Source organism: Clarias gariepinus, chromosome 24, assembly GCF_024256425.1.
Source record: "Clarias gariepinus isolate MV-2021 ecotype Netherlands chromosome 24, CGAR_prim_01v2, whole genome shotgun sequence".
NCBI classification, from domain to species: Eukaryota; Metazoa; Chordata; class Actinopteri; order Siluriformes; family Clariidae; genus Clarias; species Clarias gariepinus.
This window is the reverse complement of record NC_071123.1, coordinates 9,402,572-9,518,597: the sequence shown is the minus strand read 5'-3', so window position 1 is coordinate 9,518,597 and position 116,026 is coordinate 9,402,572. Positions and strand designations below refer to the sequence as shown.

The following is a 116,026-nucleotide window of genomic DNA, read 5'->3' as shown; positions in this document are numbered from 1 at the left end:
ATTTTCATTATTTGTTTTATATCGATTTGTTCATAAAATGCAGTCAAGTTAAACCTAAAAAATAAGATGTTGTATAATAGAATTGTTAAATTGGATGAAACTTCCTTTTAGTAACAAAAACCAAGCTCTTTAAAACTCTGGTAGTTCTGTCAAATGTGCTACCACCAGGTACATCACCATTTTGGAAATAATGTCACGGATACACAAACTCACAGATCGGCACATGATTGCACCAGGATGTTCATTAGATGTTACTTAGCAACTTGAGTTAAAGTCAAGGATGAAGCTAAATAAGGAACTTTTCAGAACCTTTAAAGGGTTTGTGACGTGTGTGTCAGTGTCACCATGGGTCCTTAAGGGTTAATGTTTGGTGATTATGGATCTAATTTGCTGGTTGGTGCTGTAGTTCTGTTTCACCTGTGAGAAGTTAAAGGTGGTATACTGCGCTGATGAACAATGCTTAAGCAGGTACAATGACATTTAATAGAATGAAAGTAATTGGAATAACAGTCAGGTTTCATCGCAAGCGCCTAAAAACTAAAAGCAAGAGCTACTTCATATTGACGAGAAATCCAGGTAGTCACTTGCATGAGCATACAGATAAGATAGCAGCAGGTAGTCTATTGGCATTGGCAAAACAGATTGTTATTCTGTAGAGATAGTTATTGTGTAGAGCCTACCCGAGGTAACTCGGGCATAAGGCAGGGGACACTCTATATGGGTGCCAGTATACAGAGTGGGTTAAAATTTACTAGGAAATCTTGAATAGCTATAGATCTTGTACTATCACTGGAGACATGATGAATATAGTCTCTCCCCATTTTGCTCTTACTGTTTGTGCCTGGTTCGACCAGCATTTCCAGGACGTTGGCTGGGACAATGCGGACCTCATGAATTGCCTCCAAGAAGTCTAGATCTCACTCTGTGTGATTATTTCCTGTGAGGCTATGTAAAGGAGGATGTGTACAGTACAAAGCCTCGTACCCTGGAGGACTTGGAGGCATGGGCTCAGGAGGTTCTCACCAATATCCCAAACGAATTCCTTCAAAAGACTGTGCATTCCATTTCTAGCTGTTTAAGGAAACTGGTTGATGCCACCGGTGCCTACGTTGAAATTTAAATATTTGCTTTCATTTTCCTATGTAATAAATTATACATGTACAATTTGTCGAATAAATTTGTATTAAGGCAGAATGGTGGTGTAGTGGTTAGCACTGTCGCTTTGCACCTCTAGAGTCAGGGTTCAATTCCCAGCCAGGTTCGATTCCTGCCAACGACATGCAAATTAGGCTAATTGGCGTTCTCAAATTGCCCGTGAGTGTGTGTTTATGTGTGTGCCTGTGATGGAGTGGCACCTGTGTCTAGGGTGTACCCTTCCTTGTGCCCTAAGTCACGACCCTGAATACAGGATTAAGCAATAAGTGAATTTGTATTAGAAATATAAACTTTATTACCAATTTTTTATTTCTAGTTACTTTTTACCCACCCTATACCTCACAGGCCACAAACTCTTTCAATACGACAGGCATTTTGGAAACACAGATCAGCCTACAGTGCATGTCTTGTGTGAAGTGTGAAGCAACAGTGCTAACCTTCAAGCCACCACACCGCTCACAGACCAGCAAGTTTCTAGAAAATCAACTCTCAAGAATTACATTTGGAAATAAACCTTGAATGGGACTGAAGACCATGCATTAATCATAAACAATAATATACTGTATAAGTGGTCCAGGGTGCATTTTTCCTTTAAGATACATTTCTCTCAAGCATGAGCCCTGAATCATTCAGGGCTTCCCCCTGCCTATATACAGTAGTGCTCCTGGATGTAACACTGGATTCTGTAAAGGCCATTGTGAGTTTATAGAAATTAGAGTCTCTGTTAACACTCCAGCAGGCCAAAGATAAGGCCTGTAACTCAAACCTGACCATTAGCATGCCTTGGCGAATGGTAGAGCTTTACTGAATGATGTGTCAATTACTCTCGCAGATGCTTGAACACTGATATCGCCTCCTTAGACCACACTGGACTATTTGTTGCAACACCTGAGGATAAGATTTCTGTCTGTGTATAATTTTCAGGTCATATGCTCTAAAGGAAAAAATCTAATCTACCGGGTACGGGGTAAAATCTAATCTAGTAGGCAGTTTTATATTTCTTTAAAAAGCGGCTTGCATTTGGAAACGCGGTGCTATTGGAGTGCAAATCGTCTTCATACAGACGTAAGAAAGGAGACGGAAGACGGGCTTGAAATGGCTGGTGCCCATTCAGGATCGTCATTTACTGATGAGTTATTTATAGCATTGTCTCTAGCTCCACCCATTACCCCTTTTCCAGTTAATTTTCTTTTTTTAATCGTACGCTGCCATCCGGATCGTGCAAATCTGTCTGTCTCCTGCTGCCACTTTCCACAGCATGCTCAGTTCCTCTACCACCATCATGCCTGCTGCAGCTGTAACAGACAAATCTGAGGACATGGAAATGTCCTGATAGAGCATATCGAGATGCAAAGAAGAACAGACTGAATAAAACAGGACGAAGGTATGAGTGACGGATGTCGCACCAGTGGAAAGTGAAGATTGAATGACAAAATATTCTGCTCATGAATGCCATTTTTTCCCCACCTATTTTGGCTCATGGCTCTGTTTACAGAAGCTGCTCACAGCCAGGCACAGCATGCCTATGAAAAATAAGCACACACCGTTCTCAACGATAGTTAAAACATTCACAAACACACACAAAAGCATAAGCACACATGCTTATGCACAAACAGGTGTGTAGCTGTGATAGCCCACCCCTGGCACCATCAACAATGTTTATAGTTCTCTTGCACTCATTCCCTCTCTTGTGTGGCCTTTATATTTAGTATAATAATAATAATAAAAAAAGGTGTTTCACAGCATGTTTGGACCATTTTTTCGCATCACACAGATATTGCATTTTATTTTTCCTTTGATGAATGTATAAAAGAATAGAAGTTACTGTCATTTCCTCTGCCATCACCAGGTTAGTGATGGGAATTCTGGATTATTGGGGAAACAGTTGGAATTATCTGGCTCAGGTCAACACGACCTACAACATTTGGCTCCTGAATTTGGTATTTGTCTTTTCGTCCTCTAAATGGAGAATATGTCCAATTAGAACCTGAACATAGCTTTACAATGCATTTAAAAATGTTCTGTAATAAAACTAACAAGGCACAAAAAGATTTTGCACTGACAAATACATCAAGCATACATTGTTTCTTATTCGCCTATGCTTTATTGTCTAACATTCATTCCAAAAACGAATACACTTAACTGCTTATTCTGTAGTGCATTGTTAATAAGAACCAGTGCTGTCATGCTGCATCATTCACAACTCTGAAAATTAAACACATGCCTCACCAGTCATGCTAATGAACGACTCATTGCAAGCAAGACACAACTGCCTGCATATACAAGAAATGGTTTATATACAGTAATCAGCCATAACATAAACTCAGATGGGCATGTTGTGTTAGTGCTTCGGCTCGAGGGCTCACTGTGGGTGTGTGTGTAGAGTTCGCATATTCTTCCATGCCTTGTCACATTGAGGCAGTAATTGCTGCAAAAGGGGCCCAAACCAATTAGTGAGTACATGCATACTTCTACTTTTCAGAGGTCCGATATGTTCTATGTACAATCCTTGATTTATTATTGTATGTAATATTAAAATTTTCTAAGATATAAGCCATAATCATCTCAATTATGACAAATCACAGCTTGAACTATCTTGCTTTGCATGTAATGAGTCTATCTCATATATAAGTTTCACCTTTTAAGTTGCATTACTGAAATAAATGAACTTTTGCACGATATTTAAATTTTTCAAGTTTCACCTGTATATATCAGTACTGTATATATCAAGTGGTGACATTATTATGGGCACCCAAGGCTCACCCATGCCCTCAGGGATCCCACAAGAAAAGCAAATGCAGCACAAATTGCCAACAAAACGTCAATGCTGCCAGAAAAGAAAAGACACCAAATCAAGCACTCATAAGATGAATCGAACATGTAGGTCCAATTCACAGAGGTCCAACCGCATGACCTAGAGCTCCCAAAGGATCCAGTGCCGACATCCTGGTGCCAGACACCACAGCACACCGCCAGAGGTTTTGTAGAGTCATGCCCTGAGGGGCCAGAGCTGCCCCTGTTGCACAAGAGGAATCTACACAATATGGAGTGTAATGGTTTGCACTGTAAAGTTATAGCTGATTGGTGTATAAGAGACACCCTTTACTGGCTTGGTACTCAACAACATGAGGCGTACAGTATATTATATATAGTTATTATACAAGTCTTGATATTAGTAGTTCTAATAGTATACTAATTCGAACTGTTCTAATAGTAGTAACAGAATGAGAATTCTCCAGTGACATTCAGAGGTGAGCTTTGTTTCATCCACAGTCATTGTACAGGAATCCCATCTAACACACAGTGAAAAGAATTGGCACTCTCACTACAGCTTCTGGTTTACATACAGTAATATCTGTTAGCTAATACACACATTACAAAGAGCATACAGTATATAATAATCAGAAGCATATTACATTTATATTTACATGTTCATATATCCAGAGCTACAGAGAAGTGATGATAAAATGATATAATTTTAGTATGGACAAAAATTGGTAGCAGCTTTGAGAGCCCAGGTCAACCAGGTCCATTGATGTTTTGCTCTTTTCTTTAAACTGAACTATAATTTGTTTAATGGTAGAAAGGGGAATTTCAAAATGTCTAAGGGTGGACTGACTCTAGGGTCGTTCAACCCCAGACTGACTAACAAGGCGACCCCTTTGAAAATCAACAATTTCTTTGGAATTTTTCTTTTTAGACAAGCTTAAATATTTCAGTTAACGAGAAAGAAACAAACAGTATTCATAATAATGGCAACATACCTTGGTGTATACAGAACATTTTATTATAAAACTGTACATGTCACTGTAGACTCATGGCAAACTCACCCACGATATTTCAGATAGGATCATATAACACCTTTTTCATAATACTTGATGCTTCTTATCTCCCGATCCACACTTATATAAAAAAACATATTATTTTGTAAATATGCATGCACATTTATATTCTTATCAGATAAAAATAAACACATTTGCTAAATACAATTTCACGCGCTTTTATGTAGTACCTTTTTGAATTTAAATCTTTCAATCATCTTAATTGTCATTCAGATAAAACTTGGCCAATTTAGATTTCACATAAAAAAAAGACATAAAAGTGAAAATGTCTATTATTCTAAAACACAAAATTGTTAAGATATTGCAACATATTGCAAAAAATTTGACATGGTTACACCAAAAATTTCTACCAAAAAACTATTTTTACAGGTGATATGCTTCTAGAAGCTTGCATTTTACTGTCAACACTCATTAATAAATATGAATAATTTGCATTTTAAATTATTATTATTTGAAGTGAGACAGTATAATGATGAAAAATTGCCATTTTTGGGGCACATCTAAAATCATCAGTTAGGAAATCGAAATTTTTAGGGAATCACACACATTTTCTGTGTTATATGGTTAACATATGGTTAAAGTGTTTTGGCCGTATGTTTTTGGGAGGTAGAAAAGAAATGCTGTGTAATATAATGACCAAATGTTCATAAATGTAAATTTACAAATAACAGATGATCGTGATTTCAGCCAAGACGGTAAGCTTTAGTTACGCAATACTGCAACAAGTATAGGCCTATTACTATTATAATAGCAATAGTCACTCTGTACCTATGAGTATGGGAGTATGGACAGCATTAATCAATTGAACACCATGTGCTGCAAACTGGGCTTTTTAACAATATGTTAAACAGCAGTGTGCACAACAGCATCTTGCGCTATCAATTTGTCAAAGTCTGCTTAAAGGTCAGGGTTCATCAGTCAGCTGCTTGACCTCAGTGCGTCGAAAAAACGCACATCATATGCAGGATGTCCAAATGGATAGATTTAATCACTGGCTTGAGCGAGCTGCTTTGATTAATTGAACAACTGGAAATCATTTTTATGTGTTCCTGAGGTTTGAAAATCACCCGGATTTATGGTTCTCGTGACAGTATGGAGCATTAGCTAAAGTAGCTGTCAACGTCTTCTTGTTTTTTTTACGGCTAAGTAACTTTTTAAGCAAATTTACTTCAATGCCAATCTTAATGACTGAAAATCGAGTTTGTCTATATATAGATTATATATGTATGCTGTACATTACAGCACATGGCAGACACCCTTATACAGAGCAACTTACATTTTTTTTCTCATTATACAGCTAAGCAGTGGAGGACCTTGCTCAAAGGCCCAACAGGAACAACTAGGTGGTCATGGGATTTGAACCTGGGACCTTCCAAACTGTGGTCCAATGCCTTAACCACTGAGCTACCCCTGACCTCTAGAAAGTTTGTGCATTGTTCTCAATCATCAGCTAGCATTCATTCAGCAATTCGTCATTAGACCTGATACTGCTGGTCAGGATCTTTAGTATGCATATTTATAGTCTCTGTGTTTTTGCCCCATTCTTCCCTCTTAATAAAAAAAAAAACTTGCCATATTAGGTACAGGATATCATGTAGTTTGCATATCCCTTAATCTTATCTTGAAATTCTTTCATCAGTTTGGATAACAGCTTAAAGACCTCAGGTCAGGTAAACACAACATGTAAAATACACACACACACACACACACACACACACACTCTGCATCAGTCTTTCTAGCTAAGTAATCTCCAAGGATTTTAAGCAAACATTAAAGTACACACACACTGCACACCTGCTTCCTCTTCTCAATGAATGCAGTCAACTGTGGTATAGAGTTTGGGACAAAAATTGGAACAGAAATAGAAAGCAAACTGCAGAGAGGAAAAGTGGCATCAAGGTAAAATTTAAAGAAGATAAAGAAGAAGAAACAGAAAAAGAAATCATAGTCACAGTCCAAGCCAAACCTGCACACACACACACACACACACACACACACACAGCGGTGTGGTTCTGTTTTGCACGAATGAATGACGGAGGGAAGCCGTTTGTCACAGGGAGAGGTTTTGGCATGACTCTAAAATGAGGCATTTCTCCTCTGGCTGTTATTGTAGCAACGCACTGTGTCCAAAAAGAGTTCAAGAAGAGGGATTACTCTGGAAAGTAGAAGTGAGATGACTGGCATCAGTGCTGATCTAGGATCAGGCGTTGTATAAAACCATTATAAATTACATAAAGAGAGATGGACATGAACAGGGTGTAGAAGCACAGGTGCTGAGTCAAGTGTAATGACCGACAGGAATTCTGGAATATGAGCAGTAGTGTTGGGTTTCTGTAGAATCAGCTGAACATTGCCAGACGTCTGTGTGCAACTGTGGTTTGTTGAATGTATGAAGACATAAGAAATTGTCAGACAATAAAGGGATTAATGTATGGTACAAAAACGATTTTTACGAGGGTCTTGTGGAGTCCCAAAGGAGCCGGGGCTGATGGCACAAGGGAAATCTACAAAATACCAAATTCATTTAGCTTTTTTTAATAATCTCTCCATGTTCAGTGATCGTCATGAAAAATTTTAGCAATATCCAATCCAAACCATGTACTGTATGTACTGGCTATTTAATAAATAAATAATGCATGTGGTTATTCAGTCCACAGAGATGTACAAAACACAATGTACATAACTAATAAGTCAATAAAATAATGAGTTTTGGAAATCGTAAAAAAAACCCTGCTTTGATGATAAAAAAAAAAATCCCTTCTACATACAATGTCTTGCTCACAAAGATTCAGATGAACAACATATTGCAGAAAATTAAAATTTTTTAATGTCATATGATTTTTGTTAAACAAGACATCCTGTCACTTGACCAATGGCGGTAAATTTCTGAATCTCTATGAAAATATTTAAACTGTCTTTAGCTAAATAATTTCCAGAAATACAGTTTAAAAAAATCTCTCGCTCAGCTATAGAACCTTTTTCAATCTCATGCTGATCAGCTCTGCTGATCTTGACTACTGTTCAGCAGTTCATGACCCCATTTACTACCGTGATGGGTTCTTTAGTTTATTCCTTAGATGAACCTTTAATTTATTATTAATAAAAATTAATGATATTCTTTATTCCAATGTTATTTAAGAACGGAACTTAAGTTAGTTATAGAATCCCTTTAGCATGTGTTATAACCCGTATAACCTGATTAATGCAACAATAAGGATTCTATAAGGAACCCTAGTGGCATTGGATTGATTAAATAGGCTTAAAAGGAAAATGTTTCAAGAGATAAATTTAATAAATGGATTGACATTGTTACATAAATGATGGGTCGACAAGAGACATTTTGTCAATAATAAGGTGTACAGAATCCTTTGAACATATATATTCAAATGTAGCTGCTTTTGTCCTTATGGTCAGTGTATCTAAATCCAAATCTGCACCTTGATTTTCAATATTAAAATAATTTAAAGTAACAAAATGAACACATTGGCACAGCATAAACAGAGCATTGCCAATAATCTTCACACTATAAAGATTTCAAAATGCAAGCCTTTTCTACAAAGCAGTGTGAAACTGTTTCATAATCATTACATCATTACATCATTACATTTGTGCCGTGAGTTACATTTTAAAACGAGGAAACACAAAGACACACTGCGTGCATGTGTAGATATAATCTGTATCTGTGTTTCTATTTAAATCATTTTATTCACTATCTACATTGACAATTATTCAGATTTCTTTTCTTGGTGTTTGGTCTTACATCTATATACACTATATAGATATACACTAATGAGCCATAACATTAACACCACAGGTGACAGGTTGATAGGCACCCAAAGACCAAAGGCTATCCAGTCCAGTTCAATCTCACAGAAAAGCCAGTGCAGAACCACTTTGTCAAAAAATGTCAATGCTGGCCATGATACAAAGCCACCTGAACACCCAGTGCACCACAGCCTCCCATGCACAAGGGCAACATAGGCAAGCAGCCCGAAACCGTTGACCTTTCCTCCAAACTTCCCAGACCTCAGGCAGGTCAAGCACTCACAATACTGGGCATAATGTTTTGCATTGTAATGGTATGGCTGATTGTTCATGTTTAAATATCTTGGAAATCATTCATCAGAATTTTTCTGCACTATTTTAAAGGTCTAAAAAAAGTGCAAGTGGGATTGTCTTCTGTGCTATTTTCATTGTGTTATATTTTTTATATTGTGGCCCCAAAGCTCCTAACACCCAGTTAGTAACTTAGACATCCAGGTGTCAGGGTTGCCCCCTAGAGGCACTGTGTTTTGTGTGTTCACATTGGTCTGTTAATTAGTTATACTTTTTAAGCTCTCAGTTTTCACAGGGTCCTTGTCTTGCATATGTTTTATTCTTGTTCTTTTCATTCCTGTTCTGTTCATGTCAATGTCTTGCTTTGATTCCTGCTTATTTGTTCATGTTCTAGGTTTGGTGTTGTTTGTTTATATATTTCTAATAAATGTCATTATATGCCATTATGCTGTGACTGCGATCATCCTGTACAGGTAGTCCCTGACTTATAAACGTGTTCTGTTCCGCGAGCACGGTTGTAAGTGTGATTTGTTCTTAAGTCTGACAATGTGAGTCTTATACAGTATGCCTTTGACACGAAAAGACAATGTAAAGAAAACTGTACCGATCCACTTGACTAACTCTTTCCCCTTTTCCCTACAAAAAATTTTAATCATGCCTAACCAAATGAATATCACAGTGAAATGTTTTTTTTGTGCCTGTAATTTGCGAGAGGAATCATGGACACCCTTTTGTCTCAGAGCTGTTTTCCACTGTATTGGACTGGAAAATACTCATCAGGACAGCTTTACAGGACAGCTTTCATTTTCTTTCATTGCGCTCCCGGACTGATTCATTGAAACCAGTGGGGTTTCTCCTGCTCCCCCACATGCACACACATACAACATACCGGATTTTGGAAATTTTATACATTCACTTACACACTGAAAAAATTGTATATAATTGTAAATACTGGTATCCGGTCCACTGTTTGTATAATACATGTGAGCTACTTCTGTGAAGTAGAACCGAAGTCTTTTCATATAATACAATGTACATTAGTTTTAAAAAGTGAGAAAAATAATACAATGATCTCCTTCAAGCATGAGCTAAGAGGATAAAAGGTCTAGTATAAATCATTCACTTGACTTTAATAGCTTGTGTAGCAGTGTAGTCAGCAAGCACTTCAAAATGGCAGAAAGTTTTTGAGAGGTTGTGCGACCAGATCTGCAGCGATCCCCACCAGTATTATATATTTATACTGCAGAGTGAGAAATATCGATGGCAAAACAGGTGGTGGGAGATAAGTAAGCTACTATCTGCTGGTAAGGTATTCTGATGGAATTCTCCTCCATCAAGTTTGCATGTTCTCCCTGTGCTTGATGGGTTTCCTGCGAGTATTCCGGGTTCCTCCCACAGTCCAAAGACATGCAGCTTATACTAACTGATGTTCCAAATGCCATAATGAGCGTGTGTATGTGTGTTCCCTGCGATGGGCCTATGCCCTAAAATAAGGAAGCAAGCAAGTGCTGAAGCTGCAAGCCAAGTTTTGAGCAGTGCAAGGCCGAGGACACATGCAAAAAGCACCTCCGCCAGCTGATTAATTTACCTAATACAGTGGAACCTTGGATTATGAGCACAATTCGTTCCTGAAGCGGAATTCCAAAACACCAAAACCGAATTTTCCCATTAGAAATAATAGAAACTTAAATAATTCGTTCCACCGCCCCAAAAAATAAATACATAAAAATAATGGAAGGCGCTGTGTATGTATGTGTGTGAATCTAAAGTAAGCTCCCCTCTTCCCCTTCTCATCTTACAAAGTTACTTTTCCTTCACTCTTTTCACACACACGCGCGCACACAACGGAAACACTGAAATTTCTGTGACATAAACAAGAAATCTCTGTGACACTTGACTGAGCGACACACTAATGGAATCACTGCTGTAAAGTAAAAATAAAACAAATTAACCTGCACTTTACCTTTGAAAAGAATCGTGACAGAGCAGCGTTTCTGTGTAGAGCAAAGAGAAAGAAAGTGTGTGTGTGTGTGTGTGTGTGTCTGTGAAGGCAAAAGTAGAAGAGATCTGTGTGGGTGTGTGTGTGTGTGTGAAGGTGAAAGTAGGAGGGGTCTGTGTGTGTGTGTGTGTGGCACGGTGTCCAAACAGACACAAAGAGCAGTCTTGAGCAGAGAGAGAAAATGGATTTTTAATCTTTGTAATGAGACTCTGTAATTGATTTTGCTTTACACGCGTGCTGTACACACACACACATACAGACACAAAATAAAATATGTTTTACACGCACACAAACAAGAAGCGTCAAAACAAGAAGCGCATGCGTGATACATGATACTCGGTACTTATAAATCAAGACTTGTTCGTTTTCCAAGTCAAAATTTGTTAAAAATCTTTGCTCGTCTTGCGGAACACTCTCAAACCACGCTACTCACAATCCAAAGTTTCACTGTATATGAAATAACATTAAAGCAAAAAGATACGGCACATACCTGAGTGGCAGGCACCGCGCGATGCAGACCATCTATCTGGCAGCCAATCCTTCAAGAGAAGAGAAGCAGATCAAATCCTACACTTAAGGATCTTAACATGTAAAACGGACACCAGTGAAATGCTTAACCATGTAGTGATTTGCACTGGCACCTTGCACCTCCAGGGTAGGGGTTCGTTTCCCATCTTGAGGTCTGTGTGCATGGAGTGGCACACATAAGAAGTGGCCATTCTCTTCAGAAAAGGTACATTGTTTATTCATAGGTCATCTATTGCAGATACAGAGGGCAGGTATTTAATAATAGTTGGAGAATTGTACTTCTTACCCATAACTTTTTCCTCCACATTTTCTAAGCATGATTTAGCTCAGATCCCTGATATTCTCCACACTAACTTAATTGTTGGGAGTGATCTGAATTTAGTTTTGGATCCATGTTTAGAGCATTCATCTCCTTGCAGAGCTCCTTCTTTAAATTCTAGTATCTTTCTAATAGAATAATGTAAAAATTCCAATCTGTTCGATATTTGGAGAATTTTTAATCCACAGGACAAGGCATACTCTTTTCATTCTAACGTTCAAAATGTATATACCCAAGTAGATTACTACATAATAGATGCTAAATTGATGCCCCTCACCAATAAAGTCTTGTATCATGACATCTAGAATCTCAGATCATTCTCCCCTTTCATGCAAGAGACTATGAAACAAAGTAAATAACCCTGTATTAGTGAGGCTAATCCTGCTAGGTTGAATGATCTTTTGAGGCTTGGAGGTGGGGTCAGTCATCTGATATTACTATAATACAACTCATTGTTATCACAGAACATACCTTCCACAGAAAGTTTAAAATTGCAGTGGGAGCAAGAATCAGGGGAGGAGATATGTTTAGAACTACAGTATGGACTGATGCACTAAAGGATGCTCATACATGCTCTGTCAACTCATTCAATTTAAGATTATCCACTATACTAAAACAAAATTACATAACCTTTCAGAAAATTACATACCTACATAATTACATAAAATTACATACTTTTTCAGATATCTACCCATTTTGTGACAAATGTCAGACAGATTTAGCCACTACCTTACATAGTTATGTTCTTTGTTCTAAATTAATCTTATTCTGGACTGAAGTATTTAACACATCATTTAACATGACCCACTTCGTGTGATATTTGGATTTCTGATAAAATCATGTCACTCCAACAATCTCAAAAACAACTGTTGTCCTATGGACTTATTGTGGCAAAGAAACTTATCCTATGATTTTGGAAAACGACAGAAACCCCGTCAGCTAAATTATGGTTGAAAGAATTGATTAAGGTAATACGTTTGGGAAAAAAAAAAATGATTCCTTATGGTAAAGAATTTGGACAAATTAAATAAGATTTGGTCTCCTCTTCTCCTTTATCTTGAAAATGCAGTCTGAGTTACAGTACCATGTGGTGTTGACCGCACTAGTAGTATGGCATGATTTTTGATCCCTAGGGTCGGGAGGGAGGTGAGGGGTTGTTGTGTATGTATGTTTATTTTTATTCAGTTTATTTATTTTTGTTCATAACTAAAACCTTGATATGTAACAATATCTGTTGGATTATTTCAGTGAATACTTTAATAAAAAAATATTTAAACTAAGACATTCAAATTAGGCTAATTGGGTTTACCAAATTGTCCATAGTGTGTGAACATTGACCGGAGGTCCTACTACGTTTGTGAAAATATACATACATAAATACAGTACAATGGTCACTAGAACAAAATGGTGTGCACATTTATGTCACCTGCTTGTAATGTTTTGCCTTTTTTGTTCTCTCACTTGAATTCCATTGGCTCATATATTACATTAACACACACACTAGATCTGACATGATTTATCCTGGTTTCATTTTCGTATCACAAAAACTTGCAGAATGTTTTTATATCCATAGTACATGCTGTAATAGAATCAGCATGTACATTGGATATAAACATCTGTTTAGAAATGTATATAGAAAGAACATATTTTAAAAAAACAATAACATTTTTAAGTAAGGATTATCACTGTTTAGAGGTTTTTTAGGCTTCGCTCATTCAGGTTCCCACATATCATGCGTTGCCTTAAGATCTTTGTTACAAAACGCACCACGACTATTTTTAGATGTTTTTCTACCAGAAATAGGCTAGAGACTCACAGCTGGATGCTCAATTATGTCACGCTAACCAGATCTTTAAGAACAGTCCTTATTTTAATGTGAAGCTTTTTAGAAATGGTGGAAGGAAAAGCTGAGGATTCTGTTGGCCTCGATGTTTAATTATGTAAAATATAATCAAGATAAGCTTAGACATAGAATTTGCTGTGGATTGAGTGACTATATACACTACACTTTTCACCTCCTCAGTAATTATATAGGGCAAGTGGAAAGTTTATGGAATATATATATATATATGTGTGTGTGTGTGTGTGTGTGTGTGTGTGTGTGTGTGTGTGTGTGTTTATGCACTGTCCAAGATGTAAGATTGTGTTTAAGATGTTATAGAGATCCTGAGCATGCATATTTTTGTACAAGCAGACAAACATAACCTGGCAGCACGGTGGATTAGTGGTTATCATGGTCGCCATGCACCTCCAGGTTTGGGGTTTGATTCCCGCCTTGGGTGTGTGCATGGAGGTTCTCCCCGTGCTTGCTGGGTTTCCTTCCAAAGACATGCAGATTAGTCTAATTCTTAGTCTCAAATTGCATGTAGTCTGTGAACAAGCATGTGTATGTGTGATAGATTGGCACACTATCCAGTATGAACCCCACCTCGTGCCCTAAGTCTTCTAAAATAGGCTCCAGGCACCCCAGCACCCTGTACACCCTGTGTGTGAGTGAGAGTAACAAAACCCTGTGGTTTGCCTTGTAGGCAGAACTATTGTCTGAACTGCTTTTACTGTACAGTTAATCAACACCTTTTTTAAATGCTACAGTATGAACTGAATGCTTTTGAAGTCTTGTGAGGGAGTTGAATGATATGTAACTATTTAAGGTGCCTGGAAAAGTACTGCCAGTCAATCGAGCCAGATCTTCTGCAGGTTTTTGTGCAATGTGTAATCGCTAATTGACGAAGTACTGTTTATTTTAAGACGCCTGTAAGGGATGCTCTGTTTCTGGCAGTTGGAAAAAGGTTCGATTATGTGTGCTTGCTCATTTGTTCGTTTAGTTGCCACAAATAGGTAGTTCTGGAGCCACATTGTTTATTTCAGCTGATTTTACTTGTGAGAATTAGCACTTACAGGATGTCTTTTTTTTTTTTTTTTTGGTTTAAGGTGAATTCCTGGCACCGCTTGTGCACCATGCTATTTTAAGCAGCTTACAAATGGAAACTTTTAGAAATGTCTCAAAGTTTTTTTGTTTTGTTTTGTTTTAAGGTAACAGGATTGAATACTAGACATACAAAAGCGCTTCCTGGCGTTAGGTTGGGTGGGAGTTCTGACCCATAGTTTATCTGAATAGTAAGAGTAGATCTGGTTCTATTGTTTATAAGGATGTAACCAAATACAGCATATTTGTATGACTGAACAGATAATATGTTGTAACAAATTATACAGGCACAATTGGGAGAACAGGAATGAGATATATTTTAAAGGTGTGCAGTGAAACCGAGTAGGAGGTTTTTACTGTCATGCATGTGAGAGGGTAGAAATGACGCTTGCAGAGCAAAGAGCAGCCGCCTCGATTAATGTGTACAAGAGTTACTGTGTGATGCGTTTAGAGTTTATTCATTTATCCTTACTGTAACTGTCGGCTCAGGGTTTAAGTGACTAAAATTATGCTACTGGTTGATGATTCATATTTTGGAAAACAGAATCAAACTAGTGAGATCATTGTAAAGTGAGATTTATTATTATTATTATTATTATTATTATTATTATTATTATTTAACTAATAACTGGGGACATTCCATTCCAAGTCTGATATTTATTATATATACAGTACAGTGGTGGTTAGGACTGTGGGTAACTGATTGGAAGGTCAGGTTTTTTTTTGTTTTTTTCGCATATCCCAGTTAGGAAGCTTGGGCTAGAGATGCAGGACCCTGAAGCAGCACCCTGAAGCAGATAGGGTTAAGGGCCTTACAGTAACCAACAGTCTTAACTATCTGAACCATTTCTATTAGTTCTACACATACACATTGTGTGTCTTTGCGTTTCTGTGAGGTCTGACTGGACTGACTAGCCTTTGCTTCTTTGGTGCCCATCAATCTGCCACCAGTGGTGTTAATGTTATGGCTCATTGGTGTATATATCGCTGCCATTTATTATTATAATATTATAGTATCGAATTTATACCACTCTATTTAATGACTGCGATATGTGTGTGTGTGTGTGTGTGTGTGTTGAAACTGATACATACAATACAGTATCATACAGTATGATGTTAAGACCAAACACCAACAAAAAATCCATTATAATTGTAAATGTATGTAGTGAATAAAACGACTGTGTCTTCGTGTTTTCACATTTGAAGATGTAATAAAACTCGTAGCACAAAGTTAACAATGATGATGAAATACAATTTCACACTGCTTTATAGAAAAGGCTTGCATTTAGTAATGCGTAACCTAGCGTGAAGGTAATTGTTATGTAATTGTTATGTTTATGCTATACATCTGTTGATTATTTAAATATTGAAAATCTAAGCGCACATTTGAAGTTGAATAAACTCGGCCTAAGGGCAGGAACAGATACATGGAAATCGCAATCAAATCACATTTGCATGAGATGAATGCTGGGAATTTGAATTAAATGGTAAGTGTTTTCACTTGTTAGGCTTTAGCATAAGAACAGAGACACCTTAACCCAAAATGCATGTTAAAAATAGACGTTCCTGCCATGTTCCTTCAATATGCTGAAAGATATTGCTGTACAGCAGGTCAGCGTAGTTTCAACCACATTCCTGTAGTAGCATGTAAACCACGGGTGAGTATCCCGACCCAGGTTATGTGTGCTTGATGACACGCTTACCTCCTGAGTGGAGAAAAATGCAGGTTCGAGGGCTTTGTGATTTTGTGGGCGGAACTTGACAGATGTCAACTTTAAAAACACTACTTTACCAAGCAACACTGAGTGCACGTTTAATGGATCTGACCAGTATTCTTACGGGTTTGAGTGCGTCATGGCTTTTCATTAAAGCCAGAGTCTTTGTTTTGACTTCATTGGCCTTAGCAATTACACAATTTGTCGAAGTGGTTCTGGGGAAATGCTTTTGAACATACTCCGTGCAAATTATCCCCCCATACATTATCTAGATCCACTTCCTGACATATAATTCTACACTTTTAAACGCAGCTAAAATTAGGCAGTGGGGACACTGAGCGGACATGAAGTCCGGACTTGTATAACGAGACTCACGCTGAAAAGACAACATAAAAGATAACCACCCTGGCCATAAAAGGCACTTATGAAAAATAATAGCACCCCAATAAAATCAGGCAGTAATATTTTCCGTAAATATTATTGCTTATTTAAGGTTGGAAGTGCACCTAAAATTACCTGCTTGTGCCATTTTTCTTTCACTGGATTGTTTTAACAGTTATAAGGAAAGCGTATGTGGAATTTCCAGCTGAGTTTAGGGGAACCATGTCTTCCTGACTACACCCTGGTATTTCCTGTCGATCCGTGCTTGGGCGTGTTGACTTTGAAAGCGCTCCCCTTTCACCTTTTCGTGCACCCATGTGGCTAATATATTTTATTTTCATGTCATCTAAATAGAGATTCAGGTCGAATATGAAGTTCATGATTTGTTAGTTCCTGTGTTTGTAATATTTACATATACTGTACATACAGTCAATACAATGTTTTCATGACTTTCTCAATTTTTTTCAACTATCATCATGACCATGAAGATAATAATTTGATTGATATACTGCAATCAAAATTTAGCATGAAGTTCTTCATTCATCAAAGCCGATGACTTCATGTATCCGGCTGGGATGGAGTCAAAAAGACGTCTGCACTACTCATGTACTCATGTGTCATTCGCTCAATCCATCTCTGCTTCATTGCTTCCTGGAGATCATATACAGAACACAGTTTCTTAACCACTACTGCCTTCCGAAAGTTTTTGATTGGAATTAGGACTGGAGATGACACAGGACATGGATCCTATTGTCACAGTAGTTTTTTTTAGTTAATTAGCACAAAGCTTCAGTCAAAACTAATTAGTGACGTCACCTGTTTTGTTCATAGGGAGAATACATGCCATATGTTGTCTTAATACTTTTGGCCATCACTGTACTGTATTAGCCAAGTGAAATTAATATACAAATACAAATGCAACTTTTTAAACATAATTTAAATCTTTATTATTATTATTATTATTATTATTATTATTTCCTTAAAAAAAATTGTGTACGCTCTCAAAATGAGTTTCTCTGCTGCAACATTCGTGAGAACACTGTTACCTTTAAAGGGGGATCCTAAGTCTCATGATCTATACATTTGACAGCTCCCAAGCATGCATAACATCTTCTGACTCTAAAAGCCTTATGTTTGCTGCTTTTTAAAGTGTCAGCATTCGATAATGAAACGATCGAATAATGTATGGTAATGTCTGCAAATCATGACTTTTTATGCTTTCGGCCAAAACATGATATTGATGCTAAAAAGTCTCTCACCAAGGTGTAAGATGTCATTTTCAGATGGGATCATACAGTATAACACCATTTTTCATAATACTTAATGCTTTTAGATCCTGATCCATGCATTTTTTTGTAAATATGCACGTTAATATTTTATCATATAAAAAAAACACATCTGCTAAATACAATTTTATGCCCTTTTATGTAGTGTCCATAATTATTATTTTTTTGTTTCAAATCTTGATCTTAATTGTCATTCAGGTGAAACTTTTCCCATTTAGGGAAAACATAAAAAGACATAAACCTGAAAAAGGGTATTATTCTAAATTGCTAAATTAGTAAGACATGAATTTGACATGGTTTGAAATAGCTTTTATAAAAAAGACAAAAACAAGCAGCAATTCTTACAGGTTATATGCTTCTAGTAACTTAAACCACTTTTGGTATCAATAAGGAAATATAAAAAAATGCATTTTAAATTATTATTGTTTGAACGCTGAAAATGGTCATTTTGGGGGAACATACAGTATAAAATCGTCTCTCCAAAACAGCTAAAGTTGGATTTTTTTTAAGGAAAGCAAGTTACTTGTCACTTTATACCAGTCACTTCCATGTTGCATAAATTTCAGAAGTAGCTCCTTTGCTACACACATTTTCTGTATTATATGTACAGTATAACATACATTTTAAAAAACAGCAGCAATACTGTGTTTTTTTTTATATCCTACATGAATAAAAAACAAAATCTGCTTCTCTTTGAGAATACATGAGAATACATACAATAAATGTACAGTAGGTTGCAGAGATACTGAATAGGAGGGCTAAAGCATAAGGACCTTGGAGTCACTATTCCAAAAGCATGAACTCCGTGTCATATTCTGTAGCATGCCATCTTACAGTCACAATTACCCAAACACACTGAAAAACAGACATTTGGTGCACTGAGGTTAGGAAATGTATTTCTGTGCTATTTTCTTTCCCTGCAACGGAGGTTGTGCTTTGCCGCTGTAGCCCCTTTATACCAGCCAGACCTGAGTTGCAGGTTATGAAGTAATCTTGTACTCAGGCATGACCGATTCATTCTGCTTTTGCATGCAGTTTGGGGTGAATGTGTTCCACCTTGGGCAAATATTCTAGTGATAGGTGAATGTGTGAAAAGAGCTAGTGTGTGCATTTTGTTTCTGGCCTGACACGTATTGCAGTATTTTTTTTCATACACAGCCACTTTTTGTGTATTTCATGTGTGTGTGTGTGTGTGTGTGTGTGTGCTGTCAACACACTAGCGACCTTCTTCACAAGTTGGCAGCTAAGCATTTCCCTTCTAAGAAACAGAAACCTACTGGGCAACTGAGGTACAGAACAAATTTCTCTACAATGCAGGACTTCATTTAGGTCCCCCAACATCCAGATTAACTCTTTCAGTGCCTCTTTCCATTGGTATGTTCGGAGAAATGAAAAAAAAGAAATGCTTCTGTTCTGAGCCTGTGAAAGTCTCCATTCTTCATTCCTTCTTGGGTACTTGCAGCATGCAGTACTTTTCATATTAAAGCTCGTTCATGCATGCACCCTTTCTGCGAAGCCCCTATATCAGGTGTCCTGACCAAGACTACTGACTGAGATTCATTTATTTATTTTTAATTATTCATCATTTTGTCTTTTCTTTATTCTAAATTTGCATTTCAATATAGACTAAACTGTCCGTGCATTCAAAACAAAACAAGAACAAAAAAAAAAAAACACACAACTGTTCATGGATTGATTAAATAAGTTTATTTTCATCACTTACATATATATAGGTTTACATCTCATATAACCCCAGCTGGAGTGTCACAGTAACTATATAGTAATAATAGTGTTTAATTGGACTTTTTTCTTGTTCTTTTAAATCACACTTGCTCTTAAAAATAAAATTCCCTTTAAGTTTCTGCTTGGCATCAGAAACAGGTTTTTTTTTATACACAACTCTTGTATGACAAGAAAGAAGAACACATTCTCGATACACACCATCAACTGCATGACTCTTCAATTAAAGCCATCTTGAAAAAAAAAAAGAAAATAGGTCTTGTTTATTACTGATGGTGATTTCATTTTGGCATTGTAATTCTCAAGCCTAGATCATCTAAAAAAAAAAAAAAGAAGAAGACTAAACATGTAGTTGAATATTTAATGTGACTAAATAGGTACAGGTCCTATAGCACATAATGCCAGTGTACAGCTACAGAATTAGGGACAAAAAATAAAATAATAAAATAAAACCCTGAACAAACCCTAATGTGCAAAATGCATAAATAAAAAGTGACATTTGATTGGTCTAGGAGGACTCGGGTGTAATGTAAATTCATGCCGTGCTGTCATTTGGTATGTGTGCATAAGCTGGTGTGCGTGCATGAGTATGAATGAGCACAGTTCCTTGAGATGATCCAGGCTTTTTTCAACAATAACAACAAACAGAGCATTATAAAAAGAAAAATCTAATATTCAGAAGCTTCTATTCCATGTGTAGAGATTTCTTAAAAATGCTAATACATAAATGAAAAATAAATACCTTGCATCAAAGCTAGTTTACAATATATATTAAAATCACTGCATAATTATTCATTTTTATAGTATCATCAGATATAAAACTAATATTTGTAAAAAGAACAGGGAAAAAAGACATCCTTAAAAGATGAATACAAAAAGCTTAATTAAAAATGAATTTGCATGTGTAAACACATTGGATTGGACAGAATCACATTCAGATAGCTTTTCACCTGGCGTGGTGAAAGCGCCGAGAAATAAACACGGCGTCCTGCAGTCCCAGTGACGAGTCAAAACTTTACAATACAGCTTTTTGCTTTTTTTTTCGATCTCTAGACAAATGACACTTCCCTTCAATCTATATCCAAGGTGCTATTTTTTCAATGTGAAAAAAGGCTAAACCTGTTGTTATTATTATTATTATTATTATGATTACTATAAGGATTTTTGTGACGAATATACGCTAAACTTAAAACAACTAAAACGGCAACGCAACTTGGCGTGAAAAATTTGAGATCATTGCTCTTATGAAAGCTTTGCCTTTGTTTCGAAAGGCTAAGTTGATTTTTTAAAAAATTGCATATTTTACAATAAACTGTATTTACAAATCATTCAAGAAACAGCAATAACTCATTTTCACGATAAAAACGGTAAACTCTAGTGGGTCTTTGTTCTTTTTCCCTTACCCAGGACGGCTTTAATAGGAAAGTGCTTCTCCTGATTTATACAAATACTTAATTCTATGTCTACTTGGTAGCATTTCAAACATTAAAAAAAAAATCACTATTTATGAAACTTATATTTTAGCGTCATTCTGTAAAAAAATCCCTAATTTTGACCTGTTTATAATAGCTAAGTTTATAATTACCAAATCTACAAATTCTTTCATTACGTGATCATAAAAACAGGAAGTGGTTAACACCTTCTTTTTATGTAATTCCAAAGTAATCCAATACTTAACCTAATATCAGTATATTCCCTTAACCTTTGAACGAAACCTTTTTTTTGTTGTTGTCAATATCTGTTTAACTTGTGACTAAGTTAGACGTATCACTATTCAAGCTCTTTCTTTCTCACATTCAGAAAGGGATATCAACTTCGGAACATTGGAATATTGGAACCCAGCATACAAAGACACCTATTCTCACACACCAGTGAGTGTTGAATCTTAGACTGAGCTGGCAGCTTGTAAAGAATCCCTCAAAGAACAGCATTATCACAAGCCACTAAAGACTTGATATTGTTTCTTTTTTTTTTTTAATCCTTGGCATGTTATTTGAAGTGTGAATGTTAGAAAGTCTGATGAAATTAAACGGATTTGCGAAGTTCATATTTACACTCCAGTGTTTCTCTACATTTTATGGCATTTCTTTTTCTTTTTTTTCCCTTTTTTTTTGACCCACACCTTGGGTTCCCTGTTTATGGATATTGTAAAAATTAGAGCGCACATATATTATGGGTGATTATGTAGTCTGATTGCATCATTTGACTGGCACTGGGTTACGACAGTAAGTGCTAAGACAAAGAAAGATTTAAGAAAACAGACAGAACAGACTTAAAGAAGATGACCAGGAACCAGACATCTGTCCATGCCGACGTTATTAAGGCGGGCTAAACCGTACAGCTATTTCCCCTTCGATGACTCTGAGATCACTGATTCCTTCATTACCATATTTACACAACCAATCAGTGAGCTCGTTTTGGCTGTAGGCGTGGTCAGTTCTGGGAATGTGATGCTATGGCACTTGGTGCAGATCGACAGGCAGCATGACAGGACAGAGTGCGTGTCCGTGTTCAGTAGTATGGCACTAAGGGGATTATTGAGCCCCTTTTTTAACCCTTCTGGTATCCCTACTGGCCTTCATTTGAGAGCTGCCCACCAGCTGCAGGATGACTGACTTGCCAGTGTAGCTTTACTTCACAGATTGCACTCCACTTCCCTAGTGGAATGTGATTGGGTCTCTTCAGCAAAGCAAGTTCAGTTTCCACCCAACAGACATGAAGAGCAGGGCATGAGTAAAGATGATGAGCAACGACGGTGATGATGGTGATGTGCAGCATATGTGTCGAGTGGGCCAGCTCCTCTTTCTCTTTTTTTCCCTCCCTCTCCGTCTCCCTTCTGTTCACCTCGCCCACTCCTCGGCTTGCTCTCAATCCTCCCACTCCAGACCTTCTCTCACTTGGTGACCTATGAAAAAGAGAAAGAGTGAGTGAGGGAGTGAGTGGCTTCCCAACAGGATGTTCCCATGCAATTATCACTTCGAAGCCACCGTACCATCTGTCCTCTGTTGCTTATGGGTCAGTCTGACAAAACTCTTTTTCAAAATCTTACACTGATCTTTTTATATTCTATTTTTACTTATTAGAAAAAAAACACCGGGGTCCCTTTTGTGGCTTTTGTCTTTACTGTCTACAATGTTTAAAAAGTCAATTTTTTTTGGCTCTTTTATCTTATTATGCTTGCAACAATGTACATTTTAAGCTTCATTAAACTGGCTTGAACTCAACACGAGTTAGAGCGTTGTGCCAAGAGCACTATTGTTGTCAGAATAATATCCCCCATGTGCATACATACCAACAGACACTATTCTAATATAATAACTGGTCCGGCCAAATTCGCTTTAACATCGGATTATGGGATTTAAAGCAATAATGCACATTTGTGTTAAATTTCCCTTAACTTCATTGAACTACAAAGCCTACTGTGCCTGGAATAAATTTTTTACCCTTATTGTCAACAATAAAAGCGTAAAAATGTATTTATATATACACTTGAAAAGGGTGCCATTTCTTACTGTAGGGGTTAGGATGTTTTTTTATTCTAATAGCACATGCCCATGAATAAATATATTTGAGGCCACACACTCACGCAAACTTTCTCATAACCACTTTTTTTACCCGTTTTGATATGCCTGAATGATACTAATGTACTAAAATTTTGGGGGAATTTCAAACCTGCTAAGAGTTAAACCATTGCTAAGAGTGCTGTAAGGTGTCATTTTATAAAAAAAAAAAAATGCTATGCCAGTTAGGAAAATGGTTGGCTTTTTTGAGGTTGGGAGCCCAGTATATTAGGTTTTCAAAGGGGTCCAGGATCTCCAATGGTACCCCGTTTAGCTCCTTACAAGATAACCTCAGTTAAAGACTCTCCTGAGAGACTTCAGACTTTCAAGAGCACATCCTGAGACTTGCTGTATTCCCTTGGAGAGGTACATAATTAGATCTGGGTTTATCTCATCTCTACAGCATCTAGATTTGCACCAGTAAAATGCTAATGGATCATAATTTCAGCACTGCAATTTTAGCAAATAGCTTTCGGCATTCCTTTGACTTACGCTTCAAATGCCATATGTTCTTGCTTTTCATTGTGTTGTGTGCAGTAGTTAGTCTAATGGTTGCCAATGGATATTTGCTCATCTTTTTATGAAGCACTGTAATATCTATGCAAGCCATGACTGAGAAGAATTAAACACTTGCAATTTAAGGGAAGAGAGAAATACCTAAAATTGGCAAATAATGCTGCAAAAAGGAGGGAGGATATCATGGGGTCCCTGCCTCTGATTTCAGCAAAGGAGAAATACGTCTCTGAAAACCATGTGCCATTTTTTCTATTGGGAAACAGGCAGCATCAATCTAGTTTCATTGCACCATTGCACTGCCTTTCCCCAAAACGATAACCTTTCAAACTAAAGTCACAACAACATACAAAACAGAAAGCCACCCCAGTAAAACCACCCTGATTCTGTTATTTTTAGCTGGGTACACCCAAACACCCATTGTAAAAAAATGTCTGTAATGCTGAAAAGCTCGACGTGGACAATTCCCTGCCTGTTGCTTTGTTTTCTTCTTCATTTTCTTCGATCTTTTCTTTTAAGTCAAGCAGGGGTTCTGGCAATTACACGCATTGGCACGAGTGAAGTGTGAGTGTGTGAGGTTGATAAGAGGAGGAGGAAGGGCAGGAATGTGCTCGTGAAAGGGTGCTAGATATCAGCTATTATAGAGAACAGCTGTGAGAAATGAGATCAATATCATTCCAGCTCAGTTTTATTCAATTCTTGTCTTTCCTACAGTCTTTACCCTCACTGCCGCAAACATATCAGGAGACTTTATGGATTCATTTTGACCTTAGTAAAGTTCTCTTTTCTTTTGTTGTAAAGATTAAATTCTATAAATATTAAATGGCTGTTTGTTCTCTCATCTTACTAATGGCAAAATGGGATCCGTTCTTTCCCCAGTTTCCTCTGGAGACCAACAAATGAATCATCAAATTCTTGCAAGTAAATGCCACTGAAATTACACACTGCCCTAGAAAATTACTTTGAAAGCTTTTTGAAACAAATTAAGTGACTCAGTGAAGTGCACTTTGACTCTGTCTTACCTTTACTGCAGACAGCGATTGGGCGAGCTGCTTCGTCCTTGAGAAACAAAAAGACAAAAGGCAAATATGATGAGATATGACAGATAACCATTACACACACGTTTTTCTTCATCTTTTTTTTACTCCTACCCACTCTTTAACCTTACCCTAAAAACATGCTCCCTTTTTAAAAAACCTCCTGCATTACAGCGTTATCCAACCACTTCTGTATACATAAGCATACATTAGTTTGTATCACACTGATTGACAGGGGAGACAGCTTGTTCCATCAGTCAGAATGCAAATTTTTTTTTTCTCTAAACTCCCCTAGACTCAGCAGAATCTAAACGTCAGATCCTCGAAGAATAAAGCAAGTGGTTCTTTGCGCCCATTTATCACAAATATAAAATTCGCTGATACTTCAGGTTCAACAGAATTCATTTGCATTTTAGACAAACTCCACCATATGATTCAATGTACACTATTTCTTTAGATGGTTTGTTAAATATTAATGTAAAATTGACTCACATTTGTTTAATCATCTTTATCTTACTGGCAAATTACATCCATTTACTGTACCTCTGAGGGCCCTTAACAATGCCACGGCGGCAAAACTGATGGGATGGATGAGTCTCACACGTGTATTTGTGTATGTGTGTGTCTGTGTGTGAGTGTGTGTCTGTCTATGTGACCGTGAGTGCATCTGTGAGCAATTTGTGTCTTACTCTGTTCTATAAATGGCTCCCTTTCAGCCAAAAAAAGACTAAACCCAAGAAATAATAAGTCACAGACTAGGAGGCACAGAAATAGCTGACATCGTGCGAGTGAATGCTGTTCATTCTGCTACTTGTTTTTATTTATATACCATGAGGTGCTGTGGTGTTTGGACCAGGACATTGGCATTGCTGCGGGTGGTGGGGTAAGGCCTCAGTGGATTAGACTTCTTTGTCAGACGCATCCCATCTACTTCTACTGTATGAACTTTGAAGGCCAGGTCATTGAGCTCTTCTATCATGACGAGGATTGACTTTTTTCGTGATGTGTTCAGCATTGGTTTTCCAGGACAGACTGGGCTTTGATCCCGGTGGACGTGGGCGGGTCTTGAGTGCCCATGATAATATGACAGGTTTACTGGTGTAAAGCTGGTGATTGATGTTGCTCAGTTCACCTGGTGTTGATGTTAATGTAATATACCGATGGGCCTGAAAAATGTATACACACTTCAACAGTTGTTATCTATGCCATTTTTTAAGACTCGATTGAATTATGGCAGCAATGTGTAGTATTATGTTTCCTCTAAAGATGTCAGAAGTTGCACCATCGTTGATGCTTGAGGCATATACAATATTTTTCATGCTGAAGTATGTATACATTGCTTGGGCCCCCTATATATCTATATAGATATAGATAGATAGATAGATAGATAGATAGATAGATAGATAGATAGATAGATAGATAGATAGATAGATAGATAGATAGATAGATAGATAGATAGATAGATAGATAGATAGATAGATAGATAGATAGATAGATAGATAGATAGAGAGAAAGAAAGAGAGAAAGAGATGCTAGGTCACCAAGGATAGCAGACTGAATCCTTAGAAATAATCATGAATTGTGAACTAAAGGCTTGGATGGGCAAACATTATTGTGAGGCTTTCTTTGTAAACTGATTGTGATCTCCCGTACATTTTTCATCCCTAACATTTTCTCGGGAGGGGATTTAAAAGGTCATGACATTTTTTTTTTTTGGAAAACTGCATGTTATTGTTGTTATGTTTACTCCCGCTGATATAAGCATACAGTACTGTACAGGGACATTTTAGGCACAAATGTGCCCTTAAAAGTCTACTAGTGCCTTAAATAGTGCCCTTTAAAAGTATCCTTTGACTGAAGGTATTTTTTGTCTGGTTAGTTTCCCTTTCATTTCTACAAACATTTTTTTTTATCCTATTTATTACAGCAGCTTAGGAAAAGAATGACAGCCTTGTTGACAATGTATGGCGTAAGAATGCTTATCTATGAATGCCACAGTCACTGTACTGGAGTTCTTCAGAAATTGTTGCGTTCTCAGGAAGCGTGCCATGCTCTTTGCGGTATATTGGGTATTCACAGCTACTGAATGTCACCCGCTTTAATGTGGTTGATACACAGGATGCGATGCTGTCTGGCCACTAAGCCACAGTGCACAATGATGTGGTGGTACACAGACCGCAGAAGGAGGTGCTACGTACTGTAGAAGTCTCCATGAGGGAATTGTTAACTTGTAATGGCTACATATTACATCCTTACAAGTTTAATACACCATAGTATATAAAGGAAATTTAAAGGAAAACTTCATGAGTAAGGGCAAAAATGATTGACTTTGAACTCATTAAATATAAACAAAAGTTGGAACAGAGTGTGTGCTAGACACAACATACAACTACTCTGCCATCACAGAGCTGGATTACTGATTCTGCCTGATTAGTTCAACTGGTTTAAGCCCAAGTTCTATCGTGGGAAAGTAATGAGCTCTGGCCTTCTGGGAGTCCGTAGACAGCTACAGACGGTAAGAGTGCCACCCCACCTAAAAATGTCTCCAACCAGACTGAGAGGAAGTCATTTCTAAACGGAAGCAAACACAGGAAGCTGGCACGATAATAGAAAGGAGAGTCATATCTCCTGCTCATGGATCTGAAATTCTGCTTGTCTTTGCCTTTTAAGGCACTGTGATGCCCACATCCAAGCCCTCGGGGATATGCGTTTTTGCAACGCGCCATTTTTATTTGATTGTAAACATGGCAAGCTGTAACTTTCTACACATGATCCAAGTGAACAAGCGGTGAATTGTGATACTGTGTGCGTGAAGAACAGCTTCAGTCAGCACTGCAGATTTGCTGACTTAAACCACTTTCTCCATGATTCTTGTTTTACTAGACAAAATGTCACCCAGTGCATGAGCCTGAGATCAAACGTGTGTTTTTTTTCTGACTAGTTCCAGGTGAGCTCAAGGGCAGCTGTTATCTATATTTGCCGTTGCTTAAGCTGAAAATTGTCCTTGTTAATATACTGGCCTCTCAAACTACTAGCGCTTTTTTTTTTTTTTTTTTTTTTTTTTTTGAGTCTGTCATCTGTGCTGCAGAAATCTCTTTGTTTCGACAGAGGCAGATTTTAATCTTTCCCTTATCCCGTTTTTCCACTCGTTCATCCTCTTAGATTAACTCGTCCACCTGAGGCCATTCACCAGTCCACAAGCACTGCCAATATCACCATAATCGCCATGGCAACAGCCGTTTTTTTTCCTAGACGCCCGTTATTATTTGATGATAATGAAAAATTACCCATTCGCTTCTCGGCGCTTGGGTAGAATCGAGGGTTCAATGGGATGGAAATAAACGTGTGTATGGGGTGTTGCTTTCCATAAAGATATAACACATAGTATTAATATGTTTATGATCGAAAAACGATTATGAGTCAAAGCGAAGGCACTTACAGTCTCTCTGCTTTTTCCCGGTCGTCAAGGAAGAAGAGGGCTGTGGCGAGGAAGAACATCCCCCCGAGGACGATGACGAAGGGGCAGAGCATGAGGGCGTAGCCTAGGCTCAGGAATGACCACAGCACTGACGTTGCATACCTCTCCTGCAGAGCGTCTGATATCTTAGGAACACACACAGACACACAGACACACAAAGAATATATTTTAGAAAACAATAGCATAGCAGACAGCCAGTCATCCATTAAGATGATTTCTGTATATGGTTCCAATAGACCGAAGCGTGTCTTTAAGTATGTAGACGCAATATATTTTGTATGGCATTGAATTAATGCCATTCACAAGATATTAAGCTTTTAATCATAAATTAATAATTAAAAGCTTATAATTGGACAGAGTTACAAACACATTCCTTAATCCATAACAAGGTTACGCAAACATGATTACAATTATGCTCAGGTCCCTAAAACACAGGTTTCCAAATTATGAAAGTGTTTTGCATGTTTCCCACCATGCGTCTGCTTTGTAACGCTAACCATCCAATGCTAAGGAGTGATACTGAGGATCTTCTCACCCTGTCCAACCTGTACTGCTAATCCGCTAGCAACAGCGATGAAATATGGCTCCCCCTGGGACGAGAAGGACTGCTGAGCATATGCACTTAGAAATAAGCGAGTGTTCTTTGGAAATTGAGCCTGCTGCCAAAATCACGCTGTTAGTCATTTTAACAGGGCGAGAAGCCTAGGGTGAGATCCTGAGATTATGTAGGGCGTGCAGAACTATTATTATTTTTAAATAATGTCAATAATTTGTAGATTATCGGCGATAGCTGACCTTATTACACCGCCACCCACTAAGCCCAGAGCGATTTCTTCGCACACAAGCAGGTATCCCTAATGAAGTGGCGCATATATATTTTTTCACCATGTGAAATGAGGCATCGTTAATATCTGGTGTTCTTGATAACTAACTGCAGAATAAATGTCCTCGACAAACCTCACAGGTTTTTCAACGCTTGAAATACTAAGAATTGAGCCTTCTGTGTCGAAAAAAGAATCTTTCACTTGTCCATTCTACATCTTGGGAAATTACTATGCGGTTGTCAAGATCTGATCACACCAGTGTGGTTTTCTCAAGTCAAATTTGGACCTGCGTGTCCGTGTTTCTGCAATTCACATTTGTCCGGAGCTTGGAGCATTTCCGTGAGTTCTGTGCGTCACTGTTCCCCTTCACACCAGCGTGTTAGACTCTGGCGTGAAATAGCTGAGTCATATTTGACGTGGGATGCTTCTCCGATCGCTAGCGAAGGATGATACGCTGCAAAGCTTTCTTTTGCATCACTAGCCGTGACTATGCGCCCTTATCTGAGGGGTAAGACAGGATTTTGCGCAAACTGCATCAATTTTAAACTTCCTAAATCAATATATTTGATGGATCTTCCGCAAAAATTAATTGCTTTAAATATCAGATTCGGTGGAAAGTAGCAGATCAGCAAAACTGGATTTAGACGCTCTTGATTTCAACTGTGAAACCGTGTAGACGATTCCGAATATGTCAGTATGCATTCAGATTTTAAAAAAAGCTCTCTCTAATGTCGATAATTATTCATTTGTACTAGAACAAATCAGCCCCATTAGCGGATTAAAGCTTTCGTGTTCTAAATAAATAAAGCCTTTGGACTTGTTCTGGCAGCTACATTAAAAGGTCTCAACATGCCTGGTCTTACCATGTAATAAAACTTTCTAACCCTAGAGGCGGTACATGGCTTGTCATTTTAATGATTAGCAAGCCGAAGGCCTGATTAATTCTAAACGCTGGGAGTCCCCTAAGGCTTACACACTAGAGTAATTCCAATATTGTACTATGATTGAGAGATTGTGTTGTACAAACAGCTTATTACAGGCATGTCAGCCTCACCTGAGGGTTCATATGTCTGAGGGAGTGTGATTATGTGTGTGTTTTGATCGTTTCTGTTCATGGCAGTGTTTCCCTCACTTGCAGTGTGTCCTACATTTTTTGAGGGACTGTGTTTATCAGAAGGAATTTCAGAAGAACAATAGCCTTGACCTTAAGGAAATGACTCTGGTCAATAGCATGCATGGCAGGGGTGACGAACTTATCAAGAGCTTGTACAGGAGTTGCTGTTTAACTTGGAAAAGCCTCTAGCATTCATCTGCAGAATCCCGGGAATACTGAACAGGAGTCGAAGGAAAGTCTGGCTCAATGCTGTGGTGTTTTTTCCTCCCTGTTCTAGTGGAAGTACCGGTTTACTAATTCCGTTTGTTTTCCACTAGCGGCCTTAATCTCACTTTCTTCCCAGAACACTTCCTTTGAGAGCAAGCTAAACCTAATGGCCCTTGACGTAAAAAGCGTGGTGAGTGGAAGGACCTATTGTCTTACATCGGTGGTCAAAGAGCCGAAGGGGAATGGCTTTGTGTCTTTATGTCCGTAAACATGCCAGTAAATGGCATTCTGAAAGTACATGTTTCCTACTGGGAAGAGGTATGATTAAAAAAAAAATAATAATAATTCCACGTCTGTTAAAGATGGATTTTAAGGTGCAAGGTGTCTATAGATCTACGATCTATTAAACTACCTGCGCCTTGATCATTTGTTTGGTTTGTATTCTAGTAATTTAATGTGGAAAGTAACAGTGTGCACACTCCTTACAGTGCATTTTTTTCACTGGTCACGGGAAGCCTGGAGTGTATCCCAGGAGACTTCAGGCACGAGCTGGGATACACCCTGGACAGAGTGCCAACCCATCGCACTGAAAATTTGGGAACACCAATTGGTCTACTCCTCATGTCTTAAGAAACCGGAGTACCTGGAGGAAATCCACCAAGTATGCAAACTTCACACACACCTTGGAGGTGACAGGCCACAGTCCTATCCATTACGCCACCTTGCCTACAGTGCATTTATTTCCCCTTAACAGGGAAAGTATATAACAATAACGTATAGTAAACGTGCTTGGGTTGAAAACCTCTGCACTGCTGCATTGCTGCACCAGACTTAATGTAATTTACATGCGATCGATCGTGAGTTTTTCAGAGCGCAGGAGCGGTTTTGTATGTGAATAGTAAGTGTGGAGATTCCTACAGTACTTACCAGGCCTATGAGATACGGACTGCCTGCATCCCCTAGCAAATGGGAAGTGAAGCCCTGAAATGCGACAGCCGTGGCTCTTCTGGTCGGTACGACAACATACTGTAGGGAGAAATAAAGGGAAGAGAGACGAAATAGTAAAGGTCAGGAGGCCAGGGTGTAATATCATAAATCCTTACTGAAGTGAAATACAAAAATTCCAGAAGATGAGTGGAGCCCGAGTGTGCTGTAAAGTGTTAGCACCACTCGCTCTCTTAGCACACACACACATATACTGTATATACTCGCACACTCAGCAGACTAGAGTCTCTGCAATTTGCAGGAAGTCCTATTTCATTTAGCTCAGCCGCCCTAATGATCTTTCTCTCTCTCTCTCTCTCTCTCTGGCTCCTCGGTCGATTCCTCACTTCCTTCACCCCGAAAAAAAAAACACCCTCTCATCTCGATAGTTATTCCATTTTAATTTTCCACAAGCACAGTTCAAATTAAGCCCAATCAGATACAGCAATTATACCTTGGACCCCACCTAGCCTGTTGCAGCCCTCCGTGCATTCACAATAAGACACATACCTGTACCACAAAAAAAAAAAAAAACGCTAACTTTATATCAGTAACAGGGGATAAACCCGGGCTTATGTACGTACCATTAAAATATCTGCTGTGATGGCCCAGTTTAGGAAAAGTAGAGTCTCTCCTATGAAGATGCAGATCTACAAAGAAGAGAATATGTATTAATCATCATTTATTTCGTCACACATACACACACACACACAAAAAATCATCACATTAAAATAGAAAAATGTCTTTAGGTCAGGTTATTGTGGGTCAAAGATGAAATTAGCTACAGTACTCTCTTCCACCAAATTAAAAAAGAAAAAAATGCTTTGGAATGGGAAAACATGCAATTACAGTAGGTTGCGGCTGCATTATTTGGAAATGTAATACTCAATTTTAGAGCAATTGAGCATATTGAGTTATTTTATTTTTTTTTTTGCTTTTTTTCCCAGACCATAAAACAGAGACAGACTCCCCATACTGTCTACTGTCCACCAAGAAGCTGAACTTTGCATTTTGTTAAAAGTTCAGTTATTTCAACATCCGTCTCCTTTTCAACAGTCTCTGGAGAGAGAGCAAGTGTGTGTGTGTGAGAGAGAGAGAGAGAAAAGAAGCCCTTATAGCACAGCACGTACAGTAACAAGCGTTTAGTTCCATCTGCTACCCCGGCTGGGTGAATTGCTTAACGTCAAATTAAAATGCAAGTGTCAAATTTTGTAAGTGATCGGCGTGTTGCATCCCTGAGCTCCAGACACGGCTGGCGGAATGCCTGGTGTTTGTGGAATTAAACTGGATGAATTTGTAGGGCCTGTATCGGAATGTGACCGAGGACATGGTCATTTCTGAAATCGAGAATAAGATGTTCATCTTCTGTGCGTGCACATGATAAATAGGATTGAGACCCTGTGACTGACATAGACAGAAAGACAGAGACTGTAATCCCTGTTGGACTCCAGTGAAAGGACGAAGGCTGATCAGTGTGTCTGCAGACAAGATGGCAGCTGTCCCTGCTGGACATCCATCCTCTTCCCTCTCTCTCTCTCTCTCTTTTAATCTTACTTCCCTCATTTACTAGGTCTATCTCTCCTGTCCGTACACATTCTTCGACCCCACATCTGTCACCATAACATTTCATTCGCTGTTAGAATGTCTGGATTCACCGTCTAGGATTTTTATTATGGCTGTAAACCTTCAGCTTCTACACTGACTTCTTCAGGGTTCTTAGAATGGTAACAACAGTTTCAGATTTTAAAGGCTTCTACCTAAAAATACTTTTTTTTTTTTCTAAAAGGGAAACTGTTTAAATTAGGGAACCTATGGCTTCAGACGAAAGGGTTCTTTAGAGCACCGGTTCCCCACCCTTGTCCTGGAGAACTCCCTCTGCACATTTACTGTGTAGTTAACTAATTAGGTAAACAGGACAGGGGGTACTCCAGGACCAGGGTTGGAAACCTTTGCTTAAGAGCTTTTTTTTTTTTTGCTGCAGTTGTGCAAACCTCAACCCATCACTCTGAAAGTCCAAGCAGTGTCTAAAGCAGGAATCAAACTCTGTTTATTAGGAGTTATCCAATAATCATTGTCAATATTTTAGGCAGGGGTTAAAGAAGATTAAAAACAATATCCTTAATCAAGATGAGAAAACTCAAACCAGAGTCCAAACCAGGAGAACTTAAAAACAAGCCTAGGACTTTGATAAGGCTTTGCAACTGGATAGATAAAAAAACAGGGTTTAAATAGATAGACAGATAGTGAGGCAGGGGAGGAGATGACTTAAATCGAAAACAAAGCACAGACAAATAAGCATGTGACATGGAAACATAAAGACAGCATGGGAACTGATAGGGGGAATCCGTTGCATTTATTACTGAGCTCTTGATTAGTTATTCCAAACCAATTAAATCAACAAATCACAAATTTATTATATCAACTTGAATCTAATGACGATGTTAATTAAAATGTACTCTACCAGTGAAAAGGTCTGCAGTACAAACTCTATGACTTAAATAAATAACTACAATATTAAAGTCAAGTAAATAAATGGTGAGTATTAAAGTTAATAAAAAAAAATTAAATCAAGGCTAAAGTTTAATATTTGTCGTTGTAAATTTTCTTTTGCACTTAAAGGGGTCTAGAAAATTTGTAAGTTGGAGCACTTTACGAACGTATGATCTTTGCATCGGTGAAAAAGTAAAATATTACTTTAATATAAGTTTAATATGCAGTGAGTCTTTTGCAGAGGAGAACATTTTAAATTATATACTGTATATATTATATACTGTATATATTATTATAAATTTACTATTACATGAATATTTATATGACATGCAGAAGAAACATCTTACATGAAGGTGCAACTTAGTCATAAAGCACTGCTGGTTGTTTTTCATGTAAGCCATTTTCTTTACCTTGTTTGGCTCAGCTGGAATTTTTGTGGTTTGTGGCAGTGAAGGCATCTGTGTTGATGTGGGTGTAGTGGCACTACAGGATGTGTGGCATTCAAACTCTACCTCAACTACACGTCCAGGTATTTCCACCACCACACGACTAATCTACTCTAAACCAGGAAGTGTCAGCAGCGGTACTACAAGGGGTGTCAATCGGTTTCACTCACAAAACATTTCACCACCAAGTCCAAGTTTGACCTGAACACCCCTTGTACTGTATATTTAACATCAAGTCTTAGTCATGGACAGTTACGTTTTTGCGATTTTGCAGAATCTTATCAGTTCTGTTGCAACACTTTTCTCCCTTTTAGATGACATAATGCATGATGTTTGTTCTGACTACACCACTGCCTGATAGTTTCACTATCTTTCCTAGGTATAATGCCTAAAATATAATGTGACAGCAACCTGCATTTCATCTTTCATGTTCTAAAACAAGCTGTGAGATCAACCAGCTGGTTTAACCTACAACATCTCACACTAGAGCTTATTATGATGATAATGGGAGTCTATAATGTTGAAACAAAGAAGTTTCATAATATAAACTTTCCAGTTACGTAGAATCGGTCTCAGGCCCGACTGCATCTCTACATGATACTCTTAGTCGATCAATAATGGAAGACTTACTTCCTTACCCCAGGAATGACCTTATTTCAGTTCACAAGAGGGACAAGATAATGAGTTGGGAGTGGGTGTTGAGTGCCAGAGAAAATCACTGCTGAATGTCGGACGAGAAAAGCCTTAACAGAGCTCGCAGTTACATGCCAGTGTTTGTTAACTCTTTAGCATCTCATGTCTATAAGTACTTTAAGTGTGCACTTACGTAGGCTCCTACAATGCTCTTCTTGGCCACGACGAAGATAAGGCAGATGAAGATGGCTGAGCCGAGCATGCTGACAGCACACACCAGGGGGTCGGCGCGTTCTGTCTTCTGTCGGCAGAACCGTGTGGTCGCGGCACCGATCACGACGCCGAGGAGACCCGTCACACATGTGATGACCCCGAAGATCAGACTAGACAGAAAAAAACAGAAAGGCATTATTTGCCAATATTTACACTGGTGTATGGTGATTTCTCAATATGAGATGTAAAGGAGCAGATTATATTTTTGAAATGATTATTCCCCTCCAACTGATTATATAGTTTTCTAAAGTACAGTATCTTTTAATGTAGACCTATAAAAACTTTTAGGGGAATTAAAACTTCCAAACAGAGACATTTGACAATTAAAAAAGAACTGACAGGTTTGTACATTTGGCCTAAATAGCCTTAAAATAGAAATGTACTTAGGGATAGTGTGAGGTATAAATTATCTGTATTAATAATTATGTACTATAAATGTCAGATCCTTAGAAACCAAAATAAAATAAACGTGTGTGTGTGTGTGTGTTACCTGTCTTTGCTCACTGCAGTCTCCTGCACCTCCTGTGCCCTGACCAGGTACTGAGGGATCCATATCCCGAAGGCCCCCGTCGCAAACGACACAGCGGCTGACCCCAGAGATGAGAATATGTAACTTCGGCTGAAGGGGACAAAAATGCATTGATCAGTGCGTTATGTTTTCTAAATCATAAAGTAATTTCCATAAAGTACGTCACCTGTGTGCTTTTTTTTTTTTTTTTTACTCCAAATTCCTTCAGTGTTAAACCAGATAAAGAACAGAAGGTGAGTCTTACTTTTTGAGAAGAGCTTTCATGTCGCAGACCCATGTGGTTCGTGTCCGGCTGGTCGACGGGTCCACGATGCCTCTTTTGGGTTCGGGGACGAAGAACAAGATGAGAATTCCAGCAGTCACCCCTAACACTGGAGACACCTATAGATGAAAAAAAAAACAGGGAGCGGCTCTTTAGTCACAAAAACCTGCTTCATTGGAACATTGGTTTGAGTGTTGGTTCTTGTTAAAAGGTTATAATGATTGAGTTTCCAGGCTACTTTGTTTTTTTTTTTTTCTTTTGTGCAGCTTCTGCACGCGTGTGATGCTTGGTGATGCTGAAGCTGTTTCTTATTCGTCTGCGTTTCTCCTTCCATGTGCGTTTATGTGTTGTGGGGAGCAGCTGCAGTCCACTAGGATGTGCGTGTTATCTCCTTTATCGTCTTTCTGACGTCTTACCCAGCAGTGTGTGTCTGAGTGTGTGAGCATGTGTGCACTGCTTCCTTGGTGACAGAGAGGTTCATCCCTTTTAAAAGCAAAAGCAATTCTGTCTGTCAGATTGGATTCTTCGACAAATGCTTTATGCTACCGTATTTGTTCCCAGGTGTGCGTGTGTGTGTGTGTATGTGTGTATATGTGGTATGTCCTCTCACTTATTTGCTGTATTATGAATCTGTATAGCAGACAATAAGAAAAAGCAAGTCAGTGCCATCCACTTGACTGCACCCGTCTGATGCATTAAGCCGTGCTCCCGAAGAGGAGCTTCATGCTAAGCTGGATTTATTTCACCTTCATTTGAAACAGCTCACAGTTTTAGAGAAACGCTCTGTTCCGAACTCAGGAACCCTCTCATTAGCCCATACATTAGAAACTGCACTGGATAAGCATTAAAAAATTGCCAACTCATTTTCACTTTACTTTCCTGATCACCTACTCACTCATCGTCTATACCGCTTTATCCTGTATTCAAGGTCGCGGGGGGCCTGGAGTCCACACAACCATAGACACACTCACACCCTTATTCACACACTATGTCTAACCCAAACACTGGAAGTGCAAGGCGACAGTGCCAACCACTACACCAACCACTACCCTGATCAAGGAGTATTTATGTGGTATCCTGTTAATCCCATGGCTAGCATTTGGGCCAGATTAACTGGTCCGCTGTCAATGCTTTTCCACCATGGCATGGTACATTATTAATCCAAATATACTACTAGTGTACATGTACTGTATATGGCCATACTTTTGTATATGGCCATAATTTTTATCCAGAGCGACTTACATTTTTATTTCATTACACATCTGAGCGGTTGAGTGTTAAGGGCCTTGCTCAAGGGCCCCATAGTGGCAATTTGGTGGTTGTGGGGTTTAAACCTGAGATTTTCCGAACCGTAGTCCAATGCCTTAACCACTGAGCTACGATGATGCAAATGTTTGAAAGCAGGCTGTATGTCTGTGAATGATGATACCGACTGAGGAGGTTCGAGAAAAATGCTTTAACAGTGATTACACCACTATTGACGATCGATATTTCATTATGTCTAGAATTGTGTGTTTTTTTTTTTAAATGGTTGTCTAGAGTGGGCGCGTCTGTCATCTACTACATGTGACCGTTCAATCACCACTCTTTAAGCTCCACCCACATGTCTACAGTATATGCAAAACTTTCAGTAACCAGACTTAGCAAAGGAGATGTGTGTATCGTGACGTACCCCATTCTAAAGGGTATAAAAGTCAAGGCCAAAGGTTCTGACTTCTGAATCATGAAAAACATATTCGGACTCATTAGAAAGTAAAAACAAAAACCTAAAAGAGAGAGGAAGGTCAGGGTGCAGATCCCACGTTCCCAGCCTGGACCAAAGCGGAATGAATATCAAACAGTATAAACTTTGTCTTCCTATATTCCTTTGTGTTTCTCTGCCTGGAGTTATTCCCCACTAAGAAAGGAAGACCACTTAGTATAGAGGATGCCTGCAAAACATGTGTAAAACATCACAATGTTTTTCTCCTCCAAAGCCGGATAAGGCACTTTGGGAGCCCGTGTTATTTTTCTACGTCTTTCAAGCACTGCTTAATGATTCACCACCCACCTCTTAAACCTTTTCCATCCCCTTTTTTGAATTTCAGCAGACGTTTTGGCACATGGTCGCTCTTGAACAATGCAACTGTCTGCTCCTGTTTGGACTAACCCTCTTTCGAAAAACAAGCAGCCGAACGACATTAGTGAGAGACCAATATAACTGTCATATAATCCAAAAGAGGCCTCTTCTGTCGGGTTGATGACCTCTAATGGCGCTTCTTAATTCTGTGTGGAGTTCTGACATGTCTTTAAAAGCATGGCCACACACATGCACACACACACACACACACACCACGGTTACTTCCAAGCTTCGTAAGCAGCTACAATTGGGTACACCTGTAAACTTTACCTGTTAAAGTTTATGGAATGTTATGACACAAAAAAAAAGGAAAAAAAGGCGTAGACCCTCTTAGTTTCAAGTGAAGGAAGAATCTGAGGCATTTCCATGGGGGCCTCTTTTCTTTACAAAGTTCTGTTCTGAGGTTTATCTTTCCCCTCATTTCACCGCTTGCCTGAGCACACCCTATAGTCCTCTCCGTCCTCACAGAAGGAACATTCAATGTCCACTTAAGCACCTGAATAAGTCCAGCATTACACAGAAGGTATTCAGGGTGTTGTTTTCCAATGAGAGTGCTGTGATATATCTAGGGTATTGGAAAAAAAAACTGAAACAAACCTGTCTTTGTATGTTCCCCCAGCTCAATCAGAGAATAGTGAAAGGCTATATTCGGTGGAAGGGAGTGCTCGGACCTGGGCACGGCATTAGGGGGAGATGTGATATGTTTGGTGTGTGAGGTACCTTGGGGACATGGCACTAATATTAAACTAAAGTGCCTTCATTTGCTTGGCTGTCAGTGCTGTTTATACTGTAGGGCTGCAAAGTCTGAAGAGGTATTGAGGGATTCATCTACCTGCTATGCTCTTTTCAGCATGTTACGTATTTATATCCTTTATATTACTTTCATTTTATATTTACTTATATACACTAAAAAGATAATTCTAGTTTAAAGAAGGATAGTTGGGATAGTTCTTACTTACCCTTAGAGCCCAGTGCCAGTCCTGCGCCAGATCTTTAGCACTGGATCCCAGGATGTAGCCAAGACCACTAGAAAAAAGGGAAATAGGGTTATGTACACAGATTGTACTGTATATTAATTAAACCTCTTGAATCAGTCTTTGTCAGTAATCATCAACGAAACGGAGAAGTCCAATACGATGATAAAATGACCTGGTTTAACCCCTTGTTGGCATGACCAGACTTTCACTGGAGTCACTGATTAATATGCTTTGTAATAAATAACTAGCAGGGAATAACTATAATTCTAAGGGATGTAAGTTATATGACAATAAGAGTTTGTATGTTCTATGCGTCTTTATTTAAAACACAATTCAATTAAGTCAAAAGTTCAAAATCAGGGCATAATAAAAACAGCACAGGAGAGGAAAATGAAAATCCATTTGAATTGGAAAATTCAAAAATATGTGTCTGAGTCCTTTTCTCCCCTTCATGCCTTGTCATTGTTGTCATTCAGTTCTCTCCTCTGTTCTATCGCTATCCCCAGATAGAGCAGAGTCACATTAGGTGAAATATTCATGCGCTGGGAGAACAGACTATTCTCAGGTCAGACGTTAGGCATACTAATGCCGCAAGTAATGGCTCTGCATTGGCGATTACCTCCAGCGTCGTGAGAGTCTCTACCGTTGTACATTAGAAACAGAGACAGAGAGAGAGAGAGAGACAGGGAGAGAAAGTGTTCTCGTTTTTAACATTCGTCTCAAAACCTACTGTCAAATACTGCACTGTAAGTGTACAGCTTGTGTTCTGTGCTATAGAAAGCATTACACACACCACAAAAAGAAAAAAAAAATCCATATAACATTCTGGTGATCTATAAACTTACAATGGGTTTAATAGGAAACCTCTGACATATAGCACATTTAATATTGATCCTGGTGCTACTTTGTTGGTTGCTGCTGTATTTTCTAATGTACTTTTCTTAAAATATAAGCAGACTCAGCTTTGTCTAGTTTTTAATCTACAAGGATGGCACTCATAATAAGCTTTTGGTAAGGATTAATTCCCCCCAAAAAATGCATTGGTGGTACAAGAACAAGATGCGTCCAAGTCAAAGTGGGAATTTTTATTTCTTTATATAATTCACTGCTACACTAATGCACTTAATCCTAAAACAGATAACATCAATGTAGAATCTTATTTCAGTTCGCCGGAGCCATGATCAGACCTACTGCACGTCTGAAATGCTAACTCCCTTAATGGCCCAAACATGTGTAAATGACTTGGAGTAAGGTCAGGACTATCCAGGGGATGTGGTAATAACGTCATGCCGACTTCCTGTAATGTACGAGTGGTGTTTGTTAATGATGTGTGTGCAGTTCCCACAGACAAGTCTGTGACTTCTGCGAATTAGCGATCTGTCGATTTTCGAATGATCAGGCGATCGATGTTCATGGGAGTGACCGCAGTGGGCTCCAAGACGCCTCTTCACGAACGATCTTCTTTAAAACGTTTGCACAATTCAGCGAGTAAAACTGTCAATTAGTTTTACAAGTCCTGGTTTGACTTGAACACCCACAAATATTTGCCATCTTGCTTCTGTCAGCACCATCCCCTGCGTTTTTGATAACATTGTTTGTGTACTAGAGTTATAATTAGAGTCACAAGCCTTAAATTGTTTGTGAGCAAAAGTGTAATTTCCTCACTCAAGATGGAACTACGTCTCCTGATATCTGAAGAATCTGTGAGTCATGGGTGTCCAGACAGACCAAACTATGTGTCCTGTTTACTCTTTAAAATGCTCGTGATTGCTCTATTATGTCGCGACTACTGAGGAAGCTAAAATTTTGAAATAACATGATTATAATTGTAACTTTTATGTCTGAATGATTAAATGGATTCGTTTGATGCTTTTAGAAGCCAAAACATTTCTTTATACCTTGTTTTTTCATTTTTATAAAGATCTCATTTTGTACAGTACTTGTCAAACATTTCCAAAGTGTGACCATCTGGACTCCTGATCTCACCCTCTCCTAGATGTTTATTCAAACCTCTGGTGCTCACCTCAGTCTATCTATCCACTCAAGGTGACTCACTCTCTAATTCTTATTCCTCCTGACTCTCATCTACCTCCCCAGTGCCCTCAGATGTAGGTGCAGGAAATTAACTCTTATAAGATTTTTTTTTAAGTGTTTTCCTAACCTTTAAGATTTATGATTAACACTAAAGTTAAGCCATGAAGTCAAGTATGATTTAATACTATGGAGATATCTTTGGTAAGATCAAAACAAATGTTCCTATGATGTCATGCAGTATCATAACATTGAAATATATTATAACAAATGATTGCATGCAGGAGCCAAATAGATATAAGGAGTGGCTTTGGTATCATATTTAAACAAATAAAAAAATAAATAAAAAAAGAATTGAGAGTCATTGCATTCCACATAATGAATTTGTCTGCTGGCTGAAAGGTCATGTGAGATCAGCTGAAGTTGTTCCAGCACATTTCTCACCTTGCTGATTCACCAGACACCAGATAACATTGCTCTTGGAGGATAAAAGGAATCTAGATATCATATGCAGACGAACTGTGTAAAGCCAAAATGGAAAACAAAGATAATTCAGTTTACAAAGATGCAAAAACGGGATTCGTTTGATGGCTTTCACGGCCATCTGTTATAAAATCTGTTATACATTACAATTGTAGCAATTTTCTGTTAGTTTAATTGTAGTAATTCAATAAGTTGCTGTAGTTACTGAATAACAGTGTTGGGTGTAACGCATTACAAAGTAACAGGTTAGAGTACTTGGATTACTTTTTGATGTAACAAGTAATCTAATGCGTTTGATCCGCCATTTAAGTACTCAGTTATTTAGTTATATTAAAAAAAACGGTTTAGTGTAGGTGAGATAGGGGTATAAGTAGTTAACTGATTATGGGCCAAACTTCGCTGACTGATGGTGGAATAATTATAAAGGTCTTGACTAAAACAACGTGCATGAGGAATCACAAAGGAGTTTTCATTTTCTGAAATGGAAAATTACTTTAGTTACAATTATCAGAAAGTAACACTGTAATGTAACTGATTACTTTTTAAAGACAGTAATTTTGTAATGTAATTAGTTACTTTAAAAAGTAACGTCCCCCAATACTGCTAATTAACATGCTTTAGGCCGAGAGTTTAGGATCAACAGGGTGAGTACTTCATAATCTAAGTTTATAACCTAAGCCGATTTTTATTTCTTGTCCTGTTCGGGTCAGAACATTTCATCTCCTGCATGCTTCCTGTTTTCCCATCACATGCCGACAATGCAGGTAAACCTCACCGTGTAAAAAAATTAATCAGCCGACTCTGGCACAACCGTTTGAAAAACAGGGCAACCTTCTCAAAGATTTACTGTTAAGAGCAAGGTTTTCCTTTCCAAGAGGAGACTCCATTTCCTTGCCTGGGCTCGAGCTCAAGCCTGAGCTCAAGCCTTCACTTCCTGGAAACGGTCATAATAACCAGGCTGCAGATAAACAATCAGTGCGTCGGGCAGGAAGCGAGGCAGCATAGGTTCATATTTCCGATTGTCGGTTTCTTATTGTTTCTACAGATGAATTCTTTGTTAGGTCTGAACCTCCAAGACCTCCACATGCCTTTTGTGGTAGCCGTTCCACAACTTCTGACCTTTTTTTCATTGCTTATCAATTCTATTAGGAGCCATGCTGCAAACACTGCTGGTGCCTGATACTTGAATGGAGGAATGTTAACTGTGTTTAAACTTTTTTTTATTGTTATTATGAAACGCTCCAGATGGTGCACACTACAGGGGGGTTAGTCATGGTTGAGAAGTACAGCTATGTTCTGAAATTTTCCATATGGCATGTCTACTGTAAATGTTCTATTCGTAGCTGTGTGACATTCTTGATATGGTGAAGCATGTTTTTTATGGGTGGAAGAAAACCTGGGAACCCGGAGGAAGCCCACAGGGATACAGGAAATACATTTGATACAAAATTTTATCCAGGGTGTATTGTAAAATTTAGTGTTGGCTAATTCATGTGTGTCTGCTTATTAATGCAAGCCTTGTCTCAGTGTGCCCTATGGATTTACATAATAATCCAACCTCATGAAGCGCAGTAAATAATATTAAGAGGTTTTCGCAGCAAATAAAAATAATCTTGTCAATGCCCGCCTACTCATTTTAGACTCATTCCGGTTAGAGTGTTAAATCGAGTGCTTTAGGTTTATTTACCTGATTGAGTCATCCATGCAAGTCTCTATTTATAGGTCCTGCCTATCTTTGTGTCTTGTTGTTCATGGCAGCGACCTAACGAAAAGGTGCCGTGTGCCACTGGGCTCAATTATGTGCCTTTGACCTTTACCGAGCTGAGATAGCTGTGCCGATAAATGTTGCTGTCTAAGCCTGAATCTGACCGCGCTGGCTGCTTTCAGAATGGACTGGCATGAAACAAACCTCTCCAAACAATGAAAAAAGAATGCCAAAAGTATGGTCAAAGGCCAAGCCGAGTCAAAATAATCTGGCGGCTAAAAATAGTTAACCGTTTTCTCTGGATTGTATAATCTTTTTAAATTTTTTTAGGAAACTCCTGTACGAATGAAAGGAGAATCTCTAAAGTGGTGTTGAGTCAGCGTAATCTGACGGATAAAAACAGTTTCCCGTTTTTTGTGGTTTGTTTTATCTTCTTGAATATTGCTGATCTAGTCACAGCCTTGAGTAATATAAGATTTCTCATTTCGGTTCATTACCCTGCGTGCGTCGTGCCGCCTTGCTTGCATTTCCCGCAGCTATGATAGGCTGGGTTTTTTTTTTACGCTCAACAAATTAGCATGTAACAGTCAGTGATGCACGGTACAGACTCTGCCTTATCTCCAGTTCTTGAATAAACGCTGTTGTAAACTGCAAGTGGTGACACAGATGGGCTGTTGTGCTTTGTATCAATACAAAAGCCTGTCAGACCCTCTTGTTTTCCGACTGAGCGAATCAGGAAAATTACATAAGATGAAGCGGACGAGGATTACCTTCCTAGTGGGATGGCCAGGTAGAAGACAGAGAGCATCACGGTCCTCTTGTTGTTGGTAAACAGGTCTCCGATGATGGTTGGGGAGATGGAGGAGTAGCTGGACTCTCCGATGCCCACCAGGCCTCTGGATAGCACGAACAGCCAATAGTACTGCAAGAACAAAACAAGCAATGTGTTAAAAAAAAGACTATATTACCAGTCAGCATTAACTATGCACCTTTATACATTATTTCTGAACATTTGATCTCAGTCTCTTCCAAAACAAACTTTAATTCTCTCTGCTGCATAGCTGATCTGCTTGCTCGGCAGTATCCGTTCATAAATCTGCTTACTTTCACTGAACAGCACAGAAGGGTGTGGATTTCCCCAAAAGACAGAACTAAAGGACAGTGACCTTTGACATCATCTTGCTTAAAACTGCCTGTATGGAAAAGTGTTTTTTTTTTTTTACAACAGTCAATACTTCCAATGGTCTTAGAGAAGAAGGACATCTGCATAGTGGACTCTGACCCAGGCCTGTCGGTTTAATGATTAGAGAAAAGGGAAGGAAGTGAAAAACAACCCTCCTTGCTTGGAAAGACTAGGTGGGGTGCGGTTATAGATGTTCATGTGGAAAGTCTTTTTGAGTTTAACTGTGTATGGGTGGTTCAATTATGGGACTGAATATTGCATACATGCTAAACATATACCAGGCTTTAGCTTATTTCTTCATAACAGGAAAAAGACACATAGGTTATTTACACCCTCAGCTCATCTCTTTGCTTTTTTTCTCTTCACCTTTTCCACACTCTGTAGATACACAGTTCATACAGTACATGCACATTCTGGTAGTATTTCTCTTTGTTCTTGTTCTTCATCTCTGTTCCCTCTTTCCCAACACACACACACGGATCTGATACAAATTACACCAAATGTAGGACGCCCAGACAAGTCTATCGGTGCTCCAGGGAACAAATGTTGCAAACGTGGGATTTCTCTGTATGATTTTCCTACAATCAAGCCCAAGCCCTGCACTCTTGCATGTGTTACAGTACGTCTCTCGTGTTGGTTCATGCAGCTACCTTTAGACGGCTGCTGGTTCTCAAAGTAGAAAGCAACCCCTTTGATTAATGAAATCGCCTTTAATTTCTCAAGAAATTAAGATCAAGTCTGGCTTGATCGCCAGTGAACCTTTCAAAATGTTTAGCACGGTAATTTCTAATCCTAGCCTTGAGCACTGCTGGACCTTGAAACAGTCAATCACTTTTCAATTTTAAGTAATGGTGTCCATGTGGTAATGTGTTACTCTATTATTGACGGTTTTCTTTCTCCTTGAAAAAAACGGATGTCTAACATTGTCCCCTCACCCATGTCCCAGGCTTTATCCTATTACCAGATTCTCGCTTCTGTTCATCCCTCGGTCCATCCGACAGCCTTTAATAGACCAGTGCAGGGAAAAAAGGGTGGGGTTACTATTCTATTTTATTGTTGTGTGTTATGTAATTCCCAGCAGGTATAGGGAATTACTACAGCGTATGTGACAGGAAAGAGAAAAAGCAACTGAGAGTAAAGCTGGCCAATCCTTTTTTATACACTCATTTATGTCCTCCTATACTGATCTGGGTTATTATAGCAGCTGCTGTGCTGGAGTGTGCGTGTGTGTGTGTATCTGTAGGAGCAGAAAGCTGGAAAGCTGCATTGCAGAGAGTAAGGGATGGAGGAGTGAAAGAGAGGAGAGAAGGAGGGGAGGAATTGGTAATGTGGGGGTGATACAAATATTAACCAGCAACACACATTAGTGGAGGGTGCATAGACGTGATCATATTTAAAAATTGAGTTAATGATTTTAAATGATAAAAATATATGATTTTTTGAATTGAATTGATGTTTTTAAATAGTAATAAATAATTACTATGGTCAAAATTATGTACAAAATATGCATTAGCAATAAAATACACATAGACAATTGCACATAGTGCATTATATTGCCATTAAAGTGGCTTTTCCATATCAGTGGCAGGAAAAGAAGGATATTGTGATATTAGAAAACTGAAATTAAGTAGGCGAATAGCATGAAAATTCTTGAAATGTGTTTCACCATGAAAGCAGATAAATAACGACTTGAGATTAGCATTTTCTATGGACTTGTATCCACCTATCCATAAATACACACACACACACACACACACATCCCCACTACAAGATCATCTAAAACTCACTTTATTTATTTTTAACAGAGGTCATGAGTCATTCAGATCAAGTATATATTTTTGCTTTTGAGGAACAAGGCACAGTTCTGTTTTCTTTCTTTATCAAAGAAGTGTAAAAGGCTGAGTTGCATTCTTATGCCTTTAAAAAAATCACTTACATAAACATGAGTTTCGAAACATGTTCTGCACGAATACGCTCAAATCTGCAACTCACCAGCCGCTCTCGTCTTTTGTTAAAAAGCAAGATTATGATAATGTGGTTTAGAAAAAAAAGAAGGAACGGAAGGAGCTGTCTAATTGCAGCGTAATCAACCAAAAATCGCTTGTTTTGATTAATCCAAAAGAATCTCATCTTGATTTATGAGATTGTGTGGTTTTACTGACTGGGCTGAGCTCGTCTCCACGGGTATGAGCTGCAAGTTTGTTGGAGTTGTGGAGATGAGCTCATCAGCAGGAGGTTAGTGTAAGGTAATAAACAGCTGCGTTATAGAGAAGAGATGTTCGCACTAAAAGGATATGATATTATAAATATGTTGTATAACATTAGGGGAAATAAATGAAGGCAGGTTTTGTTTTGGTTTGCTTTGTTTTATGTATTATAAGCAAGAAGTGTTTCATGTTCTCAAGTCATTGTGATTTTATTGCATAAGTGAGGAATAAACAGCGAGGCGGTGTGACGTGTTGAAGTTGAGTGTTCTTTATTAATGAGTCTGCGGCATGTCTGGACGTGTTACGGCAATTGTTTTTCTTTTAAATACATTGTTTCATTTATTAACATATGACACACTGCACTCTTAACCATCTCCAGATACATTTAATGTTGTAAAACGTCTGCGAAATTACTTATTTCTGCCATGCCTACACCTCCCAGAACACGGTGTGGCCTACAGACATGGCTGCTTAGGATTCCAGCTCTCATTTGACTACTGATTTCACATAGATCCACACGGAGTATACATAGATTCCCAAACCACAATCATGTTGTGTAGGATACTTTCTGTGTATTGTTTCTGTCACTTGTTGCTAAGCTTTAATATTCTGTAATATTTACAGTTTTGAATTTACTTCTGTTTCCTTGTTCCTGTTCCAAGCCCATTTAATGTCGTTTAAGAATCAAATGACCTCCACTTCATTTCTGTGTGGGTTTCGACTGATTGGTTAATACAAGTTCTGTCACATCAGAACTGAGGATGCAATTTATGTCCAACAGAACTTGAATAAACCAAAGGTGCAAAACGCACTAAACCATAATATGGCACATAATCTGAGCACACAAATTATACTACAAACATACTTTAAGCGTTGTGTGGAAGTTATTTTATGCTGTGTTTGTGAATGTGTGATTGCATGGAATCAGGTGAACTTGTGTGTGTGTGAACTGCGAGTTCAAGTCCATAGAGGTAAAATGCGGTTAAATATCATTTACCCAATAGCAGCTATAAATGGTTATTTTTTCCTCCATTTTTTCCATTCACACAAAAAGGCCATTCTTTTAGAAACTCTAAAATGTCCTGAAAGTCCTGTTCAGTGTTACAAAGCACTGACACTAAAGACTTCTTATATACATGATCAGGAAATACCCCTACAATCATAAATTATACTGAATATATATTACTTTGTTATGAACCAACATGATGATGTAAATTGTCGGCCATGCACATCACTCCAAATTATTTACGATTTTATAAATAATAAATTATTACAATAAGTGTATTAAAGTAAAGCATTAATTGAAATATTTTGGTTCTACTACTAAATCATAGATTGTACAGTTTATGGTATATATACACACTGGGGGGTGTTGGCATAAGTTACGCAGAATCACTCCGGTTAGTGTCAAGATGGATTGAGGGAAATAACTGCCTCTTAGCATTTGCTCTAGGGAGCATGCCTGCCCTAAACCCGGATTACAAATGAAAAAAAAAAGTCAGCACAAATATTCACTCGCTCTGGGCTACGCTTCACATTCCTGTCATTTGGTTGCCTTTCTCCTAAATGGTAATTACACTGAATGACTCTCATGTCTCATGCCCTCACTAGAGACCGGGCCACACAAACCACTCACAAAGCATGTTAACGTGTCTTGATACTGAATCCCCATTCCTATCTGAAATTGGCTGATGGTAAATAAAATAAAAATACCACCCAAACTGTGATACTGAATCAAAATATATCCTTTTCATCTGCTTGGGTTGCTCGTCTGTGTTTCCTTAGCGTATTCGTATGGAAAGGGTTTAATGGAGCGTAATTAAACTTGAACTAAAAGCTTGATATAATCCACCCAGGTGGCAGATCTGATCACATTAAGTGGCTGCCAGCTGAGATATAGATTAAACATGTGGAGTAGAGGGGAATTAAACACTGCAGTGACAGACCATGGTCCAGATGCAACTTAGTATTTCAGTGGACCAAATCAAGGAACTTGGAGGGAAAAAAGTATCAGAACTGATTACCATATGAAAAAAATACTATAGTTCAATGACTCTAGATTTTAAAAAAATGAAGCATCTTAGCTTCTATAGCAGTGTTGAGGCCAAACACAAGCGATTTCTGTAAATTATTTATCTTTACATTTATAATTTACCAGTCTATAGACTAGATAGAGGGCTATAGACTTTGCTTAGACTTTTACACACTGATCATTTCTAAACAACTGATACTGGCTCATGTTACTGTAAATAAAGCTGATGATGAAATAACAGAATGTTTAGGTAATGTTTAATTAAGTGCTTCAAGCAACGATTATTACAAAGTGATAGCATAAAGTGCCTCTAGGAACGAGAGATGAGAGATGGCCTAAGGACATGGAAGATTTTAAATTAGACAGGATAAATATACAGATGTTCCTAAACAATGTTAGTATTTTCTCTAGTATTAAACATTGAGTAATGTATTATTCTATACAGTATGAACAAATATGTTTGGGTAATTAAAAAAAAGAATGGCTTAAAATAACTTAATTGTTAAATGATAGTGTATTAGTGTATCGGCATTGGCTTAGCTTTAATCTTTGACATGAGTGCTATATATTGTGGTTTGTACTTTTCAATTTTACAACATAATAATGTGTGTTTTAGCTGCGCTACAGGGGCCACGTTTATCCTAAGTTCAGGCACTGATGTGCAGCTCGAAGTCACCTGGTGCTGTTAAAACTTTTGATATAAGTTTATACTTATACGAAGGCAGTCATGATTTCCACGATCATACAAAGAAGACATCTTACCTCTTGGGAGATGAAGGAGCTTAGTAGTGTCACAGCCGACCAGAAAAAAATGCCGCAGCTTAGAATGACCTTCCTGTTAAATCGGTCGCCAAGGTAACCGAAGATGGGTGCTGCCACCATGAAACTGCAGATGAAAACTGCAAGAGAGAAAATGAGAAATTTCACATTACATATAAGAAATGTTTAGTTGCTTCAAATAATAGCATGTTTCCCCCTCCCCCAAATCATGAATAGATGAATGTGCCTTGTAGGTCACCTTGTCCAAATCATGTAGCGATGGAAAATGAAAATGAAAAAGAAAAAAAAAAATGATATGTAAGGTTTGAATGTTTGCAGATCCTCCACTATTTATCAAACGTGCTACACTAATCCAATGTGGGAGGACAATTCAAGGCTTGATTCAACTTTCCAACCCACTCCCCTCCCACAAGCCCCTGCTGCTTTGTATACTGTGTCCAAGCAACAGCTATTCCAAGATAGATACCTATAATCAAAATTGTCAGAAGGTCTAGAATTTAATTCAGATGGCCCATGATATGTTAACTGAAATGTTCTTTTATTAAATATTTTACCTTTCAGCATAAAAATGTACAGTACTGTGCAAAAGTCTTGAGCCACCCCACATTTCTTCATATTTTGCCTTTCACATTTTTGCATTTTTTTTTAACATAGTTTTAAGGAATAGTTTTCCAGGCAAGTTGTGGCTTACATTTTTTATTCAGGCATTGTACCTGCCCAAATCAGATATATGTTATACCAGTGATGCTTACGATACACAATATACTTTAACTTGAATAACTGTTCTCTACAGGCAGCTGCTACAGGAGTCATGGGCGTACAGTGAACCTTCATGGCTGACCTTTCATTTTCTCTTTTTTCTTATAGAAAGAGGGATCTCAGACACGGAAATGAAACTCCGTAGTTTCTCTATGGGTTATGGGACTATTAGAAACCAGGTCAATACTAGATGCTGACTTGATAAAAACAAGTAGAGTAAAGCTGGTTAAAAGAGAGAAAGAAGAAAATGAACTCACGAATGGACTGTGAAGAGGGCGGAGATACATTTATTTGAAGGTATTACAGTCTTAACAGTGGGATTTAAATTAAAGCACCACTGTTTCGACATGGCCTCTGTAACGATATAGTTAGAAATGGGTGTGTGTTTCACAGAGGTCCGATTCAGTTTTAATTGTATAGCATTTTTACACTAGGCAACTGCACAAAGCAGCTTTTCAGAAATCCGGATGTAGACGTTGATCCCTAATGAGCAAATCGGAGGCCACGATGGCAATGCAAACATCCCTAAAATGGTATGAAGACTCACATGCATAGTATCGTAATGAATCATTCCTTTTTTACAACTGTAAACAATGGGGTCACACAGTATTGTGTTGAAAGAATGTTCAGTATGAGCATCATAGACTTTATTATTACAAGCAGTAGCTCTTAGGGACGAGTCAAGGTGAGATTATTCACTGAAGAATGCACGAGTCTTAGGTGTAATCTGTTTGTAGGGAAATTCATTATAATCTGTTTATTGATGCATCTTCAACCTTGACCAGAGTTCCCTTGCTCACACGCGCACACACACACACACACTCACTCATACAAACACACTTCATACCATTAGTCCATGGAGACAACTCAACAACTGTTCTCTAACAAGGACACAGAGTGTCACGAAAGTGAAGTGTCACTCTTAGACAGACGAACATGACCAGTGTCTCCACAATCAAGCTGAAGGGCATAAATTTGAATATAATATTGCTAGGAATTGATTTGTATATTTCTACGTGTCATTTTTAGCTCTACAACAGAATGTTGTTTTTCAAAATCTGTCCCAGTTTTCCTTCTCATACCTGACACAAACGATAGATAATACAAATAAGATAAGATATGGTCTCATAAAGCATGTTATAAATGATTTCCAAATCAAAGTTCAAATATTTAAAACCACATGCAGCCATTTGTTTTGCTAGGTCAGCTAGTTCATGTTAAGGGTATCTTCAGCAGATGTAGTCTGAAACTAATATTTATGTGAATTTTTTTTTTTTAGGTACAAAATATAGGTTAGAGATTATAAAATGTGTGTAATTCAATCTTTTTTTATGTTATATTATACCAAATTAGCAGCCACTTCTTCCACTTGCAAGCATGAGTGCTTGCTAAACTTGTACTGTATGTATGCTAAGGAGCTAGCCATGAAAACTAAACTTATGTTTAAATAAAAAATTACAATAAACAAAACCTTGAGTTTGAACTACTCAAAGTTGGAAAGCCGTTCTAACAATCATTATAACTATGATAATTAAAAATGGAACTATGATACTAAACTCCTCCTTCATGAAAAATATGAGCTAGCTTGTTAGCAGTTAATAAGTGAGCTAGCAACATAGCATAACATGAGTAAATTTTCTAATTCATTATTATTGTTTCTTAATAAAGATGTTTTTTAAAATTTAGATTCCTTGTTTAAAATCATAAATTCTATAAAAGGTCCTATAAGGTAAAATTATATGTATATAAGTGTATATATAAGTGTATATTGTTTTAACATCACAATTTGAAATAGCCTTGCTTCTAGCACTCTTTGCATACAGTATTTTGAACTCGGTGGTTCACAATGCCTTAAAATAACTTACAGATGATACATGACTTCCCTTTGCCAAATATTGATGACTGCTTCGGAACTATGATAGCGTTGCAATTTTTTTTCTTTCTTTTTTTTTTCGAGAAAATATATAATTTCTGCTGTCATAAGCGCTAACATAGTGTTGTTCTTGGTGTGCAGAGCAGAGATTTGGGGAAATCTGTGTACTGTGGTTTTAACTCCAGTGGTCTCTTTAGGTCAAAGTGCATTGTTGAACATGGAACAATAGCATATTTTTCAGCCTAAAATTTATATCCTTGCCTTTGGGGCATATTAACATGCTAGTGTTTATATTAAAGATAAAAATTTGCTAGGATGCACTTAAAATGTTATTTAAAGGAAATATAAAACAGACTGCATATTAACGCAAATATTTTCCAAGTTTCTGTTTCTGAAAGTACCTTCAAGCCACCAGATGGACACGAATGAGTTCCTGTGTTTCTCTCAGACCTGTATTTATCTCATCAATGTGTCATCAGTGTTTACAACACATTACCTTGACATCCCTAACAACCTGACAACATGAACATAGGTTGTTGTTATTATGTGTCATTAGGTAAGATGGGGCTTCCTCCTGATACTCTTGGTGACTTAACAGTGATTAATGTGCAAAGACATGCGCAAGGTGTGTGTAAGTAACATACGACACCCTGAATAGAAACTAAACGCCTAATTGTTAATGTACCGCGGAAGGAAAAGTTTATATACATGTATTAAGTATTGTCCCTCTGGTCGATTTTGTAATGCCAAATATACCTAAGTGCTCTGTTCAGGGAGACTGGACTTGTAAGAAGCTTTAAATCTATTTTGTTTCCATGACATGCAAGAAAAAAAAAAGGAAAAAATGGTCTTAAATGCATAGCTTTTGTAAGACTAAAAACCCACCATATTAGCTATTAATATTATTATTATTATTATTACATCAGTTATCACCTGTACGCCTAAATAAACTGACACATTTTGTAACATTTACTAATAAAGATGATCAACTCTCTCATCAGATTCCAATTATACTAATTGGAAAATAAAGCATGCTTGATGTAGCATTAAAGTCCAAATCTTCAAAGTACCAAACACAATTTGCTATCCACTTAATCACCTCCCAAAATCTACACTAGAACAAGAGACTTTCTAGTAAGTACAGTACAGTACATGCACGTCAAACTTGCATTGAGGTAATGACAGACAGCAGGAGTAGCGTTAAAAGCATGTTATCTGTCTAACCTCCCATTAACCTTAGGTCTGATGCTTGGTTCTCTGATAATGACTTCAACTCCCTGTGTGCACTCAATCTTGGAATCTTGGCACGCAAAGGAAAAAAACAAGGACACAAAAGACAGAAATGAACGTGAGATGAGATTCGATACAAGATTACAAAGTATATGCTGGAAAAAAGCTCCTAAAATATTCATGTCTCATCTTCTTGTACTGGTTAACAATGCCAATGCATGATTATTCATTCAAGAAGCTGGGCTTCTTTGTTATAAAATGTAAAGATTTGTATGACACTTAGACTCACCCTAGATTCCCAGTTGATGAAGAGAACCTGGGTGTTTCTCAGTAGCTAAGCTTCCTAACTCAGAACAGGTAGTTACGCCCATTTCGCTAAATGTCACAGACATTGTTTCACTCTGAAAATATGTTTAGTGTAAAACAGAGCTGTGTATAAATGCAGGTATAAATTGAGTTAAGCTGTTCCAATTAGAAAAAAAAAGAAAAAACAATGCATCTCCAAACATAATCATTACTTAAAATACAATGGCACAACCCAGGAATGCTCCTGCACTTCCACATTAGTGAAAGAGAAATAAGAGAAATGCACTTTTCTTCACCCCTTCCAATTGAATTCTGCCTCACCAGAACATGGCATGCCTGCATAAAACATATCGCGCCCTGTCTAAAAGCGGAGACTATTTCATTCTGGTCATAGTGTCTCCTCTGCATCCTCCCTCACAGAAATGAACTTTTATAAAAGAACGTGAAGACTCTTCCTGCTAGGTTGTTCTGACCTGAAGCTATCCGGCTCGTCAGTGCGTCTGTCCACCTAGACACTAATCTTATCATTATTTCTGTAATAACTGGCTTGACCTGTCCATCTAGTAGATTCATTACAAGAAATGTGAGGACAACATACCCTGTTTACGGGAATGAGTACTCATGATTTCCTATCATCTTTTCACGTCACTTGGCATTTTTTCTGCACCACTTTAAATTCCTTTGCCAGTTCCTGGGATTTTAAAATAAAAATCTGTTTTGGATAACACCTTACCCAAAGCCTAAGTCAGAAGGTTAGCATAAACACATCACAACGGATGACTGTTTATCATCACATATTTATATACTGTAGTACTTTATGATAGTTTTATAGTTGTGTTAATTAATAATCCATGCATTGGTCAAGTACAGTGTAAAAGTTTTTAGCCACATGTCATTTCTGCATATCAGACGTTCTTTTTTTTTTTTTTTTTTTAACATAGTCTTGAGGAATTGTTTTCCTGACTTCCTGTTTGACTTTTTTGGCTTAAATTTTTGGCAAGTTTTTGGCTCTTCATGTTTTATTCCAGTCCCTGTACCTGACCAGTTTCAAAGGAATGTTTTTGTTTATCAAGTCACAAAGTGACATATGTATTATTCAAGCGTAAATAAACATCTAACTTAGGGCAAGAACCAGTGAGAACCTGGTGCAGATAAAGACACATGATCAGGCCGGTGATCAGTATACTGGTGATGCTGAATGATGAGTGGTTGGAACAGATGAGAGGGGAAATGAGGCTGCTGCTGAGGTTGTTATCTTTGAGCACTTTGCAGCCTATCACAGTAAAAAGACATTATCGTTAAGAGCTTATCATAAGAAGAGATGACACTTAGACTGTCATCCTAGTTATAAACTGTCATACCAGCTTGTGGTAACTGAATGACATCTTCTATGCCATATTTATGACTAAGTTATTTCAGTCATATGATGCAAGTTTCAAGGACATATTAATGCTCTATGTCATCTTGAAGTCAATGTTTGTTGCTACAAAAAGCTAAGATCTCTGTTGGAAAAATATTTCGATGTAGGTTTGTAAAATCACTCCTTTAGCTTTCAGTTTGTTAAAAACTGAGTAAAGAAACAGAAGAAACACATTTCCTTCTGATTCTGCTTTGTCTACATCTTTGCATGAGAGCAAACTGTTCCATAAGGAACAATTACTTTGGGTGGCAGTGCGGTAAAAAGGGTTATTAATAGTGTAAAAGTCTTTTGTGTGTACTCTACACACTATTCACTGTTTTCCTGTCTCTTGCAAAAAGTATGCCATTGTCTATTTGGTTTATTTATATAGTCATAGAGAGGACCTACTGCTGTGCCATTAGCTATGGATGAAACAGAACTAATATCCTTTGGGTTGGTGGGCTTTTCCATACAATCATCTGCATCCATCCATGCTTTCTTTATGTTTTATACATGCTTGCTATTCGCTATGTTACTATGAAAACTTTGAGTGCAGAAGGAAGGAGTAGGAAGTGACTTTGATCGCTGCAGGACAATGGGAGTAATGAACTTTGGTTTCAAACAAAAATAAAAACGGAACAATCTGGACAGTACCAGTTCTGGCCGGTTTGAGTCAATTGTGTTACCACCAGAAAAGTGAATCACAAGTAGACTGTTGACTTTGGCTATTGCTTTTTAATTAGCTTTTAATAGCTTTCATGTTTATCGTCTAATTCGTCTTAAATTATCTAATAGGCACGGAAATGTAGTGTAACTCATGTTGTTTAGGATAACTTACAAGTAGCAATACTCTACTTGTATTTTCTGCAAAAGCTGTTTCATATTTGAACATTTGCATTAAACATTTAGCTAAATACTTTAGAAAGCGTAAAAAAAATCGATCTAGAAAAGATCGACTGAATTGCAAAATCTATTCACTCGCACAGCTCTAGTTACCACCATAATCAGACAAAGTCTAAGACAAATACAACTTTTTAAAACTCAGGAGATGTTCAAGCATCCCTGTGCAAGACAACACAAAAACCTAGTCTTAAATCCAAAGAAAACTTTACAGTGAAGACAGACTTAGAAATAACTGGCAATGACAACCCGGGGAAAGACTTTGCAATGAGGTAATGCTTGCATTCGACAGTTTATTGAAGGGTGTTAATAGTGTGGAAGTATTGTTCCAAGCTGATGTGTCTCAGATTAGAAAATAGCACGAAACATTCAGTAGTCGAATGTAATTTGTCCATAAGGTTAATTGTTTGAGAATAGCTATAACAGTATTCTAGCACGTTATTGCCAACGTCAGAAAACTTTGTGAATGCTTGTCTAATAAAAACGCTATTAATTATTATTTAGTGTATATTCTATACAAACCTTCGATATAACCTGCTCTATAATAAAACAAAACGCTTTTTATTTCTGCAGTCACTGCGCTGTCACGGTGAAAACGGCTCAATGTAATTACTTCAGCGTTATCTGACGTGAATCTTATTAATACCAAGACGACCGTGACGAATTTAATTAGTGTAAATGTTTAGCACTCATCCTGATAGTGGTGTGCTAATCATGATTAGAATTACATAGCTTTTTATTATTTACATCATTCTATAACTGTTAAACGACGTTTGTGCTCTCCTTTTGATCTATTAGGATACTTCACCTTTTTCACACACCTACTCTTGGAGACTGCGAAGCGACTGGTATGCGGATGAACACTTTGTATTCATATTACCGATTCACTGTGATATAATGTATTGTAACAACATTGAGGTCTGTGACCGCACTGAACATGCAATCAACTACATACAAGTCTTTAGACAACTTTGACAACTTTGACACATTCCAATCCATCACCCTTGAGGGCGAGAACCATTAGAGTGCACAATGATCATTGTCACATACATTCCTCAACGCTTAATCAACCTCTTTAAACTAACGCCATACAACTTGGGGCATCGCAAGCTTTTTCTTTTTTTCTTTTTTTTTCCCACAACACCTGTGCGAAACTGGCATTGCAACACCTAAAATATACAAACAGTGATGATGTACAGTACATCGCGCACATGCCGCGGCTCTAGAGGAAGGCCGGCCCAATTTAAGCCTATTACTGTAATTAGATGATTTAAAGTGCATACCTGAGGGGGAGCGAGAAACTGATGAGATGATTACAAGTGTGTAAGTAGGGTGACATTACAGAACAGCACAGGACAAGGAACCCACATGTATTCCTCGTGCTTTATGTTTTTTTTTAATCCTGGTGTATATTGTCGGGACCGGTACTATTGTCCTATAGCTTTCTCTTGAACTTAAATCCTTTAGTGCATTTCGCTGTCGGGTTTTGTAATGCTGTAAACGTGTCACATCTTAAAATTTATGATGCTATACTATATATGTTTTAGCTGCTTATATATGTGCATCTTGTACATTTTTTAAAAATCTTTTAATAATTTACTTTGTGTTTCATCAGCATGTGCACTGGGTCTTGCTCGCCTTGCTCGCACATAAAGTATAAATTCTACCTTTCGAAAGATCTTTCCATTCTATGTACTTGTGGGATTGATTTAAAAACATTAGTTTAACACTTCCATTTTCTTACAGGACTCTAATCTCATTTGACAGCCCATATCTCATCGGTGTGTGTCGGTATATAAGTGGGAACTGCCATGTAGGCAGTTGATGACTAAGCACACACAAACACACACACACACACACACACCAATGCCAGATTTCAGCCATTCCATTATTTTTTTTTCCTTTTCCTTTTGACACGTTACTATGACAACACAGGAGGTGGTACCTGCGTATATCTGTGAATACGTGCACGTGTATGTGTGGGCTTGGGTTATCGTCATTGTTGGTCTCACGACCGCACCGCACTCCTTTGTCCACTCGTTCGCAGCCTCGGCGTCGAGGAGACGTGCATTAAGAGACACGCAGCCGTAACCCAGAGCGAATAGCGGCCTGTTTGTGCGGCGCTAATTGATTTTGGATACAGGCATGTCTGTGGGTGTTCGTGTAGGAGAGACATCGTGAGTAGACACACGTATTGGCAGGATGTAACTCGTGCACGAGGGGGAAAGAAATCCTAGTAGGGTGGAAACATTCAATCCACTTCATGCTCGAGTATGAAAGATCCCATTAAACTATTGCACCGTACAGTATATTTGTAAATTTATTGTCATTGAGCGTGTTCCAATAGATTTGAACGCTGGTTTCTTAAGAAACCCTGGTTATTATCGTAGTTCCAGTTTTTTATTGTTTGCTATAAATAGAGGGCCTTTAATGTTTCTATGCAAAAGCATAGTGTTTTTAGTTTTTCTTTATGCCGTGCATGTTTGCGTTTAACGCATTCTTGATGGCTGCACTTCCTCAGAGTTCCTCGGATCAGTGAAAACAGCTCACTTGTCAGTGAACTCACCACACACACACACACACACACACGGAGCACTGTTCTGCCGCTCACTAAGTGATTAAAATCTCCCTTTTCATCTGTTATGAATAAACCATTGCCACACATGCTGGTGCTGAGGAGCCTGCCGTGACAGAGACAAGAGCGAGCTGTCTCGGAGTCTGGATGAATTACTCAATCAAAACATCACGTAATGCGGCGGAGATGAAGCCTACAGAGGCGAGAGTCTGAGCAAAGGGGCGAGGTCTTCACAAGTCTTGTTTCAATATTTTGCTTTCCTTATCGCGTTTTCTCAAGGAGATAAGACCGTGGCTACTGATGCCTGGGCTGTCGAGCACAATGCTGCAAATGAATTCGAACCCGTTCGGTTGGGCATCAGGGTCCCGGAGCTTGATTTCGTAGTGTAAAAAAGAACGTGGTGTTCTAAGTATTCAGGGCAGCGGCGATATGAGAGAAAGAGAGAGAGAGCGAGAGAGAGAGATAGGAAGGCCGAGCAATGAGTAATACTATATTCAAAGCCTCATGCATGCCGTGACATGTTTGCTTACTAACAATTGCAACTGTAAGCTCCGTGTGTGTCTGAGTGGGTGTGTGTCTCCCATACCATGTTACATTGTGCATATTACTGTGTATAAGCAGCCCAGCTGTCAGAAATAAAGTGCACGACCATTAATCTCCGTTCCATCTGAGCGCCTCGGTGCCGTATATTTGCTCAGCTACAGTACGCGCTAGCTCTCTGTGATTATATTATAATCAGTGTAAACCTTTTTGCCACTATTATTATTATTATTATTACTACCTCTAAGCCACATTCTACCCCTGAGTCCTTTCCTTCTTTCTTTTTACTTAGCAATGAGAAAGCCGTTCCGATCGAGTGAAGTCATGCAAAATATCTTAAACGGATTTCTCTATCGCCCCAGGACATAAAATGCAATTTTTGATTTTTCATAAAACTCAATAGACGCGACGGATCGAACAGCATATCGTCAAGTAATGTATTCGTTATTATAAGGCGTACAGTATAATAAAAATGCATGAATGTTTTATTAAAGAAAGAGTGTTTTTATTAAAAAAGGAGAAAAATACATTTTGTGTCAGTAAGGACGGAGTTGAAGTAAGCTTGAGCACAGGATTGTGTGCTGCATAAAATTCTAAATCACAATATGCGCCTGTGCAATTATTTAAGAGCAAAATGCTGCAATTTTGGGGAATTTGTCAGTAATTTAAGCACATGTTTGTTTGTTTTTTTACAGAATTTTCATTTGATCAATAACTCTCAATCAAAAAAGTCAATTAAAAAAGAATGTATACTGTATCGATTTTTTTTTTTTTTTTAAATCATTCATCCCTGTAGTCGTTGCATTCTTTTTGGAATGTAGATGACTGACAACCCAGCGTTTGTCCTTTTCCATGTTTTGGTTCTGTCACCTAGATGAAAGTACTTCTAGAACGCTTCAAGCGTTTCAACGGTTGGTGAGAAGATGACTACTGACTGGACATTTTTGAGAATTTTAAAAGACATTTTTTCCAGGCTTTAAGGTACTTAGCGCTATTTAGACTATGACAATCATCTAAAGGCCATGAAAGAGAATCTGCTCTATTCTGGTTCAGCTCCTCAGGGCATTGAGCCTTTCATGAATTTAGCGACGGCTTTTCTTAGAAAAGGGGCAAGACGACAAGGGCAAGCTAGACCAACGTAGATTTCCATGATTGACGGACAGAAACGCTGATGAATCCTCCTTCGAACCAGGAAAGAAACTTGATCCGACCTACTAAACTATTCAACAATGCCATGAAGCATTTTAAAAATGTTGGCAGATCCGAATTCTCGTGAAAAACCGAGACGAGTTCTAGCTGGCTGAAGGCCAAGAGCAATCGGCAATTTAAGACTGCGTAGCACAACCCTCGAGGGCTCAATCAACAAGTGCACAAAGGGATACTTGCTTTGCCAACAGCAGTTTATTGTGCCGTACAGAATGTTGCTCTGTTTAAAACGTCTTACCTGAGACTATAGGCTAATCCGTCCCTTACTTTTTCCTTTCAAACGAACAACAATGAATAGACGCTGCAGGTGTACATGCTAGGGAAAGACAGGAAGCTCTCTGACTTGCTATGAGTGTGTGGGTTGTGGATAGAGATAGCTGATTTTCCCATGAAAGCACCTTGCGAACACTGCGAGCTATACGAGCCTGAATGGAGTGAAAGGTTTGGTGTACTGTATGATGAAGCCGAAACGTGGAGCCAAAACAAACAGACGCAACGGAGCGACAGAGGAAACGGCGGCTATAGTGAACAAAAAAAAGGAGCCGCATGAAAAATTCTGCTTTTCATCAACAAAAAGATAATGGAGATGTCTAATGATGGCGAAATGTCTTTTGAGTTTTCAAAAGAAGCTTTTGTTAAGCGACGAACAGGCCGAATGTTGAATATCTGCCATGTTGCAGGTAGATTATTGAAAGGGTAGAATAATAGACCATACCTTGGAGGATTTAGGCATCCTTAAGCCGGGTTAACAGTGGATGGAGAGCACAGAGATGGATGACTGTAAAAAGCTACTCGACAGATTCTTACAAGTTTATTATCTCCTAATGTCTGTGAAACCTCCCTGTCTAGACTAAATCGCGGTATGGTGGCTTAGTGGTTAGCACTGTGGCCTTGCACCTCCAGGGTCTGGGTTCGATTCCCGCCTCAGGGTCTGTATGCATGGAGTTCGCATGTTCTCCCTGTGCTTGGTGGGTCTTCTCCGGGTACTCCGGTTTCCTCCAGCAGGCCAAAGACATCCATATTAGGATACTTGGCGTTCCCATAATGGGGGAATGTTGACTAGGGGTCCCACCATGGTCTTTAAATGAGAATAAATACAATAGTAATCATCACCGGCCGTCACGGTCCCTAGTTGAGGTTCCTACAGTAGATGGATGGATGGATGGATATATGTGTTTGATATATTTGATTACAAGGTAAACGCATGTTGCGCAAGAAGGAGAGTTGACACGTTTCAGCACTGCTGTGAGTCACGACTGGAAAGAACATTACGTTTAATTAAAAAATTTAATTTCTGCAAAAGTCAACTAGGAAGTCGGATTTAATGTCTTTCTCTGGTTTGTTTTTGTGTTTCATGTCTTGTAAATGTTAAAGTCATCTGTCTGAAAATAAAGTTTGCAATCTAGTGGAAACTGGATAGGGTCCACTGGGTCGACCACACTTTTGAGTCTCCTTTGTTCTACGTGAAAAATGATCTAGGCTACAGAAGGATTCTGGTCCGACCCAAGGAGTCCATATTTCGGAGCTCTGGCGCTAAACTGTCGAATTTTCCCATCTCCTTTAGCTGATGACAAATCTCTTCTTCATAGAGAGGTTGGAGGTGAAGCTCCCTGATGAGTGTGTGTATGTGTGGGGGCAAGATCCTTCGAAACACATAAAAGAATAATCTGAAACAGAACCCATATTAAGAATGACGAACCATCAGATCACAGACGAGTTTAGTTATTACAGCCTTGCCAGTGTTTGTGTCAGGCTCTATTCATAGTTCAGAGGGCGAGAGAAGAGGACTAGAGCGATGGAGCACTTGAGCCCATCAGCCTCCCAGTGCTCTAAATTGCTCCGAGCACTCATGACGCCCTGACGCGTTGACGGTCTTTTCATGAGTAGGAGACACACACACGGGGGGTTGAAGGGAACGTGTGCGGAGGTAGGAGGAGATTCCGGATTAATCACGGTCATCTTTTTACACTGATGACAGCACACGGTGATGACTGTTGAGATCTGAGGAATTAACATTCGCCGTGCGGTTAATCTGGGTATAAAAACGTTTTAGGGTTTCCCTTAAAGGGAGTGGACGATTCACTCTGCTCTGCCAGAAAGTATTACTGCAGTAAATTTGGCAGTTCTGGGCCACAAATCCTCCAACAGTTCAACAGTCGGGATTAACAGATGGTTTCTGTTAAGGTTCTGAATAAAAGAATGATACGTATGTTAATACCACAGTGTTGCTGAAGCTCTCTTGAGGTCAGCGGATGTAAGGAGACATGCTCGTTTACACCGTAGTTAAACAGATTATTTTGGCTCTTAATGAAGACGTTCAAGCAAAGTGTGTTGAAAAGCTGACAGACATCAAGAGGCAAACATATCTAAGCAGCTGAACTTCCCGTATTCGAGATTCGTATCACACCTACAGTACATACCCGGCTCGCTTCACACACACACACACACACATATCATCAGCAGCAGACTACCCTTCACATTCCATCCAATCAGAAACCCATTTCAACACACTTCAGTACTCTCGGTTTACAAGCATCTATGCGTCCAGATTTCCCACGACCACGTCCATCACTTGATGGATGTCTTTTGTGGAGCAGGACTTCCCCGATTCTTACCCGGCTTGCTGGAATGTGAGCGGTTGAAAGCCACTCTCAGAAGACACCCAGACTATGTGCTGCCAAGTTTTTCGGGGTTAGCCTGTGTGATTGCAGAAAATGCATGTGTAGAGTTACCGCTTTCAGTGTGAGTGTGTGTGTGTGTGTGAGAGAGAGAGAGAGAGATGAAGAAACGGCAGCTGATGCAAGCGGATCCTAACTCAACACTTCACAGCTGAGGAGTGTTTGGTGAACCGAGACGACTGGGAAACGTTGGTATATGGATGGATGAGCAGCGTAAACATTTGAAGTGGCGAATTTCGCAACAATCGAAGTCACTAAAACCTCAGATCGATAACCTATGTGTGCGTTTGGCGGCTGGAAAATCAGATCTAGTCATTAAGTTCTCCGAGTCATCTCCTATTTGGGGGCTGAAATGGAAAATGCTGTATATTCTGCGGTATGCGGACTATATTTTGCTTCCTCGAGAGCATGTTGCTTTTTTTTTCCTCGAAAAACCAAAAAGCAGTGGATAGGTTGTTTCCAATCCCATGATATTTTGTTATAGCATGGTATATTGGGATATTTTCCTTCGAACAGGGTGTGGAGTGTTCCTTTTCTGTTATAAGTACAGGAGCTATATATTTAATGACAGACTGATGCTCAAATAAATAACAGAGTGTGATAGTGTGTGTGTGTGTGTGTGTGTGTGTGTGTGGCAGCAGTTTCCAACCTAAAGTGGTTTGAACTTACTGTATAGACAGACTACTAGATAGCTCATCCAGAGACCTCATGCTTTGCAGACGTGCAGACAGATTTGTAATAATAACCCAGACGTTTTTTTGTTTTTTGCCCCGGAGCAAATTTAAAATTTGCATAATAGTGAAATGGATATATAGTGATTTTTGAATGATACTTTTGAATGAGAAAAGTGCTAACCTGTGCCACCACTCCCTGACTTGCTCTCTGTCCTCTGACCTTGATGATGGAGTAAGCATACCGTACATGGGTGTGAACCGTGTGTCCTGGGGTGTATACCAGGCTTGCATTGATTTGTTAATGCACATGTCAATCAATGGAGAATACCTTGGCAAAGCTACATTACCAAAGATGGTATGTGTGTGTGTTGATCAAATGTGATGCTACTGTATGAAACTATCTTCATATCATCATAGCAGCCCATCACTTGAGTCCTTAAGGGAGATAAAAAAAAGACATTATATATTTGCGTCAAGGCTGAATGCATTGAAACCTGCCTGGCCGTCTGTGGCACTGAAGATTAAGACAAGCCTCAGCCTAGGCTTAGTCCCTGAATCCGATCGGGACAAAGAATCGATATGCATCATTAGATCCCGCTGTCTCACTAAGTGGTCTTGCGAGCAGCTGCTTGTCTCTATTTTGCTCATTCCCTAAATCTCTCAATCAATTTTTTTTTTGTCTCAATCACGGTCCTGTCTCTCGCTCCGCCTTTTTCTCTCTTTTTTTGCCTATCAAACTGACAGTGGAACTGCAACAGCTGCCAAGACGAGACGACACCGTGTCATGTCAGGCACCTAATTACACGAACACATAGGTCTGAAAGAAACAGAGGGAGGGAAAGGCGAGAGGGAGAGAAGCAGCTGTGGCCTGCGTGTGAAAGGACAGCACAGCTGATAATACAGAGACAGTTCCTCACAGTCAGAGCCAAAGAAATCAAGAACTGAAACGGCTTCCATTAAAACGAAAACTGAGAATGAGGAATGTGTGAACAGGCCGACATACAGTAGACGCACAGTAGCATGAGCTGCCTGCGTGTGTGTGCGTGTGTGTGTGAAGATTACACTCTACTTGTATCTTCTTGTGGAAAGATGGTCCAATTTCCTTAATATGCCAAAACGCTTCCTCGAACGATGTCAATAAAATATCACAAGTAGAATGTGGAATCCTTAAGGGCAGTGAGACAATCCGCCTGTGCCACAATCACTCACACACATCCAACACACACTCCGTAACCATGCCTCCGTAACTAAATCAGACACACATGCCAGACGCGTCGGCTAGACGGGTGAGGTGCAGACGATAGAGCAGACCGAGACCCGCGGCCGTGCTCGGAACTGAACACGTTCAGGCCATAGCGGCTCCGGACACACACAGCACACACAGACAACACATGCCTCCTTTCATTTCAGGCCATGACCTCTTGAACTCTGGGATCAATACAGGTTATGCAGGTAACCTGCACTGGTTGGAGATGTGACAAACAGAGCTGCAACCTTTTTGTAAGCAGTCAGACCTCCTAGAGTTAGGGTTTACTCACAAGTATGGAAAGTCGCAGCTACACAGTTTGAAATAGTTGTCGGTTTTTTTTTTTTTAAGCTACCCTTTTCCCAAATCCCCCTGTCTCTCATCGGACAAAAGGAACGTTTTTGACATTGCTTCAGGATAGTAACCTCATCCAGAGTCAGCCCTCTCTATTCCCCCTCCCCCTCATTCTTCCCTCCGCCCCCCTCCCATCACCTTTCAATTAACCACAACGCCCTCCAGGTATCCTGGGTAGAAGCTTTTCTTTAAGATATCCTGTTCATTACAGCGTCTTTGGCCTTTTCAGACACACTTGCCAGGACAGTTTACCTTCTATCAGTAGATTTAAAAATAAATGTTAAAAAAGTCTTAAATCACCAGTCTTAAATCATTCTAACAGGCTTCCCCAGGGTGTGATGGGAAGACAATTTTCAGCGTAGTGACAAAAAACAAAAAGAGTCATGGAATGCTCATCATTGTGGAAACTGAAAAGATGGCAGACAGGTGTGAAGGCTACAGCCTCAAGCGCATACCGCAGAGATCAGCAGAGGCCATTTGGCACGGATGAAGTTTCACCAGGTCTGTCGATCGCCGCGGTCCCGAACCAGACTCATGTCAAATGTACTGTACTGTCAGGTTATGCAATTTTGCATTTGTTCGCAGAAATTCTTATGTCTCGCCATACTGTAAACCACATAACCGTCATAAACGGTTTAAGTCTCAACGCATTTACTATATCAGATGACTCCCAGGTGTCATTTTTAAGGTGCATTTGCTTTTCTTCGTTGTATGAAGGTCAGGTACATGCATGTCGATATTTGTTGTATGACCTCATGCATGATCGACACCAGATAGTCTAGCCGAGGGTGTTCGTTTGCTAACAAGGAAGTATCATGAATACTGGAAGCGCGCCGTCTTAAAAGATATCAGTGAGTCTAGAATGATAAAGGTCAACATTTCGAATTTTGTTGGAAAATTTTGCTGGGAAAGCTCTGTCAAAAATAACATGCAAGACAACAGGTAACCGGGTAGTGTGGGAACTGAAGGCTAATCGCAAGATGTGGCCAAAAGTATTGGGACAACACGTTCCATGTGTTTTTAGTTGTCGCTGTGGACAAAACAAGTGATGTCACAAGTTAATCGTTTAGTTAATCGATTGAATAAAAACTGTATGCGGCAGGACTTTTACTTTCTGACGCCGGCCCTGCAGCACAAAAATGGTCTAAAACTAGGGAATTCTTAAGTCTCAGGAACGATCAGTTGTGCGAATGACACCAGAGTATTGAAGATCTCTTTTTGTCTCTGGATCCAGCTGTTTTTTTAAGAATAACTGGTGCATAAAGTAACGAATTATTCTTATTATCTTGTTTGACAAAGTTTTACAATGGTATTAAAACATTAAATATCATTTTTATCTTAATGCTTTTGGCTCCCACCCTCATCTGATCTTTATTGAAACCTTTATTTAATATCTTTATGCCCGTTTTTGGTTTATTTTTCTGAATTTCCTCGCTCCTGCGGTAAACCTCCAAAGTGAATAACTACAAAAACAAATCATATTTGCGTTCCGATGAAAAAGAGGTTCTGCTCGATTTAAAATAAAAAGAAAACACATTGCTACTATACTGTAAGTCTATTACTGTAAGAGGAGAAAGGTTTATCCGTGACCCCTCCCAGACTTTAATATTACACGAGAGTAAAAGACACACCAGTATTCCCACTCACTCGCCCACACTCACGCACGTCTCAGATGTTCCCAGATGACCCCGCACTCCCACTCTCTACTCCACACACACACACACACACACACACACACACACACGGCTGGTGGCTAAAGCGTATGAAATTCCGCAGCAGTTTGTGAGACTGAGGTCAGAAGGATCAGAGCCCACACTGAGCCTGATCTAAATACATTCTCTATTTACTCTACATTACACCCTACCGTATACAGCGAGTCCCCCAGCACTGAACGAGCTCGTCCATTCGGTACTGTCTGGACCAGTGGGTGTTGATTAAACTGGAAAATTTGGCTTCATGTTGCTCTGATTGTGCATTCTTCGTTATTACATACATGAGTGGTTACGTTGTGTTGAATTAGGAGCAGCATTTCAAAGGTCGCTGTTGATAATAGAATTACCGAAGTGTTTAGGATACCCTTTAGCACTAGCTCATATCATGACTTGTTAGCATGTGACATGGGTTTAATACTAGTGCTTTCCCAGCTTGTAGGCGTAACTCATGACAGAATCCAAACACAGTTTTAATACAATATAGCTACTTCAAGTCGAAGCTGTGCGATGGTAATTCCTCGGTAACCTTTTCCCATGGGATGATTTCTAGCAATCTACATCTAGGATCAACCTGAGAGTGCTGTCTTATACAAAATTTGAAAGTGTATTTTACCAACGTAGCTTTCGAAAGGATTGGAAATGAAATCTGGCCATTATGAAGAGTGCAAGAGTGTCGCTAACTTACAAACAAGGTTTTATTCTATGACACCTACCTAACCTAGGGTTAATTAGATTCATGTCATTTACGATGATTCAATATTTTGGGAGGGTTTTTAATGTTTTTTGGGTTTTTTTATCATAGCGTATTGCCAATTTTCTCCTCCCGACAGCAGAAGAAGTTTCCAAACAAATGTCATACCGGCTTCCAACTAATCCCTTCTCCGCCAGTAGCCCCGCCCCCTGCTGAGAGTGAACCAACAGCGCTGGACGCCCTGCTGTGACTGAGCCGATCGCCAGCGTCTCCAAGCAATCGTCTGGTCAAACGTAATAGTAATTTATCTCTCTCTCGTTCTTTCTCTCTCTCTCTATCCTGTTGTCTGTGTCACTCGACCTCTTTTTAAAAGTGAATAACTTAAGAGTGTTTTAAAGCTAAAATAAGCACATAAAAGAGACCTACAGTAGGTCCAGAGAGTCTTTTCGTAATGAAAATGTTTAGCAAATATCTTCCAAGTCTCAGTGGTAAAGAAATTTTAATATCTTTAGAAGAAATGAACAAAACTAATAGACGAACACAATCTAAATTCGATCCCGGTTTTTCCCTTGGCACGACTAAGCCTAATGCATGCATGTGTGTGTGTGTGTGTGTGTGTGTTTGTGTGTGTGTGTTTGTGTGTGCGTGTGCGTTCTTAAAAAAAAACCTGTGTACATGTGCATGTTTATGTTCGCCAAGGTCACCAAATGCAGTCGACTCCCAGCATCCAAAGGGACTTGGACATAACGGCTCTCTCGCACAAAAGCTTGATTGAGACAGCCTGGCTCAGGAAGCCCTACCCAAATCCTCAGAATAGCCGTGCCTGTATGAGCACAGCAGAAATACCTGCTCCTGCTTCCTAATACAACACCCAGTGTCTGGACTCCACACACATTTTGGGCTGGTTCTCTACGAACCGAACCCCTACTGAAAACAACATTTGGTGAAATGGATGTATATTAAGACAGCTCGAGTTTTTAACCTTCTATACTATCTATAACTCCATCAACATAACACCCAGTAGTGCTGCTACTTTCCAAAGGTTCAAAACTCGTACCAGCAAACAATGATAAAGGTCACTGTGTCGTTCATTTTTTTTGTTTTGCTTGGTACAGTTGCGCTTATCTTCACGGAACTCCCGAGATCAGCAGCTACCATGATAACCATCTACTTGCTTTCGCTTTTCCTTTTACTTGGACTGCCTTTGATTTGAAAGCTCGACCTGTCTCCCTGAATGTCAGTATTTTTGTCACACTGGACAAGTGCTGCACTGTTGGGTCTACGACAGAATCCCTGCTTAAAAACTGAACAAAATGTGGGGGGAAAAAAAACGTGAAGGCATCATTGACTCCACAAACACGCACTGTGCTCCGGTATAAACCAGGACTTTTCTCACAGCGACAGGAAGCAGACGGCCAATTCAGGAGCTCGGAAAACTTAGCGCCCCGTGATTACTCGTCCTGTTTTACATTACTTTAAATAACATCTCCGATATACCGTATGAAAGCTCTCATGCACCGAACACGTCACATGCCGGTATATTTAGTCGGCCGAAATAAGCTTAAAGCTCAGTCAATTACCCAGACTCAGACAGGGGAGGGGGAAGACTGAGGGAAAGGGAACCTTTAGGAGAGACGGCAGACCTTTTAGTTGGCTCTTTTATCCTTTTGTTGTGCCAGTCAGTGTGGATTTAAGGAGCTCAGTGGCTGCTGGTAATAAGTCCCTTCACACATGAGAAGAGTATTTCAGCATGGGTAGGGTGTGTGTGGTTGTATGCATGCGTGGGTGGGTGTGTGGGCTATGTTTAGCGCTTAGTGGTTGGTTGCTACACTATGTAATTACGGGATTTGAAAAGACTTACCTGTTTGTAGCAAGCCAGCTCCGCTATCATTCACGTTAAAGTGGCCCTGAATGTCGCGCAACACACCTGGAAGAGAGAGGGGGGGGACAAGGAGAGAGAATGAGAATCGGTACTGGTGTTCAAACATATGTTAAGTCATGCACAATACTGATTCGGCATGCTTTTATGGAGTCTGATCGGCCTTCATGATGTCATTTTGAGGTCCGCGCCTTTAGCTTATTAACGAACAATACTGAAACCACAACTCAATTTCACTCTGGCGATAGACATCTGTCTTAAAGTCACACTCCTCACTTCCTTATCCTCTGCAGGCAAAATAACAAATTAAGCCATTTGAAAAGAAGCCATTTCGAAACATCTGCCTGCTAATTATCCAGCTGCATGTTGCATCGCACTATCCCATGACTGCCTGTAGAAATATTCCAATTTCTTTATGTGCTTAAGCTATACTTTAGGTGTATAGGATTAGGGTTGGACATACACCCTAAAGACAGGTTTCCAAAAGCGCGCTCTGGCTTTGTCTAATCAGCTCAGTAAGTAAGCACAGTACGTACAGTATGTAAATCCTGACTTTGTTACATGTTGCTTTGAAGACCTTATCACCATGATGTAAGATCTGTCTTTCTGTCACTAATACATACCTCACAGGACATCAACTGATCATATCTTTATTAGCTTTACAAGTCTCAAAGTATTCAGGCTTTGCATTCGCTTACTCACATCACATGCAATACCCGGCTTTTTATAGCCTAGCTTAGTGATTTGCATACACGAAAAAACAATTTAAGCAAGTAAAACAAATGAGAAGGTGTGATTGCATCACTAGATCTGCAGCATAACTCATCCAAGTCATTCCCAGTGTTGAAATAAATCAACACCCACGGTGTTTAGAGTTCCTATTTGGTACCTTGTATAAACTCTACTGGTCTTTTAACAGAGTAACAGACGAGGAGTTTTAATGTATAATTAAGTAATTTAATTTACATGATTTAGAAACTACTATACCTTACTGAACACAGTGTATATTTTCTAATGAATGCGTTTTCTAGTTAATGTTATTATTATTTGTATTACACTTGGCCTACTTATCGTTACATTCATTGCCGGAGCTTTTTCATCATTTTGATTTGTCACCAGACAAAAAAGGCATAGGCAGGTACGAACTCGCTCTCTCTCGCAACATTCCTGTCGCGCGAGATGCCACCACCTGCTCACGTTCCGACATGGACAGTCAGGATTCCCTGTGTAACGGTCGCATCTTTGAGACAGACACTTTTACTTCTGAGAAGGAGTCACGTTGGTTTGAATCTGAGCCCTGAAATCATCCCGCAAATTAAACCTAGAAATAGGTTTGTAATCAATCCATTGCAGCATTGGGACTTCAGCGTTTAAAAAAACTGCATAATCGGCATAATTTCAAAGCGTTTTAAAGAACTTGTCAGCAAAAGCTGGAGCATGCACAATACAATGAGCTTGTGTTTTTTATGCTAACCAAAGTTCTAACTTCTAGAGCCTTTTTCGTTATGTTTCTCGAGTACTATTCTCCCTTGGGTATTCCCTCCGGCCGTAAGCTATAGTAGTACCTGTTCTCATCCCCCTAGTGGATCTCACCTTTGCAGCTTTAAAGATACCTGAACTGAGCAATAGACACTAAATACCTCCTGCGGGAGCATGAAAATTTTAACAAAAAAAAAGCAGCACTCGGAAACAAACCAAATTTCTGCGCTGAAATTAACAATGGGTGCCAGCCAGGGTCTGGATAACACTGTTCAGACACGGTCCCTGTCCTTCTGTTTCTTGTCTGAGACAGGTAGCGATGTAATTAGTCAGTCACCCACCTCTGTTTGGTCTCGCTCTTGAATCCCCCACAGGGAAGGGGATCCCTGTGCCAGATGGTGCTAGACTGCCCGCCAAAACCGGCGCTGTACCCACCAGCGCCAACTGTACAGTAGTTTATACAAAGCTTTATAAAATACCGGATAAACCAGCTAAACCATTTCAGGTTTTTTCTTTAGTGGTAAATAAAAGACGGGTGGCTAATGATGAGACTTTTACTTTCCTCAAAAGAAAAGTACACAATGGAGAGATTAATTTACAAAGTAGATTCGATTTGATTTGACTTGGTGGGTAAATGATGAATGGGGTTAGTGTTAGTGTGTGACGTGTTACGCTCCTGGAAACGGTGGACAAAAAAAAAAATCGTCAAGTGATCACTTGAGTTTCTCGCTGGTCTCAACTATATATGGGTCATACAGTTATTTTCTAGCAAACCGGGACTTGACCAAATCAACACATCCATCAAAACAGTGGAAAAGTGAACAGACTCACCACATCCCAAAAAAACATAGAGCGTTGGCCGGTACATATTTGGGACAAATGTGGCATTATTCCACTGTTGTGCATGACACCACTTGCACGTTACAGGAACTTGGCTGGGAGTTATTGCTACATCCCCTGCACAGTCCTGACCTCGCTCCAAGCCATTTCCACCTCTTTTGGGTCATTGAGGCCAAATATTTCAGCAGTGACAACGACATGAAGCAGGCAGTCTGATCATTGCTCCAGTGTACTGAGAGAACATTTTGCCTTGAGGGGATCCAAGCACTAGAAAAACGTACACCTCTTGTTCATATATGGAGCACATCTTGTTAATGCAAATGCATATAAAAGCAGCATATAAAATTTGTGTGCATATCCTACTAACTATTTCCAGTCAGGAACCTTTGGGGCAACATACTTGGCATTCAACCATTTAGAGCAAAATAAACTGGAAAAACAGCAGCATAAAATCTTTAGCCAGGCTGAAATAAAGGACGAATACTCTGACCACACGTTGCATCATTTCTTTATGGAGGTCAGCGCTCCTATCACTAGCCTGGCAGGACTGGCCATGTGTAGGCAACAACAGCGGCATGCAAATGGTCCAAATGGCCAAACTGGCATCATCGACCTTCTTCTACCCACCTCTGTTGCCATGGTAACAAAGTCCAGAAATGCAGACAAAGACAGGTCAGGGTTGACCAATGATCGTTGAGCACAGAAAGAAAAAAATCTAAATAAAAACCGTCAAATCTAAACCTGAGCCCTCTCTCTATTACACAGTCATGACAGTTATTTATTGCTTGATATGTGACAGGTGTGATTTCCCCTACAGCTTTATGTGCTTCTGAACAAGTGTTGTTTGCAGTTGGTTATATCACTGAGCCAGAAGGCTTTTTTTCAGAATCGCTGTGGCAGAACGCAGATACCGCAATACATACTTATTCAGGTTGAAGGAATGCTGCCCTGCCTGTTTCCGCCACTCCATCACGCCGTGTCGTTGCAGAACATTGCTAGCAATCCGCTGGGTACTTTCCAGAGAAGTTAAGAGTGTTTATCATTTCCGTATAGACTCTCTGCTTTGAAGAAACCTGCATGATGGATCTGATGAAGTGATCAGTGATGAAAAATAAACAGATATTTGTATTATTATGTATGTTGTTTCAGCTGATGCTTTTAAGCTGACCTTAATTATTAATATGTTTGTTTTTTTAAACCTTTGATAAAAGATTCCAATTACGCTGGAACTGGCTGATTAATTAGGATATTTGCTTTTCAGATTAGTTTCGAAATTGCTTAAATGCAAAGAGCAAGAGCAAAAACGGCGTCCTGTTTTTTTCAGATCGGTTTGAGGTATGGATAAATGAAGCCATTATGCATGCGGATGACAAGGTACCATTGATGCTTTCACCACATGGGCTCGTCTCGGGGGATCCATGAATCGTCCGTCTGCCGTCCACAGGTCAATACATTGGTGAGAAATGCATTTCACTGTCGTTGGGGGGAAAACAACATGCTTCCGGTGGCCTCGAAGGAATTTCTTTTTCCAAGGTCATGGTCATGTTTGTTCAAGGTCATGCTTAGTTTAGTTCTCGCCTCTTTGTTTAGGAGCAGCGGTGATTATGCATGCTTGGCTGGTGCATCCATAGACTTATCCTGTATCATGTATCTATGTATTTGTTTTCAAATCTGCCCTGTTTAGATGAAGCAGTCTGAAGTGAGTCGATGCCAAGTGTGAGCAAAAGAAGTCGAGGGGATAGCTTGCGCTCGTTCAGCTTCTTTTGTTATGAAATATGACCAGTCTCGAAACCGGGAAGCCTGAATTCTTTCTCCTCCGAGGAGTCTTGACCAAAATGACACGACAATTTGTTTTCCAGGGCCGAAACCAAAACACAGTCATCAATTCGGCCTGGGCAAACACAACCGCTACTCTGTTCTCCTCTCCGGCACTCCCTGACAAAGGAGGGGGTTTTATTCGCTCACCCAAGACTAGGTATTTTAGGGTTGACACGTCACAATGTACTGTAGACCCTGGGGTTTCTCGAGCAGTCATCAGACAGCGAGAAGCACATCGTAGGAGTAGGACAGACCTATTTCGCTGCTCCCCTGAGAGGGCCGCGAAAAAACCCCACACACCTCCCGTCGTGCTATTTTAGAGAAGTGGGTTAGGGATAGGGCAGGGAGTTGATCGGCCTATTTACAGCTGTGGAGGAGATGAATCGTGGATCGTGGAAGAGGATAAGGTAGAAAAATAAGCAGAGCTTAGACAAAATCAGCAAAGAGAAGGCATAGGGAGGTCAAACTGCGTATGAGAATTCCTTGGCGGAGCGTACGTTTCCATATCCTGTGTAAATGTAACGCTATGCTCTGCGGTAAGGAAACGTTTCCTCTCTGTTGCGCGCTCAGGCATTTTCTCACCCGTGCCTCTTTGTGCTGTGAAACGACGGGATTTGCAGCTCTGCCGCTGACAGAGACACATCCTGCCGTTCCCTTCATCTTTCTTCTCTCACGTCTCCTCTCCTCTCGCAGACCTCCTTCTCTTCCTACTCGAGCATGGGGCAATCCCTCTTGAGGTGTCAGGGGGATCGATATATAATCCACAGCTTAGGGAAATGTGTGTGTGTGTGTGTGGACGTGTGTGTGTGTGTGTGTGTGAGCAATTAAGTGTGTTTGACGAGATGGAAGAACAGCCCATCCCACAAACCATGGCCTGTCTTTTAGCTCCTCTACAGTGAGCACACTATAAATGAGTGCAGCAGCACAGAAAGGCCTAGCCACAAATATGCCCGACTGTGGTCGGCGGGCTCCCGACCGGCGGGTCCTTCCTCTACCCGCCTAGCGCTGGCCACGTGCCCAGCGCAGACAAGGAGAAGCGCTTTTTTTCCTTTTTCCACTCCACTCCATAAACGCCCACGCTCTCAATACAAACACGGTGCAGATGTGTGAGAACAGTACATCTGGTAGAGAAGCAGCATGCATGCCGAGTGTTACAAAATTCCTATACCGTTTCTGAATACTGCTTACATCTTGAATGCGGCGCTCATGAATTTCTGCCGTGCTACAGCAGTGCGTGTATTGCTGAATTATTAAGATTGCATGATCGATGTAATTGGCATGTAGTTAATACATTTATTTATTTACAGTGCCCACTTTGAACCCCCGGCCTATCCTATGGGCACATAATGCGGGGATTACCCTTAATAAGAAAGGACTAGTGTCCCATCCAGGGTAATCCCGCCAGTGCTGGGACACTAGTCCTTTGCACCAAACACACACACATTCAAACACTCATGCATAAGTAGCAGCAAAACCAGCATGCCACTTATAATTACCATATCATGCAAACTATAATATAATATGCTTTTATATCGAGTCAAGAATTAGAAGTTGCAAGACTTAGTATCTGTTATTTTCTGTCCATTTTGGAATAGATAAATGTTTGCTCTGGTCCCCCACACGTCTTTGTGTCATTCGTTGACACACAGCCATAGAAACTATAATCACGTCGGCCGACTTTTCCAAGACAAAGACACGAACATAGTGAAAAGGCTTTACTGTACATTCCGATCTAATACACTACCTCTAAATATTTCAGGACCAAAAGACGAGAGCGGGTGCGCGTCTTCCAGAGATGCTAGGCAGAAATACAGCATAGCCCATCAATAATGTAGAATCGTAAGGATTGTGAGCTTACTTGCCAGACATAAGCTCTAGCCGTGCAGCAAATGGAGTGAGGCAAAGCAAAAAAAAGGACTCCATATTGACCCAGTGACCCTTACGCGGCCAGACGATGTCACGATAGATATGCTAATAAGAGAGAAGCCTAGGTCCTTGACAGCTTTTAGCTCACCCTGACGTTTAAAAAAAAAAAAAAAGTGTACCGATGTTTCATTAAGCTGGAGAGACTGAGCACTCTGGTCTAATGAGATGACACATTGAGTTCACCCAAGCAGATAAGATGGTACACTTACTGTAATACAAGCAGTTCAATTACCATAGCGTTATCACTGCCGCTAACCTGCGACACGCTTCTGATTGACCCTGGCCGTTTTTTCTGACACTCGTGAGACAGCAATTAGCTCTGTTGCTAACACGAATACACTGTTTCGTTGTTAGCATGTTCGGATCACCCGTGTGCGGATTCCGCGCATAATCACTTTTTTTTCCCGCCTTTTCTTTCTTTGTTCTGATACACGTTTTTAAAGAGCAGCGTCTGGTGTGGGTTGGATTCACCCAGAGGGTCTGGAGAGCCCCGTTCTGAGAACAATTAGCGCTGAATGAAAGGCTGAATTGCTTGATTAGCCGTCTTAATTACTAGCATTTACATGTGCAGCGCAGGACGCTTGCTACGCTTGCTACGCTTGCTTTAATTAGCCAACAGCTTTGAGGCAGAGAATGTGAAAATAATATGCTTAGGTAGCAACAGTCGTGGAATTATGACGAGACTTTTAACAGGCTTTGTATTCCTTTTTTTCCTCTCTTTTTTTTTGACAAGGGATGATGAAAGACTTTGAAAGCAAATGCTTTGCGAAAACAGTTTTTTGTTTTGTTTTGTTTTGCTTTTTTTTCCCCCGGTGAGTCAATTTTGTCTTTATGCTTTTGTTAATGGAGTCAAATACAGCTGCGCAGATGTTTCATTTATTAGATCATGGAAAGAACAACCAGAAAGATCGATACAGCATCAAGCAGCAGGTTGAGGTGTTCTCGGAATTTACAAGACATAAATCAAAGAATCAAAACAGAGATGAACAGGAGTGCGACGGAAGGTTTTAGAAAAAAGCCCGGAGGCTGGTTTTTCAAGCTCGATTTAGCGTCAACAAACTGCAGCTTTTACTCTCCTGTCAGACCGGCCAGCGAGGGAGTGTAGGAAAAGGGAAGGAGACGCACCAGCACTGTTTCGGCATGAACAAAATGCTACCTGTGAGCCGATTTCAGTTACACATTCCAGGATTGAGTCACAACCTGAATCTCCTGTCACACATGCTTATGAATATGAGCAGTCTGTTAAATTGGATGGAAATTAGAATGGACATCCTCGGCACAGGACATTCTCAGCAAAGCATACTGTAACAGCAGAGCAAGAACTGGACTAAGACTCATCTCACCTAAGAACTTTTGTAAACAGTACCCTGGACTCCTGAATTATTCACAATATACTTATACTATACACAATTTCCATATGCTTATGTTTCCTGTTTGGCCTGTCTATGCTTTCACCCAGATGAGAACATTTTGACTGGTTCCTCTCGTGCCATCAGAGTCACATCTGGAATTTAAATCTACATCCTGATTACCGTACACCCCTTTTTTTAGACAATATCTATTGATAAAAGTGCCTCGCAAATAAAACCAAACCTAAAACAGCAAGGTCATGTAGTGGTTAGTACTGTGGTCTCGCACTTACTGTACAGGGCCAGGGTTCCCACTTTTGGCACTGTGTGCGTGTGAAGTTTGCATGTTCTCCCTATGATTGGTGTGTTTCCCCCAGGTACTCTGGTTCTCCTCCGCCAGTCCAAAACAGGCATATTAGGCTAACTGGCATTTCCAAATCGGCCTGCTGTGTGTGAGTGAGTGAGTGTGTGCATGCTTGTGCTCTGGGACGGATTGTCCCCCGAGTCCCCTGGGACAGGCTCCAGGCCTTCTGCAATCCTGTATAGGATAAGTGTTCTAGAGAAGTGAGCTATAACTGTGAAACCTGTAACAACGCCTTGAGCTCAAATCTGTTGGAATACAGTATGTAAAGAATGTACAGGTGTCTACTAATTAACCATAATGACATAATTATAATGTAATTAACCACAGTTCCTGGTTATGGCTTTCTTCTGCACCTGCAACTGTATGCTCTATACTTTCCTAGCTCGGAATTAATAGCACCCTTTTCTAAATGTCTAATAGTACAAAAGGGCTATACGATTATTGATTTATTATGCATGTTGTGTGCATTCTGGCTGTGACAGTTCCTCAACCTCAGCTACATCTTTCCAGTGTTGACTTGTTCCTGCCTGCTGTATTTATTTTAACAAATGTACTTGGGTCTATTTTAAATTTCTAATTTGAAAGCACTATCATCCCACACTACCCTACGAACCAGGCAGTTACTAGGGATTCTAAAAATGCACAATTATGTAACCTGTGGTCTTTCTTTATCCTGCATCCTTATATTTGACTACATTATCCTGGTCAGGGTCAGAATACAGAGGCACCCTGAATGGGGCATGAATGCATCATGGGGGACCACCATGTGCACACGTACTTACAGACTCATTCGCACCTCGGGGCTTTTTATCATGCCCACACACATACATGTAGGCTGCTCGTAGAGGTTGCGTCCAAAGGGATCCCATTCACAGCCTTGAAACACCTCTAACCTAAGATGCAGGTGGAGGTCACCTTATGCGAAAATATTTTACAAAAGAACGTTATTACCGTAGCTACACCGACTGCGGCTGTTGGTTTGCCCCTGGTCGTTTCTTATTGTACGCTCGCCAAGATGCAGAGACCAGATCCCTATCCGAATGAGAAACATATGTGGGGTTTAAGCAAGGGCTACTCCGGTAGCTGTAATTGACTGTAGCTCCATAAACCTCCATTTCACCCCATTCAACACCAAGTCACACGCCGTTCTTGTTAAATCGGTTCCCTCGCTAGGGAAAGTGCTATTTCGATCCTTTCACACAGCGCTCTTAGAGGGCCTGACTCCGGCGATGCCATTTATCTCCCTTTCTCTTTCATCAATTCGAGATTAAGCTCGTTTCTTCTCCGGTGCGGTTTAATTCTCCACTGCAGGATGCACCCAGCACACACAGCACGTCTTAGCTTCAGGGAAAAGATCTGTTGTAATATTTCACCTCTTCGGAGACCCAAGCAGTTGGTCTTGAGGATGAAGCGGTACTGTATAGGTGTGTGTGAAATTATAGGAGAATGCAAAGCAGTTATATTTCGATGTGTTATGTGAGGTTAGACTGATTTAATAACCTTTGAGATGATGGACATGGGAGGGATGAGAAAAGCGATTAGAGGTAATTGTTTGTGTGGGAAAGCAAAACAAGCAGTCTGGCACATTCCACGCACTGCCACCGCGACATTCCATGCTGTGAGAATGAACACACACACACACCTTTACGGAAGCCTTTACTGGCAAGACGTTTCATTTCATTCATTTGTTTTTTTTGGACACGCATAGTTCGGTACAATACATAGTCTTCAGGACTTAAGGTGTATCTCCTTTCAGAACATACCAAGCACAAGGTGAAGGAATCATCGGAATGCTGAAATCATTTGAGAAGAGGACAGGAAGCCAAGGCGTGACTGTCCAGCCTTGGGTAGATTAATGGTCTAAAATCACACCCCCAGTGGAAGCCAGTCTGTCCAGCGCGCACCTGTCTCTAGATCAGACTCGACGTTGGCCTGATCCATTAAGGCGCTGATACCGGTGTTGAGGTAACACTAATGGAATGCAAACCTGAGGAGCGAGCGTTAATAACACGGCATCACGCCCACGGATAGGCAAGGATGTGTGCGTTCACAGAAACCAAAATAGACGCTTCGCCGTAAGTACACGCCCTTGAAGATATGCAGGAGGAATTCTGCAAATCGACACGGCCATGTCGTAGCGCTTTGTTTCCAACGCCAACCTTATATAGCATTATAGACGATTAATTAATGATTGTATTATATTTTTACACAGGCGTTTAAGATATCAATCTAAAATCACTTTATGATTACTGTATGCATTTTTGCAGCTTAATCCAGCTTTAAATCATTTATAATAATATGACTTTTTATCTGATGCACGGTAAATTTAATAATTCACGCAAACAAGTTAATGTCCTATTTTTAAACATGCAATATGCTTAGTCCTGTTCGGAAAGTTCTTATGTTATATTTTAATGATATGCTGCATAATGAATATTTTATTAATTATAAATATTAATAATTAATTAATTAAGTATATTAATACTTCAATTGCTCACTTGTAAGTATTGTTCCGTTTTGTATGTATTTGTGCCAACACACACCAATACACATTCACACACACGAGTGTAAAGACGCTCGAAGCACACGGAGGCGAAGTTCACATGAACAGATGACCGCTTTAACAAACATAAACACGCACACACACACACACACACACACACACACACACAACAGATGCCAAACTCTCCCTCAGCCTGGAGATAAACAGGCTACACAATCTCCCTGCTGCTGTTGATTATTTACTCAGCGACGCATGAATAGGGGGCAAAGATGACACGATCTCTTCCTTTATAAAGCCTCGACAAACACTGCCATGCTGGAAAGGTCGGCGTAAATATTAGTGCAGCCACCGTGGAAAGACTCCAATGGCTACTTTCAAGTCCAAGCCAAGCTTTACTCTGCTGATTTAAGTCCGCAAATTTTAGTCTGCTTGTTTAGGACATGATATTTATGGGATCGTGTGAAGGCCATATATATAAATATATAAATATATAAATATATATAAATGACACAGGCCATAAATCCTGTCCACACACAACATCCACCCTGATATTACTGCAGATCTAATCCAATTACACTGTATATCAGGAACATGGGCCGCTTCGATGTAGCCCGGATTCCTAGAAGTCTCGTCTTCAAAGATCTCCTATCGTCCGGGTTTGGCTCCCAGATCATCGTTCTGGGGTCGGAGGTCATCTCTGATCTCATCCAGGTCTGATCCTTCGAACCTACAACCCCTCTGACAACACCCTTTCTTGCAGGTGTGTGTGTGTGTGTGTGCGCCCCAGGGGTCAGCTTATCCACCCCTCTCCGGTTCCATCCAGTTTCTCATCCGTCAATCAAACCTACCAGCTCTCCCCATCAAACTGACACACTTATTTTAACACACACACACACAAAATCCCTGTATCTGTTCAGACATGCATCGGGCTAAAAGCAGCCCCGCAAACGCACCATCGGGGTCATTACAACCTCAACACTATTGCTATAGAAGGAAATGAAGCGGCAACGCTTCTTTTAAAGAGCATGACTCGGTGAAAGAGGAGCCCAACAAAACACACAGCGCACGGCGGTTTCGCTACGCCTCTTGCAGTCACCCGTCTTCTTATTTTAAGGTTAGGGGTCACTGAATGCTCACGCTTCTGTGTCTTTGTGAGACTGAGACAGAAAAAGCTCGAATATCTGTCGGTGTATTTCTTCTATGTGGAGTTACACACTAATACACACACGCAGAAGCTGAACCCCTGAGTGTAAGGTTTTCATTCGGCCAGTGATGCGTTTAGGATGATTTAGGTCGTGATTTCTTCGCACAGTGTGAAAACATTTTAAATATTACCTACGTTTTGTGATATTTATCATAATGCACATTGAGTACAAGCACTGAATGCAGACTGGATATAGCACTTTGAAGCATTTTATATTCTATTAAGTACGACCATGAAACCTTATTATTTGTATTATTTTTGGCAGAAGCGCCTACAATTCCTTTTTTTTTTCAGATAAGACAGTTTAAAACTTATTAGTAATGTCTAGAAACAGGCTGAAGAGATAAACAAGCTTGTTTTTGTTTACCTATAATAAGGAATGATAGATCGATTTGCATATATTTAACATATTTTCACTCGCTGAGATAGCATTTTCATCTTCTTACTTTGATCAAATTTGAATAGATATTCCAAAACAATTAGAAAGAAGTTCTCTGCCTATTTTTAAATCATTTAAACGCATTTTCTTTTTTATGGGAAAGAAACTCCACCAAATCAGGTATTTCATTATTGCAATCATTCTCTTCAATTAATGCAATTAATACAACAAAAAAAAAAAATCATCACAAGGTGTTTTTAAACGACCAAGACGACATTTCTCTCTCCATCTTTTAGACCTCCTGGTTGTCAGTGAAAACGCAGTAGCGTGCCAGGTTAATGCTGAGGGCGACCACAAGAAAGCCACAGAGCCATAAGCAGAGGAAGAGACACGGCTTATTTCCAGCTGCTCGTGCTTTTCGCCAGGCCTCACCGGCTCGTCAGCTAAAATCGACCCAACGTAAACACACACGCAAAATGAACAATAAAGTAGATCTCGACAGGAGGAAGACCTCTGATTAAAACCAAATCTCGCCACCTACATAGTCGTACCCTTACCGATGCACAGTCTATAGACTAGTACCGTATGTTACTCTTTGATGAAGTGGACTTTGCATGAATATCAACATGCAGCATGTGTAGATTTAAATGTAATATACTGTATATATCATGTTACATCTAGGGATTTGGCAGACGCCCTTATCCAGAACGACTTACATTTTTATCTCATTATACATCTGAGGGTTAAGGGCCTCGCTCAAGGGCCCAACAGTGGCAACTTGGTGGTTGTGGGATTCGAACTTGGGACCTTCCAAACCATAATCCAATGCCTTAACCACTGAGCTACCCAGGGCCTATTAAGGCCTTGCAACCCTGCAGTAGATTCAAACATATGGAAACAAACTTCATCTGAAATGGAAGCTATTTGTTCTTTGTGAGCGTTCCAGAAAAGCCAATAAAATCTAGTTATGAGGCTTTTTTATCCAAGGATCTAAAGGAGGTTGTTATTTGTTCGGGAGCATTTCTTTATATACGGGTAGTAAAAAGAGGAAAGAAAGGTGAAAGTCAAGGCTGGAGATGCTATAGACGACCTCAAAGTTTAATTCAGACCCAGTCTGGCAATCCACAGCTGTGAGTGAGTGTGGGTAGGAACTGTAGCTGTTCCCTCTTTCTCTACGTCGACCATGCCTTTTTTAATCCGCTCCAATTGGAAGAGGAGTTCTCCGAATGCAATTGGAAGAAGAGGTCAATTAACATCGTGGGCATATTTGTAATACAGTAAGATGTGTGCGCATGTGTGAGTGAGAAGCATGACGTAACGCAGCACGCCTTGCATGCGCTGATAGGCCTTATCGCCTTCTCGTGTCTTGGCAGCAGGAAACAGGGCTGGAGGTGACAGCTGGGGACGCAAGCGTAGACGTGAGTGTATACGTGCGTGGGTGGTAATAAAGGACTTTCTCTCGAAAACTAGATCGTCTCGAACACAGCACAACAAATAAGACACGTCGTCCGTCTCCTCGCTGCGTCCCTTCCCCTACGGCGTATATTTTTTTACGGCTACCGCTACTGCTAGCGACTCAGGGGCTGAGCTGACGCGGCCAAGGGGGGCGTCTGTAGATCAAACAGAGTTCTGTTCAACCTTTAAGTGGCCACTTCTTACAAAGTCTAATCCCAGATTATCTGCATAATAATCCGAGCCCGCGCCAGGGAATGTACTGTACTGCCTATCCGCGTGGAGTCTCGCCAAAAGCTGCGCTAACCACGCCAAACCACGACTCTAATCAATTTTGGACAGTTCACCAACTTCATCGGTATGATTTGTCTGGCACGCTGAAGGTCAGGGCTGCAGAGAGCGAAAGAGCAATGGGCCAATGGGGAAATAAAGAAGAGAAAAAGGTTGCAGTGTGGTGTGAATCTGCATCCGCAGATGAAACATTCGACGTATTCGTATTCCTTTTCCGTTTCCTTCCTAAAAACAGCCTCCGAGCCGCGACTATTTACCGTGCGGTCGAGAACCGAATTAGAGCCCCAGTATACCTCGTATCCCTCGCAGGTACCAATTAAACGCAGACGCCGCACCGCAAAAGTTTAAAGAGCAAAAAAAGCAACAAGAGCGTTTCTGTTTTCTTGTTTAACTGATACACATGGGAGATTTGCTTTTGGGGGGAACGAATCCGCTGAGCAGGGAGCACCGTGCCATCCACTTTAATTGCTTTTTTTCCCTCGGCATCGTCACAGCTCATAAAACGTCCTCATCTAAGAAAAAATGCCTCGTAAAAAATTCATACCGGATTAAAAGGGGTATGACTTTGGTAAAGCGTAAAAAAGGCTCATGCAGCATTTTTTTTTTTTTGCAGCATGGCCTGCCACGGTGGACGCTTTCTTTTCTTGTCTTTAACAACAGCTTGAACCAATATGAGCTTTACAAGCTCTGGATATATTGGTGACCACCGAAAGAGTCGTACGTCTCCATCGTGCATGAGCTCATCAGCGGCGTGAACCGGTCGTTCTCTGATTCTCCACAGCAATCAATCATCTTTTTATCGGCGATGTAATGATTCAGGCATGAGGTCAGGGATTACAGGAATTGTTCCCTTATCCCCCTTATTCTCACTGCATCTCTCCCTCGCTCACACAGTCTCACAGTGCTCTCGGCAGAATGACTGCAGTGGAAATGATTGAACGGAGATGGGGAGGAGATTTCCATGACCCCCCTCCACCACCACCACCACCACCACCACACACACATGAGTGGTCAGACTTAACACTGCAGGATGGCTGCGTCAACTCCTCTCTTCTCCTTTCTCAACACACACACACACACACACACACACTCTGCTCATGCATAATGTATAATGCATGAACCAGGCAGGGAGGTGCAGAGGAGAACCCCGGCACTCGACACACCGTGCAATACACAGCTGCAGCCTGCGACACACACATCCACGCACACACTTCACACTTCACACACCTTCCTCTGCTGCAATCTCACTGCAGTCCTCGACATCTCTCTTTTCATTTCTACATATATCTTCATAAGTCATTCAATAAAAAAGGGGACCGGTCTATAATAAACTTCCGAAAGCTGAATAAAGTTCGCACTAGTGACAGCATAACGTTTTTTCTTCACAATCTTTATCTGGAAGTCTTTTTTTTTAACACATTAGCTGACAGTTTGGAGATGCTCAGATAGGATATGCTCACTCATGCACTCATTTTCTGTACTGCTTTATCCTGTATTCAGGGTCGCAGGGACCTGGAGCCTATCCCAGGAGGCTTAGGGCACGAGGCAGGGGAACACCCTGGACAGGGTGCCAAGCCATCGCAGGGCAGATAAGATATGCTTTAAAAAACCTTCACAGTGTAGTTTTTCCTTATTACACCTTATGTCTCCTGGTTCTCAGCAATCACATGACCACTTCAGGCTTACATTCAGTACTTGCGGTGTTGGTGCGCACAGACTGTTTATTTCCATACTGCTTACTTTACTGCTTATATTCCCGCTTTTTAATTTAGACACGACACAATCATCGATCCTGCTTAATAAACATTCAGACGGATGTACTGTCCAGCTGTAGGTGAAAAAAAGAAATGTGTAAAAAAATATGCTCTATAAATATGAATCAGAGTCTTGTAAGTTAAGATGTATTTTTTTTTGTCACGTAATGACATGGCCTGTCTGAAGTCTCCCCCTGAACTACAACCACCGCTGCTGATTTTAGAAGTTTTACAGCAGCTAGTCTGCACTTTCTTCCTTTGACTTAATCAGTCTGTGGTCTGTGTTACTGACTATGCTACAGCAATGAACCACCACAACAGAGACAGTGAGCTCAGTGAGTTTTTTTTTTTTTTTTTTGAAATGTGTTTTCTGTTTTTTTTTTCCTTTTTTTTTTTTTTTTTTTTACATCCAAGCTGTTTATTAAACTGCAGTTAATCCAAATGATAGACTTGTTAAGGGTGGACCTAAGCTCCAGTCTGAGAACCTATACCCTAGGGGCTCTCCTTGAACAGAAGCCCTGCAGGTCATGGGCTGACTAAGAAAGAGGAAAATAATAACAGGCTATGATGTTTTCCCTATTTCCCCACTTCACTAAGTGAATGAAAAGTCTGTATTCAGTCAGATACAGAAAATAACATGCTTCTGAAACACCTATATGAAATTCATCTTGAGATATCATCTCAAATTTAGGATTAAAGCACGTGCTCCAAAACTGGGGTCCAAATTATGTTTTTTTCCCCCTTTAATTTCTTTGGAAATTAGTCGATTAGTTATTTATGAAAATGTCCAAAGCCAGCTGGCACGCCACCTAAGATGACCATCGCATCATTCATCATCAAATATGCACATGTTAAATGAGTGGAATGAGTCTTTATATTTTTTTCATCATGAACTTCTTTTAGTTTACGCCGTTGACGTAAAACAGCTTCTTGGGGTAGTTTCTATGGCAACGCCATTGCCTGCTTCAGTGCTAGTTTCTGCAACATGTATAATTAATTGGCTTTAACCAACTTTAAGACATCTCTTATAATAAATAAATAAATAAATAAATAAACTCCATTCTAGGTACATGTCCAACAAAGTCTAAAACGGATCAGAATGCTTCTTTACATTTTTTATCTATTTTTATTTTTATTAACAACCCAGTGGGCAAGCAGCCTCTAGCTCTTGGGTGTTTAAGACTATTTAGGAGGTCTTTAGGTCATCTTCATGAAAATAAGATACTCCCACTCAGCAATGTGCCCTAAAGACAATTTTAGTATAAAGACTTTAATAAATCACATTTTTTAGGGCTTTAATGGCTGAGACCTGAAAGCATGGCCAATAAGTCTTTAGTTTGTGTGACCCTGGAAACAGTTGGTACTTGTTTGGATCAAATAATTTTGATTTGCATATTGCACTGACAAACTGCCAGCAAACACAAAATTCATTATAATATAATTATAATATAATATATAAGTAACAAAATAATACCTATATATGCATAGAGTAATTAATTTATTGATACACTATGACACCTGAGCTTTTTTAATAATAATAATAATAATAATAATAATAATTAATAGGCACTGTTTGCTCATGCAACATGTAACATTTCGGGTTAATAAAAGATTGGGAAAAGTCAGATTACTGATCAGGCATGATGCAAACTTAAATCAATATCCTGTCACTTAAGACTTTTTACCTGCTACTGATACAGTATTAAATGGGATTGATTACATCACTACAGACACGATAGGGAAGTAACGGCAAGAATGCACTTTATATGCATTTTTTAGTTACTATACATTTTTTTGTCTATAAAGAAATGTTAAGAGATATACATTTATATATAAAGATATTGTAAGAGATACCGAGGAGAGCGCGGAGCAGCGCGCGATCATCCCGCGCGCTCCTCATCCATAGACACAAAAGAAACGAGACGTCAAATCAGCTTTCTTACCGGCTACGGTGTATCTGTCCATGTAGTTGAGCACGTTGCCGAAGCTGAGGATCCCCGCTGCGGCTGCGGGAGTGCGGCACCGCATGAGCGCGGCGCGGAATTTCTGGCCCGGTTTGCACGCGCGCAGCTCGGGACTCGGCTTGAGCGCGGCGCTCATGCTGCCCGAGAGCGTGCGCACCTCCGCCGCCGCCGAGCCGCCGCCGCCGCAGCCCTCGAGCTCGCACCCGTCGCTTTCCACGCACATCTTGTCGCACGAGTGATCCAGCGCAGGAGATCGGGCTGACAGCGGTCTCAGGTTCGGGAGGTGTGCAGCCTAAGGGACGGAAGAACGCAAAAGCTCTTCCGACCGAAACCAACGGAACAAAGCGAAGCGGGATGAAAGTGCTAACGCCGGGATTTGAATTCGCCTCGCCGAGCTCGGTTCATGTTTCACCGTCAAATCGCAGTGACAGACTCGCGCGCTCCTGTAGGCGTTTTTGCCTCGCGCTGTCATGCAGCCAAAGAAGGAGGCGTGCGCTAAGCCCCGCCCCCACGGTGACGGTGGAGAGGCACCTGAGGTGCGGTTGGAATGTCGAGAATGTCTCATGTACAAGATGGGTTTTGTGGCAAATTGATTTGTTCTGAGTCAACCCGAGAAACAACAGGAAGTCTGAAGAGCCATCCCAGATATACATTAATACAAACACATTTCGTGCATTTATTTGGCATTGTTATTTCTCATTCTTTCATAAAGTCAACATGCTCTCATTTTCATCCAGTGGATCAGGAGTCTATCCTGGCAACACTGAAAACGAGGTGAGAATACACTCAGTCAAGCATCAGGCATATATATGCATCATGCATATATATATATATGTGTGTGTGTGTGTGTGTGTGTGTGTGTGTATGACTGAGGACTGTTGAAATGTGTATACACTATTTTAATACTAAATGTATTGCTATACATTATATATATAATATATAATAAATTATAATATAAAATATATATATATATATATGTATATGAAATGTATATTTTTCATATATATAAAAGTATATATTTTTGGCTGACTTTGTATATATGCATACTGTATACTGTAGTAGTAGTAGTAGTAGTAGTAGTAGTGTGTGTGTGTGTGTGTGTGTGTGTGTGTGTGTGTGTGTGTGTGTGTTCTTAAAAAAACCTGTGTACATGTGTATACAGTATGCATATATACAAAGCCAAAAAATTAATACTTCAGGATAAGAAAAATATACATTTAATATGCTGAATATAGGCTGACTCTGTATATATGTATATATATATAGATAGATAGATAGATAGATAGATAGATAGATAGATAGATAGATAGATAGATAGATAGAGAGAGTCCGACAAAAATATTTCAGGAAAAGAAAAATAGACAAATAGACAACAGTCCTCTATGCCCTCTTTTAAAACTTAAATAGAATTATGGCAGCTATGTGAATTATTATGTTTCAGCTGACATTTTTTTATTATGTGACAGCTTAATATAATGCCTGATTAAATCTTTGGACAAACATAAAGTTAGATCAATCGAGAAATATTGTTATTGATGATCGTGCTTAAAAACTCGATCAGAACATTACTGCTTTCATTTTAAAACTGACAACCCCAAAAACCCTTTTAATTACTAAGATAGAAGTACTGATGTACAGGTATACAAAGTATACAGCAGATACACAGTTTGTCAAAAAGCTCTGCATTAACACCAAGGGACCATCACAGAACCAGTGCTGTCCAGATATGTTTTGGGTGGTGGAAGATTTTAAGCACAGCAATGACACTGATATGAAAATGGCAATGTTCTCAATGGGTGTGTCAAATTAATGTAGAAGTGTATCAAGAACTGGCACTGATGAAATGCCAGGAAATTGCCAGTCCTACAGTGTTCCCATTTTCACTGGTAAATGGGGTAGAGAGGAGCTTATAGATGTTATTAGCAACACATAACCTATATGTTGTTGTTGGACCACCCAATCCAAACAAAGGTTTAAAGCTCAATGCCCTTTTTGATGCAACCCTCCCATTTTAACAGGGCTTGGGATCGAAACAGAATCCGGTGCCTGGGATTTTTTGGCACTGAATAAAAAAATAAACATTACATCTTACTATAAACTGTCGAAATAAGTGCAACGACAAAAGTATAATTTAGATGATGGTATGTTAAGATAAGTTCTCAAAAGAAAAGCGAAAGTTTGCATAGTTTTTTTTTCTTTACATGCACAGTTTCTGTGTGCTGTTTTTCCAATTACAGAAAATGCCAGCTTGTGTGTTAAATCCCTTTAATGTTCTCTTTATAGGTGTGAGATTAATAAGGATGGCTGCTTACGAGTGATGGACAAGTCACTTCACACTTGAAACCAAATTGCAGCTTTAATTATGCTATGTGTTATCATGATTTATTTGTTATTTTAACAAAAAATTATTTTACAGCGAAGCACAAGTTTTGGTTATAATCTTGTCACATAGCCAAAGAACACAAACCTTTTTTAACCAAATGAGTGGAATTTGTGGAAATGATGATTCCTGTACCATGTGTCAACAATTCAGCCAATGACTCCCAAAGCTAGTGCATGAACATATTTAAAAAACTGCTCTCAGTCATCTGGTGTATTTTTCTCAAAATACACCAGATGACTGAGAGCAGTTTTCAAATTGGAGGATTGCAGGACTGACTGAAAATCATTATAGGAATTTTCAAAACAGTTGAAATCCTAAAGGAAAGTTGACATTTACAGACATTGACAAAGCTGAAAAAAAAAAATTATGTATCAATGCAATTCATTTAAGGGCATAATTTACCCTCAAATAATGTTACATGATGGTAAATAATCTTGCAAATTTATATGTTTATGATACACTTTCAAAAATTCATTTCAGTCAATATATATATTAATCAATATGTAAAATATATAATATATAATATCAATATGTAAAAGCTACACAAGGCCAAATCTTTACAGGTCCCTTACACAGTATACTTGAGTTGGACAGCCTGCGCTGGCATTGCTTTGATGCACGCGACAAAGCCACTCATGTGCAAAGAACCGAAAAGAACAGCTATGCTGTGCTACACTGTGGTCAAAGCTCTGGTAGACATCACAGGTTAGCGTAAGCCAGCCGCTTGCTTGTGCATATAACACAGTAGCCTTGCTGTGCAGGAGACTTTTTAGTTAAAGTTTCAAGGAACCTTGTTTCAGGCTCACTTCCAAAGTTCAGCATTGTTAGCCCAACACAGGCCATAGTTTGCATGAGATAATCAACCTTACAGGACAATCTGTTTGAAATAGATGTTTGGGTAGATTATTGATTATTCTGTTAGACAGTCTGTAGCAGCAGTGCTACATGCTCTCAAGCACATTCCTTTTTTTCTCCGCAGGAAGACAAACAGTTTTAAGGAGTGGTTAAATCCGGCTATACGCTGTCATTTCAGTTTGGGTGTTTACATTTATCTTCATCTTTATTGATAGTTATGTTTTGTGTCATCCTGTAATTTGTAATGTAAAATGTTTAGTATTAGAAAAGTTTCAATCATCACATAAACTAACAGGAAATTATCTTTTTTATTTTGACTTAAACTCATCTTCAGCACTCTGGACAGCACATGATTAATATCATTAAGATCCTTTATTTATTTAACTGTAATGAAATGCAATCTAATGACCACTAATTACACATAATATACGGTAGCTTAATAGTGATGAGCTTTGGAATGGACAGTCATGGACAGTCATCACAGACGCCATCAGCTTAAATAAATTTAGAATATAGTTAATGTAATATATTTACAACCACATGTTATTTTTAGTATGGCATGTTTTGTTATTATTATTATTATTATTATTGCTATTTTTACCAAATTAGTCTAGTCTGGCTAGTGTGAGATCAATTAATCTTCTTAAACAAAAGACTGGTAATCCTCACCTCTGGCGAAACCCATTCATTACGGAAGATCAACTCAAGCATTCATATCAGTTAACACATCTTTTGTTCTGTACTGTTCCTTTGTTTTTATGCCTGTAACGTCATGTCTCAATGTAAAAACGTGAACTGACAGAAGTGAATTGAAGTCTTTAAGGCACTGTGTTGTCCAAAAAAGGAACATCTTAGGATGGTTATTCGCTTGATTATATCAAAATGTACCTACTACAGTACAACATCAGGCATACGTATACTGTATACACTCTCATTAACAAAATGGTACTAAAATTTACTGGTCCTTTTGTACTTTTAAGCTCCTAGAAAGATATGAATTGGTTTACTTTGCTCTATGTACTTTTAAAAAGCCATTACAGTCCATTTATGTTCCTTAAATCTTTTAAACCCAGGTTGCACCCAGGTTAAAAATAAATCTTAAAGAGCCAAAAGAAAAGCATAAGACAAGCAAAGGAACAGCTCACAATCCTTTTATCCTTTTTTAATGATTAACATATTGTCCTTGTTTAATTTCTTCTTAAAAGACTTAATTAATCAATCTTGTTCCCAATGTCTGTCAGACTTCTAAGCTGTTTTCCCACCAAACCAATGTTGACAAATCAGATATGGAGTGGACTAAAACTGCATCAAAAAATGCATTAGTATGACATTCATGAATGTTTTTTTCCCTCTCAGTGAGAGTGACTGTTTTTATGTCCAGATATTTCATTTCAGAAGATGTCACATTTTCACTGAAGGATATAGAGAATGATAAAAGTGAAAGAATTTTGTATGATAATTAAGATTAATCATGACAGCAAGGCCATGTTGTAGGAAACACACGGGTCAAGAACTTCAGGAAACAGGAAGAGACTCTAGACACATCATTTTGGGACAATATTTTGATTGCTGGTAACTACAAGTTCATTGCAATTTCCTTGACACAGATTGTTTATCATGATTACATCTTAAAAACGTTTGAAGTGGCATTTTGCATTTTACATCAAATGGATAGATTTGGTGTATTTGTTTAGATAAGGGCTGCATTTCTCATACTACATCATTATATCAGAGGCATAAGCAGAAGGGTCTTATCATACTTCATGAGCTCGGTTCTAATCAATAATACTTAGGCATTGCAGCCTTCATATAAATGAATTTGACTTGTGATAGGGAGGGAAAAAAACAAGTAAACATAAGAAATTAAACAATGTGACCTTTGGCCTTTAACCCCTTTGTTCAACAAGCACATTTCCAGGCCACGTGCCTCTCTTCTGGCCTCATGAGGCTAAATCAGTAGCTTGTGGGTATTGTATGTATACGCCATAACTGATAAGGAAAAGCAACACACGCCTTTGGGAAGATCAAAGGTTATGTTTGCATGTGTGCGTGCTTGCATCTGAGTGTGTGCGTGTTTGTTGTTTTGGATAACGCAGCATAGTTATTATCTAAGAAGGAAGCCTCTGTTTTGTTTCCTAAGAAGTGATAAGTGTCATTAAAAAGGAAGTGACCAGTTCAGTTTGATGAAAACTCAACATTCTTTACTCTCACCGAAGTAGAATTCCTTTGATCTAAAAAAACTAAAATTTTTTAGAACTTAACATTTCTATTTCAAAAGTAAACGCACAAGCACAATCAAAACTTATTTACGGTACAGTATACAGTATATGGAATTTCCTTCGAGATCAATAACATATCTATCTATCTATCTATCTATCTATCTGTCTATCTATCTATCTATCTATGGCCTCTGGCAGACACTTTATGTAATAAATACCTTTTTTAAAAATATAATAATAACTACTTGTCTATAACAGCAGCCCTGTCATTAGTTCCAGTTGTAACCCAAATCACAAGTTTATATTGTTGTGTTCTCTTATTAGGCTAACACGTTACTGTTTCTAAAGAAACACCTCATACACATAGACTATAGATAATAAAAATAGATGTTTATACAACATTTTTGAAATGCATTTTAAGGCATTACTTCAAATGCTAATTAAAGGTATAAATTTGGACCTCATGCTTCAGTCATGCAATATTTTAAGAATTCTAAATATTATACTGTATTAGTATTTATTTACTGTAATGGTCCAGTGTCGAAAAATTGACAAAAACTCCATAGGAACAACTTAGATAAGTTTTATTTTTTAAAAGCCTTTATTATTGCATATATATATTTTTTATTTTGTATATTTCTTACATATAAGAAGTCAATTAACAAAATTAATTAACTGCCTCTTGAAGTCCATTATTATTGAGTTTGGTATAAAGAATTGTTTCTTTTATACAGAAACTCACGTGTATCCTAAAAATGCAATACATTGAGATTAGGTTTCAGAAGCCGGAATATTCCTTTAAAATGAAATAAATTGGCATAGTAAACCTGGATTAAGAGAATAAGACAACCAAAATGGCTACAGCTGGAGAGATATGGAGCACGGTGCTATTGATCATGTATTTCACTAAAGCCATGTCTGAAATGGATACTTTGAAGTGTCAAACTTTAAGACAATCTCTGCAGCTTTGTAGCAAGACAAGCTCTGTAGCTTGTAACGCAGCTCTGTAATGTATGAGGATTACTATTCAATTTCATACAAATTGCCTGCATGCCATTCCACAGAGAAGCTGAAGCTTTCCATCTTATCCATTTGATCTTTTCCATGTGCTCATCATGGTCTGTACATGTTTCACGACTGGCTTGGAAGTGTCTTGGCTGAAACCCAACCTGGTCCTTCATTTCTGATCATGCTGAGTACCAGGTGTATATGATAATCATAAGGGTAGATTGATGAGAACAGATTGTGCATGTTCGTGTTTAATGACTCCATTCTATTGATTTCTAATAAATTCTTGAAATTTGAGCAGGAAAGAGGGTTAAAGTGGAATCTTAATCATTAGAATATGAATGAATGATGTAGATGTGGGGAATGAATCTTACATTTTCACATATTTATATGATATATTTAGAGATTCAGTCAACAATCTAAGTAAATTAAGTTGCAAAATTCAATAATTCATTCATCTTTTGTACCACTTATACTGTACAGAGTTGCAGGGGGCCTGAAACCTATCCCAGGAGACTTTGGGCACAAGCCAGGGTGCACTAATTAGTTTAATCTGCATGTCGTTGGATTGCACTGGGGAGGAAACCTACCAATACATGCAAACACCAAAGACCAGAAACAGGAATCAAACTTATTTTATTTTAAAGATTCAAGTCATCCTTCCGTAATATATTACCAATGTTGGTTGAAAGCTGACTGCAAAGTTTGGTGGGGAAGAATGACAATAATAATAATGACATAAGTTGAGAATGCACTATGCTACTGGCTAATATCTAGGAAATTTAAGAGTACTCTGTAATAAGCAGTCGACTCTATATACTCTACCTGCTTGTTCTGTGCGGTTTCAGACATAGCAACTGCGTTAGGAGTTAATATGACAATTGACTAAAGTTGCCAGGGTTCAGCTAGATTTCCATTAAAACTACATCTCAAAATACCTAGCCCAAAAATTTGGAATTGGAAAAGCACTTGTATGAAAAAACAAGGTCAACATACTACTGTACATGTGCTCATTATTCATAATCCTGCTCTCCTTTACCCAGTGCATGCCAAAAGAAAATAGTTTTGTACATTATAGAAAACCTTTCTGCACTTATATTTTGCCTTAGTATTTTTTAGATTTAGTTTTTCTTAGGTTTATTATTATTTAAAAAGTTTTTGTGAATTACTTCACTTTGGCCTACTTTGTGCTGTTCCCTAACTGACCACTAGGTGCACAATACATACTGTAACTCTATGTACTGTAGGTAAATTATCCAGTTACTCTATAAAAGCCACAACAATTAATACAATGTTGGGTTTTATCTGTCAAATAATTTTTTTCATAGCTGATATATATATATAACAGTGATTCATGTTATCTAAGCATATATTTAATTCTTCTTCTTCTTTGTCTTTCGGCTGTTCCCTTTCAGGGGTCGCCACAGCGAATCATCTGCCTCCATCTAACCCTATCCTCTGCATCCTCTTCTCTCACACCAACTAACTTCATGTCCTCTCTTACTGCATCCATAAATCTCCTCTTTGGTCTTCCTCTAGACCTCCTGCCTGGCAGTTCCAACCTCAGCATCCTTCTACCGATATATTCACCATCTCTCCTCTGAACATCTCCAAACCACCTCAATCTGGCCTCTCTGACTTTATCTCCAAAACATCTAACGTGAATTATATTCTATATTAATTGAATCCGTTATTGAATTCTTCCCTAGTTTCATTTTTTTTTCATGTGAGCATGTGATCTCCTGCCTTTTTAATTATAACAATGACCTGAGTCAGCACCCTAAACCATTTGACTAACCAATTCAAGGATGGAAAATTGTTCACAAATAGATGTTGTTCAGTGAGTACTGGCCATTTCGCTCTGACTAAACATGGTCAGTATTTTGGGCGAAGTCCTTAGGAAAATCGTTTTTGAAAAAACGTGGCTTGCGCAGACCTATAATGACGCACACGGTGGTTGTGGCCGCATTGAGGGCTGAATACGTGACTACAGGACATTCGGGCAGGCTGGACACTTTAGGCTTTTTAGCTGTCAAAAGACGTCAGGGCTTTCAATGGTAAATAGCTTCTGACTCAGCTAAAATGGCCTGCGCATTAGGAATTTGAGGCAGAGAAAGAGAGAGAAAGGTGAAGCCTGTATAAGAGCATGAGCAGGATTCGATTACTTTCATTCTTTCTATTTGTTGTTCTTCTAACCATTATTATTTGCTCTTTTTTTATCCTCGCTTTTTCTCTTTACTCTTCCTCTTTAGCATGCTGATCAGCTTCTCTTCTCTTAGCTGTAGCCTTGTGTGTGTTTGTGTATGTGTGTGTTCCTCCAGTCCGCTCTCTTGGATCAAAGCAGGAGGCCTCAGGCTGACACCCTCAGTGCCCTGCTGCTTTCTTTTTTATGCCCTGTCCTCCTGCTGGCCTCCTTATTCACCTCTAATCTGAGCCTTTGTATAAATAAAGTAGACATACTCCCCAAACTGGAGGCAACTTGAGCAATAATGCATCTATTGCTCTATTAGTTTTGGCACATGGCTTAATATTACTCTTCTTCACTCTATTACTGTATATGTTTAATGCTTTCTTTTATCAGCTTGGACGACAAATATGTATTAGAATTCATGTTCTGTGCAATGCCAGGACCCAATGTCTTATCATTACCGCTTCCTTTTTGGACTCAATATTTGTACTCTCTATCTCCAAGCCTGTCTCTGGCTGTTATATGTCTTTGTGTAACTTTACCCCAACCCTTTTGGCCCCTTTCCACTGTCACTTTCCTTCCTGTGCAACACAGCCCCAGTGTAACATGACAGATAATACATTATCATTTCTTTTTCCCCCACTATGCCATTGGTTGATAAGAGCAGGCCCCTTTAAACTCGACAATTTAAATGCCCTCACGATTTAAATACCCCCTCAACATTCAGTTACATACTATAGTGTGTTTAAAAATCATTCTTATACACGGATGCTCGTCTTATTGAGCGAATCTGAAAAAAATTGAAACTAAGATTGAGACAAGAAATAGATGTAGTTTTTTTTTTTTTGTAAAGTGTAAACGTAAATTAGTAAAACGTAAAACCCCATTCATTTGCAATATAGAGAGTTTGGGGCCAGTTTTGAAGGTGTAGTTATTGTTGATTGTTTTTTGATTGGACAGAAACTGAGTTAGGGCTGCAGGAGCAAAGGTGTTCTGCAAAGGTCCCAAAAAAATCAGTAATTTTTTTTTTCCAAAAATTTTCCATAGTGCTTAGGAGACCCAGCCAAAGTTTTGATCCAGGATTTGTAGAGGTTTAGTCCAGAACTTGTTATAACCCGAATTAAACATCAAAGGTTTTGGTGTATAAAAGTGCAAATAATGTTATCATTCAAATATTATTATTTAATAGATATTTGATACATGGAGTTCTAAGAAATATATATATTGAATGATATTAAAATTATAGAAAATATATGAACTTTTGAAAAAAAAATCTAATCTAATCCTTGTCAAATTTTTTGAATGTGTACACAATTTACACCTGGTATACTCACCATCATAGTGTTAATTTGACGTTTTAAAAAAGGACTTTTGATCTAGGTTAAATTGCACTTATGGTCTCAAGGGATTGGGGAGAGGGTGATTTGTGTTATATTTTCCAAAAAAAAAAAAAAAAACACTAAACAAATGAGTATACCATGTGAATACTATGCATAAAAGCACTGGAATAGACCCCAGATTTAACACTCTTAGCAAAAGTGATAAATGGTCAGTGAACATGAATGATAGCATAGTATCAAAATCTATTAATAATGACAGACTGTACTGTATATTGCATCAGGTTTCCAACAAGATCATGAGCAGCACTGTGTCCCTGGTTGTCATGAGTCATGAAACACTATATTCAATTTCACATTAAAAAGTGAATTTGTCTCCCCTTTATCACATCTGGGATTGGTTCATAAGTAGAACTTATATTGCAAAGCAAGTCTATAGGGAATGTTAGGGTTTCAAATAGAATGATTCTTTTAGCTGGCAAAGAGAAATGCTCATGAATGTATTTCCAAAATATCTTCTTTTTATGACCTAAAAGAAGTGGGCAGTTGTGGGTTAAGGCCGTGGGTTACTGATCGGAAAGTTGGGGGTTCGAGCCCCAGCACCTCCAGGATTCCAATCTTGAGCCTTTGAGAAAGGCTCTTAACCCTATTTGCTGCAGGTGTGCTGTACCTTTTGCTCCGACCCCAGCTTCCTAACTGTGATATGTGAAAAAATTCACTGTGTTATAAGGTACCATACTAGAAACCTCTATAGTTCAACTAGGGTCCATGGAGGTCAATGGTGACAATTGAATTTATTTCCATTTGTATGACCATGGCGGGCAATTTGGAAATGCCAAGTAACCTAATCTGCAGGTTATTGGACTGTAGGAGGAAACTGGAGAACCTGGAGAAAACCCACCAAGCACGGAGAGAACATGCAAACTTGATGACCCGATGCAAGAATTCAAATCCAGGACCTGGAGGTGCCTTGGCAACAGTGATAACCAGTAAGCCACTGTGCCGCCACTATAAGATACATGTGACAAATACTTTAAATATTGTTTTTAGATGAAGAAATTGTGTATGACCATGGCACACTTAAATAGTTGCTACTCAGTGTGTAAAAACAGATAATCCAGATTCCCCAACAGTCCAAGATGTGTTTTAGACTGATTGCCATTTTAAAAATGATTGTAGTGTGAGTGTGTGCACTTGTGAGTTGGTTGCAAAAATTGGGATCTTCAGCAGTGTATCCTCCCCTTACGGTACTAACCAATGCCATGAAGTCAGGGGTCATTGCAGCCAACCATTGTTCGACGATGAATAATTGAATTTAAACAAACAAAATCAATCTAATTATAGCCCTGTTTTTGTATTGTTCACATTTCCATTGTTGGAGTCTTTTGATAACAGACATCCTATGTAAAATCAGTAATGATAAGGAAATGGTTGTAGATTTATTCAAGGAAGGACTTGCTTGTTTCCATTAGTTTTAACTGAGGGAACAGTTCACTTATGCCCCTGCACCGCATACAAGCTCTGCTCTTGTACACATACTGTACGCAACCTTAATGATGTTCCAGAATAGTTCATTTCAGACACAACAATCAATTCATTTGTTGGTCCAGTGTTCCTCAAGTCTAAGGACCATATCTTAAGGCGAGTACGTCCAGCCACAAGCAGCGGTTATCTCTGTCTACAAAAGAACAGGACTGTATACTCTCAGTTCCTTTCCGTCTGTCTGATCCACTGTACTTTTGCTCCGTTCTGTTTCTGTTAGCTTTCAGCGGGACAGATAAGAAAATGTTCGCACTCCATCAAGATAAATCCATGTTGAAGCAAGTTCCACTGTACAACATGTCTGTTTTAGGACTAGACTTATTCTGAGTCTGAAAGTTCCATACTTTTATGCACATGTATCTGAGATGGGAGTGAAGTGATCTGATGTTTGTTTTTCATGAAATGGTCAGAACTCTCCAGCATATGGAACACACAAGGGTACAGTATCGGTCAACGCAGTTTTCTTTTTAGGTAGATAATGTCATGTCACTGCAAGATTCCTGCAAACCTGCAGTTAATACTGAGAGCTGAAAGAACACAGTCGGGTTTTTCTCCACACACCTGCCTTCTCTCTACGGTGGCCTTGTCAACACGTTCGCTGTTTATCACCCTTAAACCGGCATGTTTTCGTAGCCCATAACCTTGAAAAAAAGTACCACTTTTCACTTCAAATGCTTTTCAGTTTGACATGTTTTGGAAAGGAATGGAGTTATTTCTTACCCTGGGATTGTGGTTTCGACTGGGCACGCAGACCTGAGATTAGGTTACGTTTTAGTTTAGATGCTAAGCCACTCATTTTCAGACCACAAGCACTAGAATGACTTTGGGAAATGGAACCTCTGTTGGAAGGACTTTGCATCGACGATGCTTATGTTCTGCTGATACGGACTGAAAACAGCTTTCTGTCCTCATGTTATTGCTTACTTTGTACTGTTTGTCTTTCTCTTTATCTTTTGTTACTCTCTCTCTCTGTCATTTCAGCAACATAGGAAACCAGTAATGCCAGCAAAAACAACTAACAGTGCTTCCATAATTGGAAACCTAGAAGTATTCATGGCTACACATGCACTGTACGTGTATGTATGTGGTCTTCCACATGATACCTGAATGCCCTTATATGAGGATATGAGGGCATCACATTTTCTCAAAACTGTTTCGTTCACACACTATACTGTATTATTGTGGTGCATATGATCACAGCAGGTTTGAGATAATATTGAGGCACTTAATTGTACATTATTGAACAAGTTCTTTATAAGGCAGGAAAAAAGTATGTTTCAGGCATGAGATCTTAAACTTTTTAGATTCATGCAAAAATAATAATTAGTTTTAAGTATTTTAGTGTTTACAGTATATTTCAAAGTTAACTGTAGCTATAGCCAGTAGATAACTGTTAAAAATATATATGTTAATATATGTTTTATAATATTATCTATGAGGAGCATTCAACTAGGACTTGGACTGATAAAAATTTCTCATGAATAAACATGTAAAACTGATTCATGTTACCAGAAGACGTCAAGCGTAGTACAGTGCTGAGGCTCTTATCCACAGGAAAACATTTGAATGGTGCACATATTAAAGAAGGCACTACATATGTGAATGACGATCCTGGCCGAGGTAGATCGGAGCTTAATGCAGTTGTCCCCATAAACATTCAGTAAGTGGAACACCTGATCTTCAGATAACTTGCAGAAGAGACGCATCTGTCTGTGGGAACTGTACACCCAATCATTTACAAACCCACACTTCCCCACATCCCCCCCACAGTTCTGAACTCAATTCAAGCTATTTCCAAATAAATGGCCCAATAAAGGAGTTCCTGGGAGGCCAGCGTGTTAGATGTGAAGCAGGCAGTCTGGCTCTGGCTGGTATAAGTGCATTAGTGAAGAATGGGATTATGTATATTGTGTTCTGTTGTTCGGACCAATAAAAAGTCCTGGTTTGACTTGAATGCCCCTTGTACTAAAATGTGACGTGAAGGTAATAAATGATTGGGATCAACTTAGTAATATTAAACCCTATAAACCCCTGTTGAATTCTATTAGTGCTATTTGAAGTAGTTATTACAGTATATGTGACACTATATATTTTTTCCCTGCCCTTCTTCCCGGTATTGATTTAATCTTTACAGTTATTGTACAGTTATTAATGGTTGGAATGTTGTGTACTTACTGGGCATAGTGTTTTGTTTATGACAAATTTACAATGTTTTAATCTGGTCTGTACTTTGACAGCCATAAACAGCCAGAATCAAATTCCTTGTGTGGGTCAACATGTCGATTCTGATTCTGATTCGATTCTGATTCTGATTGACAGCTGTGACAGCGCATCTTTCTGTAAACTCAAAAAAACATGTGATCTGTAGAATTATAGGCTTATATGATTCATTTTAATATGTTATTGTTTGTATAGTAACAATCTAAACAGGGACTTGTATAGCTGACACTAAATAATCTATATCTAATTCTAAACAGAGCTTAATATGTTTCAATGTGTTATTTTTCCTTTTTTTTTTATTAATGCAAACAAAAATATGAAAATCAAAAATGTTATTTTAACAACTTATATCACCAAAAAAGTTTTCTGTAAGAAAAAGGATTCAAATCCTGTATGACCTGATAAAGATTATAAGATGTTCTTTATTAATAACTTTTAACTGTGTATTACTAAGTGGATCCTAATTATTTATTATCTTTAGGTCACATTTTTATACAAGGGGCATTCAAGTCAAACCCTGACTTTTTATTGTCCTGTTAATTTACAGCCGTGGCCAAAAGTTTTTTAAATGACACAAATATTAATTAGCATTAATTAAGTCTATTCTTTCAGTCTTTTTAGATATTTTTGTTAGATGTTACGGTGATATACTGAAGTATAATTACAAGCATTTTATAAGTGTCAAAGACTTTTATTGACAATTACATTAAGTTTATGCAAAGAGTCAGTGTTCGCAGGGTTGACCCAACATAATTATTGCTTGGAGTTTGTCAGAATTTGTGGGTTTATGTTTGTCCACCCACCTCTTGAGGATTGACCACAAGTTCACAATCTTAATGGGATCAAGGTCTGGGGAGCTTCCTGGCCATAGACTCAGATGTTTTGTTCCCTGAGCCACTTAGTGATCACGTTTTTTCCCTTATGACAAGGTGCTCCATCATGCTGGAAAGGGCATCATTCATCACCAAACTGTTCTTGGACGTATGGAAGAAGTTGCTCTCAGAAGATGTTTTTGTATCATTCTTTATTCATGGCTTTGTACTTGTGCAGCTACTTCTTTGACATGTGATTGTTCTCAGGATGCTTTACTGTTGGCATGACACAGGAGACACAGTAGGGCTCACCTTTTCTCCAGACTAAGCTTTTTTTCCTCATATGGCCCAAACAATCAGAAAGGGGACCCATCAGAGAAAATGACTTTGTCCCAGTCCTCAGCAGTCCAATCCCTGTACCTTTTTATCTGTCGATGGTGTTTTATCCTGGAGAGAAGCAGCTTCTTTGCTGCTCATCTTGAAAAATATGAAGTATAATACTCTACCATCAGTCCTGTGTCAATATTTGTGTCATTCGTCGAACTTTTGGGTAGGCTGTATAAGAAAGCTTGTGTGACATGTTGGAACATTAGAAACACTTTTTTATTCCAAGAAAAGGTCCATGTTGTGATGTTCTTTATCCAGGTTGCCATCTCTATGTAATGATTTCAACAACTAATTACACCAATTCCTGTTTAACCAAGACTAAAAAGCTGAAAACATTCAGAATGTTATTTTAGTTACTGTTGTTGGAACCAAGGGGTGTCTGAACTGCGCGGTAGCTTTGCAGCTCATATGACCTCTTTCCCTGACCTCCCACTTCGCTCTTATTTTAGCCTGGAAGTCATACCATCTGAGCTCAGCGCCAGTGACTGCTGGACTAATTCCTTATTTCAGAACACAGCATGCTTCCATATACGAAGATTCAGCACACCGTTTCACATTTACTGTATTTGTTGGGTTCATTTGTTGTTGTTTTTTTAAACATTTGGCCAAAAATCCAGAATCTCTTGATCTGCCTCTGCATTCATGGCTGACTCGTGGCTCACTGCATGCGCTCTGTGGATACAAACAACATACAAACAGGCAGTAAACACCAAACTACAATTACACACACACACACACACACAGGAATGTCATGGCTTGCTTTTTTGTGGTTGAACTACCATGAATCAAAAGTGACACATTTTTGCATTTCTTTAAGAAAAAAAACATGGTCAGGAAGACTCAAGCCACAAAATAAAATAAAAAAAAACATGAGTAAGATGTGCATCTGTAAAGGGTTGAGTTCCACAGGAGGCTTTTTTTTAATAACGCAGGTGGATGGAACAGTGAGTGAATTAAGTTAAATAGAAATGTGATTTAAAAAAAAAAAACATCTTCTGATAGCAACTCTTGATATGTGCAGGATGGAGGAAAAAAAGGTTCAAACTACACCAAGAAAGTATGATCCCTCTCACAGTGCAAAGATGGTGAATATTATTATTAAATTGTTAGACTCTTCTTGACATGATGTAGACACGCACCCATAAATAATGTTTTGGACTGGGACAAAGAAAAATCGTCCCTGTGATTTTTGCCGTAGACAGTCCACCACAATCAGTCAACGCCACCTACCAACCCATCAGTACACCAACCTTGCGGCCCCTCTAAATATCCATACCTATTATGAACTATTCCACCAAATAGGGACAAGTGGATTAGTGCATGTTGGCTAATGCATAAGGTTTACAGAGTAAAACGTTCATTTTTTTATGTTAATGAAGTGTCAAAGTGAGATCTTTGTATGTGATAGGTCGTCAATGATGTGCTTGTTTGTTTGACACGCTGTTAGCACATGAACTCCATGGACAGCAACTTCCTGGCGTTGGAGAGCTTTCCCAAATATAATATTAAAGGAATTAAATAATACAATGATAGTCACCATTGGCTTAGCGATTAGCACTGTCACTTTGCACCTTCAGGGTCTGGGTTTGATTCCCACCTCAGATCTGTGTGCAAGTTCTCCCCATACTTGGTGGGTTTCCTCCAGGTACCCTAGTTTCCTCCCACAGTCCAAAGACACGCAGATTAGGCTAATTGGCGTTCCCCAGTTGTAAAACACAGGTATGAAAGTGTGTGTGTGAGCGTGTTTGTATATATGTGCCCAGCAATGGTCCAGGGTGTACCCCTCCTAGTGCCCGAAGTCTCCTGGGATAAGTTCCTGGTCGCCCATGATCCTGTACATAATAAGCAGCATAGAAGATAAAGGAATGAATAATAGTGACCACCATACCTAGCTGAAAATAAATATAAAACAAATTTGTTTGCCTGTTGTAGTTGGAAAATATATATTTTAATTATATAATCTTATAAAACATTAACAAGCATACATTTGGCTTTTATTATATAAATACAGCCCTTTTTTGCATCTTCATAAAGGGATTATAATGATAGGACATGGACTTAGGTCCCACAGCCTTGTGGGCTTTGTCAATGCGCTACTGACTAAATAACGTTAACTAGTCAGCCGTTATGACCTCATTAATGAAATATGCATTGAAGTAATCATGGCCTACCATCTCACCTCTTACAAGTTCCACCTGTTGCAGCACAATGTCAGTATTGTAGACGTTGAAGCAAGAGCCGCACCCGCAGGAAACGTCTGGGTATTTTTATTTTATTTATTTTATTTTTTTATTTGGTGACTACCTTAGTAATTTTTGTGCATCACTTCCACACACACCTCTTGTTTGTTTGTTTTGTGTGACTCTGAGCCTTGGCATTGGACACGAGAAAGGAGAAAGGACAGAGGGGTGGGGCCTGTTAGGAAATGTGATTGGGTTTCATGTTGCCATATAAAAGAGAAAACACACTTTATGAATATTAATATGAGTATCTGGGTCATCTCTACTGGAGAAGAGAACAAGACGGCCTAAATATAGCCAGGAGAGACAGAGGGAAGGAGAAAGAAAGAGACATACAGGTGAAGACAGTCCCAGGGGGATTCAATTGTTCTATTAGTGAAATTATTTATTATTTACTTTCTTGAAGGGATTATATCCTACAGCGGGATGTGCTTGCAAAACCTGAACCCATCTTAAACTTTATTCCTTTATTCAGAATTGATTCTCACGTTGATATTTTTCTCTTTTTACTCTTCACAGTAACATAACCTCCAGACGATGCAGTATAACGCTGCTTCATTGAACATGAGTTTATATCCAAAAATAGGCATATAAGTTGTTTTATTTTAAAATATGCATGGTGCTGTTTCTTATCCATCTTGCAGGGCTTCTCTGGAACTGTATTTCAGATTCCATGGAAACAGAGATAATGTTGAAAATGTTTGTGCAACAGAAAAGCATTCATAAGGATATTGTGAGTTTCTGTGATGATGTACTCATCAGTGACCAAGCCCAAAGCAACAGGCTTGATCGGTGGGTGGGATGGTGTTACTCTCTCTCTCCCCCCAATCATAGTGACATTAGCCAATCGTAGAGGTCTCTGAGCTTGTGTATGTGGAATTATTTAACCCAGCCCAGTGACAAAGCATGAGCAACAGCTTGAACAAATATAATTGGCTGGCTTAGCCTGGTTTAGGAACCAAGGAACCATGTGTTAGTCTTCACCCTACCTGAATAATAGCTTTTATAAGACAGTGGACGGCTGGATGGTGGGTGGGAATTGACAGGAGACCAAATTGAAAAGAAAAAAGGGTGAAAATTCCACAAAATATCATTTCATTTCATCTAGACTGTATCATCATAGTGTAGCAATGTTTACAGTAGGTAGGAAAGGAGGGATGGCAGAATTGCAATAATTTCAGCAGAGCATGGAGGCAGAGTTGGGCATAGCAGCAAAACAGGGCATGGTGGCAGAGCAGTATTTCCAGCCTCCAGGGTAAACTGGGACGCTGGGGTTATGAAGTTGGACTACTGGCCTGTGGTGGGCGCTACTTGGACCCCCACCTGGAGCTCTGGTCTAGGACTCTAGGACCCATCGGCCTGACCTGGAATTCAATGCCGTCATACAGGGCAGGCTACCAGTGAATGCTGGCATTGAGATCATGGCGAAGATTGAATTAGATGCAGATGCAGGCTTCTTTTTGAAAAAGATAATTCATGACACACACTCAAAAGCAAAACAGGAACTATGACTTTAAACATAAACATGAGCTAGCCACTAGCATAACACAAACAAAGCAGATAGACAATCTAACAAGGAAAGAAAAACCAAAACTAAAATAAAGCAACCAATCAGGCCCAAAGAAAAAAGCTTGATGAGAACATGTGACTGGCAGTGGCTGATGCGTGCTGTAGTGCATCACTTCCAACGTGCTATCATGACACAAGAGCTCATGTGGTTTATTGTTCCAATGTTGGGACACTGTAAATATTAGGCTGATTTTGATTATATAGGATTACGAGGGGTGTTTAAGTTAAACTGGAACTTTTGATTGTACAGAATAACAGAACAGTTTTGAGAGTAAAACTACCTTCATTTCTCTATATAATCCCCCGCTACACTAATGCACTTATTCCATAGTTTGACTTCACACCAGAGCTATGATCAGACAATCCACATCGAGTCTGAAATGCTGGCCTCCCAGGAACTGGCCCCAAAATGTGGAAAATGCTTGGAACTGCATTATGTCAGGACTGTACAAGGGATGTAGTAGTAACTCCAAGCCGGGTTCCTGTAATATGCAAATGGTGTTGTGCATTTCCCAGTTTGACTTTCTGGTTTTGGTGGTAAGAGAGCTGAGTGCTTACCACTGGGCCATCATGGATTCTGCAGTTGAGGAAGTAATAGTAAGAATATTATGTATGTAATGTACATATATATGTATATTTCTTTGTCAAAAATAAGCACCACATCGTTTAAGCATAATATCTTCACATGACAAAAAAACTAAACAACTGCAGTTTACCAAAACAGTTTACCACTGCGGTAATGCTATTGACAAAGACTTTGTGCAAGAGGATGTTAAGCAGCATAAATACCTTGCACCTCCAGGTTCCAGGTTCGTTTCCCACCTCGGGTCTGTGTACATGGAGTTTGCATGCTCTCCCCATACTTGGTGGGTTTCCTCCGGGTACTCCGGTTTCCTCCCACAGTCTATAGACATGCAGATTAGGCTAGATGACGTTCCCAGATTGCTCATAGTGTGTGAATGAGTGTGTGAGTGTGTGCCCCGTGATGAATTGGCACCCTGTCCAGGCTGTACCCCTAAGTCTCCTGAATTAGGCTCCAGGCCCCCGCGACCCTGAATACAAAATAAAGCGGTATAGACGGTGAGTGAGTGAGTGAGTGAGTGATATTCTGTTGTTATCTTTTTGTCTGAGCTTATCCAGATCATGCAATGATGTTTTGGGAGTAAATAATTCCAACTTCATTTTATCAAAGTCATTTTAACTTTAAAAACAACCTTATCACGATGTTATGTTTAGCAACCTAAACAACATAGCAACCTATTTACAACTATAGATCAACGTCATCCATCCTTAGGGTTCCTGCTAAGGTTATGCAAGTACTTTTTCTCATTCTGGGCTAAAAGAGGGTTTAGAGATGAAATCCTCTGTTTTTATGTTTATGTCATGTTGTCATTACTTTGCCATAAATATCAGTGGAATATAACAAAAGCAAGTTAGCAGTCATCAGTTATGTCAGCCAAAGAGCACATACCTCTCCAAAGCCCTTTCTGGAAGTCTCGTGTAATCGGATCGTCATGTTTCTTTATGGCTGGGAGTATTTTTAGGTTTTTGAATCTTTGTAATTACCCCTCTGTGTCTGGTAGCCTGCATTCTGGTCTATGGCTACCAGAAAGAAAAGAAAGAATGATTAGGTACTGGAATGATGACCAAATCATATACACCACACATAGTATAGTGTGTGTTTAGAACGCTGACCTCAGCTCAACACTTTCCACTTCTACATTTCTGAGCCAAGGAAAAAAACGTCTGAGCAAAACTGGTTTGTTGAGGCCAAAGCGTTGGCATGAGATTAGACAACAATATGTGGCATTTTGCAATTTTGCTTGTGATTTTTATTTTTTTTTCCAACTTCAATGGAGGACAAGTCAACCAGATAACTACAATGTTCATGATTTAAGCTCGTGTGCTCCAGATTTTGGTAAAACCTTGGGTTTGGTGGTTAGGGGAAAAAAGCCCAGTACTGTTTTTACTCTGCCCTTGTTGACCTGGCTTATATATATATATATATATATATATATATATATATATATATATATATATATATAAAATATATATATATTATATATATAAATATATATACAATATAATTTTTTTACAGTATATATATTCTGCCACTCATATACAGACATGTACGTCAGCTTCTATCTAAAATAATAATAATATCACTGATTACATTAAAGCTGATCAGCCTATTTTTAACTATTTACTTTAGTTAGTTTAAAATAACGGCAATTTTTCTTAAATTACTTAGTGTGACTCAGTGTGCTCTCCTAACCATAACCAGTTTAAAGGGTTCCAGTAATATTGGAACAAGTGCTTCATAGAGAAAGATTTTAGCCGTATTTGAATATATTCAAACACTTGTTACTCTTTTTCCATATTCATTTTAGTTTATTTTCATGAAGGGTGCCAATAATTCTAAAAGGCACTGTACATGGCAGCACACAGAAGCTAGCGTCTCTCTTTGATCATGGGTCGGAGAAATAACAGCCTTCACACCCAAAGACCTGAGACAGATATACCCTCTCAGATTCCAAACCACAAATGGACATGGCATCATCGGGATCCAACATCATGATCACCATCGAGAGAGTGGTTCAGTTACTTTATTAGCCTGAGTGAAGTTTGTTAAATGAGTACTTGGGGGGTTGACAGATTGAATCGAGACAACTGGACTTTCTAATCTGCCTACGGCTAGAATGGTAAACTGTATGCTCTACTAAAGGTACAGTATACAGGAAAAATGGTATGATATGTGATACAGTCAATATGAATATTTCAACAGAATGAATATCATAATGTCATTTAAATAATGTTTGCTCATGTTTGCACTGTTTACAAGGAACATTTTTTTTATTTAGTACTTAAAAGGGCTTGTAATTTCCCTTTCACTATTAAGGACCATTAACCGTCCTTCCATTCATCTATTCTTTATCACAATATAACCCACTGCAGGCACAAGCAGACACTTAACACACATATCATTTATTAAGGGCAATTTAGGAATAAGGCAGCACCATGGCCTTGCATCTCCTGTGTCAACTCAGGGTTGATAGAGATTAGGCTAATTGTCGTTCCCAAATTGCTTGTAGTGTGTGTGGTGTGTGCATGTGTGCCCTGAGATGGGTTGGCATACAGTCCAGGGTTACCCCACCTCGTGCCCTAAGCCTCCTAGGATTGGCTCCCATACAATCCTGTACACACAGTATAGAGGATAAATGAACGAATTAATTTTAAATGCCAATCAGCCTACTCCACATGTCTTTGGAGTACCCAGAGAGAACCCACTAAGCCTGGGGAAAACATGCCAACTCCACACACACACACAGACTACAGGCCAGACTTGAACTCCAAGCCTTAGAAGTATGAGGTGTTAGCCACTAATCCTTTATACTATCTTTATAATCTTGTTTTTTTATGTTTGGTCCTTAGTAGTTATTCTAAAACATTACTCACATCAGCAGTTATTGATTTACAAAATGCACAGACAGTCTTCTCTTCAGTAAATGAATAATATTTATATCTAATAACTGAGAAAATCAAATGCTTAAGGCAACATAGCCTCCCATAGCAAACGTTGGCCTATGACATCATGTTGTCAATGTCATTAAGTTTTGGTTTTATGTGTCGTACTTTGGACAAGTAGGCGGTTTCCAAGCAACACAACAGGAAAGCATTTGCCCTGTCTTTATTGAAAGTTACCAATACCAATACCAATGACGCTAATACTATGCTTAGCTGGAAGCCTTCAGAACATAATTATCTATGCTCTGCAGGTGGAAAGGATAGAATTACACTTTCACCCCAGGTCAATCATAGCAGAGCTAGCCAAGACAGGCTCTGTGCAAGCATTTATCTGAAAGAGCGTGAACGGTCCATGTTACTCTACCCTATGATGCAGCATGGGCAGGAGCTTGAGAAGATGCCATGGCTGGCTTATTGGAGGAAGTTGATGTTAGTCTTCCTTCTCCCAGATTAGTAGTGGGAAAAAAGAGAACCAAAACCATGCATTACAAAACAAGAATGTGGATATGTGAAACATACTGTAAGTAGATGACGGTGGCGTGGCTTGCGTGACATAATGGTTGGCTTTCATCCACACCTTAAAATAAATCTCAAGCATTTTATGCTTTAGCTACAGTGCATAAGGAAGTGCTACTGAGTTGAGTATCTAATAGAGTTGAGCGCTAAGGTTTCCACACCCCGGGGCAAAATGAAAAAGGAAAAGCTCAAGTTATTTTTTTTTTATTATTATTATTTTGCCTTATGTGTGTGGATGAGAATTTCTTTGAGGACACAGGTACATTTATGTTACTGTTTTTGTAAAATAGAGGTAGCCTGTATTTCCTTTATTTTCTAACCCATAGATCATGCATCTGCACAAACATCTGCAGTCATTATCATAGCAAAATCTTAAACAGTCACGTTAAGCGTTTATCTGTCACATATACAGTACACTATTGCACAGTAAAACTCTTTATTCACATATTCCAGTATAGCTGAGGTCAGAGATGAAACAGTCACCCTTGAGCAGATAGGGTTAAGGGCCTTGATTAAGGGCCCAACAATGGCAACCTGAGCCAGGGCTCGAACCGCCAACCTTCCGATCAGCCTTAACATGAAACATATAGCTTATAGCTATAAAAAATAGCTGATTAAAACTGGCATAAGAAATTCAATTACATGTAACTAACTGATCAACTACTATAAATACTAGTTAAAAAAACACATTATTTGTAGTTTGCTCATTTAACTATTAATTTTTTGCATTCATTTTGCATTAATTCTGTACTGTAACACTTGTTTTCTTCCACCAAAAGCATATATATTTAGTCAATGTAAAATCTTAAAGATCCAAAATATTGTGCAGAAAGTCATTAGTTTTTTTTTTTTTTAATCATGTTCAGACATCACATCCAAATCCAGTTTGTTTTATCCTGCCACCATAATTATTCTAAATGGGTTGCTGAATCATAATTATTGTGCAGAAAGACCCTCAGTTAAATCTGGCTTCAAGCCTGCACAGAACTAGACCAGGTCCTGATGAAAACTCTAAAAGAAGAAGCCCTTTTTTTCTGAAATATAGAATTTTTTTCTGTAATAACACACACACATTCTGTATATATATATATATATATAGAATATATATAGAATATATATATATAGAATATATATATATAGAATATATATATATATATATATATATATATATATATATATATATATATATATTCTGTATATTATAGCACAGGGAAATTCTTTTTTTCACATATTCCGTCTTGATATTAAGTTGAGGCCAGAGTGCAGGACCAGTCATGATACAGCCCCCCTGAAACAGAGAGGGTTAAGGGCCTTGCTGGAGAGATCAACACTGGCAGCTGGGCAGTGTTAGGGCTTGAACCCCGGACCTTTTGATCAGTAACTTAACTGTTGAAACACTGCAGTCCTGAATAGTAAGGTAAGTGGCGTCAGTTCAGAGTTAAATATATTAAGTGGTGTTGTGCAATAAATAGCGCTTCGTACATTATTACATGGTAAAAAGCTGGGGTGTGAACCATGTTTAATTCAAGAACTGCTACTTAAAATGAATGTGGGAACCTGAATTGGCTAAATTTGCTATGACTGGCTAGAAATCTCCTGAACGTTTTTTATGGGCCCGGTGTCTTTTTATACACAATACTCAAGCTAAATTTGAATGAAAATATAGGTGTCAGATGATACACCCTCGCTCTATTTACTCCCCTGTGGCCTTCTAACCCACACACAAGCTCAGGCTGTATATAGATCCTGAAGTTGGCACTGGTGCTTGTTTTTGTGTAAGTAGACCAGCGGGATGATGTCATAGCCCACGGTGTGTGTCTGAAGGCTCCCCGTTGGCAACGGGTGATGTCACGTCCCACCACAGCTGAGGGCAGATAAGGAAGGGAGTGGCTTCTTCCTCCCTCTAGAGAGAGGACACTGATAACAGCGCTGTCATGGAGGTCTGTCTGATACGTGTTTGGCTAAATATGGGTTATAAAAATTAGAAGAAATATGGAAATAAACTGATTATAAGAAAATGTTTTAGACCCAGATGGAATACAGATGAATAGACAAGAGCAGGCTTTAAGATTTTTATTTATTTATTTATTTATGCAAGGAAACCTGAGAATAGGGTCTTATAAATAAAGGTGAACTGTCTGAATTAAAAGCACAACAATTCCATAATAAAAAGATGCTAGTATTAAAAAAAAAAAAAAAAAAGAAATATATCAAGATGGAAGGAAAAGCATTGCAAAAGCATAAAAACCAGCATGCAACAATTATAAAAGTCAAAACACTTATGAAATACTAAATAAAATGATAGCCCAAATAAATCTAATACAATTATTTAAATGCAAGGAAATTTCATCAAGCCAAAATGCAAAACTCTTTAATAAAATGCATCACTTATATCTAAAAAAAAAAATCTTCACTGACATTTAACTTAACCTGCTGTGTGTGGAGGGAGTGAATGAATTTCCTGAGAAATTTCCTGAGAAATCTTTCAAAATTCATACAGTACTGAAATGTATAAGTCTTGCTCCACCCTTCATTTCCTCATATTTTGCTTTCAAAGACTCAGACTTTCTAGTATTTTTTTATAATGCATTCTTGAGGAATAGTTCTCTAGCTAGGCTCTCATTTTTGCCAAGTTCTTCAATCCAGTCCATGTACCTGACAAGCTTCAGAGGAATTTTTGTTTTTTTGTAAAGGCTTACAGTGATCTATGAATCATTCAAGCATAAAAAACATGTAACGTAAACCATGAACCAGTAAGAAACAGGTGCAGATGATGACAGATGATTAGTATACTGGTGATGCTGAATGCTGATTTTTGTTCTTTGGAACTGACGAGAGGGGAAATAAGGTTGCTGCTGAGGTTGTCACTTAAACAATCAATTTTGAAATTGTATGATTAGAAGAAAATTGCCACTTTTTTATTAATCTGCACATTGAATTAGATTGAATATGGAAAAACGAGTGGTAACTTAGGATAGTTGTACAGTTCACTTCTTTTTCATAGTGAGGGATTGTGGTTATATGGTTTATACTGTAGTTCATGTATACCACCAACATTTTGAAGGTGTAACTTTCCTTTAGCGTATTGTCGGAATGTTGGATGAAACCCTTTAAAACAACGATTAATCATTTTTTCTTACTTGTCTTTTACGTCCCAGTGTTTTGACAGTTCATTTCACTGTAAATTGGCATAGTTTCAGAGTTTTATTTAAAGAATTAAAGAATAACGTGAGTTGAGGGAGAACAGGTCTAGTACTGTATACTACACATGGAGTGCATGCAGCAAATAGTCAATTACGTTGTTAGGGAAAGTGCTTGAATGCTTCTCAAAATAAACTTGTCTGGAGGATTAGTGTTGGTATCCCTGAGGCAGAGGGTAGTGTTGCCACCTCGAAGCTCCGGTTGCATCCTGAGCTCAGGTTACTGTCTGAGCAGACTTTCACATCTTCTCATGTGTCCGTTCAGTTTTTCTCAGGGGTTCTCCGGTGTCTGCCTGCCTCCCTAAACATGCCAGTAGGTGGATTGGCTACATTTCATTGCTTCTGGGTGTAAATGTGGATTGGTGTCTCATCCTGGGTGTATTTCCCCCTCGTACCTAATGTTCCTTATGAATGAATGCTAACCGAACGTTAAAGCTTTGTCGAAGTGGGACATAAAAATTACTATATAAATTAATTTTGTGCCATGTATTATTTTATACCGTATCCGGTAAGGCTGCTTTCACACTTTTAACACAACGAGAAAAAGAGGCCAACCTTTTGCAATGTCTAATATTATTGATCTTTTAGAAACTAAAAAATTACAGGAGTGATCCATTAACGTGCCATCCCACTTTACAGGTTACGTCTGTGTAGTTAAGAGGACGTGGTTGCCACGGGCTGCACGCATACTAGATTTTGTAGAAGAAAAATGGCACTTAGGAATTTCCAACAATCAGTCAGTGGGCTTACTTTTTGTGTATGCATAGGAATATGGGTTATGATAGAAATGTAAGAAGGGGTAAAAAGTAAGGTACTCAGGGAACGTTTCCTCATTTGGCTGATATTAGATAGCAAGGATTGATCTGCAGTCATGCTGTTTGTATCAGGTATAACAGGAAAGGTATCTAAGTATCAAATAGAAAACTTTTCCAGTCCTAAACTATTACAAGTCATTAGAGGACAACTGCCTGCATCAGAGTCCAAGACCATCTTCATAGACTAGTGGAACTGTTCCCGGTCACCATCTGCATCCTCAGCAGCAAGCCAGAAACCTCCATGCGATGAGAACTCCAACCAGAAGCCGAGCACCAGGTAGAGTCAGACAGGTCACTGGCAATATTGTCATCTAAAGAGCATTTATATTTTAGGCCAAAAGTTATAATCCTGATCCTCTATCCAATGATAATGTTGCTAACACTGCTGTAGTAACCATTCAAAACTGATACACACTGTGAAACATCCCAGTAGGATTATAAGCACTCCTGGAACATCAGCCAGTAATTTGTTCACTAGCATGAAGGAACATTTATATGTAATAAGTACCATGGATAGTACCATAAGCTATTTTTATTTTTTTCAATTTTCAGTAGTTACTTGTTGAAATTACCATGCATCACCATCATGATACCATGATACATTCTTGGTAAGGAAATTAGTGGACTAAAAACAGTTTTTATGTACAGACAGTACAGTTTTTTCTTATAGATATAGTGAAATTTGCTGTTACTGAGCACCTTTTGAGAGGGGTTGTTCAGACTAACATGACCAACTACATTTTTATATCTCAAAAAGAGAAAATAGTGAAGTACCGATCACTTATAAAGACAGAAAACTTGTTTCATGGACACTCAACAACAGTAAAGGGACAAACAAGGGACGTTCTTTAGGGAGGAAACGACCCCTTATTTCAGGCCCCATCCCACCACCAGGCTGTTGATTATTTTAATATAATATCATGCCTGATTAAATCCTTATTTACAGAAAAAGTACAAAATAGTTGAATTTTTGTATAAAAGGAAACCATCATGCACATAATAATGAATTAAGATCCAAGTACAGCAAAGCGTATCTAATCAGGAACAACAGAAAGCATCCGCATCTTCAAATAATTTAAAGCATTGTTTTCATGAGCATGATGTCCAAGGTTGCATATTATGTTCCCCTGTGCTCGCGCTTGCGTGTGTGCTTGTGCATCAGCGTGGAATGCACACTATTCCTATGTAAACATTCACCATGTCCTCTCTTCCCTTTCTTGGCTCTGCTCGCTCCGTTTCATTGATCGGCGCTCTGAATTTATTAGCCATTGTGACAGCTTCCTGCCCAGTCCGGGAGGGAAACGCATAATCGCGCTGATAAAGTCCTCAGACGGCACAGAGACACACAATGCCCATTGTGTCTTGATTACAGGTCAAACTCTTAGCCAAGTGGAATGTTGTTGACCAGGAATCTTTTACATGCGTCTGTTTGCAGGCGATGGCGCATAGTCATCCCCTTACTCATGGATTCTGGCAGTCCCTGGGTGAGAATATTTGGAAAAAATTTGGGGAGAATAACAGCGAAGAAGGATAAGAAACTGGTTGGATAGGAAAGGTGGAATGCATTCCAGAGAACACACAAACAAGCCTGTGACTTTGGGTGGGTGACCTTGACCTTTTGGTGTTCTTGAGAATAAGTGCCATGTTTTGAGGAAACTTGACGACTAGAATAATGGACCGATGGGTTACATAAGAAGAAAACATACAATGCAAACCAAACACAGAAGGAATGTGTTTCCTGAGCAAGTCAAAAACAGCACTCAATGTCTCACTTGATATGGGTTACGGCTGAGAGTTAATCCTAAACCTGGCTGGTAATTTTTCAGTTCTCAGCTTTAGGTGTTGTGCTGCCTGGGATGACAAGCTGACCCTGGAATGCTGTCAGTTACGTGCATTTTGTGAGGACAGCTTGCTCCAGGCTGGGTTTAGGTATCGATGCGTCGATGGCCAAAAGTATTGAGAAAGAATTGAAATTCAATGTTTTTTCGTTCCCTCAATACTTTTTCTCATTACTGCTTATCTTGTTCAGGATCATGGAAGGCCTTAAGCCT

The 116,026-nt window shown here is 39.1% G+C and overlaps 1 protein-coding gene across 1 annotated transcript; it reads right to left on the bottom strand.

Annotated features, from left to right (window-relative positions):
* Window positions 1-20,974: 20,974 nt before the first annotated feature.
* Window positions 20,975-87,596, bottom strand: spns2 (SPNS lysolipid transporter 2, sphingosine-1-phosphate). The gene is made up of 13 exons (XM_053485287.1): window positions 87,139-87,596; window positions 69,819-69,884; window positions 49,797-49,933; window positions 44,383-44,534; window positions 39,376-39,442; window positions 36,280-36,416; window positions 35,997-36,125; window positions 35,427-35,616; window positions 32,249-32,314; window positions 31,608-31,706; window positions 28,497-28,660; window positions 25,043-25,079; window positions 20,975-22,852 (listed from the first exon to the last, which is right to left on the bottom strand). The coding sequence occupies exons 1-13, from the start codon at window positions 87,380-87,382 to the stop codon at window positions 22,841-22,843; spliced, it is 1,500 nt and encodes a 499-aa protein (XP_053341262.1). The 5' UTR covers window positions 87,383-87,596; the 3' UTR covers window positions 20,975-22,840.
* Window positions 87,597-116,026: the final 28,430 nt, after the last annotated feature.

What these genes read in the sequence shown, in the direction of transcription:
- spns2 (XM_053485287.1), bottom strand. Translation starts at nt 87,382, where the DNA reads ATGTGCGTGGAAAGCGACGGGTGCGAGCTCGAGGGCTGCGGCGGCGGC. An exon ending in GGACAGATACACCGTAGCCG is followed by an intron (nt 69,885 to 87,138) that starts GTAAGAAAGCTG and finishes TCTCTCTTCCAG; the next exon opens with GTGTGTTGCGCGACATTCAG. An exon ending in AGCTGGCTTGCTACAAACAG is followed by an intron (nt 49,934 to 69,818) that starts GTAAGTCTTTTC and finishes TCTCTCTTGCAG; the next exon opens with TTTTCATCTGCAGTTTCATG.